Genomic DNA, 144179 nt, shown 5'->3' with positions numbered 1-144179 from the left:
CTCCTTGCCGAGAGAGAGAGAGAGAGAGAGAGAGAGAGAGAGAGAGAGAGAGAGAGAGAGAGAGAGAGAGAGAGAGAGACGAGGGAAGAGGGTGAGACCCCCTCTTCTATCTCCCTTTTATCGCCCCCCCCCTCTTGCCGAGAGGAGCGGGGTTTCGGTTACGCCTGCGTAACCCCCCCTGCCCCTTTCTTGTTTTGTTGCAGACCTAACGGGCAACCCTTATCGGGTTGCCCCTTTCTTTAAAAGGGCTTACACAGGGGCGCGGCTTGGGTCCGGACCCGAGGCCCGTAACCCGACCCCCAAACTGTATGGATCCACCAGTTGGATCCGAATGGATCCAACTGTGGATCCTTGGATAAATAAATAAAAAATTTAATTTTATTTATTTCTTCTTCTTATTATTATTATTAGTTTTATTATAGATATGAATATAAAGACCACTTTATGGATCTTAGATCCACATGTTGAATCCATTTGGGTCCAAACACGGATCCAACCTTAAATACTTGGTTTTTTTATACTATTAATTATTTATTTAAATATTATAAGTATAGTTTTAATACCCCATTGTGGGTTATTTACGCATTCCTTTATGGATCCGGTAATGGATCCAAGGCCCAAATTTAGAAAAGTAGCCGTATTTTCCAATAAACTTAAATAATTAGTTGTCAAAAATTGAGGTTATTACATCCCTACCCCCTTAAAAGAATTTCGTCCGCGAAATTAAAACATACTAAATAAGTATCGGTAGTACCAAAATAAGATATCACACGAGCCTAATGATTGACAACTAAGAGATACCTTAAACCAGATCAGTCTGATCGTCCTATGTAGTAGTCGTAACGACATAAACTCTCCCGTTGGTCTTTCGTTGGCCTTGTTGTTGCTGAGGTCTCTGTGGTTGATGCTGTTGTAGCTGCTGCTGCTGATGTCCTCCCTGAGCTGCTGGCGAGTTTGGACAGTAGGGAGCGATGTGCCCAGGCTGCTGGCACCGATAGCAAACTCCCTTGAACATTGGACAAAAACCCTGAGGATGACTTTCATTATATCTGTGACACATTGATTGGGATTTCCCCTGTTGCTGCCTTTGTTGAGGTTGTCCCTGATGCGCACCCTATTGACGTCCCTCCTGGGTTCGCTGTCTCTTGCCACCTCGAGTCTTTCCGCCTATCGGTGGGTCCTTCCTCTTTCCGCCCGAAGCATCTCCTCCATTTGTGCCTCCCTTTTGTGATACATTCCTAGACCTCTCCCAGTCCTTGGTCAATACAGTGGCTGACTCGATCGCATCGGCCAAGGTAGGAGGCCGACCTGACAGTACGCGAGTTCGTAATCAATCCTTTAGTCCGTGCATGAACTTCGACGCCCTTGCCTTCTCATTCTTGAAGAGGTTCAGACAATACCTCTCGAGACTCCGATACTTAGTAGTGTAATCTACTAGACTCATGGTTCCCTGAGTCAAATCAAGGAACTCTCGTTGCATCTGTTCATCAACGTACGCGGGGAAATACGTGTGTAGAAACTCATCCTTGAACGTCTCCCAGGGGATCTCGTCCCAATCGGTGAACTTTACCCTTCGTAGGGTGTCCCACTACTTCTTGGCGTTGCCATTCAGACGGTACGTGCCAAAAGATGTCTTTCTGTCCTTAGGAACAGACAAGACGTCAAATGCCCGCTCCAACTCCTCAACCCAGTTCTTTGCTGCCTCTGGGTCTGTCTTTCCTGAAAAAGTTGGCAGATCCAACTTCAGGAACTTTTCGAAGGAAACACCACCTGCGTTTGGAGCAATAACGACAGGAGGATCACGAGCTGCTGCCTGGGCCGCTTGCGCAACCTGTGCCGCTTGCGCCGCCTGTATAGCCTAAGCCGCTTGCATCGCCTGTGCTGTTTGAGTTGCCTGAGTCGTCATGGTCTCGGTTAGGGTATGAATGGCTTCCATCATGAAATCTCTTTGCTCCTGCCAGTTTGCGGGAGCAGCAGTAGAGGACGAAACACCTCTGCGGGTATAATGCGACATCTACAACGCACATCCTTTCTACAAATTAGACTCTTACTTATCCTACCCCCTTAGGGTTGATCACGAACAATAATCATTCACGTAATCACACCAAGACTTATTAAATTCATACCAATAGAATATTAAACTATAATTGCAATCAATCATACAAAGTTCACATATTTTAAGTAAAAGTATTAAATAACCTTACCAGTGAAGATGACTGCTCTGGAGGATGAGTCACACTTGTCGACGCTTCCGGACATGGCTCACATACCAAAAATTAGAAATTTAACACAACAAGATAATAAAAATGTAAGTCTTTGTGGTGGCTCTAATACCAAACTTGTAACGACCCCAACTCATACCTTTGAAAAATGCGGATTTTTTTCTAAGAGTTGCAGAAAACTTCCCAGAGACCTGGGGTCCTTACTGTTCCAATTTCAGTTGGATAACTACACACCACAAACAAACTTACATTTATCATCCATAACCAACCAACTAAACTCTTTTATTAATGAATCAATAAGAGTCTCATACTCAATGTCAAAAGTGAAATAACAACTTGCAGAAAATAAGAAGAACTAAAAGAAAATAACAGTAGAGCCACTTTGTCCGTAAGTGAAGCAGTCTGAAGCAAATGTGATCCTCGTGTCTCCTCAGAGCGAGTCAATTTCACTAATCACCTGTATCTGAGAAAAACCAATAAAAATAGAGGGTCAGAAATCCGAAGAATTATGCGTACAGGTTTCCCTAATGAATCAAATAAGAAAAAGAGCATAAATAAAATCCATGTAATATTTTGAGGAATACGGTTATAATTAAAGCATAAGACAATTAACCATTTATGCAGAATTAAACATTGAACATGAGGGAAGACAAAGTAAGTAGCATTGATCACAATTTAATCAATAAGACAATTAAATGCAAAAGAGATCAACATCATGCAATGATCAACATATAACAACCAAGTAAACAAGTAAACATGTATGAACTAATGCATAGCAAGCATATGCATGATTTCTGTGCGATACATGAACCCTTACTATCTTTCATTTAAACTCCCCTCTTTCCATATGCATGTCCTATTAAATGCACACAACTTTAAATTCCTCTTTTTAATTTATCATTGCCCGCGGATACACCAAACTGGTACAGTCCTCGAGGTCAAGTAGGGTTCCCGAGGTAACTTCACACACAATTTGTATTTTATTATCGGGTTCCAAACTTAGCCCTCGACCGATATCAGGAAACAACACCATCCATCGGAACCTTGAAAAATAACATCCAAAGTCGGGGACACCATGGAAAACAACATCCACTGGCGCCACTTTATTGGTATACCAAAACAACAATAACTGTGTCAAAACACACCACCCCCAGGAAAAGTGGCGGACACTCCCTAAAACCGTGGCCAGGAGAAGAACCTCAATATTGGGTTCAGAGGCAACAATGCACACAGAGTTTTTGTATCCTCACGGTTTCCCCAAACCGCAATATCCAAGATTCCCACGCTAAAGCAGGGACATCAAGGAGAAAATGAATTACATTGTTCTTTACTTTCTTTTATCTGATTATTATTTCATCTCTTTTACATTTGCAAATCAACAGTTAAAAATTTTAATAACATAAGCTTGCAAAACAGCATGCCAAGCTTTTAACAAGACTATAGTCCGTAGCAACAAAGAACAGTGCAGTAAAAACCATAACATCACCTCTGATTTGCGCAATGCATCAAAAATAACTAAAAGAGAGAACAACCGGTTCTCGAGGCTCACCCAACCCCTGATGATCCAATTGACCATCAATGCATTCACAACCAAAGCTCATCAATCACATGCCTCTATGCATTATTTTCTACCCGCCTTTTTCAATGCACATTCATGTATGCAAACTTTTGAGTTGTGAAATAAACAAATCCTCATATGCATATGATTATATATTCACGCCAATTTCATGCTTCTATTTACGAATCTTCTCAAATGAACAAATGAACAACCATGCTATGGTGTACTTACCAACCACATAAATTCAATGTACACCCATGCAGAAGATGCAGCCTTGCCGTAGTACTTTAATTCAACATATTTATGACTAGTAGAGGCGTAGGAAAAGATTTCATTCTTTAGCATATAGAGGTCTAGTTTTATACACCGACTATTATAGTTATTACATTCAACATCTATATCTTGCAGATTGAATGATTGTCCAAGATTGATCAACTTTAACACTCCCTAATGGAGAACAGAGTTATTGGCAACTAAAATTTTAGATTCCAATTTGATTTTTCCAAACAAATTTCTTTTATATGTCGGGAATCAGATTGTTATGGCATACCAAACATCAGGCCCTCAACCTGCTTCCCTAAACCATAATTAATGAAATCAGATTTTTTTTGAACTATTAACAAAATAATTTTAGTAAGATTGGAGAAAGCAATTTTCCACACATGAAACTATAACCAGATTTTAAAGCATGACAGTCAATGCACTAACTCCAGATTAACAACATAAGCAACGCATAAGCATACTAAACACAGGGTAAACCATTTTCAAGTATCAACACATAGGCAATATATGCAAAACAAATGAGGATCGTTAGTCAAGGAATCAACACATCAAAAACTTCAGAAAACTTTAACTGCAACCCTGAATACATATACATATACATATACATATACATGTTGATCCGCGCGTGTGTATATACAACAACACAACAACACAACAACACAACAACACAACAACAACAACAAACTACGCCTTCATCCCAAAACAATTGGGGTCAGCGATATGAACCAAAAAAGAAATTCTATATATATATATATATATATATCAGAATCGGTATGTTGACAGACCTATTTCAGTAAGCACACAAGAGTTCTACATACCGAGAGTTGTTACTACTGGTCACTGAGAGTAACCCAAAAGATTGATATTTAACAGACTTTCTCTTTGTGTTTTTCAACAAATATATATATACCAGTGCAAATTGAAAAGGACCAATCTAAGATTTCATTATATTTCTCAGCCTCAAAACGTATATCTGATCACAAGAGTGTACCATTCAACATGTCTGCAATTTATCTTAGTTGTTTCCCACAGAGTTCATTAACCTTAAAACATAACACAATGAATGAATATGTACTTCAAGAATTTGTCCATAAAATTTCCAGACCCCGGTACATAGCAAGCGTTAAGCCTATTCCAATACTTATTAAGACTACAGAGATTTCAAAGCAACATCGAATGACTATTAAACATGCATAGATTTATCTAGATGGAATTCACCAGAAAACATAATACATACGCCAATTAATAAACATAGGCTTATTCAGTTGGACATCAGAACCGGAAACATAGGTCGTGCAAAAGCTCACTCAAATAGGTATCGATGAAAAACAACCCAACACATTAAGGCATCCCTTTTACATGCAAGAGGAAAAACCCAAACGCATGGATGACTATGATTCCTTCACCTCCTTTTAGAATATATTGGCAACACAACTCACATTCCCAACATTTATCCCTACCAAACTATCGCATGGGATACAGACCTATGCTCCCATTCTTGATTGAAGCAAAAGAGAACCTGTACCTTTTTGGCTAAGCTCCGACGATTTGCAGGTTCAATCGTTGCTAGAGAAGGGCCGACTGAAGTCGTCCCTCGCTGCTGTCGTGACAGGGGTACCTACCGTGGCTGCGGATGTTGCGAGGAGAGTGCTTCCACCGGAGATGAAACTGGCGGCACCTCCTTACCGAGAGAGAGAGAGAGAGAGAGAGAGAGAGAGAGAGAGAGAGAGAGAGAGAGAGAGAGAGAGAGAGAGACGAGGGAAGAGGGTGAGACCCCCTCTTCTACCTCCCTTTTATCGCCGACCCCCCCCCCCTCTTGCCGAGAGGCGCGGGGTTTCGGTTACGCCTGCGTAACCCCCCTGCCCCTTTCTTGTTTTGTTGCAGACCTAACGGGCAACCCTTATCGGGTTGCCCCTTTCTTTAAAAGGGCTTACACAGGGGCGCGGCTCGGGTCCGGACCCGAGGCCCGTAACCCGACCCCCAAACTGTATGGATCCTCCAGTTGGATCCGAATGGATCCAACTGTGGATCCTCGGATAAATAAAAAAAAATTTAATTTTATTTATTTCTTCTTCTTCTTATTATTATTATTAGTTTTATTATTGATATGGATATAAAGACCACTTTATGGATCTTAGATCCACATGTTGGATCCATTTGGGTCCAAACACGAATCCAACCTTAAATACTTGGTTTTTTTTATACTATTAATTATTTATTTAAATATTATAAGTATAGTTTTAATACCCCATTGTGGGTTATTTACGCATTCCTTTATGGATCTGGTAATGGATCCAAGGCCCAAATTTAGAAAAGTACCCGTATTTTCCTATAAACTTAAATAATTAGTTGTCAAAAATTGAGGTTATTACACTGTTGGTAACCTTAAGGTCGAAGGCAATAGCAAACTATCCCCAGTGGGCAAGGGAGTACTGGTAAGTTTTTGCCCACAAATACCAAAACAGGCCATTGTCAATGGAGTCACAAAAATTGTGCATTTAGCACCTAATGACCCTCTATTAGGTCTTGGGCCACACCTGACCGGCCCTGTCCCCAAGAAGGGGGGCTGATCAGGTGCTTAATGCACAAATATTTGTGCAATCATATTGCACCTGATCTTTTCACATGATCAATGTGACACCTCTTAGCCCATACTGGGACGTTTGAACCATAATGTTGGTTTCTCCTCATCATAAAAAAAAATGGACAAGTTTATGATAAAAGTTAAAAACAGGTGCATTGTTAAGCTGGACTTATAATTAGTTTCATAAAGTGCTTCCAACCTATATTTACATTAGTTAATTTGGTTTAGAAAATTTAATTAGTATACTGCACCAAAAAATATTCAAATCATAATATGATTGAGCAGATAGGATAGTCCTGTCTGGACACACACTGTTGGCTGGGTGCAGAGGTGTCCTAGACAGTCTGTATCTCAAGTGTTTCGCTCTTTTTTTCACTTTTCTTATTCTTTTTGGTTTTTGGCTCAGGCATCCTGGACACCATTGCTCCAGGGGGAGGGGTGGATCACCGGGGGACACCTAAAAGGCATCCCGCTAGTCCCGTGTGTCCACTGTTTGTGTCATGAGGCATGTGGAGCATGGACAGCAGCAACCGGCAGACGCTGCTATCCGTGCAATCAAACACCCCCCTCATGTAACTTATAAATTGGAGTTTTATCTTCAACTTAAAGTAAAAATTAACTACAAACCGCAGCTTTCCCCATGGGATCATCTCCATACAGTAATTGAGAAAGTACAATAGGGACAAGAGCCCAAACAAAGCATAGAGAACCAAATAAAGTAAGGAACTTTGTTCCTCAATGATGAATTTGGTTCTCTTCCATCACTAGGAGCTCTAGAATGAGTTGGCCAATCCTGTGTGGCATTGTTATCTTCTTGGCATAAATAAGGATCTTGCTTCCTATGCCTTTTTTTGGGTGCTTCCATATATGATCCTTGCCAAAGCATCATAGCTCAATGGGCTAGTCTTTCTTCCTCTTCTTGGATCCATTGTATTATTCAGTGGATAAGATCTTTCTTTCCCAAGAATAAAGGGGTGGGAATCAGTTGGAAGAAAGCAGGTTCTTGCCATTTACTCATGTGTCTTATCTCTTTAGCATCATGCATTTCCTTGAATCTCAACGCAAGCACTTGAGACATTTTTTTTGATATTTACATGGAAAAACCACCTTCAGGATCAGAGAACTAGCTGCACTGGCTTTGCCTACCGTACTTATAGTCGTTGTCTCGAAACTCTCTGGGCTTACCCCTTTCCACTTGAGACAATTACTCAGGTTCTCTCATGGCATTTTCTAGGAACAGCAAAAATAGGGATGGCAGTAGACCCGCTGGTGTGTGTGTGTGTGCGGGGGGGGGGGGGGGGGGGGGGGGGGGCTGCCCCACCTTGCCCCGTTTGGACCAGGAATGGAGGTTAAAATCAAAATCCGTGCAGGGATGAACTTACGCTTTCCCCTGCCACCTCCCTCTCCCCCCCCCCTTCCCGTCCTTGATCCCGCCTTGCCCCACCCCACCCCATCCCCGATCCTTCTTTAGAGATGGCAGTGGACCGAGAGAAAACGGGGCCCTGCCCCGCCTCGCCCCGTTTGGACTTGGGATGGAGGACATGAAGGCGGGGATGGAGGTTAAAATCAAAACCCATGCGGAGATGGATAGAGGGATGGATGCGGGGATTTTGAGACCTTGTCTCCCACCCCCGCCCCGGTCCATTGCCATCCCTAACCAAAAATCAGAGAAATTAAACCATAATGCACCTTAAGAGGAAGAAAATTTGTCAATTTGTTGAAAATAATTGTTAAGGCTATTACATTTTATGGCAACATTTATGATTTTTACAAAAAAAAAAAAATTAACAGCAGTATCATATGTTCCTCTCATAAAAAAAAAACAGCACTATTATATGGATTCGTTGATTTCAATTACATTAATATATAGAGCCTCTTCTGTAATAACTAAACAAAAAAATGCATAATTATGCATTAAGAAATGCAGAATTGACACATTATATTTCAGGGTGATTTGTATGCTGGACCTAATTCAAATTTATGCTTAGCCTCCTTAGTTTACAAGTATTTAAAATTAACACCTATTTTAAGAAATTGCTTAGACGATTACTGATGGAGTTACTTTGACCATTGAAATTGCATGCTTATAATTAATTATAGGTATAAAATATGGGTAGCTAGAAGAGTGACGTTCAACCATTTAAAAAAAGAAAGAAAAATAATGCCATTTTAAAGAGTTAACTAGCTTTAAGTTGTATAAAAAGTAACTCATGCAATCTTAAAAGGGTAGGCGTTATCTTAAATACTTAAAAATTAAGGGGCTCAATGCAAATTTCGCATATTTTAGGTTGGGACAATTTCATTTTGTGGCCAAACTTTTGCCGCTAATTCCCAATATGAGCCTCATTTTTCTGAAATTCCAAATATAGGCCATATTTTTTTCTGAAAACGGTCAAATTGGGACCTCATGCTATCATCTATCATCTTGAAAAGTGTGATTCCTTTTTGGTTTTTGGCATTGTCCTTTGAAAATTAAAAAAATACTCTTCTCACCTTCTAAAAAAAAAAAAATTTAAACATACTCGTTCATCTTAGTAAAAAAGATAAGCTAAACAGTTTGAACTCTTAACAATGAAGACTATTGATTGTAATTTGTTTTACGATTGAACTTGTTTTAAAGGACAACAGTAGATGTAGGCCCTTGTTTGACAGTTTTTAGGAAAACATCAGCCCATATCTAGAATTTCTAAAACGTGAGACCCATTTTGGAATTAAGGGTAAATGGTTGGCTCCTAAATGAAATGATCCCTTTTTGGTTCTTATATGTGAATTATTATATAATTTAGGAAAGGGCCAACCTTTTGGCCCTAATTTCAAATATTGGCCACTTGTTTCTGAAATTTCAAATATAGGCAAATTTTTTCCTAAAAACTGACAAATAGGGACCTCAGTTTAAACCCATATTTAAAATTAAGGGCATAAATGAAAATTTTCCTATGATTTAAGATTAGGGGTGTCAACGGATTGGGTTTACCTGGACCAGACTAGTACCAAACCCTATAGGGTCCGTGATAGATACGAAGACCCAAGACCTGAAGGTCCTAATAATACATGGATCCAGGTATAGTTTGTGAAATTTTATGCCCGACCCGAGTTCCTATTATGACTCACTAATTTTTCAATGTAAAAATGATAAAAAATAGTATTTTATTTTAAAAGAATTTCAAGGAAATAATGGAAAATATAAAAGATAACCTATAAAAACAGAGCAAAATCTATAAAAAAAGTGCTTTTATTAATATAGCAATAAAACATTGTATTTTCATTTTACCACAGGTATTCGTCACATAGGTGAACTCATCGGTTGGGGTCCAAGCCAGATCTCCTTGATCCAAAACCAACCCAATGTAAGCCAGATCTAAATTCACATCATCCTTGGTTGGACCTGAGTGCAGCCCAGTTGTCGCCCTAGTTAAGTTCATGCAAAGTAGAATGATTCCTATGATCTTACATTTTAAAGTCAATAATTGGCGTGGACAAGTAGGTGTCAATGGGTCGGGTTAGGTCATGACTCAGGTGGAACCAGACTCAGACCTGATTTGAGATACTGGTACTAGGTCCGGACCCAGGTCCAATCAAACCCACCATAAGAGAAACCATACCTGAATCCTATAAAGATTACATGAACCAGACCCAGACCATACCTGGTAAAATAATAATTTTTATCCTTTTTACATTGAAAATTTGTGAATCTTAGTTGGAACTCGGATCGGGCCTGGGTCTGGTATGAAATTTCACAAACCATACCGGACTCCATATATTAATCAGACCTTTCGGGTCTGACCTGGATTGTAATCAAACCTTCTTATTTATCACCAAACCCTAACCCTATAGGGTTTGGTATGGGTTGGGTCCGGGTCAAACCTGACCCATTGATTAGTACAATGAATAGAAAGAAGTAGACGGGTTTGCTCGAATCAATTGCGACACTTATTTGGTGATTTTAGTGAAAAGTTGGGTCCTGAAATGTCTTTCAAAGTATCATGAGAATCTTTTTGACATATTATGCAAAAAGTGAGACTTTAAAGTTGGATTTTCCACTTACTTTTACACTAATATCCGGTTACACGGATTTGGATTGGGTAGGGTACTGCACCGATCCAATCTATTGACAGCCCTAACTGCAGCAGTGTGTCGCCTCCCTATCTCAAAAATGGAACCTTAGGTTCAGTTGAGTTTTATTTCAATGAAAATACATTTTAATATTAAAATATCAAAAATAAGTTTTTACTGATTAAAAAATAAAAAAATTGTGTCATCGTGTCCTATTTTCAAAAAAAAAGTTACGAATCAAACCCGCATCTCACGTCCCCATGTCCACATGTCTTTGTAACATAGGTGACATTGCATCTGTCCAGAAAGTTGGATTTGGTCGCATCACCCCTAGCTTTCTAGACAGCAAGGTACGTCCAAAGACCCTCTTAGATAGCGTTTGAATGGCAGGACACACTCTTCTTGTCCACATCATAGGCGGGGGACACGGGTATCCCCTTCAAAGCAGGGCCCAACGGTCCAGGACAATGTGTCTTGGACGGTTGTGTCCAGGTTGTTAAACGCACACTGATTTTCAGCTATGAAGCACTTGAACCATGTAACTTGGGCTCATAAACACCCAAATCGGTTTCACTCATCCACAAAGTCATCCCTATCTTCATACCCCTCCTTAGGATTTCATTGATGCTAGTTGTTTTGATCAAATCAGACTCTATAAATGAGATATACACCATTCATTTATTGATTAAATCGCGAAATCTGACTTGTCTGCAGGACTTTTTTGGCCATTCAAAAATCAATGGTTAACAAAACCCAAAACTTTGCTATTTAAAAAAATATACTTTTTTGTCAAAAAAAACAATACCATTAAAGGGGTCGATTCTTGGGACCACACCCACCTAGAGTGCCTGTCAGATTGAATGTGGAGGATCCCTAGTCCACTAGAACTTCATCGGATACGAATCAGGCCTGAGATCTGATCCAAGTTTGACCCGTTTATGTGCATATATAGGGTTGAAAAAGAAACCTATGTGCACCACATTGTCATAGATATGGGCAGCATTTTGAAAATATCGCGGTATCATGAGAAATTTGATTAAATAGGTAAAATATCGTAATATTTTCAATATATAGAAAAATTGAAAATGTCCAGATAGTATACTGAAATAAACCTGATATTTTCAGTTCCTTTTTTTAAAATTCCTTTTCTGTATCTTAAACACGATTTTCATTCTTTCTTTTGTTCTGTTTACATGTTAAAAGTTTCTCTATCTTTTATTTATATACCAAGAGATAATTAACTAAACCTACTTTTTTCTTATCTGTTGTGCTATTTCGTCTTTATTCAAAAATTTTAAGATGATATTTTTGCCATATTTTCTTGAGTTTTATAAAAAGACTACAATATCTTGAGATTTTGCCTTACCTAGATATGGCTGGCCGATATGTGACTTTGGTAAATGATCATGCTCAATTAAATTTGTGTGCAGATTAGGGTTTTTACCTAGATCCAACCACAACGTGAACAGGAGGTGATGCCCGAAGGTGCAAAAATTTCTCTACGTTAAACAGAAAAATAATAAAAAATACAAAAAATTCAAGAAAATAATAAAGTTTCATTCAATATTCAACTCTAACTCAAGAGCCCCTATAATGAGTATTTACAGCTAAACACAAGAAACCTTAGGTTTATTTTGGATCCAAGACCGATCAATTACATGAAAAAGATCTAAATACAAATAAAAGTGCAACCATATCCAAATGAATTGCTTGAACCCGAGCTACACGCTTCTCTAGGAGGCCACCTCAAATGTGACACGAGGGCTTACAAGATATATATATATATATATAGCAAAAAATAATCATACTGTACAAAAAATGGCACGTTTCCAAAAATGTCTCACAATTTACGAAATCCGTTGAATGGACAATTATCGTAGGTTCCTAATTTTTTCTTGACGCTTTCACTTGCAGGTGCGAATTTTTTATTTCTGCACGTCATGATGCTAAAACAGTACACCCATGAAACTTGTCAACAAAATCACATCTAAGGTTGCATTTTTTCAAAAAAGATTGTGAAATTCTAAACAACTTGTGAAACTCATGACGAGTTTCATGCATTTACCTATGAAAATCATAAAATTTGTGAAAGTACGATAATTGAGAAATTGCGGATGAGTATCGCATGAACTATTGTGAAATTTCAAAATATTTATGAAAGTTCGATATTGTAAAAATTTTTATTTGCATCGAACCTATATTTCAAAATTTTATTTTCTTGTGAAATTTTGTCCTATATAAATGCATATTTATTTATTTTTATTTTTCTCATTTGTATTTGGAAAGAGCGGTAACCCCAATTCTCCAACCTCTAAAAGTCCAACCCTTCTGGTGATTTTAATAAAAGTTGTTCAGTGCAAGGTTATGGCATCTTTCTCCTCTACTTATTTAGTTAGCTATTAAGGTTGCAATCTCTTTTTTTATTGCTCGTTTATTGTTTAGGGCTTACGATCTTTTGGGATTTTTACATATAATTGCTTATTTTTGTTTGTTGCTTGTTAATATTTGATGGTTTTGTCAACATTTATCTTTGTTTAACTATGGCTAGGTTGACTGCGTAGAAGTATTCAATTAGTTAGATGTGGTTGAGATTGATTGTGAACAAGCATTAAATAGAAGTTGGTTGTGGGGGTATTATGGTTTCTTGTGTGTTGTTGGTTTTCAGAGTTGTTAATTGAGTGATAAATTATGTAGTTTGTGTAGATAGTTATGATGGTTGCTAAAATGGTATTTGTAAATTACTATACCATTGAACAACCAATTTCGAGATTTATAATAGTTTTTAAAAGTAACAACTATAAGGAATTTGTTGCATTAATGTCTCATAAAATCAGATATATTAAAGAGTTAATGGTCTTCTAGTATAGTTGCACTCCAAAATTAGGTGGTGAAGATATATGGATACATCTCTTGGACGACGATGGTGTACAATCAATGTTATATAAGGAAAACATTTATATAGTTGCTAGTAAAGCTACACGATATGATAATGGTTGCAAAGTTAAACAAGAAGTTGGAGGATGCATAGTTAAACATCAAGTGGTAGTTCGAAGTGATGTACAAGACATAGTCGAAAGTGATGTACAAGAATAGGATGATGAAAATCTTATAGATCATGTGCATCTATCTCAATCACCAACTATTGAGCTTACTCCTCTAGCGAACATCCCACCGTTCCTAACAATTAATGATGAAAGGATCACTATAAATGATATGAAACCACTTAGACGAACCAATGCGGGTGATCTTCATCGCAAGATGTTGTATGACACCCAGTCTTTCAATACAGATGATAAATGTAGGTAAATATTGATGGCCTTTTTAATTTATATTTGATCTGAAGGTGTTATTTTTTTGGTTAATCTTAAAAGTTGAGAATGCAAGAATGTTGCATTTTTTGAAGCAAAGAGAGCCATAGATGATATGATGAGTTTTGATTTACTTTTTGCAGTCGATCAATCATTTTGCATAAACAACAATGACGGGTATAATGTAGAATCAAATAACAGTAATGATTCTGAGTATACCATGTCAGTTGGATCGAACTCAGAAATGATAGGAGAGGACCAAAATAATGATGGTTTGAAATAAGTACTTGTGGATGAGAATGATATGCTTATGACACTTGGGAAGTCAAACCCTTAGTTCTCAATGAACGAATTCTCATTCAATGAAGAACAATTGAAAAAAATGATGCAAAGGGTTCTCAGTTGTATGATAAGTTGTACAACAAAAAATTTAACCGATGCAAACAGTTCCAGTACCTATCAATAGAGTCAAATGATCGCAAAATTGCTTGAGATAAAAAGTTTACTGATCTTGAGTAGTGCCACAAGTTTTTTAAAGATCATGTAAATAGAAATAACTTTAAAACAAAATTTGTAAAGACCTACAATAATATAGCCATTGTTTTATATACAAGAAAGAACCCACGAACTATGATAGGTTACCTCTGGACTTGAGATTAGGCGAACCAAAAAATGAGGGTTGAGCTTACGACAATGAAAGGTGATAAAGAGACTAAGCCAGAGGATGCACTTGCACTTGTACTTGTGAATGAATGCTGATAAAGGCGACCATTATGCTTGCTGCAATGAAAGCTAATAAAGAGTCTTATCATGCATATACATTTGTTTATAAATGAATCATGTATATAACAAGAAATAAAGTTGTTTGATTCTTATTTTAAGAAAAGAATGAATTGTTTATACAACAGAGAATGAAGTTGTTTGATTCTTATTTTTTGAATAGAATGAATTGTGTATATAATAGAGAATGAAGTTGTTTGATTCTTGTTTTTTGAATAGAAAGAATTATTTATATAATAGGTGTCTGATTTATTTTTTGTTTGGTATGTGTTGTTTATGTAAGTGATTGATTTGTTTATGAGAATCACTTGTGTATATGTATATAATGTATATATAATAGGAAATAAACATGAGTTTCGCAAGATACAAGTGAATTTTGCAACTGGTGTTTTTTTGCATCAGGAAAGAATTTTGCAAGGTACATGTAAATTTCAGTTTATTCTTTTTAAATCACAAAGGAATTTTGTAAGGTGTGTATGAATTTTTGTTCATTTTTTTAAATAAAAAAATTTCACAAGGTATGTACAAAAATTTGTAAAAGTCCAATATTGTGAAATTTCTTATTAGCATCACACCAATATTGCAAAATTCTTTTTTCTTATAATTTTTTTTATTCGCCTCTACCATTCGCAGGACATTCGCCAAAAAAATCGTTGGAGGGAGGGGGGCACAAAATTCAGGGTTTACGAAAATGGGGTATCCAAATGCAAAAAAATGGTTAAGAAACGAAGCATCATTATTTTACAAACTGAAGTCGCTCATACATTACATTCATTTCATTCTTTCATAAAACGAAGATTCTCATACATTGCATTCATTTCATTCTTTCACAAAGTGAAGTTACTCATACATTGCATTCATTTCATTACTTCACAAAATAAAGTCGATCATACATTGCATTCATTCTATCCTTTCACAAGAATGTTGGAGAGAAAACACTATACTCTGTGTTGTTCTCCTAATTTTTTCTATCCCACTCAGACCATGTGATCAAACGTTGACTGTGAGATAAAATGACTTTGTGTTAATAAAGAGAAAACACATCTATCTAGCTATCACAGTTTGTTAAAGTAGAGGCCCCCATCGATTCTACATCATTATTGTTCATGATGAGAATGAGTTTTTAGATGATAATTTGTAGACTTTTGGTTTTCTATCTCACCCATATCATAAGATGTGCTCACTGAAAAAATTCATTGTTTGTTAAAGTGCTCATGCCACATGATCGAACACTAACCGTAAGATATGTCGACTTTGTGTTGATGGAGAGATATATTATCATCATTTTTGTTTTCTATGATGGGAAAATGTTGAAGATTTCATTTTCAATGTCACCCATACCATAAGATGCATTTACCGAAAAAACTTACCGTCGATGATTTTTCATCGATGAAGTACCATCGATCTTCTCATTGTCTATGCTTGGCCTTGAAAAAATGATCATAAATTTTCACTGGTTGGAGATCACAAAACCCTAGATTCTATGAAACCTTAGCTTTGCTTTTATGCTATCCTCGTACAAAATTTTGCAAGAAAAAAAAGTTCACCAATACTTCATGCAATACTCATCCGCATTTTTACAATTATCGAACTTTCACAAATTTTAGGATTTTTGTAGGTGATCGGTCACGAGTTTCGCAAATTGTTTGAAATTTTATAATCTTTTTTGAAAAAATGTAACCTCAGATACGATTTTGTTAAATAGTTCTATGGGTGTATTATTTTAGCGTGATGATGTGCGAAAATTGAAATTTTGCACCTGTGAGGGGTAAAAGTGTCAAGAAAAAATTGACAACCTGCGATATTGTTTATTCGATTGATTTATTAAATTGTGGGGCATTTTTTAAAATGCTTCATTTTTTTGTACAAAACAGTCATTTTCCATATATATAAAGCCAAGAAAAAAACTCAATCGTCACACATTGGCAAGTTTTCAATTAGTAAAACCCTCAAGGTTTCCTATTACTACCGAAGAGTACACCCAACTTCAACCTTGTAGCAAGAGGAGCCTGTGGTTCTCGAAATGTGGTTGTCACTAGGGCTTACAAAATTAACTATAGTAGGACTAGGAAAATTACACATTGATTTTTTTTTAATGCATTGAATTTTAGTTAATTTAACAAACATTGAGACTGATCAACCACAGCAATATGTTATTCATATGATCTTATTAAGAGTATTATTAGTTCCTCTACAACAGAAGGAAAACAAAAAGAAAATAAGGAACAGCCAAAGGCATTATTACAAAACTAGTGCTGCGCATGGGAGACCATTGAGACCACATTATTCTGGAAACTTTACCTATCTATAGAAATACATAAGAGCTGGATTTATTCTAAGGTCTCCAAGGCAGTCTTGTTTGCTTGAATGTGATTTAATTCATAGCCAGAGTGCCCCAGCTTCCTTTAGCAGAGGAACCAGAGTGCCATTGAGATGGTGAGCCATGACCTTGTCTGTTGGTCCGACCAACCGGCCTCCAATGAACACGGCGGGAACCGCAGGTCCACGGCCAATAAGCCTTGCAAGCGCCTTTTCCATGTCTTTCCCTCTTGGATCCTCGTCGAGATCGTGCATGACTGTGTTCACACCAAGCTCACAGAAGAGCCTCTTGATGGCATGACACATGCAACATGAGGTCTTACTAAAGATCACAACTGCATTCTCTTTTGCCAGTGCCACCACCCTTTCCATTTTCTTTGTCACTTGTGTGTGTGTGGTGGTGGGGGCGGGGGGGGGTTAGTACCTTAAGAAGCCTTTAGATCAAAATGCAGTGCAGCAGAGAGAGAGAGAGAGAGAGAGAGAGAGAGAGAGAGAGAGAGAGAGAGAGAGAGAGAGAGAGAGAGAGAGCAAAACTAGGTAGCAAGAGTATGAATGCAATAGAGAGTGCAAGGTGGCCTTGGACTCATGAAGATAACATATTTATAGTGTCTTGTGTGGCTGACGAATTGCTTTTTCCATTTCAAAAGAAACAGAAAATATTCCCTTCGATTATGTGGGAAGACCAAAAGGCTTCTTTCAAGCTAGTCTTGACTGCCCTTTTTAGTATGGAAAATGCTATAAAAAAATATACTTCCTAGTTAAAAAACTAAATTTTGTAAACACTACATTGGTATTATTTTCCATTTCACAGTGTCAAATATCAATTCACTTATAAGAACATTGAGTGTCATTAGTCATAATGACAAGACCTACTTGGTGTTTAAAGAATCTTAAAAACAATTATTTAAATAGGGCTTGTAGATGTGCTGAACAAGCCGAGCTTAAAGCGTCCAAGTTTGGCTCATTTTTTTGGCAAGCCAAGTTGAGTTTGAGCTGGCTTGTTTACAGAAAAAACACAGTTTTAGAGCTGAAAGTAATAGGATAATGAAAAAAAGTAATGTTTCAAAGTTGGAAGCAATAAATTTTTATCTTTAGACCGATTTCTTGCGAACCAAATACTTTAATCATTTGTTAGGTGAGCTTAGCACCTACTGTTTATATTGGTCTTGCCGAGCCTATTTTACAAGTTTGAATGAGCTCTTTACAAGCTGAACACCGACTAAGCCATGAGCAGCTCAGCTTGTTTCTCAGCCCTAGAGTTAAGCACGTCCAGATAGGGATAGGGTTTAGTTTAGTTGGTAAGACGTGAAACATGGTAGGGTTTCTGCAATATTTTGTAGAAAGGAAGGTCTTTTCATAATTTCCAAGTTTATTTTTGTACTAAAATCAGGGAAAAACTGTCCAAAATAAAAAAAGAACAGCTTTTTGCTGTAGAAAAGTGCTCTCGGGTTATCTATTCCATTGTCCTTGTGGATAACGTTGGGACTCCAATGGAACCTTTGTAATTTTGTGAAAGGTATGGAGAACCCGAGTCTTGAGGTGCGCAGCTCGGTTCGAGAATCAGACTGGCTCGAGCCCATTTTGCGCAAATCTGGGACCACACTGACCCTAAAGTGATGAAAAGCATCTGGGTCAAAGTAAAACTGAGTCCGGTCAAAGACACTTTATTAGGTTGAGTTCCTGAATCCACCGCAGCAAAGCTGTTAAAGTTTGATACCAGCTTATTGATTTTTCAAGTTCAGATTAGGGCTGGTCAATGAGCCTAATGAACGGAGCTTGTGTTGTTCAAACTTGACTCATTTTGATTGAAACCTAGTTCAAGCTCAGGCTTGGGTTCGTGGCAAGTCAAGCCATGACAAATCCCAGGCAACCGACCTGAGCTCCAACTTATATATATATATATATATATAGAGAGAGAGAGAGAGAGAGAGAAAGAGAGAGAGAGAGAGAGAGAGAGAGAAAGAGAGAGAGAGAGAAAGAGAGTTATTCTGTCCCTTTTTAGTTTTAGGTGTTTTAAGCTCCATCTTAACCAATAGATGTATTTATCATTGTTTTCTCAATAGAGAACAAACATTTTATTAAGATGTTTAGATGTGTATTTTAAAGAGGTAAAAAACTCAATAGTTGATATTATAGTAAATTTTGATAATAAAATATTCATATTTTTACATCAAATCAACTTAAAACAAAGTTTGTTTCTTAATAAATAAGTAATGATAAAACACATATAGTTGTTTAGATCGGGCATAAAACACCTAAAACTATGATATTTGAGGGTCCTAATAGTGACCTAAAGATAAAGGGGACACAATAATCCCCGATATATATGTGCGTGTGAAAATAAAGATTGGTCAAGTAAGGTCCAAAATATATAATCAACAATCATTCTTGTATACATTATCTGCTTATTGTATCTTTTTAACCAAAAAACCATGTTTGGGATCAAATTGTACACAACTTAACAAACTTACATTGTAGGCCACTGATTTGTTCTCTGTATCTAAGTAGAAAATATGCATTTGATTATGTATTTTTCATGCTTAATTAGCGTGTTTTTAGAGGTAATACCAATGAAGATGGGCGGCTCATGTTGCATTAGAACTTTGTAATCTTCCTTGAAATTAGTTGAATAGGAATCATGTTTTTAAGAAATAAACATTGATAGCTACATCTACTGGTTCAAATTAATTAAGGAATAACATACGCAAATATAATTTTTCAAAGTGGTTCAAATATAAATTTTCAAATTAATTAGGAATCCTTATGGCTATTATTATTGTTTTTTAAGACCATCAAGTTATGTTGTGCATGGATATTCTAAGGAATTATAGATTTTTTTACTGAAAACAAAACATTGTTTTGTTTTTTATTCTTACTAAAATAGAACAATAACAATATAAAAAGAAGGGCATATTTATTTGCAGCAGATTATGTTTTTTTTCTTTGATAAAGTCAACTAAATACCACCGTGGGGGTTGCCCACGTGGCCAGCAAGGTGGTTATGAGGGTGCTGACATGATGGCACCAGATCAAACCTTGCTGGCGAATGGATGTGTCCATAATTTTTAGAGGTGGGCCACGTAAGGCAGAGTGGTTATGGGCCCGACCCAGGGTTTTCCTCGCTAGGGCGAGGGTTCATCATCATAAAAAAAGAAGAAGCTAAAGTCAACTAAATGAAATCTAAGTTATATACCGATTACCGAACATGTCTTTGTTTAAAGGAATAATATTTGCTATAGTAGTTTGTAAGTACAAACACCTCTCTTTTTTCATAGGGGTTTACCCGGACCCGATACATAACAAACCCTATAGGGTCTGAGTATGGTGATAAATAAGAAGAGCCGATTAAGACCCAATTACCTGAGTTCCGATTAAGACCTACAATTTTTCATTGTAAAAATGATAAAAAATATTAATTTATCAGGTATGGCCCGAGTCTGGTTCCTGTAGTTCTTATCGGGTCCAGGTATGATTTCTCTTTTGGTGTGTCCGATTAGACCTAGATACAGACCCGATACCATACCCAAAAACCGGGGCCAGGTCTGGTTCCAACTGAGTCAGAACCGAACCTGACCCGTTGACACCCCTACCTTATCATACTCGGCTTGGTAATCTAGACAGGTTGGCTTGTGCTTTATCCCTGAGCTTCTTATATGAGATGAGACCAAATGAGGTTTGGTAATAAATAAGAAGGCCCGATTGGAATCCGGGTTGGACACAAAGGGTCCGATTAATATATGAAGTCGAGTATGGTTTGTAAAATTTCATACCTGGCCTGGGCCCAGCCCGAGTTCCGATTAAGATCCGTGATTTTTCAATGTTGAAATGATAAAAAAATATTGTTTTACTAGGTATACATGTAATCCTTATAGGATCCGGGTATGGATTGTTATATGGTGAGTCTGATCCGGTACCATCATCTCAAGTCAGGTTTGGGTCTGGTTCCACATGAGTTTGAACCAAACCTGACCCGTGGGCACCCCTACTTATACTCCTGACTGCAGCCGAGCCAGAAGCTGCTAGTTTTTTTCCTAACGAATAGGCTGATCGTCAATGAAGTCGGCTTGGTCCTAGTGAAGCAAGAGCTGGGTGCCATACTGCAGCAGCAAAACTGAGTAAATCTCCTAAATTGGCTCGTAACATTGGCCCAAGCCCGAAAGATGGCCCGAGTCAATGCCTGAGTCGATCCAATTGATGACTCGGACCTGGCCCGAGACTTGGTGATGCTAAAAAAAAGATAGCTCATGGAATGAAAAAGAAAAAGACTGCATTCTCCTCACAAACTCTGCAATTTACAAAAGTACCGCTAATTCGCGTTTTCGATCGCTCTCAAGCATGCCTTCTAAAAGAAAACCCTCCTTTTCTTTGTTCCAACGTCCCATTCAAAAACACGTTGGAAGATTCGACCACAAGCAGAAAAAACTGTGATGTGTTTATTTATTTATTTTCATATCTATTTTCCTAAGGGTGGTTTCTTCGTGTAAATATATAAAAAAAATATTTTTATATATTCTTTATTTTTATTGAGTGCATATTTATATAGTGGGCATCTTGCTGATGTAGGCAATGTAGATGGGGTTTATCCGTTGGAGACCACTTTTTCCAGGCCGTGAGATTCCCATCCAACCCCATAAAATAAAATGCATGAGACAAAGAAAAGAAAAAAAAAGAAGATAAAGAACAACGGAGAGTAAACAATTTTAGAGTAAAAAAAAATGAGAATGAAATTCTATTAAAATTTTTGTTCTAGAACCTATCAAGCAACTATTCATCTATTTCAATTCATCATCTTGGGGAGGCTAGTTGGAACCTCCATTGGATTTGCATTAATAAAAACCTAGGTTATTTTAACAGTTTCATTATATATAGATATACATGAGAAGTGAATATTCCATTTCTCGTTCTGCCCCATAGTTTTAAAGTATTTTATTATAGATCTGAACCATTAAACGTGTTTAGCATGCTCGATTTAGTGAGAATAGACTCTTGGATCATGTTTTTTCTATGAAAAAATATGCTTTTATGAGCCAGAAAAAACTAGTACCTTCATAGCCATTGATTTTGGATCACTGAAAAAACTTGTATACAGGTTAGATTCTTAGATTCTGGTGATCCAAAATCCGGTTCTCACTAAACAAAACCTATAAGATCACATCTATGGTATTATATGTAAGAAAAAAATATCAAAAATAATTATTTTTATGGGGAAAAAACAAAGCAGAACCAGAAGGTGGGCAGAAGGAGCACATTGCTATATATATATATATATAGTTTGTGTGTGTGTGTGGGATTATATTGGTCATGTTGTCGTTACCTACAAATCAATTAATGTTTTCTTTTTTCTTTTTTTTTTGTTGCTTTTCATAAACTTACCTTATAGATCTACATGTTTAGATTAGTGAGACTCCACTCTTAGAAATGTAGGTAGGATTTTTTTTTATAAGGCTTCAAAAACCAACGGCCTACAATATACAATATTTTTTTGGGTCATAAAATCATATTTTTTTTATCAAATAAACATGATTAAAAATCCCACTATTTTGAATATGTTGAATTCATCCATGAGGTTAATAGTGCCATTACCAAATGTTATGACTATATGTATAATGATAGGGTGCTTCCAGAGCACCTACTTCCACCTAACAGAATCTTTATATTATGTTGATCAAACATATATATATCTTTATATTATGCTTTTTCAATTCTTGGTTCATATTTTTTTCAACAAAAAAATATTTTTTTATGAGCCTAGAAAAATTGATGCCTTCTTAATTAGTCATTGATTTTGATTCCGATTCCCACTCAAAAAACTATAGATCACATCTATGGTGTTAGATGTGAGAAAAAATAAAAACAAAACTGTAATTTTTGAAGGGCCTAACGAGCTAGAATGAGTGCATTACTCATATATATATATATATATATATATATATATATATATATATATATATATATATATATATAGAGAGAGAGAGAGAGAGAGAGAGAGAGAGAGAGAGAGAGAGAGAGCATTTGGCTTGAAGTTTGGTGGACAAAGGCCGGCTCTTGATCAGCATCCAGCAAAGAAGTGGTGAACCCAAATAAAAGGAATAAAGGAGGTCACCCTTTTTGTGCATGAGTGCGCTCATGCGCATCAACTCGAGCATGTTTTGGCAGCCGATAACACGCATGCACGCAAACCATCGTAGATAAGGAGACCCACGTATAAATTTACACACTCTATCTCCCAACCTTTTCAATAAAGGAGAGGGAGTGCGCTCTCGTGTCGTAGCATCACGCCCAATGAGTGGCCTGGTACGGATCATGTACGATTGGGCGGCATTACTTATTCCGATTCTTCTTCTTCTTCTTCTTTTTTTGTGAAAAGTTGCCTTTCAGGGATACTCGAGAGCACGCTTCTGTTGACGTCGACAGTACCATACCGGTTTTTTTTTCTTTTTTTAGGGTGAATTAAAACAGCTGGCCCAGGGCCACACATAAAAGTCACATCGTTCTTATCTTGGCCCTTTCAAGGGCAAGCAGATACTCGCACGGCGCTTGCAAAGAAAAGGATAAGATCCTCACTCGTTCATGGTCAACCTCATTCGCCATTCTCCCAACTACTTAAGGACGTTATAAAAAAATCTCTTGAGCGCATGTTTGCAATGCCCTATGATTTTTTGGTTAGTATGATTGTAAATTACAATCACCATAATTTCTTAAGTTTATTTTTTCTTTTTATTGATTAGCTGGAGTTAGGCAAAACCCGACCTGTTATATCGAAACAATTCACATTTAGAAATCAAGTGGAACATGAGAAAGGTAGAAGTGATTGTGATTGTTTTTGCAACTTTTTGCCTTTAAGCTTGTGAGGTTGATCTTGTGATCTACTCTCTCTAACTTCTACTTTCCCACCTGCCATCAAATCAAACATGCCTTTGATGGTCCATACTTCAACTATTAGTTTTAACATAATTCATTCTCTCTATCCCAGATCGAGTCTTCGAAATGAGGTATATGCAGTGCGAAACTCTGCTGAGTAAAAAATGCATATAAGAACGTGTGCGGTATGTGTTGGCTTGATCGGTAACGTGTGATGGTAGCATGACATACAATAGGCAACAATATCATCGTTAGTGCGAGGGTATGTGGCAGCACATACATGCAACATTGTTTAGTTAAATAGTATCAACGAATTAGATGATGTTGTCTTTATAGATTTGGTTAATGACCTCTTGACTTGGATGAGTTTCTCACATGTAGCGTTTGGACGTACATGTGGGTGGGTTATGACTATTTTTTCCAAAAATCACCCTAAGTAGTTTCAATTGAGTATGGTGACTCGGGGCTAGGCAATTAAATGCTTAGAGGCTTACAAACGAGTTTGGGCAGTGTTCTTCGTTGTGACATGCAATCATCAATTGGTCTTTAGACTGGGGGTCAAAAGACCTTGTCTTTTTAATGGCAAGGTTATGCCGGAGCGTGCTCATGGAGTCATGATATGCTTCATGGCATGCGAGGCTAAGTCATTTGTGCACTGTTTGGAGGTGTTAACCAGTATGAGATGGTTATATACGTATGTTGCATAGACTAGGTAGAATACATATTTAGAAATGTGCTTGATCCATTTTCGCTAGGCAGCTGTGCACAGAGTGGTGCACTTGGTCAATGAAATGATTTGGCACATGAAAATTTGTTGGTACGCGGCCTTTGGCCGTTAAGCTAGCTAGACGGGCGCATCGCAGGTTTGCAAAAAATATATGCCTGTGACTCTCTCTCTCTCTCTCTCTCTCTCTCTCTATATATATATATATATATATATATATATATATATATATATATTATCACTACCTATACTAGATAATTGCCTCACTCATATGGCTGAGCTTTATAAAATCAAATGGTGAAAAATATCTATATCAAATACATGGTATGGAAACTACACATTGTAATTAAAAATTATATGTCTTTTTCTCTATTTAATTGGTAATTAAAGAAAGAGAGATAAAGGCTTGGGGAGAAAGAGAGTAGTTATAAATGATAATTAATTATTTAAAATTTATAAAGTACCATATAAGTAAGAGTTCTTTGTTTATGATGTGCAAATGCTTTTACAAATTTTTAATTACATTCCCAATTTACATGTAAACTGTCAATTAGAACAAAGTTATAAAGCATCCAAAATTTTTGCACCTCATACCTTTGCTTTTGCTTTTATAATATTTAGGTTAGGAAATGCCTTTTTTCATTTTTTTGGCTACTTTCAATGAAACTAACCTTACTATCTGCATGTTTCACTTAATAGGAAGGGGCTCTTGAATTTTCTGATTACAACACTTAAGCATGATTTTATAAGGCTTAAAAAATCAATGGCCTACAATGTGTGATACTTTTTAGAGGCATTTGTTGGTATTGACACCATTACTAAAATATTACCCTATATGTGTGTGTGTGTGTGTTAGGGGTAATATTTTATCATTGCATCCAATATAACTGGAAATTATATGTGTAAGCTAGAACAATCCAATCTGGCCTCGCAAATGCATTCATCATGGTCTGTTAATTAATTTGCTAGGAAACATACCTTTGTGAGTTATGAAAGTTTTAATCATTGTGGGCCATATATTGATTTTTTCAGCCATTGAAAACCTACTTACATGTAATATAGCACAATGGGAAATCCGTTTCCTAATAAAAGAAACCTGTAGGTCACATCTATAGGGTCTGATCTGCCAAAAAATTGAAAAAGAAAAGCTAGCGCGTTCTATTCATTATCCTGCAATAACGACCACACTAAGGGCACGTTTAGAAGCAAGAAAGATGTCGGAAAGGTGATGTAAAATGGAAAATCTGTACGAATTTTTCAATCCTTCCAAATGAGAGAGACTTATTTCTCTCAGTGACTTTTCTCTCATATCAAAAACTCTCATAGGCAAAACTTTCTTTTCCTATGAGTTTTTCTCTCTTCCAAAAGTGCCCTTAATATCGATACATATGAGAGAGAGAGAGAGATTCCCTATAAATTCAATTAGAATTGTTACTAAAAGGTCAAAATTAGATAAGACCACAATATGTGAAGCCCATGGCCAACAGGCAAGACCACAACAACTTTGTGTGTGTGGAGAAAGCACCACTATGGACCACGCCCTAAAAGGGTTCGGCGTAGTGTGATGGGACACAGGCCACTAGGCAGGTGGTCTATGTTCAAATCCTATGGGTGTTATCCCTTGCACAAGCCAAAGCATAGCGACTCTTTGAGGGCAAGGGATAAGCCTAGAGTTTTATGCTGCCATGACATCGACCGTAAGTACGGCAAGCAAAGCCAGTACGACTAGGTCTCTGATCCTGGGGGTGGGTTTTCCATATAAATATAAAAAAAGAACACCACTATGAACCACTATAGTTTGGGCACCCAGTTACAGTCCAAGAGGCGGTTACGTCCACCATGGACCTGAGATATGCCAACGGTGTAAAACTCTATTAGTACTTCTCTGCCCACTAGAGAGAGTTTTCATTTGGCTTAGGCCTTGCGGCAAAAGACACACCACACTACAAGAAAAACAACTTTCACTAGCACACTCCAATGGTAGCGCCAGATTCTTTTACTGGCATAGAAATGGTTTGTGCCGAAGAAAAGTTTTTGTTGGCACAAAAATTTGGGAGCCATTAAAAACAGTTTTTGCTGGCGCAAACTAATGTTGCGCCAATAAAAACTTGGTTTATCTAGCGCAGCTCTAGCCTGCGCTAGTAAATCCCAAAAATGTTTTTGCGAGGTTTATGAGACCAATCTGACCAAAACCCTCCCAGTTTTTTTCATGTATTCCACCTCTCCTCTCCCCCTCCCTCTCTCTCTCAAGTATCAGGTGAAGCAAAAATTCTATTAGTACTTCCCACTAGAGATAGTTTTTCATTTGGCTTACGCCTTGTGGCAGAAGACACACCACACTACAAGAAAATCAACTTTTACTGGGGCACCTCAATGGTAGCACTAGCTTCTTTTACTGGCGTAGAAATGGTTTGTGCTACAAAAAAGTTTTCGCTGGCGCAAAGATTTGAGAGCCATTGGAAAAGTTTTTGCTGGCCCAAACTAACGTTCTGCCAATAAAAACATGGTTTCTCTGGCGCAACTCTAGCTTGGGATAGTAAATCCCAAAAATGTTTTTGCGGGGTTTTTGAGACCAATCTAACCAAAACCCTCCTAGTTTTTTTTTCATATATTCCACCTCTCCTCTCCCCCTCCTTCTCTCACGAGCATCAGGCGAAGTGAGCCTCGCCTAAGCCAATGAAGCTTCTATAGCAAGTTACAATGTTGCCTACTGTTATTCTAAACTTAATGAGGTATGTTAAAAAAGAAATGTGAAATTGATATAGATTTTTCATAGAGCAGTTGCTTAATTGGTGGCACAGGCTCTCTGTTGTGGTTCCAACACATAGTATTTGTAACGACCCCAACTCATACCCATTAAAAAGTGGCATTTTTTTTAAACATTTGTGAAAATATTCTCAGAGACCCAGAGCCTTTATAGTTATAAGCATTCAATAATCACAAAAGATCCTACACTACCATCACTGAAATTAAACCAACTTTATTTAATAAAATTTGTAATGTCTAGAGACCATGACCATGAACAATAATAATAATGGTAACAATAAGTCTCAAAAGTAGAGCACCTTTATCCAAACTGAATATTGTCAAAAAGTTGTGTAGCACTCTTGGCTCTCTAAAGTAGCAAGTCTCATCACTAGGTTTCAGAGGCTGTGAAAAATACATGAAGTAGGGTGTTAGAATGCGAGATTCTGCGTACGAATTCCTTTATCAATTCAAATAAGTAAAAAAAGAATATAAATAAGATGCATGTAATATGTTAGATGGATGTTAATATAATGAATTCATAATTTAATTAACCACTCATGCATTAGGCAACTATTACTAAGCAATAGAAAAAATTTATTTAATAATAGGAAACATTTATTAAATAATAAGGACCATTTACTATGCTATAGAGAGTAAATATGCATTATCTAATACATAACAAGAATATACACGATATCAATGCACATGCATGAATAAATTATTATCTTTTATCAGAGTTTTTTTTACATGCATGTTCCTATTAAATGCACATAATTTTTATTCCTCTTTTTATTACCATTGATCGTAGATACTCAAAACGGGTAAACCAATTCTCAAGGTCAAGTTAGGTTTTCAGTTGTAATTTAACACTCAAGTTGTATTTTATTACTGGATTCCATACTTAGCTCTCAACCGATATTAGGATTCAGCACCATCCATTGAAACATTAGAATTCAGCATCTAATGTCGAGACATTGGAAAAATCAACATCCACTAATGTCACTTTCTCGTTATACCAATAACCACAACTATATCTATGCACCACCCCCAGGCAAAGTGGCAAAATCTTTCTAAAATCGTGGTTAGAAGGTGAACCACCTAGTTGGGTTCAGGAGCACAAATGCACAAGAAGTTTTAGTATCTTCACGGTTTCTCCAAAATCGCAAACTCCAGGATTCCCACACTAAATCAAGGACATCGAGAAAAAAAATATGAATTACATTGTTCTATTTCTTTATCTTCTTATTATTTCAATTTTCTCTATTTTGCAAATCAACATGCAAACTAACAATATAGTTTCACAAATCAACATGTGAATTCATCATGGGACCAACACCCATAGAAAATCATGGAACAATGTAATTAGAGTGATAGTATTAAGTTTCTTTTGTTTTGTTTTTTTTATGCATAAAACAACTAAACATAGAGCAACACCGTCTCAGGGCTTATATGGCCTACAATGATCCATATTTGATCATTGATGCATCAAATGTAAAACCCCAAAGAAATTGTTACTTAAGTGCATAATTCACATGCTCAACAAGGATGTGTATAACCAATAATGGTTGCGTGCATGTGTTCACATGATCATACTCAATTACATATTTTATAAGTCAATTCATACTCACATACACACTAATATGCAAAATAATCAAAACATTCAAGATTTGTTCATGCCAATATGAAGTACACACAAGTAACCTTGTATTTTTAATATTGAGCATGTATATTGAATCGACAGTAAGCATGCAAAGCTAACTTTTTAGCATGAGTATAGCCTAATCACATTCAATAGGCAAAAATATGGAATTGTGATATACTAAACTGCATTTTATAATCATAAGATAACCCTTGTAATAACATTTTCAGACTTTTCCAATTCAGCTAAATAACCCCAAATACTTTTTTTGTTGTACAAAGTTTTTTTTTCTTTTCCATGCCTAGTCGGCTCCATGTCAGCTGGTCCTAACAGTCCGTAAACCTGCCCAGCCGAACCTAGTTTGGCTGGACGAGACAAGTGAAAATCAGTCCAGTTGAACCTGGATCGGCTGGACCTGATAGGCCCTATATCAGCTTGTGTATTTTTTTTTTAATCAAGTAGGATGGAGATTATGTCAATCCCCATTTGTTAACAGTTTTGAGTTTGCATAGTCCCCAATCACAAGGGGACGTGCATTACTCTTTCCTGCAATATATATATATATATATATATATATATATATATATATATATATATATATATATATATATCAAACTTGAACCTACATAACCTGATCTTATACAAAGATATCATTAGGTATCATTTGACAATTTATGACCAGATTTCATACAGAAATGAGAAACACATAAATGATCTATAGAGAGACCTTGAAACACGTAATATTCACCATAAAAATAAATTTCAGTACCCACTTTTATATTGCCCATGTACTAAATATTTTTCAAAACATGAACTTACATAATATATCATCTGCCAGCCTATGATCTGGTTTTCTAAAAAAAAAAAAAACAGTTGATTGAACTATGCACCATGTAATATATCTTAGTATTCTTCAATAACAGGTTTAGCATTCACTTTGCATTGGATATCAAATCTAGCATTCCTTGTGCATTGGATATCAACTTTATGGATCACAAATTTAGCATTCACTATGCATTATTTTTTTTGTAATCTCACATTGCAGTAGATTTGGCTCAGATCTGCGTATGGGCAATCATGGCAGATCTGCCCCAAATTTGTCTCATGTGTATGTGTGTCAAACCAGTCCAGTTCGGCCCACACTACATGTGACCGATCTGTGCAAACTTATCTACTTATAAAAGTAAACAGATCTGCACAAGAGATAACTGATCTGTACAGGTACAGGTAAATATATATATACACGCATATATATTTTCAACTTTTACTTTTAGGAAAGAGAAATCAACAACAACAATATATATATATATATATATATATATATATATATATATATATATATATATAAACACTATTACAAAAGAATAAATTTGATTTCTTTTTTGTATTTTTGCTAATATACTCTGCAGAACCCAATTTACATTCTTTTTTTTTTATTTGAAAAGAGAGAAGAGCCCGTATCTTTTTTTTTTTTTAAGTTTGAAAAGAACCCAATATGCTTCGACTATATGGAGGGGAAGACGACTTCTCCCTTCTTCTTCCTTTTCTTCACACGTCTCTCTCTCTTTGTCTCTCTTTTTTTTTATAGTTCACAATTTTTTTTCTTTTAAGGAAGCCCCTAGAGGTGATGCCCCTCTAGGGTTTCCCCATATGGTGGGCTGGAGATAGAGTCCCACTCTATCTCCAAATCCCACTTTTCTTTAAACTCCTCTTTTGTTGACTTTTTCAAACCTCATTTGCTACTTTTTTTTCACTAATTACCCTCTTTTACTTTCACTTACCTTTTTCTCCCCTCATTTTTTTGGTTAGGCTAGATTCTTCTAAAGACTTACCATAAAGCAACTTTTGAAATTTGAAATTAATCACTATTAAATATTAATTTAATTATTTATGAATTATTTATTACTAAATAATTATCCAAAAGCTTTTAGAGGGTATCTTATCCCTCTGAGGGCCTTTTTAACTTTAATTTGAATATAAAAATGAATTTAAAGCTATATTGTCATTGGGTATGGATTTTAGATCTCGATCTAGATCCAAGATCCAATTCATATCCAAAAATTCAATTGGGTCCCAAGCTGGATCAACTCTAATTTAATATGGGTCTTGGACTGAGTCTAGATCCATATTAATTTGGATCCAACCTGATCCAAATTCGGACCCGGCCTGTAGAGGCGGTCCTTTTTTTAAAAAAAATGATTTTTGGGTCAATTATAGCCCGAGTTCAGAAAAGTAAAATATCGTTACTCTCGGAATTTTGAGACGCATCCAACGATATATAACATGAATTTCTCCTTTGAAATTCGTCTGACTTTAACCTGAATTTTGCTTAAATTTTGCCTAAATTTAAAGGTAAAAAAACACACTTTTTCGCACCTTTAAATTTGCTCGTTTAGACCTTGTTTATGAGACCTGAGTCAAGTCTCAGACTCAAAGAACATAGGCCTATTATTGAGGTTTAACTGATGTTTCTTCTATACCTAGCCAATTTTTCAAAAAGCTTAAATTTAACTAAGTTTGAAAATTGCACAATTTTACGGTGTTTGTCCAAGTTTTTCAGCATTCTGCACCCTAGCCTACACTTTCTATGAAAGTATTTAGCCCAGTATTGTTAAAAGCGTGCCTCGCCTTGAGGCAAGGCCCTTTGCGCCTCAAGGTGCCAACCTGAAGCGTGAATAAGAAGTATTTTCAGTTGCATAATTAGAAGAAGAAGAGGTATTTTTCAGTTATATAATTAGTTTTCAGATATACGTTAGAACATTATATTTTTCAGTCATATAATTAGTTTTTCAGTTATATAATCAGTTTCTTAGTTACTTTTATATGTTAATTTCATACTTTTTAGTATTTATTTGAGATTTTCTATTTCTTATTGGTTGTTACTTCATCAATAAAGCATTTTTTATTTATTTATATTTTTTTATATTTTTTATAGTTGTTTTTATGTTTTCAAAAAAGATTTTTGAGGCTTACACTTTACGCCTTGAGGCTTATGCCTCACCTCAGTTTTTGGTGAAGCGCCTCGCTATGCCTTAATGCTTTTTACAACACTGGTTTAGCCTTGTCTAGTTTTTAGACCTATGCCTCTTAGACAACCTTCATTTCTAACATTTAGATTTATCAATTACTGGTGGATCGTCTTGGTTGGATAAGATACAACAAGCATTTCAAGCAGTTTTAGAGTCACTTAAACTGTTCAAGACCCCAGTAAATATATTAGGTAAAAATAATTGCATATTGATTTTTTTAAGTAATTTAATGTTAAATATGAACTAACTTTGATTGCAAGAATTTGATGCAAACATTTATAACCATTGTCTCTTATATAATGCAGATGATAGTCGTGTGCATAAGGAATATGATGAATATAATGGCAAGTTGATAAAAATAAAATCAAGGATATCAAGCTTGTCTGAAAAATTGAAAGTTGATTTTTGAAGTGTATATGAACATCATAATGTTAGTTGTTTGAGAGTACACCTTTCTCCTTGTAATATGTCATGCAAGTATTATGCTAACTCTCATGTTCATTCACTAATATTTTGGGTATCATTTCTTCATTTTTTTTAATGCTAATTGCAATGTGCATTCACCAATATTTTGGGTATCATTCTCTGTTGTCTTTTTTTTATGCTAATTGCCATGTGCATTGACCAATATTTTGGGTATCATTTTTCTATTAACTTTTCTGCAATGCTGATCATGTCCTTACTGTTTTCTGCATGAATGTAGGTCCAGAGAAGTAATTTTACTCTTTCCATGACTGTTGCTTTGAGAACAAACAAAATAAGTATGGAAATTCTATTTTTTGCTTTTATGGTGGTTGAACGTTGCTTTTTCTCATAGCTTTTATGTGTCATATATTCCCTCTCCCCTTTTCTTTTTTCAAGGTATGTCCTTTTAAGCAAGCTTCCCAGATCAAAGGTCATAGCACCACGCGGCTAGGGTTAGTTCTCCATTTTACATTTCACTTTTTTGACATTTTTTCATCTTAATAAGAAAAAAATCAGTTGAATAAGTTTCCTTGCTTTGTTAAGATCTTAAGGACTCCTATGATTGGCATGTTGAATATGTTTCGACTTTGCAGTTGCCTTTGCAGGTTATTTAGCCAATATGAAAATGGTTGAAAATATTCTTATATTTTCTTCATTATCATTGCTATCAATGAAGTCTCTCTACTATCAATTCTTTTTTTAGATCAAAATCCTCAAAGGAGGTCTATTAACTCATATAGTTATTATACTTATTTTGATTCGTGTATTGGGAATTACAATAGGGGTATTAGTAATTGTGTGGCTAGAAAAAAAATATATCAGCAGAGATACAACGATAAATTGGTCTTGAGCATGCTTTGGGGTCTTCACTTTAATTTTTTTAATAAAGGGTACCATAGAATGACCTTTTCTAACTATGAGACATTAGAGTCTTTTCTTTAGGATATGATGAGCAACACTAGCAGGGCTGATTATCAATACAAAAGGCTAGCTATTTATTTGGAGTTTAACAGACTCCAAAACAACCCTTCTTATTTTTTTTCTCCTACTTGTGTGTAGAGATCTGTCTCATATATTCTCTCCTATTTTCCATGCGCCTTAGGATGGGAGAAAGAGGGTATTTAGGTATTATCAGTGTGTATTAGGCAAATTCGAAGGAGAGTCAGAGAAAGTTGGACTGTAAACAGAGAATTTTTGATGTGTAGATCGGTGAATAAGAAGGGTACACATATGGATTAGGCAAATCTGGATTTTAGATCGGTGATGGGGGTTCCAGAATATCTATGGACATTGATGAGTATGAAGAAATTTCTATTGGCTCAGGTGGGTAGCGGGGACCATTGTCGTGCGATGCCTCGTCTGAGAGGTCTTGACTTGCTGGGTAAGAACTATGGATAAAAGAGGCATTATCATAGAGGTTGTGATCCGCTTGTTGTCTTTTATTTTAACAATACTTGATTTTACACTCTTCAATAGTGTGTCATAATTCTTCATAGAATTTGCAATCTTCAAAGTCCAAAGGACAAAGCTGTGTTATGTGCGCGCACCTGGTAACATCTATGACATTCGCCTAACTGAAGGTTGGTGTTTATGTAGACTAACATCTAAACTTGTTGTCTCATGTAGTGTATAGCCCTTCATTGTTGTTTGACTACCTCAATCAAGGTGTTCATAGCCTTAATCATGTCGTTGTAAGACATTTATTCAAAGTAAGTGTTTTTAGTAGTATACAACATACTAGTATTCTATATACAAAAATTTAAGCAAAGCATACAGTGTAATGCTAACAGCATGACGAATCTTGAACTATACTTTTTGAACCAGAGCTTTGATACCAACTTTGTCATCTCAACCCAAAATTTTACTGAAAAATAAAAAAAATCTTTTTAAATTGACACAACGAAAAATGATATTTTGTTGTTGCTACTGGGTTTAGCAATTTTGGGTGGTCATAGGGTTGAATCAACATTGAGCATGTCAGAGTAAAATCAAAACATTATTTACATAACCATTGTAATGTTCAAAATAAAAAACTTGGAAAAACAAAATATTATAAACAAAATTCTAAGCTAGGCCCTAGATCCTCCAGAGAGTGCTAGTCCTCGACACCGCTCCTGCCCTACTGTATTCATTATCCTGAACCTGAACAAAACCTTATTAAAGGGTCAGACTTCTAATAATCTAGTTAGTCTATACTGATTTTTGATAATTCAAAATGTTAAAACATATTCAAGTACCACAATTTAGTTTTATTGATGTCTTAGGTTCATAGTTCATCTAAAGCTAGGACTAGAGTCATTCCACATAAAAGTATGAACAAAACATAGAAAAAAAAATATACTTGGTTATTTTGCACTATCAAGGCATATTTTCACTTCATACTGTGTGATTCAAAAGTCTTTGTTTCGATATTTAACCATCCACTCTGGTATGCGGGGGATAATAATTGCAAATAGCCGAAACATCTTGAGGGTATATTATTCTTAATTACTTTAATTTGAGTGTTTGATTGAAGCAGATCGAAAGTGAGTGGTTTGTGATCGAGATAAATCACCGCTAAGGCATAACAGAAATAGGATACATCATCGACTAACTACAGTAATTGGGGATTTATCACCTAGGACATGTGGATAAACCTGACCTCTAAAAGCTATGAGTGAATGGAGACCACTTAGATGCCTTTCTCTCAAACACATAATAAAATCACTCGAGATTGTACCATCTACCTTCTCCAGGATAGATATCATTATTTCATGTGCCTCACTATTATAGGTCAAACAAGGGTTTAGTAATCCAAGTACCTGCTCAGGGTAATAACCATAATCTTGTATGCCCAACCCATTCAGTGATTGCTTTGTATATACGAGCACTTTGTTTGTAAGGTAGATCCCAATTTTTGATGTGTGTAGGCATGTTTCATTATAATATAGTGCCTTTCACTTCAAGAGTTCAAGTTATCTCGAGCTCATACACGAGCCAAACCCGATACAGATATATGCCCTACACACTATTGTGTGCTTATGGCACCAAAAATGTTCCTCAAATCTTAGTCTTTTTCGAGCCGCAGGTGTTTTTATTTTATGCATGTCATTATTTTGTGGTGGAAAATCTCATTGCATGTAGGGTTTCGCAAACCCAAAGCTCCATTATTGGGCTAAGCCATTATCATTGCATGCTTATCATATACAAGTACATTCATAATTTTTATGAGTGCCTACATAGGTTGTTTCACTATGCGAAGTCTTCGTGTGCATGTAAAGTAGTGCAAGTGAGTGTGCAAATGATATGATAAAAACAAATGAATTACGTACATGAAACAAGACATGTAGCAAAACATATGCAAAATTAGGATTTGCATGTAAAATGATGCATGTTAATAAACTATTATTTCTATGCATAGCAAAACCATGTGAAATTAGGGTTTGCACGTAAAATAATGCATGTGAATAAACTATTATTTTTATGTATAGCAAAACTATACAAAATTAAGGTTTGCACGTAAAATGATGCATGTGAATAAACTATTTTTATACATAGCAAAACTATGTAAAATGATGTGAATAAATATAATTTTTCATGCATGTAAAATAAATATAACACGATGCATGTGAAATAATATTTTATGCATAACAAAAAACACATGAGATTATCAAATCATAAGTTAATCATACACGAGTACATGCGCAACAAGAATTATTTTTGACATTGAAATTATGAGTGTTTGGTATAGGGACCTACTTTGTAGAGGGTATCGATAAGACACAAAAAATTATCAAAATATCCTGGGAGTATTTTCCTCCAAGATACGAGTCTTCAGCAATTCTCAAGTGTATGTTGCTGAATCGAGTCAAACCATAGAGGTGCAATGTGTGAACGCAATGAGGCTGAATTGAGTCAAGGAAACCAAGTTTTTAGGAGAATCGAACCACTAAGGGGTCCTGGTTTCTAAGAGAACTAGGCCACTAGGGAAAATAACAGGGAAAATGGGTGTCTAAGAGGGAAAATGGGTCATTAGGGCCAAACTGAACTTGGCTAAAGGGGTCCAAACCGGATAAGGGGGACACCAAACTAGCTAAGGGGGACCGAACCTGCTAAGGGAGACACCGAACCGAACCACCAAGTGGTGGTGGAGGAGGGGAGAAAGGAGAGAGAAGGAGAGGAGGTCTAGTGAGAGATGAGTGAAAATTAAGAGAGGGCGGTGATGGCTTTAAATAGGGGAGAAAGGGGGCTTTGGGTGTTGCCAAATGGCAACACCAAAACCTTCATGTGAAGGGCTCCCCTTTAACAAGTGTTAAATTTATTTAATACTCGTTAAATTTGCCAAAACCATGGGTGAAAACCCATATGCGGTTTTGGTGAGGCCAAATATAGGTCTGGATCTTGGGTAAGATACAAATCCAACCTATTTGACACAATCAGATCTAGTTTGGTTGGTTCAGTTGGGTTTTAGTTTGGTTAGAGTCTAGTTGGGTTTTAATTTTTAATTAGATCCTATGTTTTTTCTTAATTTTACTTAACATCAAATGCAAAACTTTTTTACCAAAAGAGAAGATATTTTTATAAAAGTATAGCATAATATATAGTTGACTGAGCTTGGTCAATGAAGGAATGAACCGTCATGATCCTAAGGTCGCTACAAACCCTGAAATCTACTGAAAATTATCATTTTACCTCTCAAAATTGTGCATGTTATGTGGTCGTACAAACTTTGATTTTAACAAAATCACTTCATTCTCTTCAAAATTTCGATGCGGATGCAACCGTACATTCAAACAACATAAAACAAGTCATCAAAAATATCCAAAACATAGATATTATAATTGATAAAAAATACCCCAAAAATTTTGTCGGTTATTACAGGTGTTCTATGAAATAAAGCACTGTGCCACCACGGGTCATTAATGCTAAGAAAAAAAAATTGCCCACGTAGTTTTACGCTGCCAGAACTATGATTGTAAGTATGGCAAGCAGAGCCAATACGTCTAGTTCTTTGATCCTGGGGGCAGTTTCTCCGTATAAATATTAAAAAAAAAAAAAAAAGCAGACAAAAATTGCCCACAGCGGGATTTGATACTGAGACCCCTTTCTTTCCAGCTATGCTACCCTTATCCAATCTATCTACTTTTACAAGCAACATCTATCATATATTCCGAATGATTGTACCTTGTGAAGGATACAATACCATCAAGCAACTGTGCAGGTTCTCTGATTCTCAACAAGCCACAAAGCTATCTTGGGCTGCCATATCATCATGATCAGTTTACCGTTCATTAACCTATGAGATGATAAATTAAACAACTAGTTGAATCCATTGTCATAAATATCCTTAAACTTTTTGAAAATGTTGCGATAAAATCACGATATTTCTCAAAAGGGCGATTTTATAACAAAAAAAACTTCATACTTTCAAAATGTTGCCAGCTTTTAAAATCTATACTGTGCTTTAACCCTATAATAACACAATAAAAGCATGTTTGGCCTAGCTTTTTATGTCATTTATATACATATATTTCTAAACTGATTTTGTTTTCAAAATTCTCATGAGAAACATGCACTTTTTCAAAATATCACAAGATTTTCCCTCGGTGACATTTTCCCGAGAACTAGATTTGTGGCTATATATGGTTGAATCATAATGCCATGATCTTTTTTTTAGCGATGGTACTCCCATATGAAAATTAATTAATAATGGGAAGCTGACTTGTGGATGAAATTATCCTAAGCATCTTTCCCCCTTATTTACTTTTCAAATGTTTTTTAGTTGTAATGGCAGCATCACACGTGAAATGAATATGATTCCGATTGTTTCTCACTGGATATGTGCTAGAGGTCACTGATTTGTCAAGATAGTATCACAAAACTTAAAAAAGGATAAGGAATAATGTGAAAAGATAAGGTGCAATATGATTGTGCAAATATTTGTGCATTAAGCACCTGATCACCCTCCATCTTGGGGACAGGCTTGTCAGGTGTGAGGCCCAAGACCTGATGGATGGCGATCGCGTGCTTAACGCACAATTTTTGTGTAATTATATTGCACCAGATCCTCTCTCAGGAATAATGGCTCTGAAGGACCTTGAGAGTTGAGACTCTCTCTCTCTCTCTCTCTCTCTCTCTCTCTCTCTCTCTCTCTCTCTCTCTCTCTGCACGTATGTCAGAGTGGCACCCCATGGTCATGGTGAACATGTAAGGATTGTTTTAATATTTTTAATAAATTTTAATATATTTAATAATATTTCAATAAAAGTGTGTGTATATATATTATATAAATTATCAAAACAATAGCATTTTATTGATTAAAACTAAAAAAATCCATGTTATTTTTCAAAAAAAATTGAAGCCACATGTTGGGTTGTACTGGTATCTTTATGAGCCTCTTAGGACGATGGAGGCAACAGAGACACCAGCAGCAACAGTGACTGAGGGTCCTTGTGAATTGCAAAGAGCAATTTTGGAGAGATCCCTGCACACCCAAGTCAAGAATTAACTATGAGCTTAATAAAGTGGGGTGAGATTTGAAGAATAATGTCTCAAAGCTCAACTCAATATGGCAATGGATTAGAACTGTCTAGAAGGCAGGATTAACTTAATCATAAGTCAATACCCAATTAGGGTAAAGGTTCATAAGAAGCTGCTCTCACTTGTAAAAAGTTTCTTTTATATATCCATTAAAAAAAAAGGTCCATGCATTGTATATTCGGTTCCTATCACGCTATCAGCAAAGATCACTAGAATTTCTTTATAGGTTCAAACTAATCCTAAAGAATACTTGTATAGTTCTTTTGCAATATAAAAAGAATGTGATCTACAAGGCACACTAGACACTATAAATACATGTTGCTCTTTGTGTCTGATGGCATCACTCACTCATCATTAGCTATAAACATTCCCTTTCACATTCCCTTGCATTCTTCAAAACACTCTTCCCTCAACTCCTTCACACAGTTTCCATTCTTGTTTAGTAGAACAATCTCCCATTCACTCTTTCTAAATTGTTATACACACCGAATTTAAAACCTTTAGAGTTCAATCGAGGTCTCCTCACGAAACACATACCATCTAACAAGTGTTTTTCTTCTTACCCATATAATTTCAACCATAAAAAAATTTCCTTCTTTATAACATAACATCAGTTCAACCTAAGGCTGTGGTCCTGTCCTCAACCCGGAGTTTTACCTTTCAGGAAGGCGGGCTCATTAAGTGACCCAGTTCTCGGTGAAGGTTTTCCTTCGTCGTCAAAAGCAGCTTGGTGCATTGGGATGGAGAGGGTGGAGAAGCTGGCAAAGCAGAGCGCGGTGGTGATATTCAGTGTGAGTTCGTGCTGCATGTGCCACAGCATGAAGAGGTTGTTCAGGGAGCTCGGTGTGAACGCGGTGGTGTACGAGCTGGACCAGGACCCCCGGGGAAGGGACATGGAGCGGGCTCTCACCACTCTCATGGGCCGCACCACCACCCCTCCAGTCCCCGCCGTCTACATTGGAGGTCGCCTGGTGGGTCCTACGGAAAGGGTCATGGCCCACCACATCAATGGGACGCTGGTCCACATGCTTAGAGAAGCAGGGGCGCTCTGGATACTCTGAGATCTAGAGAGAGTTAAATGTAAAAACAAGACTAGTTTTTGTTTTAAGAACACGACTAGTTTTCAGTGGCATAATAATGCACTTTGTTAATTGTTGCCTTTTTTATTTTATTATTCTAGTTATGTTGCAAGGACCTAATACTGACTCATACAAGGGCTCCAGGGAGAATCTGGTGCAATCACATTGTACACTTTCAGTGTGCTGCTGCACCTGGCTGCCCTCCATCTTTGGGATACTGCTGTGGGGCCGAACCGCATGGGATGTGGCAAGCAGTGGTTGGAAGTACTCGATCGATCACTGAATCAGATATCCATGACCTCACCCTTTCTGGTTTGAAGAGATCGTGTTTTGTCACATGACACAGGACAACCATGATTTGAAAGCTGGGAAAGGTTGGGGGGAGGGGTGGTGATTTGGAGTCCCTTGCGAAAGGTTGGGGGGTAGGGGTGGTGATTTGGAATCCCTTGCTAAAGGTTGGGGGGTAGGGGTGGTGATTTGGAATCCCTTTTCGCAAGGTCGAAACTGGGTGTCTTTCCAATGGACAGCGAAAAATCTTTCTTGGTTTTTTTTTTACTCAAAGAAACCACTCCAGGAGTATAAACCTAGTCGCGCTAAGGTCGCTGAGGGCTTACTCCTCGCCCTTACTTTGGCTAGTTCTGTTTAAGGCAAATTTTCAAAATTACACTGATCTTTATGGAATAGTTGAAATATGTACCAAATGGTAGAAAAAATTTCAAACAGGTACCAAAGTTTATCTGGATCAAAAAAATGTTCTTTTAAAAAGTAACTGAAGTTGGCACTAAACTACCTTAGGTTAGTGCAGAAGTTTTCTTATTCTACACCCCATCAGTTAGAATACAGTCATGTACAATCTAAGGATTATGAATTGGGTAGGTTTTGATTTAATGTATTCCTCGCTAAGTTTTTCATTTTTTGTAGTTTTTTTATTTATTTTCAAAATGTATCTATATTTAAATCAATATCATTCCCATATGCCACAACAGTTATTAGTTCAGTTTGTAGAAGTGAGAGCTTGATGTTCGGAAGAGGAGAGAAAAACTGGCTAATAAATTTTAAAGGTTGTATTTGAGATTTCACTATGAATTTAACGTCAAAAAGACTCAAAACTGTGGATAGATTTTCTCAATCAATCATAACAAAGTTTAGGCATATTTAAATTTTTTCAGAACACAGGTGCATATTTTAATTATGGGATAACATTTTTTATCATTTTTTTATTGTTTTTCATGAAACTAACCTTACAAATGTAATTTATATATTTTCTTAGTGAGAATCGGCTCTTAGATTATCGTATTACACATAGGTAGGTTTTTATAAGGCTTCAAAAATCAATGGCCCATAATGTGTGATACTTTTTCATGTCATACAGTCATATTTTTTCGTTGAAAAAACATTATCCAAAAGCGGGTTCCCACTATATATTTTGAATATTGGCGCATCCATCCATGAGGTCGGATTAGATCAAAATAACATGGGGGCATGGAGATCTAGAGGCGTTTGTACGTAATGGCTCCATTATGGCATTACCAGTAAAACTTGGAGATATGCTGAATCGCTGATGCTGCACTTCAGCGACTGGCCAGTGCAATGATTGCATGGTACGCCGTCCATCTGGAGATATAATGAGATATCTGCCTCTTGAGATGCACAAGGGACAGTTGAAGATAACATTCTAAGATTCAGGATTACTCTTTCTGTCAGTTGAAGAAAAATACAGTGATTCCAAGTAACATTTTTTAAATAAAAAGCATGCCGTGTATGGGAGACAGGATTGGCTCAAAGGATAAGGCTATCTTTACATGAGCAAGAAATGGAAGATGAATATAGAATCTTTTCTGTTATCATAGGTATTCTTAATAGGCCCATCTTTATTATTGTAAAGGAGTAACAGTATATATATATATATATATATATATATATATTAGTAATGATAAAGTGTTCCCATAGCACCTACTCTCACCTAACAAAAGGTTCAAATTTACAAAAAAAATCAGTTTTTTCGTTGATCAGACCCTATAAATATCATTATTTAGTGGAAAACAAGTTTTGAATCACGTTATTATAGCATACATGTAGGTTTTTTAAGATCTTGAAAAAATCAAAGGCTTACTATGTACCAAAATTTCATGACTTAAAAAACCCTATTTTATGTCTAAAAAACATGATCCAAAGCATTATTTCTATCAATTCAACTATGTTAAGTATATCTATATGGTCTGATTTAGAAGATGTAACATCCAACTATGATTTCTAGTATGTCGGAGCACGATAGCATTATTGTAAGGCTCCAAGATTTTTAACCTCAAAAAATATGAGAATTTTTTTTTAAATCACAACAAAAATAATTTATTGAGAATCCAGTTAAATATCTCAAGCAAGTTAAAGGTAATTAAAATCAACCTTCATTTAATAACACGAATTGTCTTACACCTCAATTAAGTAAATTGCATATCAAGCAAAACCCTAAACAATAATGAGAATTATTCAAACTAGAGTTCTTCATTACACAAATAAAAACGTATGGCTTTTTTGTCACTCTTTATCTAAAAAATTATAAAATATAGAAGGTCACACTAAAAACAGTCTGAGTAGGAAACACAATAGGCATATGTATATTCACAATGTCAAGGATACATAATATAAATATATTTTTTTAGTACACAACATGCATTTTATTTATAGACATACAAATCATACACATGACAAGTAGTATAACTATCAATTCACTAAACCAACCAATTCTGAAAATAAAATCTTACATTGCAGAAATAAAATCTTACTATAATACATCATTCACATTATCCAGGCATCAATCTCAATGCATAATCCAATTGTATCTTTTGGTTTCTCTATTTAACTTCTTTTCAAGTACGCACGGGCCTAAACATCGTAGCAGACCAAGACCATGAGGGGGTTTATTATATAATAAAAAATTTTTTATAACCTGAGTGACTAGTTGTACGGATATTCTGAGAGGACGATCCGCAACCAAAAAAAATACTTCATAAAAGCAAAAACTAGAATAGAATGCATCCTGGAATTTTTACAGAAGACATGGACCTACCACCTAATATACAGTAATAATTTTGACCCCTAATTCCAAGGATTGAGAACCGATTGAGATGCTTATAAATGTCTTACAAAATTTATATCATCTACCCTCTGCAAGGTAGATCACGAGTCTAGTAATATATATTATCTTTCAGGTATACCCAGAACCCAGAAATTTGTCTTTCAAGTTTTTCAAAATTAAGGAATCCAATAATATATATCGTCTCTTAGGTGTACCCAAAATCCAACAATTTAAGTTATGTGTAAATGTATTACTTTATTTATCACTCTGTCCACATGCTCAGTTCAAGGCATTTCAAGTACATGCATAATTTCATGTCTTATTGTACAATTACATCTCATGTCACACACATACCTCATACTCTTATGGTATTACAACTGTTCCTCTAAACTGCAGGCTCATCCATCAACCGATCACATGTGCATGCATGCATGTAACAACATCAGGCATAAATCAACAAGCATTTTTACATAATGCCGGTAGAATGTTATAACTTATATGTCATGTTGCACCTAATCATTGGTTATGGTGCCCAATTTATTGCATAAACTCATAATATACTCATGCACAAAACATTCACTTGTATATCATAGCATGCATGCATTTATTGATCATTAGCATATGTTACTCATTTGTTTACATTTAACATCATGTATATACAACAATCGTCATAGCGTAGTATGGTACTATGCAGTCCATAACATTAGCATGCACATATCATTTCATGCAACTATAGTTAGCATGCACTTAACATTTCATGCATATATCATCATGAGCATGTCTATGACATCATGCTATATGTACCATTACTGGGATCAAGTGCATTTAAACAAAACAGTTTATGCAAGAAATTAAAGTTGCAGAATTTAAAGAATACCAAGAAACAAGATTCATGACCTGCATGTGATCATAACCACAACCTTTGGTTCGGTCTGACCCACAAAAGGTATGCAGCCAAGGTTCAACCGACCCTATTTAACTTACTAAAACCCCCATTTTTTTTATAGGTAAGCTGAGGTTAGGCCGACCCCTACCAGTTATACTGTTATGCCATTGGGTGTTTAAACTGCCACATCCTGCTACTATTATACATACTATTATTTATTTATTTTTTCTTTTGAAATAGGCAGGCTGGGGTTAGGCCAACCCCCACCTGTTATTGTGTTTGAACCTGCAACGTCCCTCCATGAGGTGACGTAAGCAAACAGCCCCTGCCACTATCAGGGTCTAGGTTGCATATATATATATATATATATATATATATATATATTTCTGCTTCATAAATACTATTTCCCCGCTTAATGGATAACCATTCGCTACCAATGAGGAATCGCTTTTCATCCCCAATTCAAATCAAGGCGATTGGATTTGCACCAATGGAAACCATAAATTCCATACACAATAGAGATGTATGGTAGATCTTTTTTTTTTATGTAGTTCTTCCATTCTACCCTATTCATTTTCATTGGTACTGGTCATTGATACTGGAAAATGGTTTAGTTTAGGTCACAGTTTATGATCTGAACGAGTCACACATACACCCTAGTACATGTTCCTCTACACTGAGGACATCCTCGAAGAGCAGGAGATTTCATGACATTTCTCATTGGTTGTCTTGTGTTTCTAATCAACCGTTGGATGCATGGTGGAATGACGAAGGAGTCAATTGTTAGACCATATGGGATACTACAAGTGGGTCCTGCGGAAGCCTAGAGGGAATAAGGAAAGGATGGGATAAGCAAACCGTTGGTAGAAGTATAGGAATGCGAGGTTTAAAGTTAGTACGGTTACTTCCACGGTTGGACAACTACCTGACGGAACTTCTAGGAACTACTATGTAGACCTTGGAGGCCACGTGGCAATCGATGGTTCCATGATTATAGAGTCGCGTCCTTTCATTCGCAACCAAGGATCCGTCACGACAGGATAGGTCCTTACTACTATACATACTATTATTTGTTTATTTTTTCTTTTGAAATAGGCAGGCTGGGGTTAGGCCAACCCCCACATGTTATTGTGTTTGAACCTGCAACGTCCCTCCATGAGGTGACGTAAGCAAACAGCCCCTGCCACTATCAGGGTCTAGGTTGCATATATATATATATATATATATAAAAGAGTAATAGGTCCTTACTAAACCACATTGTAAATGGGTTTTGGGTTTTTTTTCATTTTCTTTTTAAATTCTAACCGTACAGATGTGATCTATGTGCTTGATTTTAAAGGGATCAGCTCTTGAAGCGTTTGATTCCAACACATTAGTGGGTTTTTATAAAGTTTGAAAAATCAACGGGCCAAAATCTTTGTAAAATTTTTAGGCTCCAAACATCAGTTTTTTCATCAAAAACACATGATTCAGGTATGAATTCTTAGTAAATCAACCATGCCCAACACATTTATGGGGTCCGAATCGCATAAAAAACACCGGAGAAGCTCAAAAAACCCATTTAATTGGTTTAGCACGGACCCATTACTCTCTCTCTCTCTCTCTCTCTCTCTATATATATATATATATATATATATATATTTATATATATATATATTCATTTTAAAAGATTTTTCTTTCAGTAAAAGAATTACAGATTGAAAGCATTTGTTAGAGCTCCATGTTTCAATAATAAATTAATTCGATAAGAATTAATATATGGGTTCATTATCAGGTAAAATTATCTATACTAAGAAAAAATCAAACGCAACTCCCTATATGAGAGTAGATTTGCTGAAACCATCTCGGACAATTAAAACAAATAGCATGACTGGATTATGTATAAAAGAGTTGTTCCAACTAAGTTCTAAGTCTATTTACATAATCAGCAAGTAAGAGGAAATTTTCAGATAAGGCACAGGTGTTCGACACCCACTCACACAGTCCGAATTTTCGGATTCCATGACTTACCCGATGAAGATCACATTAAATCCAGACGATCCATAATAAGGGAGTACACGTTAGGATCAGACTAACATGGCAGTCAAAACACATCTTACAGCATTAAATTCACTAATTATTTTGGTTCACACAATATATATATATATATACTAAATGCATTCATCTATATATATACACGTTGATTTTGGGATTTACGTGAAGTATGTTACAACCCCATATTCACATGCATACTGATCCAAAGCAACACACTCGGTCCCTATAAAAAAAAATTCAACTGTTATACAGGTTATACTGTGAACCTTCGATCCATTCATAAAATATGTTTCCAAAGAGCATCACGGTCAACAAATAAAATTTTTTTTTTTCAAAAACGTTTCTAAACTTGTTCGTGGTTTTATGTTTTACGCCATCCCAGCCATGATTTAAATTCATGGTTATATATGTATGTATTCATGTGCCACTTAGCATGATGTATGTACATAAGGCTCATATGTACCTACCTCAATCAATGAACCAAAAACCAGAAAAGGAAACCGTGTTTTTGGGTGGATCAGTTGGTTGTCACCCTCCTCCAAGTTGCAAATCCCACTAAGTACTCAGTTGTACCCTGGTTCAACTAGGGATGGCAGTGGATAAGGGCGGTGCGGGGACAAGGTCTTCACCCCCGCCTGATCATCTCAAAATTTCATCCTCCATCCCGGATCCATCATCTTCTCAAAATAGTTGTTCTCATCTCCATCGTTATCCTTGTCCTCGTCTCAAACTAACTTTATTTTTATTTTAAGAGGATTAAGAAGAAAATAAGCAGAGGAAGGGTTTAAGGTTATATATATAAAGATTTTATAATATATAAGGATATATTAATCATTTCATTAACGAATATCAGGGATGGGGCGAAGCAGGGGCGAGAGTAAGCCCATCCCCACCTTCATCCCTATATGGGTTTTGATTTTCACTTGCATCCCTTATCCATTCTCCATTTTATGTCCTTCTCTGGTCCAAACGGGGTGGGTTTGGATGAATCCCCATTTTTTTGGTCAAGAGAGGACTTTGACCCTCATTTGATAAAAAAATTCAAGACGTGTACGCCTCAGCTTGAAGTGCGCCTCGCCTCGAGGCATGCACCTCAAGACGTATGAGGGGCACGCCTCGGGGCTCTCTTTTTTTATTTTTTTTTTTAAATTTTGTGATAGATTAGCGACGGATAATATATGTCGCTAATATTCAGCGATGAATTGTTGATGTTTTGCGATGGATTATATTTTGTCGCTAATTCTGTCATTATTTTAGCTACGGAATTAACGACGGAATATAATCCGTCACAAACCCAAATCAGTGCTTATTTAACGATAAATTAACGACGGACATGATCCGTCACTAATCAACCATAATTTAACGATAAAAGTAATGACAAATATGTTTTGTCGCTAATTAGCGATCAGAATTATGCGACAAACACTATACATTGTCAATTCGTCGCTAAACTGTTTAGCGATGGATTAACGATGGATAGCGTCTGTCGCTAATCCACATTTTTCTTATAGTGTTATAGAGTTTCCTATGTAAGGCACATACATAACAAAAAGAAAGCAGACGCGGATCGATTAAGTGCATGCCTATGTAACACATGACAATCATATGATAGCATGGAATGCTGTCATATGATTGGCCTGTGTCACATAGGCAGGCACAAAAGCAACCCGTGAAACTAGTTCAGCACAAGTGCTCCACACACCTGACTAAGTGGGTCGACTTAAAGTGTTCAAGCAGTAAGGATGCTCGTTCATTGTAGCAAGAAAGGCTAAAGCAATAGGCTAGCTCCCTGGTGGACAAGGGACTTTCTAGCACTGCAAAGTCTCATGACCTAGCATTGGTTTTCCCGTTTAACAAATAAAAAAATATAGCAAAAATAAGAAGAAAAGAAATAAAAAGGTTTCATTAATTTACAAATGGTAGAGGCGAAGGTGTAAAGGAATTGATATGGTTGGATATCCTATCCAAACTCTGACATGTTATTTTTGGATTCGGGTCCTTGAAGTAAGTTGTGAATGTGCATTGGGATCACATGCAGATCTCTTAAGTAAGATTGTTCTCAGATCAGGACAATATTGTAAATCGGATCTAGTAATTTTTTACATGCAAATAGTGTGCTTTTTACTTTAGAATTTTTTTAATTGGATCCAGCATTACCACATATAGTTCAAATCTGGATTCAACCTTATTTCATTGGATCCAGATTCATATTCAGATCTATTGTTTGCAGTTTCGGATTTGGATTCAGATTTAGGATTATCCACGCACTCACATGGCAAAGCAAATGAAGGACACAAAGAAGAGTATCAATTCTCATTCTGTTCCATTGAACCATGCACATATTCCTTGTGTAGTGCGTTCCTTTAGCTTATGCATTGCAAGTGCAAAGGATAGGCACAATCTCTAGCAATGACTTTAAAATGAATATTTGGTTTGGATAGCCAAGGGAAATATGTGATCTCCATGTACCTGCAGTTTTTTAGCAAATCCAACCCTGCAGATGTGTTTAAAATGGGGTATTTTGTGGCCAGTGGGGTGGTTGTGAAGGTGCTGAGATGAAGGCACCGGATCAAACCCCACTGGCACACCGGTGTGTCCATAGCTTTCAGAGGTGGGACACATAAGGCAGGGTGGTCGTGGGGCCCCACCCGGGGTTTTCCTCGCTTAAGAGAGGGTTCCTCGTCATAAAAAAATATGGTGCATTTGCTAAGAATTGGCACTTTGATTCTGTAGTCTTTGACAAAAAGTAACATTTTTTTTTTATTCTTGAAATTTACAAAGATTATGAACCGTTGATTTTTGAAGCCCTAAAAAACGTGTTCATGTGTTGTAATTTGGATGATCCAAGAAGCCGGTCCATAAAATAAACCAAACATATAGATCACATTTGTATAGTTAGATTAAAAAGTAGGGTGGTGGTAGTTTTCATTTAGCATGCATCCAATAGGCCTATTATTTTTCAATAATTGCATTGAATATTTTGTAGATTTGAGCACATAGATATGATTTTCAAGGTTTTTTAATAGAGTACATGCATCAAACCAAGCAATGGATGTTGTACAAGTTTTTAAAAGAACCTCAGAATCAATTACCTACAATGTATCTATATGTCAGTAAATTAAAATATATAATACAGCAGTATGGATAGGGATGTGTGGATCCCCCTCCTAGATTAGAACTGCTTTGACCTTGTCCTTCAGATATGCTTAGGGGTGTCAAAGGGTCGGGTTTAGCCGGACCTGACCCAAACCAAACCGTATAAGATCTGGGTATGGTGATAAATAATAAGACACGGTTCCAAACCCGAAGGTCCGATTAATACATGGACCTGAGTATAGTTTGTGAAATTTTATACCAAACCCAGACCCAACCTGAGTTCTGATTAAGACCCACAAATTTTCAGTGTAAAATGATAAAAATTAAATATGGTTTTACTGGGTCTAGTTCTTATCGGGTCCGGGTATGATTTTTCTTATAGTGGACCCAATTAGACCTGGGTCAGTCCCAATACCATACCCAAAAATTAGGTCCAAGTATGGGTCCACCCGAGTCCGAAACTAAACCCGACCAGTTGACACCCCTAGATATTTTCTATAAAAATTGGACCAAGTTCACGAATTCCTCTATTTATGTTATTAGTTGAAGGCTTGAACTATACAGAATTGAGGGTATGGACTAAGTTTGAACAGCCCGGGCTAGTCTCAAACTCAGCTCGTGTGCATGCCTAGTGGGTCCTACTCTCATAGTTCCCAAGTGAGATGTGTGGTGGAGATTGAAGATAACCAAAGAGTGGTTATGTAACAAGTCTGGCATTTTCCAGACTTGGTAAAACAAATCAAGTGATATCAGCTACTGTCGACATGCAATGGTGTATGATCCAGATTAAGGGTGTCAACGGGCACCACAACAAAGCAGTGGATTAGCGACGACCACATTCAGTCGCTAATCCGTCGCTAACAGGCTTAGCGACGACGAGGCGACAGTATGCTTACGTCGCGAATTTTTGACGCTAATTGGCGACAGAATAAATTTGTCGCCCGGTCCGTCGCTAATTGCGATGAAATAACGAGCGACGTATTCCGTCGCCAATCCGTCGTTACTGAACTGCGACCTCGGTTGGCGACGGATTTACATCCGTCGCTAGATTATATGCATAGTGACGGAAACATCCGTTGCAAACACGAAAAAAAATAAAAAAAAATTATTTGAAAATTAAATACCGAGAATGGTACAATTTATATTTCCTGTAAATAAAAAACAAACTACACATAAAATTTCATATAAAAAGAATCTACAACAATTACTCGTTCCACCTTAAAATTAACAAGTTTAATTATTTACAATTCAACAATTACAATTTGAAAAAAAAAAATAGAACTTCTTCAACATAGTTCTCTAATCATCGCCAAGATTTTGTGCGTCTTCTTGTTCATTGCCTTTATCTGTCCTTTCAGCTCCGCTACGCTGATTATCGCTAGCAGCCTACACAAGAAAAGAACAGTCAGTATTGATAAACAAAATATAATGAAATAAATTACACACTATATGTGATTCTATCATGTGCTCATATGTGTTCTAAGGCAATAAAAAACTTTATATGTGATTCTATCATGCTCATATGTGCTCTAAGGTAGGCAAAAAACTCTATATGTGATTCTATCTTGAATTATATATGTTTTAAGGCATTAAAATTTTTTTATATGTGATTATATCATGCTCAGATGAGTTCTAAGGCAGCTAAAAAAACTTTATATGTGGTTCTACCATGCTCATATGTGCTCTAAGGCAGGCAAAAAGCTATATATGTGATTCGATCATGCTCATATGTGTGCTAAGGCAGTCAAAAAATTGAATATGTGATTATAGCAAGCTCATATGTATTCTAAGGCAGACAAAAAAACTCTATATGTGATTATATCATGCTCATATGTGCTCTAAGGCAGGCAAAGCAAAAAACTTTATTTGTGATTCTATCATGAATGATATATGTTCTAAGGCAGTAAAAAAACTCTATATGTGATTTTGGCATGCTCATATGTGTTTTAAGGTAGTCAAAAAACTGAATATGTGATTATAACATGCTCATATGTGTTCTAAGGCAGTCAAAAAACTGAATATGTGATTATAGCATGCTCATATGTGTTCTAAGGCAGTCAAAAAAACTTTATATGTGATTCTATCATGCTCATATGTGCTCTAAGGCAGGCAAAAAACTTTATATGTGATTATAGCATGCTCATATATGTTCTAAAGCAGGCAAAAAACTCTATATGTGATTCTAAGGCAGGCAAAAAGTTATATATGTGATTCGATTATGCTCATATGTGTTCTAAGGCAGACAAAAAACTGAATATGTGATTATACCTAAGAGGGACCTGCAATCGAAGATCCCCTGTTCAGCATAAAACTGTTGAACTCATCTCAGAGAAAGGGGGCGACGGTGTCATAGAAGTAGTCATTCAGTGTGTCCTTAATGATCTGGCGTACATCATCACCAGAAAGAATAGGTTGCTGCTTGGAGCTTATGTCGGCGAAAGAAGTCTGTGAGCCGTAACTGGAAGAAGCAATAACTGGTGAAGTGTTCATATTACTCCCAAACCCGAACACGCGACCTTTTTTAGGTTCACCTGCTACAGTCACCCATGCTGTATGATCAAATGATGGATGCGGAGTAGCGTCATCGCCATATTGCTCTACCATTTGTTGCTCATATGCCTCCTACAAAATAATGTTTAAAGTATTCATTAATAATTAATGATAACATTATGATAACTTGCATATTGCAATGATTATTAATAGAATAAATACATACCGTTGTCATTCTCGCCTTCTCATATACGAAGACTCACGTGGTCTTCCATTTATGTGTTTCAATAAACACATCCTTATATGGTACAATGTCTCCTTTTTCTGCTTTCTATGAAGTTAAAGGACAAAATATTTAGTTCACAAGTTTGCAACAATACTTATAAAATTAATATTATATATTGATGAGTTACCGTTTTCTTCAGGTGGCTCCGAAATGTCTTAGATCCACCTGTGTGTAGATGGGCTTCAGGCATTTTCGCTCGATTTTGTGCAGCCTTCGCAGAGCGATTTCGAAATGCATCTCTTGCCTACTTATCGCACATTTCATCCCAATAATCTCTCCTGATAGTAATAGGGTCATGGCCCTTCCACTGTAGTGGATCATCTATTACGCCAGATGCTTTTTTTACTGCAGTCTTCATATTGTGCAGCATGTCTGCAAATCGATTGGCAGCCATCTTCTGCCACACCTTCCTTGCATAATTTTTTTTCACCGTAGTTGCGAAGCGATTCGAAGTCTACAAATATTTTCAGAAAGCTAGTAGAAATGACTTAAAAAAATTTAAATATGAAACACATTAACTATGAGAAACAACTGTATACCGTGAATGAGGACCACAATCTGTCTAACACCTCCTTTGAGTACTCTTTCCATTGAGCAACCGGTCCTGGTAGATGTTGAAGAAGTGAATTCTTAATCTTCCGTACTACTTCTTGTGGCTCAAACCTCGTGCTGCACATGAATTGGTACACAGTAAATATCAATATAAAATATTTATAAGATATGCAATAATTGAAAACAAAATACTTACAGTTGATTATCGATATACACTATTCGAATGGGTCTTCTTGTGCCAGGCTTAGAAGACCCTGCTTCCTATGTTGACTCCTGACTTGTGTGATCAACTGGTGTAGGTGGGTCGTGTATAGGCGAAACATCATCTGTAAAAAAATACGTTAGAAATTCTGAGAATGTGCATTTGAACTAATCAAGCATCCAATTAGTTAAATGATATACCTATCACAAGAGCCCGTGAAGATGAAGGCTGGGTCTGGCTACTACTAAATGAGCGACCACTGTAACCTCCACGAACCATATTCTAACAAATAACATATGTCATACAATATATTCAAATAATTCACATCAAGTATTACAATACATTCAAGTCATTCACATCAAGTATTACAATAATTCAAATCATTCGCATCAAGTATTGCAATACATTCAAATGATTCGCAACAAGTATTACAATACATTCAAATCATTCATATTAGGTACTACAATGCATTCAAGTCATTCACATCAAGCATTGCAATATATTCAAATCATTCGCATCAAGTATTACAATGTATTCAAATAATTCAAATCATTCACATCAAGTATTGCAATAATTCAAATCATTCGTATCATGTAGTACAATACATTTAAATAATTCAAATCATTCACATAAAGTATTGTAATGCATTCGAATAATTCGTATCAAGTATTACAATACATTCAAATAATTCAAATCATTTACATCAAGTATTGCAATACAACTCATTCATTCGCATCAAGTATTACAATACATTCAAATAATTCAAATCACTCACATCAAGTATTACAATGCATTCGAATAATTCGTATCAAGTATTACAATATATTCAAATAAATTTTTTAATCATTCACATCAAGTATTGCAATACAACTCATTCATTCGCATCAAGTATTACAATACATTCAAATCATTCACATCAAGTATTGCAATGCATTTAAATAGAGGTTTGTATTACAAGATTTTGCTCACTAGCTTGAGAATTCTTCCTCGTCACTTGTTTGACTTTCTTCTTCTTCTTATTTTTCTTCTTCTTCATTGTTTACCCATTCACTTGGTACATCATTTGGATCACATTTCTCTATGAATGTTTCATCGACCAATGGAGATATGACATGCATATCATGCGCAACATCGTGACCATAAGCGAAGTCATAGATATTATCTGATTAATAGTAATCGTTGTCTTCAGCTAACATCTTCCTGTAACTGATCATACTCAGGGTATAGTTTGGACTTCACCTTACAAACTGCCCACCATTCATTTCTATTTGACTTTTTTATACTCGGATATGAAGTATAATAAACTTGTTGAGCTTGCGAGGCTAATATGAATGGTTCATATATTCCAAACCTGGATTTATGATTCACCTCCACAATGCCTGAAGCTTTGTCGAGTCTTGTTGCAGTTGGATCAAACCAATGACACTTGAATAAAGTTACCCTGTTATTTATGCCTAAGTAAGTCAACTCCATTATTTCCTCTATAACATTGTAGTAATCATGTTCATTTTCACTGTAGCTGCTACCCTTGACACACACGCCACTATTCACCGTTGATTTGTTTATACCGTAATCTTTTGTATGAAATCGATAGCTATTTATGATGTACCCGTTGTAGCATTGCACAACTTTGGTCGGACCATTTTCTAAATCACATATTCCTTGATCTTTAACATCACCATGGCGGACCTACGCACAAACAAAAACAATAATTGTGATCATGACCAATTAAGTAACTTAGTGTTGTTTACAAGTACAAAATTTATGTTAGCTTCTTTACCAACTGTTTCAACCACTCCACAAACTTAGTTTCACGTTCTTTTTGTACTTCTGCATCAGTGAGATGTGAAACTTCTCTTTGCAACTCCAGATCAAATCGTCTGCAAAGCACAAATACTTATATTACCGAGTCATGTATCCACGTATAGAACATAAAAGGATTTATAATTGTGTTGCATCTACATATACTTACTTGATGTATGGGTCGATCGCTGAGCAATTAAAAAGAATATAGATGTGTGTTGCGTCTTGCTCTCGATCTATCAAGAGCCTTGATCGGCAACTACCAAATGCATGCCCAAGTGGTTGAAATATCGACAGCGTGTCAGCTACAGTTACTTGTTCTCCATCATCGTTACGGGGCGGGCATGTGTAACGTGTTGGAATATGAGGTTCGAAGTACATAGATGAGAAATTTGAAATCTCTTCTAAAGTGTATGGCTCACAAATAGAGCCTTCTACTCTTTCTTTATTACGAACCTTTTTTTTTGAGGTCGAACATGCATCTGGCAAAAATATACATTCCAAATTTTAAACATCTGTCATTAAAGAGACAAATATAAAAAAACATATACCTTTCAAATGGGTACATCCATCGATATTGCATATGGCCACAAACCCTTAGTTCATATGTCAAATGTATGATCAAATGTTTCATAACATCGAAAAATGCTGGCGGAAATATCTTTTCTAGCAGACAAACAGTGATGATGATAGAGTCCTCGAGATTCTTTACATCTGATACTACGACCTCCGATGCGCACAATGTTTTGAAAAATCCGCTCAACTCAGACAATACCCCCTCATATAGGTTTGTCTAATATATCATGGAATGCTAGGGGTATCAATCGTTGCATAAAGATATAACAATCATGGCTCTTTTACCCATATAACTGTCCATCATCAATTTTCACAACCCGAGCAATGTTAGAGACATATCCATCTGGAAATCTCAATTGTCTCAACCATTGACATACATATTTTATTTGATCAGGTCCGAGCATGTACTTTGCCTTTGGTTTCAGTACTTTGCCATTATACTCTTTGAGTTCCAATTCTGGTCTTTTACATATTAATTTTAAATCCATGCGGGCCTTCAGATTATCCTTCGTTTTCCCTTTAACATTTATTACTGTATTGAACACATTATCAAACACATTTTTCTCTACATGCATCACATCCAAATTATGTCGTATCAATAGGATCGGCCAATACGGTAGTTCTCAAAAAATAGATTTCTTCGTCCAATTGTGATCCTTCCCAAATCCATGAAAGGGTGTAGGACTGCGGGCGTCTGTTAATATATCTGGAAAGTATCGCAATCTTCTTAGAATTTCTATGACAGACAATCTTGAGGATGGACCTTCCATTTCAGTTGTGCCTGCTTTAAACACTTTCTTTTGTCGTCGGAACGGATGGTCGCTGGGTAGAAATTGACGATGGCACTCAAACCAGCAAGACTTTCTTCCATGCCTCAATCTAAAAGCTTTGGAATCCTTCATGCAGTACGGATATGCCAACCTCCCATATGTGCTCCAACCAGATAGCATACCATATGCAGGGAAGTCACTGATTGTCTATAGAACAACGACTTTCATGTTGAAATTTTATTTTTTGTGGGCATCATGCGTGGTAACATCGTCATCTCACAATACTTTTAGTTCATCAATCAATGACCTTAAATATACATCAAGATTTTGGCCAGGTGAGGTCGGACCAGGGATCAACAAAGACAAGAAAAGATTTGGACATTTCATACACAAGCTTGGTGGAAGGTTGTATGAAGTTACAAATACTGGCCAGCATGAGTATGGAGTTGATCTACCCCCCAATGGATTAAATTCATCTGTACATAGACCGAGTCTAACATTTTGCACTTCCATTGCGAAGTTCTGATGAGTACAATCAAAGTGCTTCCAAGCTTCAGCGTCAACAGGATGCGTGATCTTGTTTTCATCGTGTCGAACTTTATTTGCATGCCATCTCATGTGTTTAACTGTCCTTGAAGACATATACAATCGCTGCAATCTAAGAGTGATAGGAAAGAAGCAGAGCGACTTATATGAAACTTCTTTTGATCCCGTGCTACCATTGTCTCTTGTCTTTGGTTTGAACCGAGGATACCCACATGACGGGCATGATATGTTGGTTTCCTGTTCCTTGAAATACAACATGCAGTGATTTGGACAAGCATCAATCTTTTTGTAACTCATACCTAGAGCGTTGACCATAACTTTCGCACGATAAAAATTTCGTGGCAATCTCATCTTTGGGCAACATACTCTTCACAATCATGCACAAACGGTCAAAACATGATTGAATCAAATTATACTCGGACATCAAATTCATTAGTTGAAGAACTGCAGACAAGATAGTGTGACTCTCGCAACCGTTCCAAAGTGGCTCATCAGCATCTCTAAGTACATCATAAAATCTACTAGCTGCATCGTTTGATGATTCTTCATCTACGACAGTTCTTACATCACTAGAACTCATAACAGAACCCAGTTCTGTTCCTACGACATCAAATCCGTATATGGATTATCGTGCACCACATTCACCCGTGCATCAAAATCATTTCTAAATTCTCCTCCATGAAACATCCAGTTCTGATAATCACTCACAAAACCCTTCCTGTATAGGTGATGTCTAACGCTATGAGGTTCTACAAATCGATTATTCTTACAAATCTTGCAGGAACACCTAATCTGACCTGTGGGATCCACTGTACTGACACTTGTCGTTGCAAATTCAATAAAACCTTCAACACCATCCATATATTCATGCGATAACTCATTGTCCATTATCCTACGGTACATCCATTCACGGTTTGCAGTCATTTTCTTATGATGTTACGAATAATAACCTAACGAATTAAAAGAGAACAATCAGAATGCTACGATGAAGAAAATATCAAATTTATCATGCAATATATGATGTTATACAATAACAAGAATTTTGATGCATGCATTGATAACTTAATATTTTCATGTGCAAACTATTAATGACACGATACAATCATTTGAAGCATGCTTTCATTAGACAATTTCACATGGAAGTCAAAGTCAAATTGAAAGTAACTACATGCAAGTATGGATATAATTACATCAAACATTGCAATACATCGTAATCATTTATATCAAACAAATGGCAAACATGTACCTGCAACAAACACACTTCAATATTTCACTAACTACTACCATGCCTAGCATGGACTCCGTACTCCAAAAATAAGAACACTTTCATATTCATACATTAAAATCATGCTCAGCATGATCTCTGAACTCCAACAAAGCAACCCTAAATATCAACAACTAAGTGAGTGTGTGAACAATAAAGTGTTACATCTAATAAATTAAATAACATGTGATACGCTTGCATCACTTACTCACCACGGATATTTACCGGATTTGTATTGTTTTTGTCATTTACTTACCACAGGTGGCTGAGCACAAGCTGGTTCCGTTGAAAAATATGCACAAAAAAATGCTGTTTTAAAATGAAGTCACCACAAAAAAAAGAGGTTGTTCCGGAAGGGGGTCGACCCCCTTACGGAACATAGGGGGTTAACCCCCTTACGGAACATAGGGGGGTAACTGACCCCCTGACTGTTCCGGCAGGGGGTCGACCCCCAGCCTTTCCGGCAGGGGGTGAACCCCCTGCCTGTTCCGGCAAGGGGTTAAGCCCCTGCCAGAAAGGCAGGAGGTTAACCCCCTGCCGGGGTCGACCTTCTGTCGGAACAGGTAGGGGGTTAACCCCCCCCTGTCGGAACAACAGGGGGTTCAGAACAGGCAGGGGGTTAACCCCCTGCCTGTTCCAACAAGGGGTTTAAGCCCCTGCCTTTCCGCGAAAAGGCAGGGGGTCGACCCCCTACCGGAAAAAGCAAGGGGTCGACCCCCTACTGGAAAACGCGGGGGGGGGGGGGGGGGGGGGCTCGTTTACCTGTCTCCGGGTGGCGGCGAACGACGGGGCCTGCGGACGGTGGGACCGGCGAACAGCGGGAGTGGGCGAACGACGAACGGCGGGAGCGAGAGCAGCGAAAGAAGAAAAGGAAAAGCTGTCTGGGATTAGGGTTATTTAAAAATTAGCGACTGGTTAATTTCGTCTCTAAGCCAACGTAAATCAAATTTATGAAACTAGCGATGGATTATAGTCCGTCGCTAATTAGCGACGGAAAATCTTTTATCGCAAACGTCATCGCCAAATGTTGCGGCCGTTACAACAAAACAATATGTCACAAAATTCGTCGCTAATTAGCGACGGAATATATTCCGTCGCTATTTTCGTAAACTTCATTCATTATAGTGACGGATTTTTTTCCCTCGTTAATCCGTCGCTAACTAGCGACGTAAGTATTCCGTCGCTAACTAGCGACAGAAGTATTCTGTCGCTAAAGTCTGTCGCTAACAACGTATTTTCTTGTAGTGGGTCCTGGTTTACCTGGACCCGAGCCCATCCAAACCCTATAGGGTCCGGGTATGACGATAAATAAGAAGACCCGATTAAGACCCGGATCCAGAACCAAAGGTCCGATTAATACATGGACCCGAGTGTAGTTTGTGAAATTTTATACCAGACCCGGACCCAACCCGAGTTTCGATTAAGACCCACAAATTTTCAATGTCAAAATAATAAAAAAAAATATGGTTTTACCGGGTTTGGTTCATGTAGTTTATCGGGTCTGGGTAAGGTTTTCTTATAGTGGACCTGATTAGACTCACGTTCGGACCCAATATCATACCCAAAAATCTGGTCCAAGTCTGATTCCACCTGGGTCTGAACCAAGCCCGACACATTGACACCCCCAATCCAGATGAGCCATGCACTTTCCTCATACTTCATTCCAGTAAAGTGAAATTGATAGCCCAATTTTTAATGGCCTAACTTGAATCAAGCCAAAGGAAAAACTAAAAAAAAAAAAAAGGAAGGACAAAGAATACAGTGGGGCAATATTAATTTGAAGTCCCACAAGGGCTCCACTCATCTTAATGGCAATTGGTTAATGTTACTAAGTTGACCAGAGGTCACAAGTTTGAAACCCATGGGTGGCGTCCCTTGCCTCCCAAGGTAGGTCGAAGTAGGTGTACTTCCTGATGGGCAGGGGACCTCAAGGGTTTTACCAACAGGAGGTCCCACAACTGAGTATATGATACTCAATAAAGTAAAAAATCCAAGACCCAAACCCAATTTCACTATAATGAACCTGGATTTTTACTAATAAATCTAGATCTAAGATCAATAGATCTGAAACTCTAGTGGTAGAATAGAAACCCACCCTTTATGTTTTCATCAAATCTGAGACCTTACATGAATTCAACGTGACCGATTGAAAATAATCGACCCTTGGATCAGATTTAAAAAAAAAAAAAATATATATATATATATATATATATATATATATATATATATATATATATATATATATATATATATATATATATATAAAATTTGAAGTTTTTACAGTAGGTCAGATTTTTGACAAAAACAACACACAATGATAAAAATACCACAAAAGGTATGGCACTAAGGTATGAAGATCGGGATGATTGAATTCCCCTTCATCCCATCTATGCCACATAGATATAGCTACCACCCTCACATGTGACTAGGGTTGGTTACATTTTTTGAATTTATAACCAGAAGAAACTGCACCTGGCACGGAGACTTGGTAGCGCGGGCTCAGCCTGCCATACCTACGGCTGTCATGCCGGCAGCGTAAAACTCAGAGGCTAGGACCTCAGCCCCGTGTGACTTATGCTACGCGTTGGCTTGTACAGAGGGGCAACGCCCATGAGAATCGAACCTTGACCCCAAGGGCTTATCCCTCACCACACTTCAACTTGGTCAGGGTAACCCTTTTAAGATTTGAACCTATTATTAAAAACTATTTTTAGATATCTTAATATATACAAATATATTTTAATAGATATATCATTAGAAAGATTAAAAACTATTACAGATACGAAAATATTGTCTGTGTTAGAGTCGGTGTGATATAATGTGTCCGGCTCATGTCACCATGGCATGCACTCTAAATGGTGAGTCACTGTGGCATAGGTTTTAATATGCCCTAGTATGTATGGTCAGATATCCAATCCGAGTTTGACATATTATTTTCAGATTTGGATCCTTTAAGTAAATCTGAATATTCATTCAGATCGGATTCGGATCTGTTCGATCAGATTATTTTTGGATTTGGATCAGCAGTTTAAGTCAAATCCAAAATTGATCCGAATAAAAATCTGACCTGATTGCATTTTTAACATGTAAATAACTTGTTTTTGTTGTAACTTTTTTAAGATCCAATATTACCATATGTATTTTGGATTCGGATTCGACCTACCTCATCAGATCTAATTCGAATTTGGATTCAGAATCGAATATGGCGAGATCCAGCTCAAATCTGACCCGTTTGCACTGATATAACCTAGTGACCATCCTAGGGCCTGGAAGAAGAACTGGAGTTACAACTTTAAGATAAAATCAAATCAGTGAATGATGTGCGCTCATAACTTACTGGAATTATAACTAATGCGCTAATGGATCCTGACTAGGGCTGTCATGGATCGGATATCCACCTGTTAGGGTGCCTTGAAACCTATATAAGATACAGTCAGGTTCGGATTTGAGTTGGGTAGAGAAATTAAAATCCCAAACCCTACTTGAATAATTTAGAGTGTATAAGATATACTTTTTACTTAAAATGCATATAAAATACCCAAGATCAAGTCTGACGTTCAACCATAATGACAAAATATTGCGAGATTTATGAAAATGATAATATCATGAGAAATTGCCTGAAAGTTCAAAACGGCAATTTCTCACGAGATTTTCAAAATATTGTGAGATTTATGAAAAAACATAAATACCGCAACTTAAACGCGATATTTATGTTTTAAACGGCTATTTATCGTTAGAAAACCATGTATTTTTATTTTAAAATAATTTTTATTAATAATTTTTTTTTTATAAAAAAAATTTATATTTTTTAATTAAATTTTTTATTGCAAAGTTTTTGCCAAAAAAAAACACGAGATTTATGAAAAAATTTCAATTTCTCGCGAGTTTTTGAAAAACTAGATTTTGACGAAAAAAACGTTTGACTATGCGTCCAACTCATTGAGACTATTAATTTGAACACGTGGGTGGCGCTGGCGGTGACCAAGCACCGTATTACAATGCTGGGTCCATTATATTGTCAATGTTGCTGCGTGCTTTATTGGAAATTGTACACACGGGAGGAGGAGGCAAAGGCAAGATTTTGTTTTGGTTTCTCTGTCGTGTGGGCCGTGCTGACCACCAACATGCACACAGTTGCGTGCACGCCTTTGTCTCTCTATTTTTTTATTATTATTATGCTTTTCTAACAGAAAAAAAAACATCGATTTTTTGTCCATCAAATCTACATTCAGTCGAACACATCTGTAGATTTAGATTAAACAAAGAAACTTGTAATTAGAGAGAAGTTGAGGCCCTAAGCATATTTCATTGGAGGCTCATATTTCTTCATATTTTTTTTTTCATTGGAAGCCCTCAGCGTGCGTTATATTTTTTTTTTCATTTGAAGCCCTAAGGGCGGTGGCCTTAAATATCAAAGAGGCCAGTTGACCCTGACTTTAAGTTGACCAATATGACCCCCTTTAAAAATTAGGGTGATTCGACCTTAAGTTGACAAATATGACCCCCTTTAAAAATCGTATTGTGTTATATATATATATATATATATATATATATATATATATATATATATATATATATATATATATATGGGTAGGTGCTAAAACCATTTGGTGCTAAATCACCTGTTAAATGTGTTTTTTGGGTTTTTTTATTTAATTTTTAAATTTTGACCATACAGATGTGATCTATGGACTTGATTTTATAGGGATCAGCTCTTGAAGCGTTTGATTCCAACACATGGATGAGGTTTTATAAAGTTGGAAAAATCAACAGTCCAAAATCTTTGTAAATTTTTGAAGCTCCAAACATCATTTGTTTTTTCATAAACACATGATCCAGGTGTAGATTCTTAGTAAATCAACCATGCCCAACACATTTATAGGGCCAGAACACCATAAAAGGCACCGGAGAAGCTGAAAATCCCATTTAGTGCGTGGTTTAGCATCAAATGAGTTTAGCACAGACCCCTTTCTCTCTCTCTCTCTCTCTCTCTCTATATATATATATATATATATAAGGTTTTAATTAAAAACTAAAAATTATCAAATCAGCTTGATTCGATTTGAGAGTGAATTGGCCAATTCAGAATTTTCAAATAGATATGATTTTTTAAAAAAACCATTTTTTTAATAAACGGATTCAAAGCAAATTCAATCCAAATTGATTAGTACGGATTTGTTGATTTGCTTTAGAAAAAGAGTTAGAAACCAATTCTGGCAACACTGCTTACCATCTCCTTGCGCGTTTACATGCAAACTAGATTCACCAAATTAGATATTTCCTGATTTTAATTGAATTTGGATTGAAAACCCAACTACCAGATCCGACCCACTATGAAGTGGAATCTGATATGGTAACACCTAGGGATGTAATTGTTTGGTGTTATGATTGGATGTGGCCAATACCATATCCTACTAATCGTCAGATGTGAACTAAAACATATTCAAATTCAGATTCAGATTTGGATGGTGAAAAGCTCATACCAGATTAACTTTTTCATATGTAAACAGATACAGATTAAGGATGTCAATGAACTGAATTTTATTCAATATCCTACTGAATTAGATTCCATTTAGTAGTATTTGGTAAGCCAAAACAATATCAGATTATAATCTGATGCAGATATGGTTTTATTTTTTTGTCACTGAACCTGAGAAATATTCGAGTTTTGCGGATATCCTAATCTGTTTACATTTAAAAAAATGGATCTGGTATGAGCTCATTACCATCCGAATCTGAACCCGTTTAGCTAATATCTGATTAATCAAATATGGTATTGACCCATCCGAATATGAACCGTTCACATTCCTATCAGGATATGGTTTTAGTTTACCAAATGCAACTAAACAGAATCTGATTAATTGACATCCATAGCAATACCTACGGAATCCGACTGCAATCTAACTAAAAACGGATTTGGGCCTTTGGGGAATCCGAATCTAAGCTGCTCCATATCCACAAACCCTTCCCATAACTTCCGTACTTCTGCGCAACGGAAAGGATTTACTGATTTTAGGAATATTATAGTAATTTCTCACGCGAAACTCGGGATGTTTTGGTAATTCTGGATTAGAGTTCGGACAGTATAAAAGGCAGGCCATTTTGTTCGCGAGCCTTCCTGCTTTGGATCTGCTGTTCGGATTCCCACCGCGTGGAACGAAGGAAAGAAGGAGAGAGGGAGAGAAACGAAGGCGAAGACGACAGTGCCGTTTTGGTCGTTCTAGGGTTCGAGTCTCCGACGGAGGGACGACGGCGTGTGTGACACGGTAGGAAGCACCGTCCTATTGTAATGATTCATTTTTCGTCGATCTTTAGTCATCTTTCTTCATCTCCGCCGGAGATTCTTACCTCATTCGTTTTTCCTTTTTTTTGCTCGTTTTTTCCGTCAATTTTCGTTATTCGTCATTGTTGGATGGATTATCGGGGTTTCTCTAGCGATACGATTGTTCTTTGATGATTACGGCTTGTTTTCTCCTCGATCCTTTGGATTTCATCCTGTAATTGGCGTTTCTAATGCGTTACTTGACCGTCTTGTGGAATATTAGGGTTTTCTGATTTTCGATGTATCGTTGATGAATTTCTTGAATTCTATTTCGGCTTCTTGCTGCTTCGGTTTCGTGAAATGTATGAGTTTTCTATGATCCTCGATGGATCGTTGAATTTCTTGAATTTGATATCGGCTTCGTGCTGCTTTAGTCTCGCTGATCTTTAAGTAGCTACGTCAATCAGTATCTTTCCATTTTTTAGTTTTAATTTCAATTTGTGTTCGTTATCTGGCTAGTTTCTTGGATTTGATGTGTAATTGTTTCTCTATTTTCGTGAGTCTCTTTGTCTGTTAAGGTCTTCGTTATAGTGTTTGTTGTTGCTTCCTTTTGCAACGTTATTTTGTCCTTTTAGTGTAATTTTTTAGTATTTTCATGGATATCTGATGAAATACTAAATTCGTAGTTTTTTTATTGTGTTTATATCATCATTTTGTGACTCCGCTGATCTTCAAGTGGCAACTTCTTCATTTTTCCTGTTTCTGTGGAAACCTAGATTTTACATTTTATTTTTTCACGTGTGGTTGACTGATTTCGTAAATTTTAGTTCTTTTAGGTTTTTTTTTTCATTTTGTCTTTCATTCATGACAGTTTCTTTCGAGCTTGTAGAAGTGGTGTTTATTCACAGATTCTTGGTACTTTCTATGTCTTTTCCTAATCTTTGTTGAGTTTCTCTTTAAGGAAAAACAGAAACCAAAAGAGAGAACACAGCATAAATAATGTGGTTTGGTTCAAGATTGAACCTACATCCACGATCCAAAGGAACTCACACGCTGTTTCATTCATCAGCCATGGATATATACACAGCAGTCTTGAGAACAAAATCCCTTCATACATGGGATAGAGATAAGATGAAAGTACGTTAGGCAAAATGGAAGGCGGAAATGGTGGTGAAGAAATCACAAAATCCATGCAAACGAGTTGGCCTTTCTAGAAAAATGAACTGAGAATCATCACTGTCCAATGCAATCCATTCTTAGCTGATTCTATCCAGTCCTTGTCACCTGGCTTAATACTCCCCCTCAAACCTAACAGAGGGCAAAGGCTAAATTTGTTTCTTAAACTAAAGAACTATGCCTTTGCTATTGATTTGATGAAAATGTCTGCTAATTGTTGATATGATGGAACAAAACTGCTAACCAAAGTCTTCTGAGCCACCTTTTTTCGTGCTTAATAAAAATCTATCTGAATATGTTTTGACCTGTCATGAGACACTGGATTAACAGTCATGTAAAGAACTCTCATATTGTCAAAATGTGTTGCATGAGCATTTTTTAACGAAACAACGAGATCACAAAGAAGAAAGGACATCCAAGTTATCTCAACTGCAGTATATACCATTACCCTATGTTTTGCTTCCATACTTTGCTTTTTTGCACTCCAAGAAATTCAATTACTCCCACTAAAAGTGCAAAATCTAGTAGTTGATCGACTAATATTGGAACACCCTGCCCAATCTGCACTAGATATGGCATATATATCTAGTGTTAGCTTTGACTCAGAACTCTCATTCCAAAATCTATAGTTCCTTTGACGGATTGAAGAATATGCTTCACGGCTTGATAATGTGCAACTATGGGGGCATGCATGAATTGACTTCGTAATTGACATTGAATGAAAGTTCAGGCCTGGTTATAATAAGATATTGTAGGATTTCAACTAAAATCCTTTAGTGAGTAGGATCATCAAACACTACAACATTGTCCTTTTCTTTGGAATTGTATTGTCGTAGGGGTTGAGATCGGTTTGCAGTCTTGCATTTGAGCTCGTTCAAGAATGTCTCTAGCGTATTTTGCTTGGCATAACAATAATCCTTCATTTGTGTGATTAACCTCTATACCAAGGAAGTAGTAGAATTGGCCTAAGTCTTTCATGGCAAACTATTTTACTAAGTTTACATATAAAATCTTAAATTGTTGTAGAATTGTTCCCTGCAAGTATAATATCATCAACATAAACAAGAAAAATCAAAATTTTCTGCTTGTCTTCGCACATAAGCATCGAAGGATCAACAAGGCTACAATAAAAACCATAGTTGAGGAAGAAGGTATTAATCGCTCGAACCATGCCCGAGACACTTGTTTGAGTTCGTTCAATGCCTTCTTTAGTTTACAAACACCATTTAGAAAATCGAAAATTTCACATCTTGGCGGTTGTTTCATAAAAACTACTTTTTTAGCACTCCATGAAGAAAATTGTTCTTAACATCTAACTATCGTATTTCCCATCTCCTAATAATGGCAACTAACAACAGTGAGAACCACTCTTATTCTTCTTGGTTGGATCATAAGAGAAAAGGTTTCATGAAAGTCTATGCCTTCAACTTGATTAAAACCGCTGGCAACCAATCTAGATTTAAGCCTTTTCGAGCTCCCATCAGGTTTAAGTTTGACTTTATACAACCATTTTGACCCTATTATATTCATATTTGGAGTTTTTGGAACAAGATTCCAAGTTTGATTGGCATCTAATGCTGTGATTTCTTCATCCATAGCATCTCTATACTCAAGATGAGCAAGAGCAACATTTATAAATTTTGGCTCTTTAGGAATGCTACTATATCGTTCATGCACATTAACATACTTGGGATTTGGCTTGAAAATCCCATGCTTGCAATGTGTAATAATGGATTATTATTGTCTTCCTCCTCATCTCTTGAATTAGTTGTATATTCTGACTCTGATTGGGGAGAGCCCAATGATAGACACGGATGCACCGGTTTTTGTGTTTTTGTATGAGACTCACTCATGTCCTGAAAATGCAAAACAACAACAAAATGTGTCTTTATCATCCACAAAAGCCGAGTATCGAGCTATAGCCACCACAACATAAGAAATTGTTTGGTTGAGAAGCTTGCTAGCAGACATGGGAGTACCATCAACCACACCATCTAGGTTATGCTGTAATAACAAAAGTGCCATATACATTGTTGGGAATCATACCTTTCATGAGCGCACTAAGCACATTGAGATGGACTGCCATTATGTCAGAGAAGAATTTTTGAGGAAGACGATTTTGTTGCCACATGTCATATCTGAATATCAGCTTGCAGACTTCTTCACTAAAGCCCTTCCTTCTCATAGGTTTTATTTCTGATACAGCGAGAGGAGGATAACAACTGTCACACGTGGATGTCGATGCTGAAGGCTGTGGTGCAGTGAGGGGGATCGACACTGTACTGCTGGTGGATTTTTGTGGATGCCCCTTTCAAGGCACGACTGTGCAATATTTGATAACCCAATAGTCTCGTTGAAGAGAATAAGCTCGGATCAATGAATCTGATCAACACTGTATTAAATGAAATGACAGTTCTTACAATCTAATAATACTAACAGAAAACAAACCAATAACAAAGACTAATATAAAAGAAAGTAAACAGACGGATTGAAATGACAGAAGAAATGGAAAAACCATAAGGAACGTGCGACTGAAGCAAAAAATAATAGAGGAACTTTTCATAATTCAATAGTCTGCACACAACCCTAGGATGAGTATTTAAAGACTTTAGCTGGATCCGGGTCCGGTCCTGGACCCGAGACAAATTCTGTTTGCTGTTGGATCTGGGGCATCCGGGTCTGTGCTCGTCTGGAGTAGGTACGCAGGGATCTGGGGCGTCTCGGTACCGAGTGGAACTGGATCGGATCCACTGCTTGGGTCCGATCCTCGATCCCATCATGCAGGTCCGGTTCCCTGCCATGGTCAAGCTGTATGGATTTGGGTCGATCCTGCTCTGCATCATTCTCCCCTGGTTGGGAAGAAGTCGGCTCTGACGACTTGTTGTCTCCACAGTAAGCATATAGATCAGACACATTGAAGATAGGCGAAATGTGTCAATCTTCAAGCAGTTCAAGGAGGTAAGCATTCGAGCCCAATCGTCGAAGAATCTTAAAAGGGCCATACTTCTTAGGACTCAACTTGCCATAAGTACCCACTGGAAAACGCTCGGGACGCAAGTAAACCCATACTAACTGACCGACTTGAAATTGGACATCTCGACGACCTTGGTCTACGAAAGTTTTGTAGGCTTCGTAGCTTTCCACAAGTTTGGCTCAGACTTGTCGGTGGATATCACGCATGTACTCGATGGCATCAAATGCGTCTGGGGCTGGGTCTGGGATACTGGACATAGGTGCTAGGTCTACTACATGGGTGGGTGACCGACTATAAATCACCTGAAAAGGAGACTTGCCCGTGGACCGATTGATGGAACTGTTATAGGTGAACTCGGCTTGCGGCAAGACTAGGTCCCATGTTTTGACATTCTCCCCCACTAGGCTCCTTAACAGGTTCCCTAGAGTGCGATTCACTACTTCGGTTTGGCCATCGGTTTGTGGGTGGTAAGCACTACTGAACTGGAGCTTGGTTTTCAATAAGGCTCATAACGATTTCCAAAAATGGCTCATAAAACGCATGTCACGATCTGAGGTGATCGTGTGCTGCAATCCATGAAAGCGGGCCACGTCCTTGAAGTAATATAAAGCTACTAACGGGCGTCGGTTGTTCGCTTACATGGGATAAAAATAACTATTTTGGAAAATCGGTCAACAACGACTAGAATGGAATCAAAACGCCGCGGGGTTTTGGGAAGACCCACAATAAAATCCATGGACACATGTTCCCAGGGATGCTCAGGGAAGGGCAACGGCGTATACAATCCACTGTTCTGACGTCGACCCTTGGACACTTGACACACACGACAACTTTGAACGAACTTGACAACATCTTTGTGCATTTTGGGCCAAAAGTAGCGTTCATCTAACAAGGCGAACGTCTTATCATGTCCAAAATGCCCAGCTAGTCCCCCTTCATGTAACTCGAAAATCAACTGGTGTCTAAGAGAGAATGCAGACACACATAACTTGTTACCACGAAAGAGGTAACCGTTATGTATACTAAATCGTTGGTCGATTGTGCGATCAGAGGAGAGGCACCCTTCCCAGACTTGCTGGAAATCAGGGTCTGTCGGGTATAACTCCTTGCACTGCTCAAACCCAATGACTTGTACTGACATAGTCATCAAAAGGCTGTTCTTCCTGCTAAGAGCGTCAGCTACCTTGTTCAGAGTACCAGATTGGTGGCGAATTGTGAATGTGTACTCTTGCAAGAAACTGACCCACTTGACATGACGAGCACTCAACTTCTTTTGACTATTCAGATATTTCAATGTCTCATGATCCGTGTACAAGACAAACTCCTTATAAATAAGATAATGCCTCCAATAGCGAAGGGCTTGTACCACGACATAAAACTCGACATCATAAGTGGAATATTGACACCTGACTTGAGTTAGCTTTTCACTAAAGAAAGCAATGGGTCTACGGTTCTGACTCAAGACTGCACCAATTTTCACTTTAGAGGCATCACACTCGACCTCAAAGACTGCCCTAAAATGAGGAAGGGCTAAGACATGGACACTAGTCATTTTGTCTTTGATGAGCGTAAAGGCCTTTCCTGCCGCAGACGTCCAATGGAAACTAGTACCCTTTAAGCACTCCGTGATAGGGGCCATGAGGGTGCTGAAGTTTCTCACAAAACGTCAATAAAAAGTGACTAACCCGTGGAAACTACGGGTTTCTCTTATAGTCTTTGGGGTAGGCCAATCAACAATCGCACGGACTTTCGCGGGATCTGCCTTCACTCCATCAGACGACACAATAAAACCCAAGAACACGACACTTGACATTATAAACTCACACTTTTTGGCATTGACATACAATTTTTTCCTCCTTAAAATCTCTAAGACCTGACGCAAGTGACTCAAATGATCAGACAAAGATGAGTTATAAATTAAAATATCATCAAAGTATACAACGACAAACTTCCCTATACAAGGACGCAACACTTGGGTCATCATATTCATGAAAGTACTTGGGGCATTAGATAACCCAAACGGCATGACTAACCACTCATACAATCCATCACGTGTCTTGAATGCCATTTTCCACTCATCCCCCTCCCGGATACGGATTTGGGGAAACCTACTTTTTAAATCAATTTTGGAGAAAATAGAGACACCAGCCAATATATCAAACATATCATTCAAACGAGGAATGGAAAAACGATATTTGACAGTGATGCGATTGATCGCTCGACTATCAACACACATGTGCATGGACCCATCTTTCTTAGGAGTGAGCAGGGCGGGTATTGCACAAGGGCTCACGCTCTCGTGGATAAATCCCTTTTGCAGTAACTCTTGAACCTGCCTCAACAACTCGGCATGCTCGGATGGGTTCATGCGATATGCGGGGAGGTTAGGGAGACTCGACCCTGGAACAAAATCAATAGCATGGTGCACCACCCGCGTGGAAGGTAGGCCATCTGGGAGGTCGCTTGGCATAATGTCGCAAAACTCCTCAATAAGGGGCGCGACGTCCGTGGGAATGGGCAGAGACATACTTATTGACGACTTAGCCACCAAGGCATAACAATAACCATCCTCCCGACAATGGCTCAAGAAAGACCGGTAGGATAGGCCTGCGAGTCGGGGAACTCGCTCAGGCTTATCCACGGTGGGAAAACCGGTCTCCTTGATGGGGGAGAAGGACTATCTTATGACCCTTAAAAATAAAAGATTACGTGTTCCTACGGCCATCATGAATGGTTTTGTGGTCAAACTGCCAGGGACGTCTCAAAAGGATGTGTCACACGCTCATAGGGACGACATCACACCACACCTCATCGTGATAATGCTCCCCCATGGAAAACCGAACTAGACAACGCCGGGTGATAGGGACCTCGTTTCCCTTCTTGAACCATGTCATCTTATAATGTTGGGACAGTTTCTCTGTTTTTAGGTTCAAGGTGGACACAACACTCTCAGACACCATATTCTCGCACGCCCCAGTATCAATGATGGCATCACACGCATGCCCCCTCACAGTTGCACCGGGTTCTAAAAATGTTATTCTACAACTATTTTGTTGGGGTCGACTCTCAGGGTGTGGTCAAAATATGACAGATGGACAATAAGTTTTCGACGTTGTCGTCGAACTCTACGACTTCCCTCTCATCTTCTCCCTCAACCAATGACTCACTCTCACTTTCACTATCGGATGTTGACTCAACTATACCCTCGATAAGATGGGCGTTCTTGTTCACGGTGAGACACTTGGACGGGACATGTCCTAACTCCTGACACCTAAAACAACGAATGACAAACTCACTTGGTTTGACTTTGGATCTGGTATTGTATGCGGGTCCAAACTGGTCGGGTTTGCTAAGGTCTACTCTAGGGGTAAACTTTGAGTCTTCCTTCATAGAGGAGCTTGCTCCCTTGGTTAAGAAACTCGACTTGTGCCGACTGGACTGGTCACTTTGGGAGGTCCTATATGAAATGAAGAGGGGCGGAAGCACCAGAAACACAAGCCACTCCTTAAGAGTGATCACAAGAGTCAAGAACACAAACACTAAAAGTGTATACAAAAGAACACACTAAAGGAAATATGACTTAAAGTCATAAGTTGGATATTATTGAAGAAAAGAGAGAAGAGGGTAAAAAACCCAATACCATTACAAGGGAAAGCCTCCTCTATTTATAGAGGAGGAGGCCTTAAGGAAGGGACCACAAAGGGGGCTCCCTTCTAGTCGTTGGGAGCCCCAACAACAAGAAGGGTGGGCCCCTTGTGGTCTTACAAAAAGTAAAGAAAAAATAAAAAAGAAAAAAGAAAAAGTAAAAAGAAAAAGAAAAAGATGGGGGAGATTACATGGGGATTTACCAAAATACCCCTATTAGGTATTTGGAGAAAAAAGAAGAAAAAGAAATATGTATATAATATATATATGTATATATATACTTATATATATACGTATGTATATATATAAGTATATGTATATATATATATTATATATATACATAATTTAACATGCCCCCTCAAACTTTACGGGGAGAAGACCGAAAGTTTGCTAAGAAGAAACATAAATCGTGGATTCGGGAGCGCTTTGGTGAAGAAGTCGGCCAATTGGTATTCTGAAGTGACATATGGTAATGTGATAGTTCCTCTGAGGTATTCGTCTCGAACATAATGGCAATCCATTTCAATATGCTTGGTTGTCTCGTGAAAAGTATGATTGCTTGCAATGTATATCGCACTTTTGTTATCACAACAGAGTTTAGTTGGAGAGGAGATGAAGACGCCCATGTCATCAAGTAGACTTCTGAGCCATACAATTTCCATAGTTGTCATTGCCATGACCCGATATTCAGCTTCAGTGGATGATAGTGAGACCTTCTGCTGCTTCTTATATCTCCACGAAATGAGAGATTCACCTAAAAAATACAAAGACCAGTAGTTGAGATACGATCATTGGGATTTCCTATCCAGTCAGCATCAGTAAAAACAGTTAATTCAAGAGATGAGGAAGAGGATAAGAAGAGTCCCTTGGAAATGATATTTTTGATGTATCGCACAATTCTCATTACGGCCGCCATATGAACTGTAGTAGGTGCATGCTGAAACTGGCTTGTAGCATGAACCGCATGAGCTATATCTGGACGGGTGATGGATAAATAGGTGAGAAATCCAATTAATTGACGGTAGGGAGTTGGATCCTCAAGAAGAACACCATCCTCAAGTCTTAGTTTTGCATTGATGACTTCAGGAGTCTCAACTTTCTTTTCATCGGATATTCATGACTTGGTACAAATGTCTGCAGCTAATTTCATTTGAGATAGGATGTATCATCGCGAGGAGTAAGCCACTTCAATTCCTAAAAAATATCTCAAAAATCAAAGGTCAGACATATCAAAAGTCTCTTTTAACATAGACTTCACATCATTTACCCCCTTTTTGTCACTCCCAGTAATGATCATATCATCAACATATAACAGAAGAATAACGATGAAGTCACCTGTCTTCTTAACAAAAAGAGCAGTGTCAGTATAACAGTAAGTAAATCCCAAATTGATCAAAACATTACTAAACTTATCATACCAAGCTTTAGGAGCTTGCTTAAGTCCATATAAGGCCTTTTTTAATTTTAAAATTTTACCATTTAAATTCATACCCGGAGGTGGTTCCATATAGACTTCTTCATTTAAGTTTCCATTTAAAAAGGCATTTTTGACATCAAGTTGAAAAATTGGCCATTTTTTAATAGAGGCTATAGCAATAAGAGCTCGAACACTAGTCATTCGAGCGACTGGGGCAAACGTTTCATCATAATCTACCCCATACTCTTGGGCATACCCTTTGGCCACAAGCCGAGCCTTATATCTTTCCAATGAGCCATCACTCTTAGTTTTAACTTTGAAAACCCATCTACATCCAATGGGTTTCTTGCCATTGGGTGGATCAATGATCTCCCAAGTTTGTGCCTTTTTAAGTTCTTTAAGTTCCAGTTCCATTGCTTCATTCCAATGAGCATATTGTTTAGCATCATTAAAATGAGATGGTTCATGAAATGAGTGAAGAGCTAAAAGACATGCTCGAAAATTTGGAGAAAAAGAATCATAAGATACAAATCTATTTGGTATTTTAGAAATACGGTTTGATCTTCTTAGGGAGGATTCTTCAATTGACTCATTTTGAGAAAATCTTTCAAGGGCACAAGGTGGATTACCTTCATTCCTTCTAGAATAAACTTGTGTTTGTCTTGGTACATTTTCCTCTAAACTTTAGTCATCATTTGAAGGTTCAAAATGTTCCTCTATAAGAGATTCACTAGATTCAACATGACTATCTATGATGTTTTCTTGAGGCAGCAAGTCAAATAAAAAGGAATAATCAATATCTTCATTTGAATTATGCGAAAAACCACTTTCTTCTTCTAAGAATGTGACATCTTTTGAGATATAAAGTTTGTTTTTGAGAATGTCAAAACATCGATAACCCTTTTGTTTTTCGCCATATCCTAAGAAAATACATTCAATTGCCCTAGGAGATAGTTTATCATTTTTGTGAGTTAGAACAAAGCATTTACCTCCGAAAATTCTTAGTCTTTATAATCAGGAGACATATTGTAAAGTTTTTCAAATGGAGAAAGATTTCTCAAAGAAGATGAAGGGATTCTATTGATAAGATATGTGGAGGTTAGAACCGCTTCGGCCCAAAAGGATTTTGGAATATTTTTTGAAATTAATAACGTTCTTGTGGTTTCTATTATGTGTCTATGCTTTCTTTCCGCAAGCCCATTTTGTTGCGGAGTGTTTGGGCAACAACGTTGATGGCAAATTCCATTTTCTTTCAAATAGGTTTGAAATTCATTGGACATGTATTCGCCTCCCGAGTCGGATCTAAGAATTGATAGATTTCTTAAAAATTGATTTTTAACCATTGCATGGAATTCTTTAAAGAAGGAGAAAACTTCAGATTTGCGACTTAAGAAGTAAACCCATGTAAATCAAGTGAAGTCATCAATAAAGACCACATAATACGAAAATCCTCTTTTGGATAAAATAGGGGAAGGTCCCCATACATCGGAATGCACACGTTCAAAGGGTCGAGTGGTAAAATAATTTCTTTGAGGAAATGGAATAGCTTTAGATTTCTCAAAAATGCAATCTTTACAAGTCATGTGTTGATCTTTACAAGTATTGCTCAAAAAAGGAAAAAGAGACATCTTTACAAAATTTGGATGACCAAGTCTCTCATGCCAAATTCCAATACTTTTGTCCTTTATAAGATTGCAAAATGACTTTGATGGAAGAGTCAAAAAGTCCATGAAATAAAGATCACCCCTTCTATGGGCTTGCCCAATCAGCTTCCCTGACTGGAGATCCTGCACGGTGCAATCTTTAGGTGAGAAGGAGACTTGGCATCCATGATCGGTGATTTGGGAAACGGAAAAAAGATTTAGATTGATTTTTGGAACGACTCTTACTTTAGGAACGAAAAAGTTTTGAGAATTTTTAAAATCAAGTGTTCCAATGCTTTCAATTTTTAAAGATGTCCCATCGGCCGTAGAAACATAAGAAGATATGGGTTCGGAAAAACATTAAAAAGAGAGATTTTATGAGATGTCATATGAAAAGAAGCACCAGAGTCTAGTATCCACATACCTGGAGGTGATGAAGAGTAGGCGATCGCAGCTCCGGATGTTGAGGAAGAATAAGACTTTGAGAAAATGTTGGAGAACTTCGGAAATATGATTGAAAGTTTCTTTGATATCTCCTTCTTTGGCACTTTCTTCTTCCTTCTTTGGAGAATGTTCTCCAACCGCGGCTACTTTTCCCTTAAGCTTTGGACAAACCGGTCTAATGTGTCCCGGTTCATTACAATAGTGACAAATTACTCACTTTTTATTATTTTTGTTGAAGTGGGGAGGTCTATATGCTTTTACATTTGATCCGGGCCTAGTAACGGCCAAAACTTCATCACTCTTAATACTTAGGCCAAGACGAGTTTCTTCTTGGCAAACTTCGGCAAGGGCATCCTCAATGGGTAATGGGTAAGGCTTTACTTCTATGGAGAAGGGATGCCCTAACTTGTTCAAATTCCAGTCGAAGACCATGGAGAAATCGGAAGAAATGCTCCTTTTCAATTTGTTCTCTTCTTAACTCAATTGAAAAAAAGACATTATTATCTTCATTGTATGTCTGACCCGATCCATTTGTATAATGGATCGGGTCCAGATCCAGTTCATGTATTGTAAATTATTATTTTGTAAAAGGGTATTTTCGTACCCTAATGTTTACACTTTATGTTAAATAGAATGAGAGGGCAGTCGCGATGGACTGAACCCTCCTTTCAACTGGAATTTTCTCTCTCCCTCTCTTCTCTTCTCTCACTGTAGATTAGGGTTTCATTCTTTCATGGTATCAGAGCAGGGCGTGGATCTGCGTGAAGAAAGCAAGGCGTGGATCTGCGTGAATCTGCGTGAAGAAAGCACAACGTGTGCATCAGCGTGGATCTGCATCAACGCGGATCTGCATCAGCTATCTGCGTGAATCTGGGTGTGAATACCCAGCATAAATACCCAGTGAAGAATGTCTGGTCGTGAATCAACGTGATTTCAGCGTGGATCTGCATCAGCGTGGATCTGCATCAACGTGATTTCAGCGTGGATCTGCATTAGCGTGGATCTGCATGGCTATCTGCGTGAATCTGGGTGTGAATACCCAGCGTGAGTACCAGCCTTTGTCACCAATCAACGTGAATCAGCGTGAATACCTAGCGTGATTCTGGAACCTTCATCTGTGTGTTTCTGTCAACAAAATCTGTGTCTAATAAAATCAGGTTCCCCCTTTCCTTTGTGAAAATTCGATCATCTCTCTATCCGTGGTTAATTTCTGCTGTTCTCTTGTTGTTTTTCCTACAGTTCTGTGATTTGTGATTTGAAGAAATCACTGCCCATCTACCCCTCTTGATCTGTGATTTCCTCCTGCTGTTTTTCTTACTGATTTTCCCTGCATTGAATATGTGTTTTCCTGCTACCTGCTAATCCCTGTCAATCTGTAATTTTCTTTCTTCTACTTTGCATCTTTTGTTGAATCTAAAGAGAACTGTCTGCTAGCAGCCATCTGTCTTTCCTAATCTGAAGAAGTTAGCCAAGTTCTTTGTTTTACCTAAGTGTCAGTTCAATTATATTCATCAAATGGAATTCACTCACGGGCAATCATGCCTGTCCTCAAGTTTTCTTGGTCAACTAGTTTCTGAAAAATTGAATAACTGCAATTTCTTAACCTGGAAAAGACAGATTATTCCGTTTATAAAGAGTCAGGACCTCTCTGGTCACTTGGATGGATCAGTCCCATCGCCTCCAGAATTTCTTTCGCAAGAAAAGACGGAATCCAGAATATGTTGCTTGGATGAAGAGAGATCAATCGCTAGTGGCATACATCACTTCAACTCTTTCACAGGAGGTCCTTATTGCTATTCCTGATGATTGTTCGGCAAAGGAACTGTGGGATATGTTAGTTCAAACATATTCACAAATTTTTGAGGCAAGAATCATGTTTCTTAAGCGAGAATTTCAAATGCTGAAGAAAGATTCCATGTCTATTATGGAATACCTGAATAAAATGAAAGGCATCACAGATCAGTTGGCAGTTGTTGGGTGTCTTGTCAGTGAAAAAGATAAAGTACAACAAACCTTGAGTGGATTGGGGCCAGACTATCATGTTATGACGACAACCTTACTATGTCTACCAGAACTTCCAAAGTTTGAAGATCTTCGTGCAAGATTATTGCAATATGAGATGAATCTGAAAGGTTCCTCTGAAACCTCCCATGGGAATTCCGAGACACAAGATGTGCTGGCTATGGGAATGAGTTATGGTCGAGGTAGAGGAAGTTCCTTTCGAGGAAAAGGAGGCCAAGGGAGAAATAACTATGGAGGTCGTGGCATTCTTTCAACACCCAATGTCCAGGGACAACGACCCATTCCCACCTGTTTCCTATGCAACAAGAAAGGGCACATTAAAGCGAATTGTTGGTTTAATCCCCAAAACAAAGGGAAAGCTCCACAAGCAGAGGCAAAAAGGGATGGAGAAGTAAAATAGTTACTGTTGGCAGCTTTGGCAGGATTAAATATGAAGCAAAATGACAAAGGAATTTGGTATGTCGACTCCGGAGCAGCTACTCATGTTACAGGTGATGTAGGTAAGCTCTTGACTCTTACACCTTATGTTGGAAAGAATAGCATAGTCACAGGAGATGGATCCCATCATGCCATCTCACACACTGGAAATGCCATTATACACGTCAAAATTCTCTCTTAAACTTCCAAGTGTCATCCATGCCCCTAATATTCAAAAGAACATTGTTTCTGTCTCAAAACTTGTTGATGATGCTAATGCTTCAGTCGAATTTACTCCCTCTTCTGTTTATGTCAAGGATCTTCGCACGAGGAGGATATTCGCTGAAGGACAACGATGGGGCAACATGTACATCTTCCAAGAAGATCCTTCATTCATTCATTCCAACTATTCATCCTTGAAGCCTCACCAACGTCAAGTCTTTGATTCTGATTTTATATTTAATGTTTCTGAAAGTAATAAGCCAAGACTTTGGCATAGTCGTCTTGGCCATTGTGGTCGTCATTTCATTGAAAAACTTGTCATGAATAATCTTATTCCTAAGTCCAGTCTGAGTTCAGAAGTCGTTGATACAAAATGTTCTAGCTGTCATCTATGTAAGAGTCATGTTTTACCTTTTGCTTCCATTAATAAAAGAGCTTCAAGGCCGTTTGAGGTCATTTGTTCAGATGTCTGGGGTCCTGCTCCAATCACTTCTTTTTCTGGCAGTAAATACTATCTTATTTTCATTGATAGTTACTCACGTTACACTTGGATATTCTTTATGAAGCACAAATCAGAAGTTTTTGGATTGTTCCAGAAATTTCACTCTTTTGTTCAAAATCATTTCTCTATCAACATTCTTAATTTCCAGTGTGATGGAGGAGGTGAATTCTCCTCGAGTGATTTTGTTAATTTTCTCCAACATAATGGGATAAAGAGAAGAGTGTCTTGCCCTCATACACCTCAACAAAATGGGATTGCTGAGAGGAAGCATCGACATATTGTTGAGACTGCGATGGGCATGATGCACGGGAGCAATCTCCCATTATCATTATGGACTGAGGCTTTCCACTCCACAGTTCATGTGATAAATCGCTTACCCATGAATATCTTAGAGAATAAGTCACCATACTTCTCGCTTTTTGGCATACAACCTGATTATCATGAATTACGTGTGTTTGGGTCTGTTTGTTATGTGCACATTGATAGCTCTCTCAGGCACAAGTTCCAAGATAAGGCTTTGAAATGCAGGTTTATAGGATATGCAGAAGATTACAAAGGGTACAGGTGCTATGATCCCCTGAGTAAGCGTGTCAAAATATCAAGGAATGTTATTTTCGATAAAATGAACTTTGCCGATCAGGATACTAATTCAACTATGGTAGATACTGATAACTCAAGCTCCAGCATTGAGGTATACTACCCATGGTTAAATTCAGAACTCTTCTCCAACGGTACAGTAGACTGTCCAGAAAATTGCAGTAAAAAAGAGCCCTCATTCATTCCTTGTACGAACACGGATCCATCTGGAGATATCAGAAGATCTTCACGGGTTCGACATCCGCTTGACAGGTGGGTAAGTTATAAAAATTTTTCAATGGATTTTCAGTTATTCTTGACATCCATAAGTAAAGAGGATGAGCCTCTTATGTTCTATCAAGCTGCGAGCTCTAGAAGATGGGTAGAAGCAATGAATGAAGAAATGGAGGCCTTACATGAATGTGGTACATGGGAGATTGTGCCTAGACCACTGAACAGAAATGTCGTTGGGTCAAAATGGGTGTACAAGATAAAATATAAACCAGATGGAAGCATCGAAAGGTACAAGGCTCGACTTGTAGCCAAGGGATTCACACAAGAGGAAGGCCAAGACTTTGATGAAACTTTTAGTCCTCTTGTTAAGATGGGGACTATTCGTATTGTGTTGAGTCTAGCCATTAAACATGGATGGACATTGAGTCAACTGGATGTAAAAAATGCTTTTCTGCACGGGGATTTAAAAGAAGAGGTCTACATGGAACAACCCACTGGGTATGCAGAACGAGACGCCAAAAAATATGTATGCAAATTAAAGAGAGCACTCTATGGTTTGAAACAAGCTTCTCGTTCCTGGTTCGACAGTTTTTCTCTAGAAATACAACGGCATGGCTTTACTAGGTCTCATCTGGATTACTCATTATTCATTCACAATGAACAAGGAGTTACTACTCTTCTGTTGATATATGTAGATGATATCATCATCACAGGGAATCGTAAAAGCCACATTGAGAGGGTGAAGAAGTTATTAAATCAGAGATTTAAGATGAAAGATTTGGGAGAGCTGCGATATTTTCTTGGGGTAGAAGTTGATAACAAGAATGATACACTTACCCTTACTCAACACAAATATACGCTGGACATTCTCGGCAGAGCAGGCATGACAGATTGTAAGCCGTTAACAACTCCAAGTGTCATTCATCAGAAATTGAGTTCGCAAGAAGGGGATATATATGGAGATCCCACTAAGTATCGCAGTTTAGTTGGCATGTTGCAATACCTGACTTTTACTAGACCTGACATAGTATATTCGGTTAATCAGGTATCCCAGTTTATGCATGAACCTCGTGTGTCACATATGGAGGCAGTCAAACGTATACTTCGCTACCTAAAGGGTACAGTGGGTGATGGGCTGGTATACAAAGGCAATGAAGAATTAGATCCAGGTGGGGGCCATGAGATTATTACTTATGCTGATGCTGATTGGGCGGGGGATCCAGACGAACGACGATCAGTATCTGGTTATTGCAGCTTCATTGGGCCAAACTTGGTATCCTGGAGCAGTAGAAAACAAAAGGCGGTTGCTAGATCGAGCACTGAGGCCGAATACAGATCAATGGCCACTGCCACGGCCGAGGGTACATGGATAAGACATCTTCTGACTGAAATGGGAGAGCCGATTGCTCGATCACTGTTGCTGTGTGACAATCAAAGTGCCATCAACATGTCATTCAATCCCATTCACCATAGTCGAGCAAAGCACATTGAAATAGATCAACATTTTATCAGGAAAATGGTTGAAGACAAAGAGATTGAGCCCATGTATGTGTCAACAAAAGAACAAGTTGCTGATATCCTCACTAAAGGGTTAACAAAGGATAGATTTTGGTTTTTGAAGAACAAGTTGTTCATGGTCCAACACCATGCACAACTTGAGGGAGGCTGAAAAGAAGACATTATTATCTTCATTGTATGTCTGACCCGATCCATTTGTATAATGGATCGGGTCCAGATCCAGTTCATGTATTGTAAATTATTATTTTGTAAAAGGGTATTTTCGTACCCTAATGTTTACACTTTATGTTAAATAGAATGAGAGGGCAGTCACGATGTACTGAACCCTCCTTTCAACTGGAATTTTCTCTCTCCCTCTCTTCTCTTCTCTCACTGTAGATTAGGGTTTCATTCTTTCATCAATATCTTCCGGAGCCACCCATTTGGGCTCAAGAAGAACAAGCTCATCCCAAAGAGGAGTTAAGGAGCCAAAATAGTCACAGACACTCATATCCGCTTGTCTAGAGGAACGGATTTTTTCTTGACAAAAAAATTGTCTAGCAAGATCCTTTTGGATATACATACCCTTAAGAAAGAACCATGCCTCATTGGGTCTTCTAAATTTAGCAATATTGGCACAATTTTTGAGGTCCACATTATTCATAAACCATGCCAAAATTTTGGCATAATTACTTTCCCAATCTTCAATTTTGGATTAGTGATCATTGATAGCTTTGATGCGCTCATCGCCATCTAAAGCTTTTTCAACCCCATTTTCAATTTTAGTGAGAACAAGAGAGGGTTCGTGAGTAGTTCCCATGACAAAACCCCAAAGTTTCTTACCTCTTAGATGATTTTCCATAGCGGATGCCCACATGAGATAATTGGATTCATTTAGCTTAAAAGAAAGCTCAACTTTAGAATCATGTTCCATAGATACCGAATAGTTCTTCCTTTCTTCAAAAGCTTAAGAGGCACACGTCCCAAGATAATAAAAAAAAGAGAATTCCGATCACCAACCAAGCTTTGATACCATGAAATGAAGAGGGGCGGAAGCACCAATAACACAAGCCACTCCTTAAGAGTGATCACAAGAGCCAAGAACACAAACACTAAAAGTGTATACAAAAGAACACACTAAAGGAAATATGACTTAAAGTCATAAGTTGGATATTATTGAAGAAAAGAGAGAAGAGGGTAAAAAACCCAATACCATTACAAGGGAAAGCCTCCTGTATTTATAGAGGAGGAGGCCTTAAGGAAGGGACCACAAGGGGGGCTCCCTTCTAGTCGTTGGGAGCCCCAATGGTCATAAATATGACCGTTGGGGCCCCAGCGCCAAGAAGGGTGGGCCCCTTGTGGTCTTACAAAAAGTAAAGAAAAAATACAACAACAACAACAACAACTACGCCTTCATCCCAAAACAATTGGGGTCGGCGATATGAACCAACAAAGAAAATCATTATGGGTCTTCCACATGAATCCTTCTCCTCCATTCATTTCTATCCAATGCCATGTCCTCGGTGAGGTTCAAAGCATTCATATCCTTTCTTATCACCTCCATCCATGTCTTCCTAGGCCTACCCCGACCTCTTTTAACTAATATATCTTCTCATTTCTCCATCCTTCTAACTGGAGCATCATTAGGCCTTCGTCGAATATGTCCAAACCACCGTAAACGATTCTCTCTCATCTTATTTTCAATGGGTGCAACACCTACCTTCTTACGTATCTCCTCGTTCCGAATCTTATCTTTTATTGTATTTCCACACATCCATCTCAGCATACGCATCTCAGCTACACTTATTTTTTGAATATGATGTCTCTTGGCAGCCCAACATTCCGTACTATATAGTAAAGCGGGCCTAATAGTCGTCCTATAAAACTTTCCCTTCACCTGCAATGGCATTCTACGATTGCACAACACTCCAGTTGCACTCTTCCATTTCATCCACCCAACCTTTATCCTATGATTTACATCTCCATCAATTTCTCCATACTTTTGAATGATAGATCCCAAATATTTGAAAAAATCATCCACCGGTATTTCGTGCTCACCAAGCTTCACTACACTCCCATCACTACTTCGTTGCTTACTAAATCGACATTCGATGTATTCTGTATTACTCTTACTCAACTTAAAACCTCTTGCTTCCAATGTCTGTCTCCATAATTCTAACTTAGCATTAACCCCAGCTCTAGACTCATCAATCAAAACAATATCATCAACAAACAACATACACCACAACACATTTTCTTGAATTTATCTCGTAAGCTCATCCATCACTATAGCAAATAGGAAAGGGCTTAAAGCAGATCCTTGATGTAACCCAACCGTTATAGGAAAATTGATTGTCACCCCTCCACAAGTGCGAACATTGGTTACTACTCCTTCATACATATCTTTAATTATACTAATGTACTTGAGAGAAACACCTTTCTTCATCATTGTTCACCAGAGAACGTCCCTAGGTACTCTATCGTAAGCCTTCTCCAAATCAATAAAAACCATATGCAAATCTTTGTTCCTCTCTCTATTTCTCTCAATAAGTTGTCTAAGAAGATGTATAGCTTCCATAGTTGATCTTCCAGGCATAAAACCAAATTGATTCTCCGATATCATGACAATCTTCCTCAACCTAGACTCAATCACTCTCTCCCAAAGTTTCATAGTATGACTCATGAGTTTTATACCACGATAGTTTGTGCAATCTTGTATATCACCCTTATTCTTATATAGAGGCACCAAATTACTCTTCCTCCACTCATTAGGCATCTTATTTGTCCGCCAAATCTTGTTTAAATGATTTGTCAACCATTCTAAACCTTTCTCTCCCAAGCATTTCCAAGCCTCGATAGGTATACCATCTGGGCCAACTACCCTTCTTGATTTCATTTTCTTCAAATCCTCTGCAATTTCTTTCTTTTGAATCTTGCGCATGAAGTCACAATTCATCTCATGAAAAGGAATTGAAAAGTCTCCAAGATCCTGAGCATGTCTTTCATTAAATAGCTTATCAAAATAATCTTTCCATCTCTCCTTAATGTCCTCATCTTTGACTAAAACCATTTGCGTTTCATCTTTGATACATCTAACCATACCCAGATCCCTCGATTTCCTATCTCTCATCTTTGCAAGCCTATAAATATCCTTCTCACCCTCTTTGGTATCCAACTTGTCATAAACCTCCTTATATACCTTATCCATCGCGTTCCGAACTACTTTTTTAGCTTCCTTCTTTGCTATCATATACTTCTCCAAATTCTCGTTATCACGATTTTTACTTAGATTTCTATAACACTCTCTTTTAACCTTATTAGCTAATTTGACATCCTCGTTCCACCACGATGTATCCTTACCTAGCGGTGCACCGCCTTTAGACTCACCCAATACCTCCTTAGCCACCTTTCTCATGCCACCCGCTATCTTATTCCACATAGATTCTGAATCCTCCTCGAGACACCAATCAACTTCCTTAACTACCCGCTCTACAAACATACCTTGTTTAGCTTCTTTCAGTGCCCACCACTTAATTATAGGATCTATCATATGTCTATCCCTTTTGCGGTATTGTCTAATTCTAAGATCTAAAATTAAGACTCTATGTTGTGTAGCTACACTTTCTCCCGGTATAACCTTACAATCGATGCAACAATCCCTATCTCTCTTTCTAAGTAGGAAAAAATCTATCTGACTCGTATTAACCACACTTTTAAATGTTACTAGGTGAGACTCCCTCTTCCTAAACCAAGTGTTTGCTAAGATCATATCATAGGACAAACCAAAATCTAAAATCCTTTCTCCACTTTCGTTTCTTTCTCCTATACCATAGCCTCCATGGATACTCTCAAATCCATCCCTACTAATGCCTACATGCTCATTAAGGTCACCGCCGATGAAAAGCCTTTCTCCATAAGATATCCCTTGTACTACTCCATCTAAATCTTCCCAAAATTGGCGCGTAATGGAATCATCTAAACCTACTTGAGGTGCATAAACACTAATAATATTAATAATATTCGTACCTAATACTAATTTAATAAGTAAAATCCTATCACCCTTCCTACGGACCTCAACTACATTATCTATAAACTCACGACTCATAACAATCCCTACTCCATTCCTATTCCTATTTATTCCTGTATACCAAATCTTATATCCCCAAGGTTCTATCACTTTTGCTTTTTCACCTACCCATTTGGTCTCTTGTAGACATAAAATATCAATCTTTCTCCTACACATAACATCTACTAACTCTACCAACTTACCAGTTAAAGATCTTATGTTCCAAGTGGCTAACCTAATGGAGGAGATTACATGGGGATTTACCAAAATACCCCTATTAGGTATTTGGAGAAAAAAGAAGAAAAAGAAATATGTATATAATATATATATGTATATATATATACTTATATATATACGTATGTATATATATATATATAAGTATATGTATATATATTATATATATACATAATTTAACACTATATTCCTGCCTCCTTTTCAACTTGTCCTCCACATTCATGGCATAACTGCTAGCCTGATCCAATGACTCGACTGTGACACAACTGAAATCATCAGAAATAGCAGGACGGAGACCCAAAATATACCTCGTGACCTATTGGCGGGCGGTCTCCTCGATCTGCACTCGCAGGGATAGACGATGGAACTCAACAGTGTACTCCGCCACAGTGCAGGTTCCTTGACGCAGGGTCAAGTACTCCTTGTAGGCTCTCTCAGCACGGTTTGACGGCACAAACTTGGACTGCATCAACCTTTGCATCTCCTCCCATGTTTGGATGCGCTCTAGTCCCTGCCATTCCCTCGATCTCTGCAGCTCAACCTACTATGTCTGTGCTAGGTCCCTCAACCTGGTAGATGCTAGAGAGACACGACGGTGCTCAACTACAGTGTGGTAGTCGAAGAAAAACTTTACGGTATAGGACCAATCGAAGAACTGCTCATCATCGAATCGTCATGCGAACTCTGTAAGGTCTAGCTTCACCCCGTATGTGGAGGGGTGCTCTCTGTTGACGGGTCTCCACCATTTTTGCGGGTACTCGTTCCAGAAAGCGTCATCATCCATCATGATCTCATCTCCTTCTCCACGGTACTGCTCGCCGGGATACTGATGCTGACGAACTCCAACGACGGGTGGTCGACGCTCAGGTCGCATCGACGCCTGCTGAATCTGCATGGCGGCTGCTGGGAACTGCCTCAGTCTGGCTTGCCCATGGGTGGAAACCATCTGTGGTCGGCGTTGTGGCACCGGTATGACAGGGGGTCCTGCTAAAGGGGGAAGGGTTGGTCGGGTCTCGGGCTCCAGGTGGGTAGGAATGGGATAATACGGGTTTGGGTTATGGGTCGGGCTAGGATAGTGGTGTCGGGTCGGGTATGGGATTGGGTTTTGGATCGGGGATGGGTTAATGGGTTGGTTCTGGTGTGGGTATTGAGTCTGGTTGGTATAATATTGGGATGATTCACCCGATTGGATATGGATCGGGTCTAGTCCTAAGCTACTCGTCGGACCTAGAATGGGATGGGTAGGACCTTGGATCGAGTTGTGGTGTGAAAAGGCTTGGTTCGAACTCGATCCTTGATCTGTAACAAATTGGGTCTAGTTTTGACCCGGCTTAAATTCAAAATGGAGCTCCGTCCGGGTCCGATACAAATTTGGGTCAGCATTGGATCCATTTTGGGGTTCAAACATAATGGGTTGGGTTTGGTTCGGGGCGAACCACGAACCAAACCCAACTGGGTAGGTCGGGTAAGGGTGTTCGGAACTCGGACCCGCTCTCGAGGACCCAAAGGGTGGACCCCGAGACCCGGGCCTGGGTCCCGTAGTAACAAAGTCTGGTCTGGACCCTCTCGGGTTCAGACCCATCCACATAGATCCGTGAACCCCTGCGCGCAGGTGGGCTGCAGTAAAGCCCCCACGCGCAGGCTCAGGGAAGTGGGTCACGAGCCTGTCTGTCGCTGCTGCTTGGCCCAGCGTCACGCTGGGGCCTTGCTGCAGCACAAGCACCAGGGCACGAGGCTAGATACACGATCAGAGCCCCGTGACTTGGTTGCCCAGCATCGACGACCTGATTATTAATTGTGACAAGTTCTGCAGTGGGAGACGGTACCAGAATTGGGGTGTCGGCGTGACCAAGATGGACCGGTTGACCTGGTTCAGCTCTGGAAACAACTACGTGACTGTTCGCGCCGTCACCCAAGTTTGCTCCTGTTTTTCACATTAAAGCCGCGCACGCATCTTCTGACGACTCGATGATCACGAGTTGATCTTCAATCCCATCGATGCGCTTTGACATTTCGGCTACCTCCTTGCCTACGTGCTGTAGGTTTTCCTAGATCTTCGTCACCATGTCAAGCACCCGCAGCATCAGATCTTCAATGTCGGTTTCCTCCCGCTCCTTGCCACTTGCTGGATCGGTCCTTGCCTCATGAGACATCACGCTGTTGAAGGAGGAACCCTAAGCTCTGATACCACTTTGATGCAGCGCGAGGGGGATAACAACTGTCACATGTGGATGCCGATGTTGAAGGTTGTGGTGCAGTGAGGGGATCAACACTGTACTGCCGGTGGATTTCTGTGGATGCCCCTTTCAAGGCACGACTGTGCAATATTTGATAACCCAATAGTCTCGTTGAAGAGAATAAGCTCGAATCAATGAATCCGAGCAACAATGTATTAAATGAAATGGCAGTTCTTACAATCTAATATTACTAACAGAAAACAAACCAATAACAAAGACTAATATAAAAGAAAGTAGACAAAAGGATTGAAATGACAGAAGAAATGGAGAAACCATAAGGAACGTGCAGTTGAAGCCAAAAATAACAGAGGAACTTTTCAGAATTCAATAGTCTTCACGCAACCCTAGGATGAGTATTTAAAGACTTCAGCTGGATTCGGGTCTCGGGTCCGATCTTGGACCCGAGACAAATTCTATTTGTTGTTGGATCTGGGGCATTCGGGTCTGCGCTCGTCTGGAGTAGGTACGCAGGGATCTGGGGCATCTCGGTACTGACTGAAATTGGATCGGATCCACTGCTTGGGTTCGGTCCTCGATCCCATCGTGCAGCTCCGGTTCCCTGCCATGGTCAAGCTGTATGAATCTGGGTCGATCCTGCTCTGCATCAATTTCTTGTTAGGCAAACTTTTGGTGGTCACACCGTAAGTTTGAGGGGAATTGTCAATGTATGTTAATGTATAGATAGGGGTATTTTTAGTTTTTTTTGTAAATACAAGGCTATTGCAGTCTTTTTACACATTTTATTTTTCTTATTTTAATCTTTGTAAATCCTAGAATTAGGATGGGGCTTAATGGTCAATTGACTATAGAGCCGTTGGGATCTCCCCAACACCTACATTTCTAGCCGTTGAAGAGATCTCAATGGCTACACCTTGGTTGCTTTGTGTATATATAAGGGTTCAAACCCCACACCTTGTAAGGCTTTTGCTTAAAGCTTTTCCTCAATAACATTCAATATTTTTACTTGTGTTGTATGCCCATAAGTGGCTGATTTGTGTGGTATATGTGATTGATCCATAAGTGATCATTGTGGTTGTGTATGTCCATAAGTGGCATTTGAATATCTTTGTATTTCATTAGAGTAGGTCCTTGATCCAACATATAAGGATATTCCTTTCTATTGCTTGTTGCTACTACTATGTTGGTCCTCCTGACTTTATCATACAACCAAGAGATGAAAATTTAAAATGTAGGAAAATTTGGATGCTAGTTGACTCATCCATATTAAATCCTTTTTTCTTTATTTGGGGAACAAACATGTAAAACATTTTTCAAAAGAATCGGTGATGGTTATGAGCAATGTTGCGAAAAGCCTTGAGGTGTAGCATAGCGCTCCACCAAAAACTAAGCTTCAAATTTTTTTAACTTAAAAAAACATTTAAAAATATCTACAAATACAAACAAATAAAAAAATGCTTTATAAATGAAGCAACAACAAATAAGAAATAGAAAATCTCAAATAAATACCGAAAAATATGAGATTAATGTGTAAAAGTAATATTAATACAACAACTTGATCTTTACAAATATGTAAGAAATAAAATATGAGCATTCGATAAACAAATTAAGTAGCAAAATCACTAACAATCAAATTTCTCAACATCATATCATCATCAAAAAATGCATATTAGCATTAACAACCAAATGTTAGTGTATTTGTCCAAAACTCTCCAAAATGAGAATATTACAAATAGTGTTGTAAGTGTCATACTGTATCGTCCGATATGATATATATTGTTACTTTTGGGTTTTGTGATATGATACACACTCGTATTGCAATATGAGTGTATATCATACCCGTATCGGGTGTATCATACGATACACCCTGTATCGGGTCGTATCGTACGATACACCTTCGATGCACTTTAAAAAGACCAAAAGTTACTTTTTTATTTTGGGTTTTAAACACCTTTTGAGGTTGACTTCTCCTTTTTTTATAGGCCATTAGAAGAGAACCCACACACCCTAGTAGTCGTGAGATCGATTTAGGGGTCGATTTGTGCACTAGGGAGTGAGATTTTGCGATTTTCTCAAGAGTGCATTTTCACCATTTTTTCACTCAATGAAGTGGGTTAAGGTAAAAAATCCCTATGCTTTGCTTCTTATTGAGTTTTTTTTTTGGAATATGGCATCAGAGGATCTGGCATGGCAACGGAGCACTCAAGTAATGAGCTATGTCACAGGGACTCTTCAACTAGGTGCCGCACCCGCACCCGATGCGGTTAACCTGACCCTGGGTGCAGTCAATGCACCCAAGGTCATTTATGTCCATATATATATATAATTTTTTTTTATATTTTTGCCGCACCCCCGCACCCAAGTTTTTTGAAAGTGTTGCACCCCCGCACCCATGTGACATAGGTAATGAGTGAAAACCGATTAAAAATCAAGTGCAACTATTGCCAAAATTCTTTTTCGGGTGGTATCTCTCTGTTAAAGCATCATTTAGCTGAGACACATCTTAATATTGTCGCATGCACATCAAGAAAATTGCCGGATGCTGTGAAATGGAAATGCCAACAATTATTTGATGGTTTGAGAAGAAAAAGACAAAGAGAGATGAATGAAGCAAAAATGGTTATGTGGAGCCCTGAGAGGATGTGTATTGACGAAGATGAGCTCCTTACTTCTGATCCTATAACCCTTGCATAGGACCAAAAGTAGGAAGTTTTGCAGCGAAGGGGAAAGGCGTGGTTGGTGCTAGTAGTAGTGTTGCCGCAGGCAGAAAAAAAAAGAGAAGGTTTAAGAAGAGGAGGGAGTTTTTCGAAAGGAGGTAGAGCTAGAGGCCCTAAGAGATTTTTTCCTCCTAGTACTGCCCTTGGGGTTGCAACCAGACATTCATACTGCTATGCCTCTTCAACATTTACTTGAGCAAATAAATGTCACGGTTGGGAGATGGTTCTATGTTACTTGCTTTCCTTTCAATGCGGCAAATTCCTTTCATTTTCAGGTCATGACAGATGCTATAACCAATATCGGGCTTAGATGTAAAATGCTTTCATATCGTGCTTTAAGAGGAAAAGTTTTAGATACTAACGTGAAAGAAGTGAATGCATATTGTGATGAGATGAGGCAATCATGGAGATAAATTGGGTGTAACATCATGGCAGATTGATAGACAGATAGAAAGTCAATGACTTTGATAAATTTTCTTGTTTATTGCCCTAAAGAAACTATGTTTTTGAAGTCAATTGATCTGTTTGATACGCCTAAGACGACATGTATTGCTCTGGGTTTTTAATCAAATTGTAGGAGAGGTTCAACTTCAAAATATTGTGCAATTTATTACTGATAATGCAGCAAATTATAGGGCGGCAGGTAAAGAATTGGCAAAAAAATTGAGTCGGTCTTTTGGACCTTGTGTGCTGCTCATTGCACATACCTCATGCTTGAGGACATCGACAGCATGGATGAGATAAAATACACTTGAATGCTACTAAAAAATTATTAAATTTATTTACAATCATGCATGGGTTTTGAGCCTAATGAGAAAGTACACTGATGGTGCTGAGTTGATTTGCAGTGCAGTTACTAAATTTGCTACACATTTTTTGACAGTGCAAAGTCTAGTAAAAATTAGAGTTGTACTAAAAAAATGTTTTCATCTGATGAGTGGAATGTATATCCCCATGCACAAAAAAGAAAGCCTAGAGAAATTATAGATATTGTATTCAAAAGTGAATTATGGGATTCATGTGTGAAGTTATTGAGAATAAATATACCTTTGGTGAAGGTGCTTTGAATGGTTGATAGTGAATATCGATAAGCTATGAGTTATTTTTATGAGGTCATGGATAAGGCAAAAGAGGATATTAGAGATAATTTGAAGGCGATTTTTTTTTGTATATACCTATATAGAATATCATTGATCATAAGTGGACTGGGCAACTTCATCAACCTCTTTATGTTGCAGCATATTATTTAAATCCTACATTTAGATACTCCACTACGTTTAAAATGGACAGAGAAATCAATAAGGGGCTTTTGAATTGCATCTAAATGTTGAACCCTGATGATGGCATAGAAGATCAAATTCATAAGGAAATGAAAACTTCTGATAATGCATTGTATGATATGGAGAGATCTGCAACAATGCAAAATTGTACCACGATGTGTCTAGATAATTTATTGTCTATTTTTATTTTTATTTTATATTATTTAGTTATGATGTTTTATATGATTGTATATGTTATTGTCTTATTGATTTCTTATTTTCTTGTTTGTTTTTAGACGTGTTGTATTGTACGATATAGTATTGACGCACTTAAAAAAGGTCGAAAGATGTCTTTTTTCATTTTGGGTTTAAAAGGCCTCTTGAGGGTCAAGTTCTCCGTATGTTTAGAGTTCGTTAGAAGGAAACCCACGCACCCTAGGTTCTGTGAGATCGATTTGGGGGGCGATTTGTGTGAAAGAGAGAGGGATTTTGTGATTTATCAAGAGTGCATTTTCACCATTTTTTCACTCAAGAAAGTGGGTTAAGGTACAAAATCCCTATTTTTTGCTTCTTATTTAGTGTTTTTAAGGAAATGTGTGTCTAGTGCTTCTTATTCTTTGTTTATTGAGTTTTTTGATTGGTTATATTTTATTTTAGATCCTTCGATGTCGTCTTCACGTTCATGTCATATTAGAGATGATCATGCATGTTAATACGATAGAAGCATCGATAATATACCACAACTAGGGTTACCATTGAATTTGAGATGTCTGTTTTGTAATGCTATTATTATAGGTGGACTGCATAGTTTTAAGCAACATATTGCAGGTCAAGATCAAAATGTACGTTCATGTGTTTCTTCATCTATTCCTGCTACTTTTCGTGGTGATGTTATTGTTGAACTATAAGAAATTCTAAGAAGAAGAATTTTGCAAAAATGCAAAGATGAAGGACTTTAAATCATTGTTCTAGATTCTGAAGATGATGATGATGACCTAATTGCCAAAAAAATAGCCAAAGATAAAGAGATCATCGTGTGGAAGGTGGATGCAATATTGAGGAAATATTGTCCTAATGTTTGGCAAATAGGCTCTAGAAAATGGTTTAGTTTTAGGATCTTTATAGTTAAGAACTTTAGGGATGAAGATTGGCATGTAAGATATTAGTTAAATGTAATGTTTTTAGTTATCATGAACTTTTAGTAGTTTAGTTATGACTTATGACATTTTGGTATGACTTGGATGTAAATTTAATATTGTTAGTTAGTTGGTTAAATGAAAGGCTTTAATTGTGTTTAAAATTTAAATAATATAGTTGTCTTTTATTTACATTGTATCATTGTTTTATGTGATATGATTTTTTAGAATTTATGCTAATTTTTGTTGTTGTATGCTAATTTTTAATTTTTATTTTTTTTATGTTAATTTTTTTTATAGATTTTTTTTGAAAATTTTAGAAATTTTTTATTAAAAATTTACGGTACAATACGGTGTTACTTTGGGCCCGATCGATACGAGTAACGATACGGTACTTACAACCTTGGGTTGAAGAGCTTCCACTAGTTGATTTAAGGACATGTTTTCAATAGATGAATCTTGTATGGTACTAACATCATTTGACTCTTGTAGAGGGCCAACCAAGACAACCTTCTTTTCATATGTCATTTTTAACTTAGGACATTATGTTTCGATGTGACTCGGTTCATGACAATAATGACATAATTTTTTCTTCTTATACTCATTACCTTGTCTTCCATAATATTCATTGTTTTGCTTTTCATAATGGGGTGGCTTGTAGGTTAGTTTCTCTGCCTAGATACGGCTGGTACCGAGTTATCTTCATTCTTCGTAGTCTGGCTCTTAAGCTTATTTTCCTCCATGCTTAATTTATCAATTGTGTCTTCAATAGAGAAAACTTTTCCTCTATAAAGGAGGGTCAATTTTGTGGATTCAAATTCCGGTCTTAGACCATTCACAAATTGATAGAAATGTTTTGCATCCATTTGCTTTTGGCGGAGTTCTATATCCTCGGGTCTATGTCATCTTGGCTCAAGAAGCGCCCACTCTTCCCAAAGTTTGGACAATTCATTATAGAATTCTCTAATACTTCTATCTCCTTTAGTCATAGTCTAAATTGTATCTTATAAGTTGCACACGTGTGTAATATCCTTAAAGGAATACAATTTCTTGAGATATTCTAAAGCTTTATTTGCATGCTCAAATTTTGCAAGACTTGCATTTCATGATATCAACACTATTAATAAGCTAAGACATGATCTTAGCATGTCACATCCTTCGTTCCTTCTATTTTTTTTATAAGCAGCAAGGGCTTTAGTTTTCTCACCCTTCGTAAGTGGAATTTTCTTCTCGTTCTCTACCTTAGTGGGAACTAATTTAGAATCCGGATCAAATCCATCCATTAGTCCCCACAACCCTTTTCCCCAAATGTGGTGCTTCATAATTGAAAACCATGTTACATAATTAAAATTATTATGTTTCACGAGCATGATGGTGACACTTTCTTTGTCATCCATTTTACAAGGGAGATAGAGATAGAGAAAGAGATGGAGTGAGAAAAGATATAGAGAAGAAGGTAAAAAAGAAACAACACAATCACTCCACCAAAAATTTGAACTAGAGGTAACACCGATCTATCCCCACCAATGGATCACACAAACACTTGGATTTAAATCTTCAAGTGTGCAACCACGATCTCACTAACATCAACAAAAAGCTTACCACCACCAAGCTCTGATACCATGAAAGGAAATAAGGGCCACCAACAAAGTCCACACAAAAAGAGCCACAAAAGAACTCGTTCACAAAACACACAAATGAGGCTCACAAAATATAAAATTAATATTTTATTGATGTTCAAAATATGCAAGAAGCATTACAAATGACAAGGGGGTGAGCCCCTTTTATATACATCAAGGGAGAGCAAGAGAGATGTTGGATTATGTTGGAACTACTCCAACAGCTCTATTTGTAGCCGTTGGACTTGTTCAAACAGCTATATTTGACTAGTCAAAGTTGACTAGTTCAAATAGAACTAAAAAAAGAAACGAAATAAAATAAAAAAAGAAAATTATTTACAGCAATAATATATATATATATATATATATGTGGTATAATACATTTTAACAGTTGGGGCCTAAGAAGAATCTGTCCAGCGACCAACTTAATACCTAGTTCTACCACCATCATCTGGCTTTTGTGCATGCATTATACAATTCTAGCTTTTTAGTTGGCTTACTATCAAATATTATCATAATTTATGCAACTAAATCATTGCTTTTCTTTCCTTTTTCAGGCTACTCTCATATGCTGTCACAATCTTGTACAAGTGATCTGATCCTATGAAATGTCTGCTTCGTTGGATTTCTTGGTTAAGTGAGTTTTCAAGTGTTGTAGACTCCTATACACGAGGACTTTCAGATTTTCAACCACATCCACAGCCTTCAGTATTAGAGGGGGTCAGTAGCCGCTAATGTAAGATGTTGAGATGCACAATGGATATGTGTGAATGCAGGGTATAAACTTTGGACAGGCGCACCTTGTTATTTTAGAGAAACTTTTTAGGAATCCCTGTTGAAAACTTGAAATTGGAACACATTTATCAATCTGTCATCTCAAGGAACAGCACCTTCATTTGGGAGAGGTTAACCATTCTTTTCTCCAAAAACTGTTGAAGAATTGCTATAATGTCAAGTGAAGATCAGATTGAGATCAAATTCCGGCTGTATGATGGGTCAGATATTGGTCCTACTACTTACATACCATCAACTACAATCCAGGCACTCAAGGAGAGGCTAGTCTCAGAGTGGCCACAAGGTTAGCGTTGTATTTCACCTCCTTAACCTACATTTGTCTCTAGGTGGTTAGATTTGTGTGTATAGAATTACTATGAAGAAGTCCTGTTGTTGAATTAGGCAAATGTTGTTTGTTCAAGAAAGTTTTTTTTCTAGCGTACACTGGCCTGTGTTTTTTCTCATTGTTCTGTTGTTTGATTTAATAACAATTGCGAGTAGTAAGTATACCGGAAACAGAACATGCAGCTGTACCTTGTATATTCTAAATTCATAACTAGATGTAATATGTTAAATATATGATTCACAATTTGCATAGATCTGCACATGAAAATCAAATCTTTTGTGTGAGTGAAAAGATTAAAAAGCATGAATGCCATGTAGAGAAGCATTGATAGGGGTAATGAAAATGACTATGACATCATATCTAACTCGATTGTGCATCAGACACGGGATTTTTTTTGTTGTAGTTCAGATTCAACCTTCTGGAAATATAGAGATGGCATGATCTGGGGCTATGGAATATGCTACAGATGGTGTTTCTATGAGCGGTATGATGTAATGGATGCCTGTGATATAAACTGCAGAGCTTGGATTTCCTGCTGCTCCTTCAGTACCATAATTCTTCCTCCCTTGCTTGAACATGTGTTATTCAGATTGTATGGTAAAAAAATGGACTGACCTGATTCATAACTGAGTGAAGCAGATGCCCTTTCCTAGTTAGATCACACCTTATAGATGCATCATAAATTCATCATTACATGTCCATGATTATCTGTGGGGAAGAAGTAGCGCCAGTTCAACATATTTCAACAAGTGTCATGAAATGCACATTTATGTTGCACATAATACCAATGGATGCAGTTGGTTTAGATGGCCAGTATTCATGGTAGCAAGAATATGGGGATGTTTTCACTAATTGCAGTTATGAGGATGTTTCACTAATTGCAGTTATGACCTCATCTGGCATTTTGACCTGGTCGAACAAATGATTTTTTCCTATAATTTTCTAAATTCTTTGCTTATTAACTGCTTGACATTTCTACGTGGACATGTATCAGATGAAGGATTTTCCTGGTCCTGCCATGTAATTGATTGTGTTCTTTTTTATGAGTGTTGTAAGCATGGTGGCACGTGATACAATTTTTTTAAGCATTGTGACTAATTGTGTACAGCTCGTGGACCTGATTCTTATAGCTTTCTCATGTAGAATTGTTAGGATACTTTGTGTGTATATATATATATAGGTGTTTATGTAAATGTAATAGGTAATACCCTCTAGGGGTATTTTGGTCTTCTCACATATTGTAATAAGATATTTTATATTTGTTTTTATTTTTATTTTTTTTTTTTGGGATTAGGTTTTGTGTCAAGGGAATTATTGTCCTTGTCACAATAGAGCTGTTGGGAAGTCCCAACAGCTAGATTTCTAGTTGTTGGGAACGGCTAGAGGAGTCTCATGCTCCCTCTTTTGTTTATATATATATATATATATATATATATATATATATATATATATATATATGAGGTTTTCATCCCTTTGTAAGGTATTCATCTTATGAAAGGAAACTTGAATTTTTTTATGTTGTTGACTCGACCCTTAGTGGTCTTTTGTGTGTTTGAACCCATATTTGGGTTGTGTGAGTGATCATCTTGTCTCTTGCTTGAACCCTATTGGGTTGATTGTGAAAGTGCTCTCGTTTCATTACATGGTATCAGAGGTATCGGTATTGAAGTTTGTATGAAGCTTGTTTTTGTGGACGTGAGATCGTGGGCTTGTAGTATCCAAAAGAACCTTGCTTCTATTCTTTCTTTCTTTATCTCTCTATCTCCCTCTTTTTCTCTCTCTCTCTCTCTTCTTCTATTGTATCCATGGAGGTTGAACGAGAAGTCATCATCTCCCTTACTATGAGACTCAGTGACACTAACTATGTGATGTGGCTATCCATAGTAAAACATAAAATTTTGTAAAAGGGTGTATGGGTTTTGGTAGATAGCTCCAAGAAAAACCAAAACTTATTCTCTCAAAGAATGAAAATGGCAAAGAGGTGGCACTTCAAGGAAAAAAATTGAATAAAGCCGTGGTCAATTACAAAAAGAAATGAAAAAAGTGAAAAATGAGTCATTCCAAAATTTTGAGAGCTCTAAATAGTCGTTGGGAGCTCTCAATAACTCTATTTGGTCTTTGACCAAATAGTCCTTATAAAAACAGAAAAGGACAAAATGAACACAAACAAAGTAAAAGTACGTAATGCACATAACCTATTACAAATATTGAAATGACCAAAATACCCTTAATGGGTATTACCTATTACATCATTTATAAATATATATGTGAAAAACATATAAAGCACATATATATATACTTAACACTTTCCCTCAAACTTATGGTGTAATCACCGAAAGTTTGTCAAACAAATTATATATATATATATATATATATATATATATATATATATATAACTTATCACTCTCCTTCGAACTTATGGTGTAATCACCGAAAGTTTGTCAAGCAAAAAATGAAACCTGGCATATGGAAGGGCTTTTATAAAGAAGACCAACTGAAATTCTGATGCTACATAGGGCAGGATGATGGTCTTCTTCTGATACTCTTCACGAACGTAGTGACAATTCATCTCAATATGGTTGGTGCGCTCATGAAACGTATGATTGTTAGCTATGTAGATGGTACTTTTATTGTCACAACATAACCTTGAGGGCGATTGCATGTGCACCCCCATGTCTTTCAATAATCTTCTCAACCACAGTTTCAGATGTTGTAGTGGTCATGGCGTGATACTTAGCCTCGATTGACGATAACAACACCTCATGTTGCTTCTTACATTTTCAGGACATCGATGATTCACCTATAAACACAAAAACTTGTAATTGAGCATCTATCATTAGGTTCTCCTTCCAGTCAGAGTTAATATAAGCAATTAATTTGAGCAGGGAGAAGGAAGATAAAACAATCCCTTTAGAAACAAAATTTTGTGAATATCTAATGATACGCATAACGCCACTCATCTGCACAGTGGTAGAGGAATATTGGAATTAACTGGCTGTATGGATAACATGTGAAATATTAGGTTTGGTGATGGTCAAATATGTGAGAGCCCCAATCATTTGGCGGTAGAGAGTAGGATCGTCCAGCGGTGTGCCATCATCCATCTTCTTTTTTGTATTTATCATTTCAAGAGTGTTCACCATTTTCTCATCTGTAATTCCAAACCTATCTATGATGTCAGAAGTAAACTTGGATTGATTTAGAAAATAACCACGAGCAAAATATGCAACCTCAATCCCTAAAAAGTATCTAAGAAAACCTAAATCAGTCATTTTAAAGCTTTGTTTCAAAACATTCTTAATAAGACTAACTCTCTGTTTGTCTCCTCTAATGATAATCATATCGTCAACGTAGCGAAGAAGAATGATCATATCATCATCATTAACATCATCATTTTTTAATACATCATCATTACATGTAGGAAATAATTCTAAAAAAGAGTGATCATCATTTTTTTAGTAGACATATTTAAATCAAAGAAACTTTCTTGCTCTATAAAAGTAACATTCTTTGATATATAGAGTTTTTCATGTTTAAAATCATAACATCTAAATCCTTTTTAGGTTTCCTCGTAACAAACAAAAACACAAGGAATGACTCTTTTGTGGAAGTTTGTCATTTTTATTTGTAAGAACAAAAATTTACATCTAAAAGTCCTTAGTCTGAAATAGTTAGGGGTAATTTTATAAAGTTTCTCGTAGGAAGAAATATTTTGAAGTTTGGTTGAAGAAAGTCTGTTTATGAGATATTCCGAAGTAAGTGCAGCTTGAGCCAAAAAATGTTTTGGAGCATGTTTAGATATAAGCAAGGTTCTAGTGGTTTCCACTATATGTCTATGTTTTCTTTCAGCCAAACTATTTTATTGAGACGTGTTTCTATAAGATCTTTGATGTAAAATGCCTCAATTTTTCAAATAATTTTTAAAATCTTTTGCCACATATTCTCCCTCTGAATCAGACCGAAATAAAAAATATTAGTTTTAAGAAGATTCTTAACAAGATTATGAAAAGTTTTAAAAGTTTCAAAAACTTTATATTTGTGCCTAAGAAAGTAAATCCAAGTGAAACGTGAATAATCATACCACAAATATCACATAATAAGTAAATCCTCTATTAGAGGCATCAGTAGGACCCCAAACATCTGAGTGTATTAATTCAAACGGTTTGGAGGTAGCAAAAGTTCTCTCTTGATAAAGAATGACTTTCATTTTCCCAAGAATACAGTCTGTACATTGGATTTTTTCATTACAAAATTTTCCCAAATGAAATACATTGGACAATTTAGAAATTTTAGGATGACCTAGTCTTTGATGCCACAGAAAAATATCCATTTTTTGTACATTGAAGCAAAAAGGATATTTGGAAATGATCAATCGGTCTATGTAGTAGAGATCTACTTTTCTATGTCCTTCCCCAATCTATTTGCCGGACTGAAGATTCTGTATTAAACAACGGTCAGATCTGAAGGAGACCTTACAACCATGGTCGATTATTTGGAAAACTAAAAGAAGATTTAAGTTAAGTTTTGGAACAATTCTAATTTTTGGAATAAATTTTTTTTGAGAATTTGAAAAATTTTCAATTCCTTTAATTTCAAGAGAGGATCCATCCGCGGAAAAATATTAGATCTATTTGAATTAAAACTACAACGGGAGAGCACAGAACTATTAGGGGTCATATGAAATGAGGCACCAGAATCTAGGAGCCAAAAAATCTTACCGGGAGGTGAGGAAGAGGAGACCGCGACACCAGTTAAAGAAGATGAGCGGTTGTAGAGCTTCCACAAGTTGGGACAAAGACATGCCTTTGCAACCGAAGTTGGAGGTTTCCTTGTTTTTCTAAGGAGCTTCTAAGGTAGCTACTCTTTTCTCATCTTTTTTTAATTCAGGGCAATAAGGTTTATGTGCCCCGATTCTTAATAGTTATGACAAGTAATTTTTTTTCTACCATCATTTATCTTATCATATCTCCCATCATTGCTCCTTGGCCTTCAAAAATTATTCTTGTTGAAGTGCGGAAGCTTATAGGAATAAGTATTGACACCGGGTCTAGATATTGCCTGTAATGAGATGAGCAAAAAATAAATGCAAGCCAACTAAGGGTATACAAACACACAATACAATATGCACAACCACAAAGTAAAAATATAGACTTTATTGTTAAAATGCTTAGTGAGAAGCATGAAAATAAATGGGGACAATATGTTCCTATTTATATATAACACACGAGAGAGGGAGCCTTGGGAGCTCCCAACGGGTATATCTATAGCCGTTGGGAGCATCCCCAATGTCTCTATGGGTAATCCCCATAGAGCCCTTTAAGGCAAAAAAATATATTTAAATAAAAATAGATAAAAACTAACTAACCTATTCCTATTAAACTAACCTAGTTACATAATATGAAATAACCAAAACGCACATGTTGGGCATTATATATATTTTTCATATTTAAGAATATATATATATATACATATTTTAACACCCCTCCTCAAACTTACGGTGTATACACTGAAAGTTTGTTAAGAGTATGAAACGTGGTTCAACAAGAGCTTTGGTGGAGAAGTTAGCAAGTTGATACTCAGAAGTAATATATTGAAGCTCGGTGATTCCTTTCAAATATTCATCTCGTATATAATGGCAATCCATTTCGATATGCTTGGTATGCTCAAGGAAGGTGTGGTTGTTGGCAATATAGATGACACTCTTGTTGTCACAACACATCTTCGAAGATCTGGAGATGTCTATTCTCATATCTTTGATAAGATTCCTTAGTCATAGACCTATATTCAACATCTGTAGATGATAGTGAGACTTTTTACTGCCTTTTGCACCACCATGAAATAAGGGAATCCCCTAAAAAAACACAAAAACCAATAGTTGAGATCCTATAATGTGGATTTCCTCTCCAGAAGCAAATTTAAATATGAGGGTGAGGATAAGAAAAACTCTTTATTTATAGAATTCTTTATATATCTCATAATCCGCAATGCAACACTGATGTGTACGATGGTTGGCACATGCTGAAATTGACTGGCAGAGTGAACAACATGAGCTATGTTTGTTCTAATGATTGTTAAATAAGTAAGCAACCCAATTAACTGTTTATATGGAGTAGGATCGTCCAAAAGCGCCCCATCTTCAAGTCTCAACTTTGCATTGACAACTTATATCAACAAAAAGATTCATCTGAGAAAGAATATAGCCCCTAGGAGAGTAGGTGACTTCAATACCTAAGAAATATCTTAAAAAGCTCAAGTCAGACATATCAAAATTTTCTTTTAAAACATTTTTAATTTCATTAACTCCTTGTTCTTCGTTCCCTTTTATTATCATGTCATCCACATATAGCAGGAAAATGACAATATTGGTACCTGTACTTTTAACTAAAAGGGCAGTATCAGTATAACAAAAATGAAAACCCAAATGAATCATAACACTATTAAATCTATCATTCAGGCTTTTGGGACCTGTTTGAGACCATATGATGCCTTTCTTAATCTAATAATTTTCTTTTTGTCAATACTAAAACCCAGCGGTGGGTCCATATAAACTTTTTCATTTAATTCTCCATTGAGAAAAACATTTTTGACATCTAGTTGATAGATATGCCAGTTTTGTATGGAAGCTACGGCTATTAGTGTTCTAACGGTAGTCATCCTAGCGACAGGGGCAAAAGTTTCTTCATAGTCAATTTTGTATTCTTGTGAATAGCCTTTGGCAACCGGCCGTGATTTATATCTTTGTAGATTTTCATCACTCGTGGTTTTAACTTTGAACACCCATATACAACCTATATTTTTCTTTTCTAAAGGTAAAGTAGTTATTTCTCGTGTTTTGGCTTTAATAAGAACATTTAATTCCACCTTCATGACTTTATTTCAATGAGAGAAGTTTTTGGCTTCATTATAATTAGATGGTTCATGATAAAAATGTAATGCTATTAGGCATGCTCTTTAGTGTGGGGATAAGGAGTCATAAGACACAAACCTATTAGGTGGAATGGAAGAACAACTAGATCTTCTAAGGTTGGATTCTTCTATAGAAGGGTTATGGTCAATTTCTAAATTTTTATCTAAAAATTCTTCTTCGGGAGAAGAGTATTTTTCTAAAGCATTTTGAGAGTTATTTTCCTCACGCCGGGTATAAACACGTATGCCTTTAGTAGACCTCTCATCTACTATATCATTATCTATAGTATGATGATCACAATGTTCTATACTCTCATTACTAAGATGGTTATCATCAACATTATCATTATCCAAAGTCTCATTATCATTCCTTGGAGCGAGATCAAATAAAAAGGTATAGTCTACTTCCTCTTTTTCATTTCTTTGATCAAAGCTATGCTCCTTTTCTAAGGTCACATCTTTAGAAACATAAAGTTTGTTGTTTTTAAAATCAAAACATGTATATCCCTTTTGTTTTTCCTCATATCCAATAAAGACACATTCAATGGCTTTTGGAGATAATTTATCTTTTTGTGTAGTAGTACAAAACATTTACAACCAAAAATTCGCAATTTTTTGAAGTCGGGTGTTATTTTAAATAACTTTTCATAAGGAGAAATATTTTGCAAGGATGATGGTATTCGATTTATTAAATATGTTGAAGTCAAAACCAAAAGGACGTGTACCTCTTGTAATGGGTCATGGGTCAGGGGATCCAGACCCGTAGTCATTGCTATTTCATTAATGGCAGAATGTAATTTCTTCTTGCTGTAATAGGGGTATTTTAGTACCCTAAAATTTGTATTAGTATGTAACTATAAATGAATTGGAAGAGCAGCCGATCCTATGACTAGAATCGGGTTTTCCTACAGCTCCTCTCTCTCGCTCTCTCTCTGTTCCTCACCCTTCACGTGTGGAAGAACTCGAGTATTGCAAACTTAAAATGGTATCAGAGCCACGCTGCAGCTGGATCTGGGATTGACTCCAAAGGTATGTCTAAAAAGATCTCAATCTCATCGTTTTACTCTTCCAAGTCAACAAAATTTCTTTTCTCAATACTCTTTCTATCTGCCTCCTCATCTCGTCCAATATTTCTCTTGGTATCTCGATCTTGATCAGTTCTGATTAAAATCAGATCTGATCAAGTTTTCTTTTCTGATAAAGCTGAATCATCTCGGTCTAGGTATCTTGATCCTAAGCATTCTCAAGGATGCCTTCTTATCCTTCAATCTGTTTTCAATATATCTTGTTGATCAGTTTCGATCAGAGCGTGATCTAGTCACGTAATCGGGTGTCAGTTGATCCAGTCATATCCTTCCTTGATCAGATCTGACCAGACTCAGATCTGGATTCTTCTTCCTTTTTACGTCTTCCTTACATCTATTTTTTTTCATACTTGAAAGGCACTACATTAATATCGGATGTGATTTTCTATTCATATGTTTTTTTTGTGGTTTTCGTATTCAGTGATTAATTATTTATTCCTTTTTGAAAATAAGAAATCTGATCGGACTTCAATATTTAGTTTTAAATCAGATATTGATTTTGAATTAGATATTGAATCAGTTTTCTTCTCTTAATCTCTATCTAGTGCCATTTACATAGCCCGATATAGTCCTCTCTGCAAAAAAAAAAAGGAGAAGAGGTTGCAGCAGTTATATTAGTCAGGTGCGTGACCTTCATAAAAAAAAGGAGGATTGCAGAAATTGCAGACGGGCTGTGTGCTGGACACATTCTTAATATTGTGAAACATGGATTCATTTCCTACTTAGTCTGGTCTTTCTTCAAGCTTCCTCAGTCAACTCGTGTCTGAAAAATTAAACAATTCTAACTTCTTGACTTGGAAGAGGCAAATCATTCCTTTCATTAGGAGTCTGGATCTTTCTGGACATCTGGATGGATATGTTCCAGTTCCTCCAGAGTTCATATCATGAGAAGGGATAGTAAAGGAGCATCTACTACGACATATGTTAGAAATCCCGAATTTGTAGCCTGGATGAAAAGAGACCAGGCGCTAGTTGCTTATATCACATCTACGTTGTCACAAGAGGTGCTTGTGGCAATTCCAAACGACTAGACTGCCATGCAACTTTGGGACAAACTTGTTCAGACATATTCACAGGTTTCTCAGGCCAAGATTATGTTTCTTAAAAGAGAGTTTCAGATGTTAAGAAAGGATTTCATGACTATCATGGAATACTTGAACAAAATGAAGATCATCACAGATCAACTAGCAGTTGTGTTGGGTGTGTAGTGACTGATAAAGATTTGGTACAACAAACTCTCGGTGGATTGGGACCTGACTACCATATGATTGTTACTTCCTTGTTATGTTTACCTGAGCTGCCCAACTTTGAAGTTCTGCGCGCAAAATTATTTCAATATGAGATAAACTTAAAGGGATTTTCTGAAGAATCATCTATGCATACAGGGATGCAAAACGTTCTTACTACAGGGATGGCTTATGCACGAGGACGAGGAAGTTATGATATTAAGGGAAAGGGAGGACAATAGAGAAGTGGACAAGGAAGCCGTGGATTATTGCCTACACCCAACACATATACCAATCCACAACGACAGAGGCTAATTCCTACTTGTTTTCTATGCAATAAAAAGGGGCACATCAAAGCTAACTGTTGGTTCAATCCCCTAAATAAAGGAAAATCAACACAAGTTGAAGCAAAGAGCGGTACAGACAGTACAAGGACCAACGGAGAAGTAAAGGAGTTATTGTTGTCAGCTTTAGCAGGATTGAATCTGAAACAGAATGAGCAAGGCACTTGGTACGTGGACTCTGGTGCAGCGACTCACGTTACTGGTGATGCTGGTAAGCTCCTAAACCTTGTTCCTTACATTGGTAGAAGTAGTATAGTTACTGGGGATGGATCCCACCATTCTATCTCTCATATTAGAAACTTTGTTATACCTTTGTCAAAATCCTCTCTCAACCTTTCAAAAGTTCTTTATGCCCCTAACATCAAGAAAAACATTGTTTCGGTTTCTAAACTTGTTGATGATATTAATGCCTCAATTGAATTTACTCCCTCTTCTGTTCTTGTCAAGGATCTCTGCACGAAGGAGATGTTCGCTAAAGGAAAACGACAAGGCAATTTGTATTTTTCAAGAAGATCCTTCAGCACATATTCGTCCTGTAGACCCAAACTTGAAGCTCTCCTCATCGTTGTCTTCTGAGAATCCTACATGTGTCTTTAGTGTTTCTGAAATCAATAAGCCAAATCTTTGGCATGGTCGTCTAGGTCATTGCAGTAGTAGTTTCATTGAGAAGCTTGTCTCAAATAACCTTATTCCCAAGTCAAGTTTAGGAATAAATGTCAATGACAACAAATATTCTAGTTGTCTCTTATGTAAGAGTCATGTTTTACCTTTTCATTCTATAAATAAAAGAGCTTCAAGACCTTTTGAGATTATCTGTTCTGATGTTTGGGGGCCTGCCTCAATTGCTTCCATATCTGAAACTAGATATTATCTTATATTTGTTGACAGTTATTCTCATTATACTTGGATTTTCTTCATGAAACACAAATCTGAGACCTTCAAGTTGTTCCAAAGCTTTCATTTCTTTGTCAAGAATCAATATTCTGAAAACATTCTTTGTTTCCAATGTGACGGAGGAGGTGAATTTTCTTTCATTGACTTTACTAACTTTCTTCAAAGTAATGGGATAAGGAGAAGGGTGTCTTTCCCTCACACACTTCAGCAAAATGGGATTGCTGAAAGAAAGCATCACCATATTGTTGAGAGTGTGATGAGCATGATGCATGATAGTAATCTTCCGATTACTTTATGGACAGAAGCCTTTCATTCTGTAGTCCATGTGATAAATCTATTGCTATTTTGGAAAACTAGTCTCCTTACTTTTCTCTATTTGGAGTTCATCCCAACTATCATGATTTGCGTGTGTTTGGCTGGTTATGCTATGCTTATATTGATAGTTCAATGAAACATAAGTTTCAGGACAAGGCCTTGAAGTGCAGGTTTGTGGGCTATGTCGATGACTATAAAGGATACAGGTGCTATGACCTTATGAGCAAGCACATCAAAATATCAAGAAATGTTATCTTCGATGAATTGAATTTTGATTGTCGATGCATTAGCCCTTCAGAATCAAATTCCCGAATTGAGGTTTATTATCCTTGGTTGAATTCTGAACTTTTCTCCGGAACTAGTGATGTCTGTCCTTCAGATTGTGCTCAAAAGGATAAGGAATCTATGCCTGCTGATGAGATGATTGCACATGAGAATACAAAGTCATATTTGGATCCCAAAAGGTATAAAGGTCTTGTTTACACCTGACGAGGAAGAAAGGCGCCCACTATTATTAATCCAGAAATTGGCACATCTTCTACATCCACTTCTACCTTTGATGCTAGAAGATCCACTCGTTCTCGTCATCCGATTGAAAGATGGGTCAATTATGAAAATTTCTCACTGAATTTTCAACTTTTTCTAACAGCCTTGAGCAAGGAAGATGAACCCACAACGTTTTCTCAAGCATCAAATTCTAGAAGATAGATTGAAGCAATGAATGAAGAAATGAAAGCTCTACATGAATGTGGTATGTTGTACCAAGACCACCTGACAGAAATGTTGTTGGGTCAAAATGGGTGTACAAAATAAATTATAAACCAGATGGGACTATAGAGCGATACAAGGCAAGGCTTGTAGCCAAAGGATTTACAAAGGAGCAAGGATAGGATTATGATGAGACCTTTAGTCCAGTGGTGAAAATGAGGACAATCATAGTCATACTTTCTTTAGCTATTGAACATCAATGGACTATTAGTCAACTTGATGTGAAGAATGCTTTTCTTCATGGAAATTTGAAAGAAGAAGTATACATGGAACAACCCACTGGTTATGCAGAAGGGAATCCTACAAAATATGTATGTAGATTAAAAAGGGCGATATACGGATTGGAGCAGGCATCTCGTTCTTGGTTTGATAGTTTTTCTCTTGAAATACAAAAATATGGTTTTAGGAAATCTCTTCTTGACCATTCCTTGTTTATATTCAAGAACCAAGACACAGTTACTCTGTTGTTGATATATGTAGATGATATTATCATCACTGGTAATTCCAATGAGCATATTGAGGAGGTCAAACATCTCTTGAATCAGAGATTCAAAATGAAGGACCTTGGTAAACTACGATACTTTCTTGGAGTTGAAGTCGACAGTACCCCTGAAGAAATGACTCCCACTCAACATAAGTATACCATTGATGTCCTCGATAAAGCAGGTACGAAAGATTGCAAGCCCTTGGGAACTCCTAGTGTTCTTCACCAGAAGCTCAGTTCTCAAGATGGAGACCCATACGAGAATCCCACACAATATCGTAGCATAGTGGGGCATGTTACAATACCTCACTTTTACTCGACCTAATATTGTTTACTCTGTAAATCAGGTATCTCAGTTCATGCATGCACCATGTAAAGGGCATATGGAAGTTAAACGGATACTTCGGTACCTGAAGGAAACTGTTGGGGATGGTCTTTTGTATAAGAGAAAGACTAATAGGCAAAATGTACATGAGATTACTGTTTATTCTGATGCAGACTGGGCGGGAGACCCAGATGAACGTAGATTAGCATCCGGCTATTGTGTGTTTGTTGGGATGAATTTGGTTTCCTGGAGTAACAAGAAACAAAAGGTTGTTGCTAGATCCAGTACAGAAGCCGACTACAGGTCAATGGCAGCCGCTACTGCTGAAGCTACCTAGATTAGGCATTAAATGACAGAAGTAGGAGAATTGATCTCTCGATCGCTTCTTTTATGTGACAACCAGAGTGCCATTAGTATGTCTTTTAATCCCATCTATCACGGTTGTGCCAAACATATTGAAATAGATCAACATTTTGTGAGACAAAAGGTAGAAGAGAAGGAGATTGAGCCCGAATTTGTACAAACTACAGATCAAGTGGCGGATATATTTACAAAAGGATTGACAAAAGACAAATTTTGGATGTTAAAAGGCAAGTTGTTCATGGTCCTGGACCATGCACAACTTGAGGGAGGGTGAAAAGACGTGTACCTCTTGTAATGGGTCATGGGTCAGGGGATCCAGACCCGTAGTCATTGCTATTTCATTAATGGCAGTATGTAATTTCTTCTTGTTGTAATAGGGGTATTTTAGTACCCTAAAATTTGTATTAGTATGTAACTATAAATGAATTAGAAGAGCAGTCGATCATATGACTGGAATCGGGTTTTCCTGCAGCTCCTTCTCTCTCTCTCTGTTCCTCACCCTTCACGTGTGGAAGAACTCGAGTATTGCAAGCTTAACAAAAACAACTTTGGCCCAAAAAGATTTTGGGATATTCTTAGAAATAAGGAGAGTCTCAACGGTTTTCATAATATGTCTATGTTTTCTTTCCCTTAGCCTATTTTGTTAGGGAGATATAGGACAAGACCTTTGATGACAAATTTCATTTTGTATTAAGTAGTTTTGAATTTTTTTTGACAAATATTCTCCACCTGAATCGGATCTATATATAGTTTATGTAAATGTAATAGGTAATACCCTCTAGGGCTAAGTCACACGGACTCGGCTAAAAGGTCGACGCACCCGCATCGACATGCATCGTCACAGGTGCAGACAAAGTCAACTAAGTGTTGGACTCAGTCAACACACCGGGGCCGAGTCTGTCCACATTTTGAACTCGGTCAACTTTGATCGAGTCTATTTTTGTCCATTTATTAAAATTAATTTGGACTCGGGTCGGGTGGGGCTCGACCCTTAAGAGGCTACGCAGGGGGAGGGGCAGACGACAGACTCCTCCCCGCCGATCGCTCCCTCTCCCCCACCCGTCCCTCGCTCCTCGTCCCCTTCAGGCTCGTCGGCGACCCAGACCCTAGCGATCGTAGCTGCCAGCCACCGGTCCTCTCAGGTATATCCCTCCTCCCTCTTCCGTTCTTCCTCCTCCGGGAGGGGGGCTCTTGCCTCGTTCGTGTTTTCCTGCAGGGGGTGGAGGCCCCTGCCTCAGTTTCTTTTCTGGCAGGGGGCAGAGCTCCCTGCCTCGGATCTGTTTTCCGGTAGGGGGCTCCGCCCCCCCCCCCCCCCTACCTCAATTTGTTTTTTCGACAGGGGGCGGAGCTCCCTACCTCTGTTATTTTCTATCAGGCATCTGTGGCCCCTGCCTCAGATCTGTTTTCCAGTAGGGGGCTTCGCCCCCTGCCTCAATTTGTTTTTTTGGGAGGGGGCAGAGCCCCCTACCTCCGTTTGGTTTTTCGACAGGGGGCTCCGCCCCCTGCCTCAGTTCAGTTTTTCGGCAGGTGGCAGAGCCCTCTGTCTCTGTTATTTTTTGTCAGGCACACAGTGAGAGGGGTGAAGCTTCTGTTACTATTTTTTTGAAGTGTTTATTAACTTTATTTATATATTTTGGTGTGTACTGCATACGATTTTGTGTTCAATTTTCAGTTTCAGCCCCTTGTCTCTGTTATTTTCTGTCAGGCACACAGTGAGGGGTGGAGCTCCTGTTACTATTTTTTGAAGTGTTTATTAACTTTACTTATATATTTTGGTGTGTACTACATACAATTTTGTGTTCAGTTTTCTTTTCAGTTTTCAGATATAATGGCGAGTTCTAGTGGCAGTGTCAATACAGTTGGTTCAAGTTCTAACTCTGAATTAGAAGTTTCTCAACCACTTTGGAGGCTTCTGACAAAAGGGATAAAAGCTAGTGGTGGTGGTGGGAATGTGCAGTTTCTTTGTAATCTGTGTAAGATTGCTTTCACGGGGTTTTATATGCTTGTGAAAGCACATCTTTTGCATATTCGTGGTCAAGGAATTAGGCCATGTTCTAGGGTTGACAAAGACTTGTTAAAGCAATTAAAGAAAGAACAAGAGGAAGCTGAAAAAAAGAAAATTGCAAAGAGATAAGCGATTCGATTAATTTGGCTTTTGCTATTGCTAGTGATGAAAAAGAAGAGCTTTTAAATTAAAGAAAGATGAAAGGCAATAAAACAATATAAGGGTCATTCAAAAACATGGCAAGAACAAAAATTGATAAAAAGATTGGTCAATTCTTTTACTCAAGCTCAATTCCTTTTAATGTAGCTAGAAGTCCATACTGGAAAGATATGATTACATCTTTGGCTAATTGTTATTTAAGTGGTTATGTGCCTCCTAGTTCAGAAAAACTAAGAACAGTCATTCTTGCAGAGGAAAAATAGAATTGAAGATTTGTTAAAAATCCAAAAATTTGCATGGAAACGATTTGGAGTGTCTTGTTTTTGATGGGTGGACTGATATACAAAGGCGACCACTGATAAACTTCATTGCTTACTCACTTAATGGGCCAATCTTTTTGAAGACTGTTGATGCATCTGGGGAGTATAAAGATGTTGAATATTTAAAGAGATTATTTGTCGAAGTGATAAAAGAAGTGGGTGAAGAAAGTGTAGTGCAAATCATTACTGACAACGCTCCAGTTTGCTCTCTTGCAGGAATGAATTTGGCAAGTGAAGATACGTATTCACATATTTTTTGGACTCCTTATGCAACACACCGTTTAAATTTGGCACTTAAAAGTATATGCAATCCATTAAAAGATGATGCACATGCACGTGAAATGTGTTTATAGATTGTGGAAATAGAGCATGATGCTCAAAATATTAGAAATTTTGTTGTAAACCATCATCATGCCCTTTTTATATTTAATAGGCATTCTGATCTCAAGTTGCTGAAACTCGTTTTGCTTCTCTCATTGTTATGATGAAAATAATTAAACAACTCAAGAATGCATTGATGATGATGGTGGCTGATCAAGATTGGGATTTTTATCGTACTGAAGATGATGTTAGGGCTTAAGTTATCAAAAAATGCATCTGTGATGATTTTTTGTGGGATAAAATTACATATTTTGTTGAATTTACAGAGCCTATTTGGGAAATGTTGAGAGAAGTTGACAGATGCTTCATAGAATTTATGAAATGTGGGACAATATGATTAAAAATGTTCAAGGTATCATTTTAAAAAATGACAAGAAAGATGTTGCACTTGATTCAGAATTTTACAATCATGTACATTCAATTTTAGTGAGAAGATGGGATAAAAGCAATACACCTTTGTATTGCATGACACACCCTCCCAATCCAAAATATTATGCAAAAAAATGGTTGACACAAGGTCTTGGTCGTGTTTCTCCAAATGAAGATCCTGAGATATCAAAGAATAGAAAGATATGTTTGGAAAAACTTTTTAATGATCCTCACATGTTTAAGGTTGTAAATAGTGAATTTGAAAAGTTTTCTACTGGGAGATTTGATTCTTTAGCAGCACTTATGACAAGGGATGAGGAAGATCCCCTTAATTGGTGGGAAATATATGGATCAGAGACACCAAATCTGCGTTTTGCAATAAAGTTATCCCAACCTACTACATCATCATGTTGTGAAAGAAATTGGAGTACATATGCGCAAATTCACAACATTAAAAGAAATAAATGCACTAGTAAAAGAGCAGAGGATTTGGTTTATGTTCACTCTAATCTACGATTAATTTCTCGCCACACCAAAGACGAGTATATGTACTTTTTTTTTCTTTTGTATTCAAAGTTCGTATTTAAATATTTGTATTCAAAGTTTCAATTTAGATACTAAGTTAGTCATATTTTGATGCAGTTATGGACCATCCAAGTATTGAGATGTAAATCCAGAAGATTTTGACTTAGAGGGAGAACATGATTTGCATACTCTCAACATGGACTACCTCGATCCTGTTCTTCTCTCTATTCAGACGATGAGACAGATTTATGATAAGTTTTGTTGTTATCACACTCACAAGCTTTTTTATGTGTTATATTTTGGTAAGTTTGTGTTGTTACTTCAATAGAATTATTTTTTATTTTTGCTTTAAAATTTACAATCTTATTATATATATATATATATATATATATATATAGCCGTGTCCCCGTGTCTAAAAATTTTGAAATTGCTCCGCACCCGCACCCATGTGACATAACTCTAGGGATATTTTGGTCTTCTCGCATATTGTAATAAGATATTTTATTTTTGTTTGTTTTTGGAAGTAGGTTTTGTGTCAAGGGCATTATTGTCCTTGACACAATAGAGTTGTTAGGGAGTCCCAACAGCCATAGGAGTTTCTCACTCCCTCTTTTGTTTGTATTTATATGGGATTTTCACCAATGTTGTAAGTATCGTTACTTTGAGGGAAAATGATACAATACACACCCTTATCAAGATACGGGTGTGTATCAGGTGTATCATACAATACACCCCCTGTACAATACATATTGTTTTTTTTTAAATCTATTTCATAAACTTGGTTATTTTGATTTTTGTTTATATAATATGAAAGTATGAGTCTTGTGGCATTGTTCTTGTGAGATATGCATGCAATATTATCTATGATTCTATATTAGTTGATGTTTGATGATGTCTTATGCATCTCATAGAAACATAAATGTGATTTTATGGTTGTATTTTGTACAATTCATCATTGTTTCATGTGTTACGATTTTTTTAGAATTTTTGTTAATTTTTTCTGATTTTTTGGAAGTTTTTATTAAAAATTTACGATATGTTTTTTATACGATACGATACGGTGTTACTTTGGGCCCAACCGATACGGGTAACGATACAATACTTATAACCTTGGTTTTCACCCCTTTGTAGGGTATGCATCTTGTATGCATTTTATGAAAGGAAACTTATATTTTTTTATGTTGTTGACTTGGCCCTTAGTGGTCTTTTGTGTGTTTGAACCTATATTTGGGTTGTGTGAGTGATCATCATCTCTTGCTTTGAACCCTATTGGATTGTGGATTTTGACAGTGCTCTAGTTTCGTTACAAGAATCTTTATTCTCGTTCACTTGGTTTAGAGTTTGTCCCCTTATGGCATTTTGTAACCAACTGTCGGAGAAAAAATATACGCTGAAAACTACTAGCAATGGAGTTTCTGTAAGTATTGTTACTAATTTTGTGCAGCCAGTGGACCTAAGCATGATAGATTTCTCATGTTGGAGTCGCTTTCTTATTCAGTTGGTCTAAAGTTTGTCTCCTTATGGCATTTTGCTGCCAACTACCAGATAAAAAAATTGTGCCCAAAACTGCTAGCGATTTGAAGCTCATAAATGCCGGAAAAATTTTGGAGAATGATAAGACACTTGCAGAGTCTAGAGTACCCATGGGCGAGCTTCCAGGTGGGGTCATCACAATGCATGTTGTAGTTCAGCCTCCACTACCAAAGAAGAAAACAGGTACTTTAGTTTTCTTTTGTCCTGTTGAATTCCGATGTGTCCATGTCTCTTCTATGATATTGATCCCATGCTTGATGATGCATATTCGAAATTTTGAAGGAAACGTAATTTTATGTCCATAAACACGTACATACCTATGCTTGTATGTCTGTGTGCACTCATTTATGCATGTAATTGAAATAAATCCAGGTTTTGATTTTGTAGAATATTAGCATTAAAAGTCAGCTTATCTATTCAGTTATAATGTAATCATGCAACTCCTAGTGTGGTGAGTCTCATCATTGTTCTGTTGTTTCTTTTCTTTGTACCTATAAAAAAAAAATGATAGGATTTTCTTTGTACCTCACAAGGGCTTCACTCATCCGGTAGGAGCAACTTGTGAATGTTACCAGGCTTGGCAGGGAGGACCTCAAGGGTTTTATTGGAGACCTGCCAATGTGCACAGTCGCTGATTGGGGTGGGGGTGTTTTCCCTTGGCCTAGCCAATAACAACAACAATAGTAATAATAATACATGCCTTTGGGTATATTCTGATAATAATACACATTTATCAATCTATAATTATGAATTAATAGAAACTATACATACACGCATACATGTATATCTTAGAAATCTCTCTCTCTCTCTCTCTCTATATATATATATATATATATATATTTATATATATATATATGGGAAAATATTTTCTACTAATGAACTAGAAATCATAGGTGCAAGTTGTATCGACTCAATCTAACCACATAGATGTATTCAGCACAAGGTTGCCAGATTAGGAAGAGGAAGCGAGAAGCGATGCATTTTAAAATGTATAGGAAGCGGGAAAGCGAAAAATAAAAATATATATATAAGAATTGAATGAGAATAAAAATGAAACACAAATAAAACCTAAAATAAAAGTGGCTAATATTAAATTTTACTACTTTTTATTGTAGGAATTAAGTTTTTAACAAAAACTAAAAATGATGCTACCAATTTAGAGAAAGCACATGCAAGTGAGTGAGAAGAGAGAAAACACGTAAAAAACATGAAAAATTGAGTAAAATAACATATAAGAAGAATAGTTGAAGTGTGTGGGGAATCGAGGTTCTCATCAAGTTTTGGAAGCGAGTACTCACGCTTCCGAAGCGAGTTTCCGGGAAGCGGGCTTCCCACCTATCTAAGAAGCTTCCAGTAACTCTGGTTCAGCATGATTTGTTTGCTAATGATCATGCCTTGGATTGTGCTTTTCTGAAGTAAAAATGTGATCTTTTGAGTTATGAAATTTTGGCACATTGTGGGCCATTGATTTTTGACCCCTTTAAAAAACCTGAATATATGTCATAATCACATGATTTAAAACAAGTTTCCTACTAAACAAACCATGTAGATCACATCTGTAACATTTGATCTACAAAAAATTAGAATTTTTTTAAGAAAATAGTGATTTCTACTCATTAGTTCCTTGCCTTCATTAGTAACCAATATTTACCCTATATATATATTGATGCATGAAAAAAAATACATATAATACGTCTACATATACACATGGTTAAAAAAAGGGCAAGTTTGTACCTAGGTTCTGGTTACTCATCATTGAAAAAGCTATCATTTGTAAACAAGGATAACCAGAAACAAAGGGGAAATTTGGGGAATACAAGAATTGTTGATCAAGCATCGTCAACTGAGGGGAGGGGAGGAAACTAAAAGAAAATGATAAGTGTAAATAGGAAACAAAATAAAATATTTAAATCATCGATATAAGGTTTTAAAAGAGGGGGGGGGGGATGATCCCCGTGTTTGCATGATTACATTGAAAAGGATGGTTGGACCGTTGGACTTTATTGTCACTTGGATCAGATTGTCAGAGGAGCAAATTCTCCCTCACCAATTTATAATATTTATTGCTTACCTCTCTTCCCTTGCTTTTCTTTTTCACTTGGGGCCAGTTAAGCTTTGTTTCCACGCCTCCTTTTATTGCTTATGTACTTGGAAAATATGTATTGCTTTTAGAAAAGGAAAGATTAAGAACTTCGACTTGTAAATGTGCAGACAAGAACATGGATGAGATGCCGAAGAAGAGTCTCTGCACCTGTACCATCATGTAGAGTTACTGTTGAAATCGCTTCATGGGATCATTTTTTCTGTCCACTCAGGTTGGTGCAATTGCCATTGAACTTTTGAAGTAGTTGTTGCCCTTGATTTTTCCTTTTTATTTTTATTTTTTCTATACGGATCCTTTTACAGCTATTTTTCAATGTATAGAGAAGCTAGTCTTTGCTTTAGATCTTTATATGTAAGGTCGATCTGTGGCTTAATAAGGTTCAAATTCCGCACTCAAATCAAAAAAATAAACATGGAAAATATAATTTGGGAGGAGTTCTGGTCTCGAGCAGCCAGATCAGACATGGTCGTTTAGCGAGCAATGCCTTTTGCCCTGAGGGTGAGTGGATCAAACCAAAGGTGCCTCCATTCTGTCCATCATTAGGATGAAGGGCATCCAAAGCCCATCTGTAGACAGCCCTTTCTAAACCATCCGGATTGAACCCTTTTTATGCCATCCATCAAGAGTATGGACTGGACCCAGAAAGTTTGTGGGGCTCATCTGAGTAAAGGGCGTTCTGGTCACAGGGGCTTTGTTGTCCTCCACCTCCAGTTCATCTTGAGATGGAGGGCATCCAAGGCCCCTGCCCTGATCTGCACTTGTCCTGAGGCTGGCCGTTTGGTGGATGTCGAATAAATGCAGTACTGCCCCCAACATTCCACCAACCGTACATGAGTGTGCCCCTAAGTGCCTTCCATCAGTTTGACCATCTAGATTCTAGATCATCTTTGGTGGTGGCAGTTTTCAAGGGAACAGATCAGGTCAAGGTAAATACTGATGGTAATCTGTCAGGGTTCCCTCTGATCTCATTCGTCTTTGTGATGTTTTGACTTTATTTTCAGCCATCTATTTTGTATGTTCTAAATGCTGGCCACATAAGCCCCAAAGGGGTTTGGTGCAGTGAAGGGGGCCTTGGCCGCTTAACGGATGGTTAGGGTTCCATTAGCATGAGTGTCAAACCCCTTCATTTAACGAGGGCAAGGGATAAGCCCTTGCTCAGCCGAAGCCGGGTGACTCCCTGGGGCCAAGGGGTTCTCACCATGGGTTTACACCATAGGGGAATCCATTGTAAGTACGGCAGGCTTAGCCAATGCGACCGTCTCTGAAACTACCCTTCGTTGAGAAATACCGACCACGTATAGATCTTCTACGGCTTTGAAAAATTATGTGGTAGCTATTTAGAAAAACAATACAAATACAGTCTCCCTGTTTGGAATGTTGCTCATCAGATGGGCCCTTGACCTCTGAGAGAGTCAAGGGGTACTGCTGACCTATTCCACATGTGAGATTGAGCAACCATTGTTAGATAAAAGAGGAATTTATGATAGAACTAATACTTGTAGCAATAGTTTCAATAAATTACCGACGGGTCTCCGCTTGTCTGGTAGGAGCAGCTGGTGCATGTCACCTTGTGTTGTGACGTTGCAGGCAAAACCTAATGGTATAGTTGTATAACTGGTAGGGGTCTGCCTAACCCCAGCTCGCCTTTCAAAAAAATAGTATCAATAAATTGCTAAGACGTTCTACCAATATTTCTATAAAAGTATATGGTATAGTTGTATAACTGGTAGGGGGTCTGCCTAACCCCAGCTTAGGGATGGCAGTGGACTGGGAAAAATGGGGCCCCGCCCTGCCTCATCCCGTTTGGACAGAGGATTAAGGTCAAAATCAAAATCCGTGTGTGGATGGAGGCGGGGATGAACTTACACTTTTTCCCGGCCTGTCTCGCACTCCCTCTCCAATCTCTGCCTTGCCCTGTGCCCGATCCACCCCGTCCCCGTTCCTTCTTTAGGGATGGCAGTGGATCGAGGGAAAATGGGACCCCGCTCACCCTGTTTGGATCGATGATGGAGGTTAAATTCAAAACCCATGGAGGGATGGAGGGTAGGATTTTGAGACGGGTTGGGGTGGAGACCTTGTCCCTATCTCAGCTTGCCTTTCAAAAAAAATAGTTTTCAATAAATTTCTAACCATTTTTACTAATATTTCTATAAATGTACATTTTGATATATTAATGAACTGGCATGTCAAACTCGTGTCGACAGTCGTGTCATGTCCCTATCTTTGTGATATAGATCTGAAAACGCAGATTGAGTTGCATTAGTTCATGTTCGCTGAGTGAAGATATGCTACATGGTGACCCGGTTCAGTCGAGTAACCTAAACTGCTTTCTTATCAATTGCTTAGGTTAGGGGTGCTGACAGATCCCACATGGTAGGATATCAGACTTGATTCTGACATGTTATTGTCGGATTCCGATCCCTAAAGAAAGATTAGAATGTGCATTTGGATCAGTATTTTAAGTCAGACCTAATTCCTATTCGGTTTAAAATCTTATCCAATTGCTTTTTTCTAGTCACAAAGGCACGTGGACACAAGGACACATGACATGGGTTGGACTCGAAAGTTCAAAATTTTCTTGGAAAATAGGAGACGAGGTCACAAGTTTTTTATTTATTTTTTAATCAATAAAAACCCAAATTTTTGACATTTTAATGATAAAAAACATTTTTTTATTAAAATAAAACTTTGCAACATTGAAAAATAATAAAACAATATTAAAATATTCTGTACATGTCTGCATGTCCGCTTTTGTCACTAGGGACACCCATTTTTTGCATGTAAATAGCTTGTTTTTATTTATTTTTATCCAATAAACCGTGCCACATATATTTTTTTATGATATTCAAGCTTACTTCATTGGATCTTATTTGGATCTGAATCTGAATTCGGTTTTGCTGTCTATATTTCGGATTCCAACCTGGCATTATCCAGCCCGATCCATATGCACCCATAGCTTAGGGCATCTGATTTGGCTAGCTGGATGGGGTTGCAATACCCTGTCGACCAATAATTGGCGCCGCATCAGGTGCAAAATCACACATGATGTCCTGCTTGACTTCAAGACACATGGCCGTGGCCCCCACAGAGCGTGCCACAATCCAGGTGAAATGGGTGGGACCCACAGATGATGCCAATTGAGCCCATTGAAAAAACTGGGTCTTGGGCAAAAACATGGTCCACATCGGCCCCTGACCCAAAAGGATTACATGTGGCATCTGGCCAGGCTGGAATTTCAGATGCAACTAGTTGTTAGGGTGAAAAAGATCAGGTGTGCAATATGATTGCACAAATATTTAGGGATTAAGTACCTGATCACCCTCCATCTTGAGGACAGGGCCTATCAGTTATGGGGCCCAAGGCTTGATAGAGGGCGATCAAGTGCTTAATGTACAATTTTTGTGCTATGTGATTGCACCCTACCTGGACTCGTTAGGTCTGGGTCTGGACCATATATAATCAACTATGGTCCAGCCCAACGCCTTTTAGGCTGGATTGGTTGAAGAAAATCGGACCACCTGAGCCAACGTCCACCACCATCTCTATGTGCTTATCATCAAGGACACAAAAGGTGCAACTATGAGGTGGAAGATACGATGATTAACGTACCATGAAACCTTTTGAATCCTAACTCGTTGAGAGATCCATCTTGAGGTACTGAAAAAGTTGTAGATTACATAAAAACAGAGGCCTTATCCACTGCAAATCCTTCTTTTTAGGCCTTATTCACAGCAAATCCTGTTTTTTTTAGGCTTTATCCACTGCAAATCCTTTATTTTTATAATGAAGGGAAAACTCTCACCGAGAACCGGGTCACTTGATGGGCCTACCTCCCTGAAGGGTAAAACTCCGGGTCGAGGATACTATGTGCCCCAACCGTTATCCACTAGTGTAAATCTTGAAAACCCATTTGGAATCAGCCATATGAAAGATATGGATAAGGATGTGTTTGCAAATAACATCTGTTTTTTTATAATATTTTGATAAAAAATCACATTAAAATATCAAATCTTTTTTTTTTCATGGATGGAAAAACCACACCAAAGGGGTGTAAAACCTGGTGCACTCCTCGACTCCTGGGAGCCACCAGCTTTGTCTTATGCAACCCTGACTGCCTGTCTGACAGCAGAAGCCCGTTTCAACTACGCTAACCCCATGGGTCTAAAATATCAAATCTTTTATTGATTCATTTTAAAAAAAATTATCGTGCCCTCATCTGATTTTTCAAAACATTTTTTAACTCATGTTGCAAGCCTTCTTGTACACATAAATAGCAATAATCAAAGAAGTTATATATGAGTTACTTGAAGTAAGGAAGGTGTCCTTCAGATCCATAAAGCAAATGAAGTAGGTATCATAAACCGCAAACACCCAAGCAACACCATAATTATGAGCACTTGACCAATTATTATAACGGAAGAGGTGTTCACAGGTCGGGTTTGGTTTGGACCCAGGTGAAATCAGACTCAGACCTGATTTGAGATGCTAGTATCGGGTCTAGATCTCTGTCCAATCGGATCCACCATAAGAGAAACCATACCCGGATCATATAAACCATACCTGGTAAATTTATATTTTTTAGCCTTTTTACATTTAAAATTTGTGGATCTTAGTTGAAACTCGGGTCAGACCTGGGTCTGATATAAAAGTTCACAATCCATACCCGGATCCATATATTAATTGGACCCTTCGAGCCCGACCCATATTCTATTTGAACTTTCTTGATTGTCACCAAACCGTGACCCTGTAGGGTTTGGTATGGTCAGGTCCAGGTCAAATCCAACCCATTGACAACCCTAATTATAACTCTGTAAAACACATTCATAGCCTAATTATTAGGGGTAACTATGACGTGAATGGCCAATAATGTCAGTTATGATTATAAAAATAATGAATGCGCAGTGTCACTACAGGCCTCACGCAAGTTATGTAATTCTTCAAATTCTAGCAATGTCAGCAGGTCCTGTGTAAGCTGAAAGCCAGGATCGAATCCCACTGGTGCATGGGGCTGCACTTTATCAGGGTTGGCCCGCGGTCGTGCCCATTAAGTGACCCAGTTGTCGGTGAGGGTGGATTCAACTATTTTCTTCAAAATAGGATAATCTTGTATGCTGCATGGTAGATCAATGGATATTATATTTCACAGGGAAATCTTTATGTTTACCTAATTCTCATCCAACATTTTTTTTTATATTTACGCTGAGAAACTGCCTCAAAGATCAGAAACCTAGCCGCGCTGGCTTTGCCTACAACCACTTTTCTGGCGACCTAAAACTCGGTGGGCTTACCCTTTCCCCAGGGACATCCAAACACTTTAAAAATAAGTGTTACACGGAAACTTGATGGCACCATACTTGTAGTTTCCAAACATCACACAGTGGAAAGGTGGGGTCAACTCAAAAGATTAGCGACAGCCAAATTTAGGACTCAAGATTAGGGTAAGACCTCATATTGGTGCAAATATCCCTCTTGAGTCATGGCAATGTTGGTAAGTGAATTGGTTTGTCAAAAAAATGATCAAATCTGTTCAAATCAAATCGTTTTTGAATGAGGCCATTTCGAGTTTTTTTGTTTAGTTTTATTTTATAAATATATATATATATATATTTAAAAACATGTAAGTGCGATTCAGGGTAGAATCAGCCTGATTCAGTCAAAACTTGGCTCTTGGAAATGACCAAATTGCCCCTGTTTCGTTTCGTTAAGCGGCTCATTTGATCTGAATCGGGCCAATTCAGGCCGATCCAGATTGATTTCGATAAGATTGCATAGCAATTGTGTAGGCCTAGGTGAGCAGCCACAGTGTAGCAAGAACCAGTGTTGTTAAAATAAATATAAATCATCCAGATCGAATCGGTCCTTTGCCGAAACAATATGGGGTAGGATTCGGCGCCCCTCTTGAAAAATCAGCCTATTTTTTGTCATATCACCAGAATCGTCTCGAATCAGGCCAATCCTGGCCTTAAAACGATTCACTTGTATTTTTCAAAGCGTTAAGTAAAAAAATACGTTTAAATAAAAAAATCAACTTTGAAATGACCCAATTCAAAAACGAACAGATTGGATTCAATTCGGACCTATTTTATGGTTTCGTTGGAAACCCGATTCACTCAACCTCTTTCAACAACATTGGCAAGAACTATATGATCTCATAATTTTATCAAACTTTTAACAGATGGAGCAGAAAACATGATATGGGAAAGGGACTTCTTACTGACCCAACACTCTAAACATGTTTCTTTGTTCCCCATTACAAAAAAACTAAAGCATTGACAGCATGAAAGTCATGGATGTCTCACATATTTGTGGTGAACTTTCCACCTTTACCACTCAACCCCCCAAATCTTGGTTTGTGTCAATGTCAATGTGAGTCCATCATCCCCCAATATCTGCATCTTTTACCCTGGAAAATTTTAGCTCTTTCTCCACCAATTCTACACGCCACACAGTACCCCATTGACAAAGAATACTATGGGCACGCTTTTTTGCCGCGAAAAGCTGGGGCTTTCCTAGGAAACACAACATTTGATGGGTTTTCACAGGACCCACAGCGGTAACCCAAAATCAATGTTAGACTCCCCTTTCAGGGGAAACGTTTCCCGTTTGGGGGGGGGGGGGTCGCAATTTGCTTTCCACGGACATATATGAACCATAAGAATCAAGGAGACAAGCCAAAAAAACATTATGTTCTTCAGTTCCTTGAGAGGATTTCAGTAACATGCACCATGCCCCCACAAAATGGCATTAGTTGGGTCTCAGAATTGGCTCAATATGGCTTTTTTTTTTTAAGCTAAAAGAAAACCCCCATTACTGACTGCACATTGGCAGGCCAGTGAAAAGCCCTTTAAGGTCCTGCTGCTCACAAGGAAAGCACTCAGCTTTGACCTTTTTTGTTTGAAAGGCCAGCTCGGGTGGGGTTAGGCAGACCCCCACCCGTTATTATTCACGGTATCATTTGGGTTTGAACCACGAGGAGACGTGCACTGACAGCACCTATCAACCAGACGGAGCCCCCATTGGTAACACCCAGCTTTGACCTTGTGGCAAGGAAAGTTTGAAACTTATGATGTCCCCTCAGCTTAGAAATGTTCACAAGTCACCTTACCAGATGAGGGGGCCCTTTTGGTGTTTAGGATAATAGAAAAAAAATTATTGTACCGTATGACAAAAATAACATATTTTTTAAAATGCCCCCACAGTTTACTAAATTTGTAGAATGGACAATATTGCAGGTTCTCAATTTTTTCTTGTCGCTTTTACTTCTCATAAGTACAAATTTTTGATTTTTACATGCAATGATGCTAAAATATTATACCTACAGAACTCGTCAACATAATCACATCCGAGGTTGCAAAATTTTAAACAATTTGCAAAAATCAAATTTTTATGGTATTATTCATTTCATCATGGATGATAATGTGTCATACATCACTCCTCAGACCCCTTATTTTTTTCTTACCACCAACACCAATTAAGAAAGTATGGTCACCTAAAGTAAAGAGACGGAGAACAAAACACAAGAAGGTGGTGTCATTATGTTACAAACTTTACTACAACAGGCAAAAACACGATTAGTAAGTAATGTGTGAGTATTCAATGCATTTACAAAATAGTCTATGACATATTTTTTTGTAATTTACATAATATTTTTCAATATTGTGTTTCTTTTGTTCAAACACTCATTCAGTTTAATATTGTATTGCGGGTTTGTTTATGGCAATGAAGAGTCTAAGTCGGAGGATACATTTGCATTTGTGGATGAAAGTTGATGAAGGCAACTATTGTGCTTGCGAAAATGAAAGTTGAAGTTGTTTGATTTTTGTTTTTTGAGAAGAATTAATTGTGTATATCACTGCAAGAAAAATGTTATTTAGCGACAAAAAATTATGACGAAGCAAGAGAAAACTATCCATCTCTAAAATTAGAATTAGTTGCAGAATTAGCGACGAAAAAATTCTATCGCAAACACCGTCATAAATTTGTGACAGAAAAAAATCCATCTCACATTCTGTCGCTTCACGACTGATGAGCGACACCATTTTTCTGTCGCAAATTGGCGACGACGTTTGCAATAGAATTTTGCGATCGCTAATTCATCGCTAAATTTCTAATAAAACCCTAATGTGAGCCCCCTTTCTTTTCCCTTTCTATTTCGTTCATCGCACACCCACGCCCTTTCTCTCGCCCCGTTGCTCGCCCTCCCTTCTCCCCTTCGGTGATCGCCTCCCACTCCGGCAGCTTCGTCGACACCACCTTGCTCATCTACCGACGTCGACACCACCTTTCTCCTCTCTCCTTCCCTCTTGCTCGTCTGTCGACGCCGACGTCGGCGACCTCCTCCCTCAGGTATGTCTCCTCCCTTCCCTTCTTCTTTCCCCTCATCTCTCTCTTTCTCTCTTGTTCTGCCCTCTGTCATCCAACGGGCTGACGGAAGGGGTCAGGACCCCCCCCCCCACCACCACCACCACCACCTTTTTTTTTTCTTGGTCAGGCAGGGGCCATTGACCTGTGCCCCTCTTTTATTTTCGGCAGGGGTCGATGCCCCTGCCCCTCTTTTTATTTCCGACAGGGGCCAATGCCCCTGCCCCTCTTTTATTGTCGGCAGGGGTCGATGCCCCTGTCCTTTTTTTATTTTCTGCAAGGGTCGATGCCCCTGTCCCTCTCTCGCCCCTGCCATTTCTCACCTTGCTCGCTTGATATAACCCCAGCCTCTACCTCGCTCCACAGTCAACCCGCGATCGGATCTCCTTCGCTGGTGAGTCTGCAGATATACTCTCTCTCTCTCTCTCTCTCTGCCAGGTGGTGGCGGAGCCCCTGCCGTCTCTTGATGAGTTGTTACCCCTGTTGTATATAAATGTGCTTTGCAGGTGTATAGCTGAGCTAATTGCGCGATGCTTAGTGCTAAGTATCGCATGCGGCTAAAAATGCAATGCAAAAAGAAATAAGAAAAAAATACAAAGGCAATAGCATGCAAATTGGGTAAATACCCGTGGTGAGTAAGTGATGCAAGCACATCACAGGTTATTTAATTTCTTGGATGCAATAATTTTCTATTCACACACTCACTTAGTTGTATATATCTAGTACTACTTTGATGGAGTTCGGAGATCATGCTGAGCATGATTTTAATGTATGAAAATAAAAGTGCTTTTATTTTTGGAGTTCGGATTTCATGCTAATCATGATAGTAGTTAGCGAGATATTAAAATGTGTTTACTGCAGGTACATGTTTGTACGTTATTTTGATATGAATGATTTGAATGTATTGCAATGTTTGATGTGACTGTATCCATGCTTAAATAAAGTTATTTCAATTTGATTATGCCATCCATGCAAAATTGTATCATGAAAACATACTTCAAAAGAATGTATCATGTTATGAATGGGTTTGCACATGAAAATGAATGATAAGTTATCAATGCTTCAAACATGCTTCAAATGAATGGTTTTGTACATGAAAATATTAAGTTATCAATGCATGCATCATAGTTCTTATGATTGAATGACATCATATATATATATATATATATATATATATATATATATATATATGTGTGTGTGTGTGTGTGTGTGTGTGTGATATATCAAATCATTACATCCACCATGAATGCATGATAAATTATATATTTTCTTCATCATAGCATTCTTATGATTCTCTTTTAACTGGTTAGGATAATATCAGTAACATCATAAGACAAAATAACTGCAAACCGTGAATGGTTGTACCGTAGGATAGTTGACAATGAGGTATTGCTTGCATATATGGATGGTGTTGACAGTTTTATTGAATTTGCAATAGCAAATGTCAGTATAGTGGATCCCACAGGTCGGATCAGGTGCCCCTGCACGATGTGTAAGAACAATCAATTTGTAGAACCTCATGGCGTTAGACATCACCTATACATGAAGAGTTTTATGAGTGATTATCAAAATTGGATGCTTCATGGTGAAGAATTTTGAAATAATTTTGATACATGGGTGGATGTGGTGCACGATAATGTATATGTGGATTTGATATTTGATGTCGCAGGACCAGAACTGGGTTCTGCTATGGGTCCTAGTGATATACCAACTGGAGTAGAGGAAGAAGCAGTAAACGATGCAGTTAGCAGATTTTATGATTTACTTAGAGAAGCTGATGAGCCACTTTGGAATTGTTGCAAGAGTCACATTATCTTGTCTTCAGTTCTTCAACTAATGAATTTGAAGTCCGAGTATAATTTAAGACAATCATGTTTTGATCGTCTATGCTCTATTGTGAAGAGTATGTTGCCTAAAGATGAGAAATTGCCACAAAATTTCTATCATGCGAAGGTTATGGTCAATGCTTTAGGTACGAGGTATCAAATGATAGATGTTTATCCAAATCACTGCATGTTGTATTTCAAAGATCAAGAAAATAGCAGATCATGTTCGTCATATAGGCATCATCGGTTCATGCCAAAGACAAGAGACAATGGTAGCACGAGGTCAAAAAAAGTGTCATATAAGTCACTCTGTTACTTCTCTCTCACCCCTAGATTGCAACGATTGTATATGTCTTCGAGAACAGCTAAATATATGAGATGACATGCAAATAAAGTTTGACATGATGAAGACAAGATCTCACATCTTATTGACGGTGAAAATGAACATGACTACTGCGATGTTATAGAAGAAATAATGGAGTTGACTTACTTAGGCATAAATAATAAGGTAACTTTATTCAAGTGTCATTGGTTTAATCTCATAGCAACAAGAGTTGACAAAGCCTCAGGCATTGTAGAGGTGAATCATAAATCAAGGTTTGGAACATATGAACCATTCATATTTGCCTCGCAAACTCAACAAGTTTATTATACTTCATATCTGAATACAAGGAAGTCAGATAGAAATGAATGATGGGCAGTTTGCAAGGTAAAGTCTAAACTATACCCCGAGTATGATCAGTTACAGAAAGACAAGATTGCTGAAGAGGGTGATTACTATTAATCAGATGATATGTATGACTTCTCTTATGGTCACGATGTCGCACATGGTATGCATGTCATATCTCCATTGTTTGATGACACACGTATAGAAGAATGTGATCCAAATGATATACCAAGTGGATGAGCGCCCAATGAAGAAGAAAAAGATGACGAATACGAGGAGGAGGAAGAAGAATATGAAAGTCAAACAAGTGATGATGAAACATACTTGAGCTAGTAAAATACTTCTTGTAATATAGACCTTATGTTTGAATATATTGCAATGTTTAATGTGAATGATTTAAATGTGTTGCAATGATTTGAATGCATTGCATGAAGTTATTTTCGATTTGATTATGTATACATGAAGATATTGAGTTGTGTAACTGATCCAAATAAAATTTTATTTGTTAGAATATGGTTCATGGAAGTCACAGTGGTTGAGCACCCTATGGTAGCCAGTATCAGCCTTCATCTTTATAGGCTGCTTCGATAGGTATATCATTTAACTAATTATATACTTGATTAATTTAAATATACATTGTATGAATTTCTAACTCATTTTTCTATAGATGATGTTTTTCCTGCACATGACCCACCTACACCAGCTATTCATACACGTCACGAGACAACGCCAGATGCAGGGTCTTCTCAGCCTAACACACGATGACTCGTTCAAATAATGTATATCGATAATTAATCGTAAGTATTTCATTTTCACTTGTCCAATACTTATCTTATAAATAGCTATATCGATAGTTAATGTGTACCAACTCATGTGCAACGTGAGGTTTGAGCCACAAAAAGTAATAGGAGAAATTAAACAGTCACTAGTTCAGCATCTTTCAGGATTGGTCGCTCAATGAAAAGAGTACTCGAATGAGGTGTTGGACAAATTGTGATCCTCATTCATGGTATACAATCATTTATCATAGCTAATGTGTTTCATATTTACTTTTTGTTATAGTCATATTTAATAACTTTCTGAAATTATTTGTAGGCTTTGAATCGTTTCGCGACTGCGATGGAGAAACAGGACGTGAGGCGGGTGTGGCAGAAGGTGGCTGTCAGTCGATTTGCAGACATGTACAATATGAAGACTGCAACAATAAAAACATCTAGTGGGATAGATGATCAATTGTAGTGGAAAGGCCATGGCCCTCTACTATTAGGTCAAATTTTTGGGATGCAATATGCGACAAGTGGGTGAGGCATGAATTTCAAAACCGCTCAGCAAAGGCTGCACAAAATCGAGCGAAGATGTTCGATGCCCATCTACACACAGGTGGATCTAGAACTTTGGGGAGACACATGAAGAAAATGGTAACTCATTAATATATATTGTCAAATTTATAAGTATTGTTGCATACTTTTTAAATGATTTTTTTTATCATTTAACCTCGCAGGAAGAAGAAAAAGGAGGCATTGTGCCTTACAAGGATGTGTTTGTTTAAACACATAAATGTAAGAGTTTGTATCAGAGAAGGCAAGAATGACAACAATATGCATTTATTATATTAATAAACATTGTAATATACAAATTACCATAAACATTATAATTATTAATTATTAATCCATATTGTAATCATTACTTTATAGGAGTCATACAAGCAGCAGACGATAGAGCGATATGACAATGACTTCACTTAATATCCGCCTTTTGATCATGCAACATGGGTGACTACAACTAGTGAACAAAAAAAGGGTCGTGTGTTCGGGTATGAGAGTAATATGAACACCACATCAGTTGTTGCCTCCTCCAGCTAAAGCTCTCAGAGTTCTTCTGTCAGCATCAACTCCAAGCATTTGATTGACCCAGCTAATTCTTGGGATGGTGTCCACCAGCTTGTTAAAGACAATGCGTGACTATTTACATGAAGCAATTTTTGACGTTGTCCGTAATGAGTTATAAAGTTTTTTGGAGAACAGAAGAACTTCGTCTGTAGGTGTTTGTCAGGTATGAAAGTTTCATGTCATTTGTTTCATGTTGTTAGATTTCAAGCTAGTATATGCATGATTTCATCACATATGAGCACGATTTTATCACTATGAAAGTTTTTTACTGCCTTATAACACATATATGCATGATTGAATCACTATGAAAGTTTTTTGACAACATTAGAATACATATAAGCATGATTCCATCACTATAAAAGCTTTTTTACTACCTCAGAACACATATATGCATGATTGAATCACTATAAAAGTTTTTTGACAACCTTTGAAAACATATATGCATGATTAAATCACTATGAGAGTTTTTTGACAACATTAGAACACATACAAGCATGATTTCATCACTATGAAAGTTTTTTACAACCTTAGAATACATATATGCATGCTTGAATCACTATGAGAGTTTTTTGACAACCTTAGAACACATATATGGTTGATTGAAGCACTATGAGAGTTTTTTTGACAACATTAAAACACATATGAGCATGATTTCATCACTATAAAAGTTTTTCACTGCCATATAACACATATATGCATGATTGAATCACTATCAAAGTTTTTTTATAACATTAGAACACATATAAGCATGATTTCATCACTATAAAAGTTTTTTGACTACCTTATAACACATATATGCATGATTGAATAATTATGAAAGTTTTTTGACAACCTTTGAACACATATGCATAATTGAATCACTATGAGAGTTTTTTGACAACATTAAAACACATATAAGTATGATTTCATCACTATGAAAGTTTTTAGACAATATTAGAACACATATATGCTTGATTGAAGCACTATGAGAGTTTTTTGACAACAATAGAACACATATAAACATGATTTCATCACTATGAAAGCTTTTTACTGCCTTATAACACATATATGCATGATTGAATCACTATCAAAGTTTTTTAACAACATTAGAACACATAAAAGCATGATTCCATCACTATGAAAGTTTTTTGACTGCCTTATAACACATATATGCATGATTGAATCACTATGAAAGTTTTTTGACAACTTTTGAACACATATATGCATGATTGAATCATTATGAGAGTTTTTTAACTATATTAGAACACATATAAGCATGATTTCATCACTATAAAAGTTGTTGACAACCTTAGAACACAAATATGCATGCTTGAAGCACTATGGGAGTTTTTGACAATATTAGAATACATATAAGCATGATTTTATTGAATTTTTTTGACAATATTAGAACACATATAAGCATGATTTCATCACTATGAAAGTTTTTTGACTACCTTATAACACATATATGCATGATTGAATCACTATGAAAGTTTTTTGACAACTTTAGAACACATATATATGCATGACTAAATCACTATGAAAGTTTTTTTACAACCTTAGAACACATATATAAGCATGATTTCATCACTATGAAATTGTTTGACTGCCTTAGAATACATATATGCATGCTTGAATCACTATGAAAGTTTTTTGACAACCTTAAAACACATATATGCATAATTGAATCACTATGAGGGTTTTTTGACATCATTAGAACACATATAAGCATGATTGTGATATAAAAGACAATTATTTGACAGCCTTATAACACATATATGCATGCTTGAATCACTATGATATTTTTTTGACAACCTTAGAACACATATCTGCATGATTAAATCACTATGAATTTTTTTCTGTCAGCCTTAAAATACATATCTGAATTCTGTTAATGTCCTTCACTTTATTGTTAGCTAGTCTATGTGTAATTCATTCATGTTACTTTGATTGTCTTAGATTAGGTGCATTGCATATAATTTATTCATTATATTTTGTTTATCAATACTAACATTTCTTTTCTCTTATAAGATGCTGGAGATAATCAGCGTAGAGGAACTGATGGAGGCATGGATGAAGGGGCAGATCGAGACAATGACGAAGATGATGCTCAAAATCTTGGTGATGATTAGATTCATGTGTTGAATTTATGGTACCTTCTTATTGTTTCAAAAGAAATTCTTTATAAATGTTCACTTGTAAATAATTAGAACTTGTCAAGGATTATAGTAGATCGATACATTTTTTTACCTTGTATCTTGTGTTAAATTTGTTTCAACTGCTTTGTATATGTATTTTTTATGTGTAATTTGTTTTTTATATACAGGATATATAAATTGTGTAACAAAAAAAATTTCTCGATATTTATATTTCAAACAATTTTTTTTTACGACGAATTAGTGACAGATATTATCCGTCGCTAACTAGTATCGACCTCCAATTTAGCGATGGATTAGAGATGAATATTTATCCGTCAGAAAAGTGAATCGGCCAATGTTTTGCGACAGATTGTAATACGTCACAATTCTGTCACTGCATTAGTGACGAATGTGTATCTGTCGCAAAACCAAATCTCTGCGGATTAATGACGGCCTTGCGATGGATCATGGCATTCGCTAATTCTTCACAAATTAGCGACAGAAGTAGCGACATATATTTTTCGTCGCTAATTAGCGACTAAAAAATTACAATGAAAGTTATCCATCACTAACCCGTTGCTAAACTGTTCAGCAACGGATTACGATCGTCGCTAATCCACAGATTTCTTGTAGTGTATATATAGGAAATAACAAGTTTTATAAATTGTTTGGAATTTCGCAACCTCATATATGATTTTTTTTGACAAGTTTCATGTATTATTTTACTGTCATGAAAAAATAAAAAAAATTGCACATAAGAGGGGTAAAAACAATAAAAAAATATTAAAAACCTACGATATTGTCGATTCGACAGATTTAATAAATTGTAGGGCATTTTTGAAAACACGTTATTTTTGTGGTAGAATGCAACTGTTTTCTGATAATAGAACCAACGTTTTATCATGCACACCTTCTATTGACAAAACCCTTGAGGTCCTCCTGTACAAACCATGGTTTCTCCTAACCAGGAAAGTGAAGACCTGGTGGGCGAATATGGTGATCATGTTTACTCTGATCCACATTTGTCTAAGATGGCGTTGAGGCCTATGAAATGCGTATGTTGGTAGGCAACTTTTAGCTAAGTCCATATTGAAAGTGAACCACTCGGGTACGAAGACATACACTCAGTCACAATGGCGCATAGGATTAACGTGGTTCGGTCAAGCTTGACCCATATGACTAGAATCGTTAGCATCCAACCATGACCATGATGCAACTCGAAGATGAATGAAACAATTAGACCACTGATGTAAGTACTGCAAAATGTTCTAAGATTAAGCTAAAATTCAATAAAAAAACCAAATAAAGCAAGAAACAAATAATTAAATTCAACCCATCAATCAATTCTTTTTCTCAAGCCCATCTAGGTCCTATTTTAAGAAGAAACCCTGAAAGCCTCATCAAATATGGATCATATTAGATTCAAAAGATCCACACAATCCAAAAATCCAAATATGACAAATGGTTCCAAACCTTATGAGCTAGTTCTAAATCTTCAATCTGGATCTAAAATCTTTTATTTTTGGTTTAGGGCCTCACTTGTGTCTTTTTTTCGTTTATTATGGAGAAATTGACATCAGTTGAGCAACCTGTGATGCTGGAAAGTCCCACTGAGCTGTAGATCCTGCACCCAACAATGTAAAATCCCAATGCCGCATCCTTTGCCTACCAAGGAGCTTGCTGTTTCCGCTCTGTGGCAAAGGATACGCACCCCTAGTATCGAACTCTCAATGTCCTTCAACTTGAATGCCTTAAGCTAACCAGCCTGAGCTGTGTGTGGAATCCTTGAGAGATACATCATGCAACTTATTCGTATTTCACTTGATCGTAGCCAAAAGAAGTTGTATTTAACTATAAAGTTGAACAGGTTACATTCTTTTGCCTGTGATTTTATGGTCCATATCCAGTTGTGCATATCACTGTCAGGGCCGGCTGGCCGCTTTGAGATTTGAGGCCACCGCGTAGGGCCTCCTATTTTGGAGGGGCCTCATTTGGATACCTGTAAAGTTTGCTGGCGTTAGAGAGGGACTGGATGGCCTCCAGACATTTGATGCAGAGTAATTTGTTAATGCCATTTTCTCATAACAATCAAGAGATATCATCCTCGCATCCATAGCAAACCCTCGGTCGATTCGTGTACAGTTAGTTATTTGATAAATCTCGTAATTCTTGTCAATCTATTCATTGTTTTCTTTGGCTCCCCACCTTTAACAGTTGGGCTGTATTCCTACCCGGTATCAGTTTTGTATTGTAATGGTTTTCAACATCTGATCACACTAGCAAACTAATATTTGACAACAGAAATGATGACCAACGCTAACGATGGAAATGCCCGCGCAATGAGAGAGAGAGAGAGAGAGAGAGAGAGAGAGAGAGAGACTCTGCTCAAGTGACATGAGAGCAACCAGGAGAAGCAAAGGTTTAGCATATTCCCGGTTTAGCCTGAGCTTAGCGAGATCAAACCAAGTTCCATCCAGAATTTTCAGTCATCAACTCCAACTAGAATTACAAGGGCAACTCTACTAGTGTGGAAACTTAACTACATATAAGAACAAAACCGAAAAGGAACAGCTCTATTATTCTAGATTGGTATGGCGAGACCTAATGACATCAGAGATCTGCCCAAGCGCAGAGGTCAACAGAAGACCACCATCTCGAACAGCACGAACATTGGCCCCTGGTACAGACTACCCATAGGCAGCAGCCCACCATCCTTCCGGTCATCGGCCATGGTCTGAGCATGGCAAGAATTTTTATGTACAATGAAAAAAAAAGTTAGGGCCTCAACTTCTCTTGAGCCGCCCCTGGTTATAGTCGCATATACCATATTATCACTGTAAATTCAGCAAACGATAATATATGTAAAATATCGTGATATTATCATGTTATTATCAATTGGTTTTACTGTTTGTATTTATTTATTTTTATTTTAAATGTGTTTTTCTTTTTTCTTTTATATTGTTTACTTATTTTTTATTATTTATGTATTTTTTGTCTAAACATGATGTTTTCTTACTTATTTTTGTTATTTTTATATTTTTTAATCCCTGAGATTTTTTCGTTATTTTTCACCAAACCTATAATATCGCGAGAAATAGCCTTACCAAGATATAGCCCATACCGATATTTGTGACTATGGTATATGTTAATGATATTATCAGGCCTTATCCCATCAGCATTAGATTCCCTGTTCACACCAAGCGCTGATATATATATATATATATATATATATATATATATATATATATATATATATATATATATATATATATATATATATATATATATATATATATATATATATATATATATATATATATATGGGTTTTTTTCCTTAAATCTAATACAGATAGAGGTATCAGCTCTTGAATCATCCAATTGAGATGCGTAAACAGAATTTTTAAGAGTTGAAACTCAACAGTTCCAAATTTTTATAAATTAAATCATGTTTTTTTGTTGAAAATCCTTACCCTACAGTTAGTTCCTAGCAAATGAACTATGCCGAGCAAATCTCTGCAAGGTCCGATTTGCCAAAAAAAAAAAATCTGAAATGCCGAGTTCATGCTCTTTATATTTTAGTAGCCCTATATATACCATACCCCACATTCATCGGGATTAGTCAAAACCTTGGTAGATTAGGCCACCTAGGACTTCTCAATTGACATAAAGTGTTTGATGCCTTGATGAACTCTTCTTCCTAGATGAAACAAAGCAACTCAATTTCAAACCCAAATGTCAGGCTTTTTGAATTGATTGAGATTGTGAAAGCTATAGAAAAGACTTGGTTTTATTAGGCCACCCGCTCTTGTTTTCTCATTTCAAAGTATTCACATAGGGATGTCAATGGGCTGGGTTTGGTTTGAATCTAGGCAGAACCAGACCCAAACCTGATTTGAGATTATGGTATCAGGTCTAATCGGACCCACCATAAGAAAAACCATAATCAGATCCTTTAAGGATTACATAAACCAGACCCGAACATATCCAGTAAAATAATGTTTTTTCTCATTTTTACATTGAAAATTTGTGGATCTTTATAGGAATTCGGGTCGGGCCTGGGTCTGATATAACATTTCACAAACCATACCCAACTACATATATTAATCAGACCCTTCAGGTCCGACCCAGACTGTAACGCCCCGGGGTTTTAAAACCTTTAAAAATGCAGATTTTTTTTTTTTTTTTTTTTTTAACAGCGGAAATAATTTTTGATTTTCGGTTTCCTAAACCTCAGGCACGTCACATTCCAATTAACAATAAAAACAACAATAATTTATATCAACATTATATACATAGTCTTTTCACAAGGTTCAAAAATGAAAAACATTTAGGATTAAATTTAAAATAAATCCTAAATTAATCTCAGGATCTTGGGAATCTGGATTCTTCGATGCCACACTTGTCCAACATCCATTGTAAGATTTCCTATTCCATATTTGAACCTGAAATCCCCATAAAACAGGGTTAGACTTATGATAGCCAAGTAAGTCATTAATCAAAACCATACAATTCAAATATTAAGCATGATTTCAATAATTTACAAATCAAAATGCATTTATTCAAGAACAATTATGCAAAATAAGGCAATTAAAAACAATTTAAAATAATGCATAATCTCAGATCAAATTCTGTGAAAGAAAGAGGTCATTGTTTCGATATTAACGCCCTCCTGGTACGGTGGAGAGTACTCCGATCTCAAACTAAGTATTCCGGGGGTATATTATTCTATTGTGGATTACCCGGATACCTGAGTGAAACGGGCTCCCATGCGAGCGGTCAACGACCGGGAAGATTCTCAGCAATGGCGAGCAAACAAGGAGAGTTGGATGCATCCACTGACATGCGGCAGCCTTGAGACCCGATGTCTCGACCTCCTCAACCCGAGTGACAGGAGGTCCAGGGAATCTATCGCTCCCAACAATCATCATCTTCACAATGTCACTCCTGGTTGTACCACTACCCCTTCCAGGGTAGGCTAAACCTAGATGGGCTTGAAGGATGCTTTTATAGGACTTTTCATCTTTTCAAAAACTAGGCTCAATAGCCAAATCATTCCTTTCAAATAAACACAGTTCATATGTATCCAGCCCATCCAGAATTTTGCTCTATCACAACGAGCATTCGCCTATGAAGGCGAGAATTAAGTTTGTATAGACATGACTCCTGTAACAATAAAATCTTTCGAAAATCAACATGCTATACAAATTCTTTTATCGAAATCAAAGTTTTGATCATAGTATCCATCAAAATCTTATTCAAATCATAAAATTGAAAATCTTGTCATTCAAAACAAATATTTATTCATGCGGATATTAAAATATGCATTTGATCAAGAATCAAATTTAGATAATCATGCATGAATTAAAAACATGAATCAAAAGTATGTCTAATATAAAATTATAAGATTTTGATAGAATAACTTACTTGGATTTCGATAGGATAAAGCGCCCGTGCTTTGATTTAATCTGATAGAATTCATTATATTAGTTAATATTTTTATATCAAATTTTGAGTAGTATTTGCCCTATGATTTAAAGAAGTATCTTTTGAAGAAATTATTAAAAATCTAAAAAATTTATTTGTAATTGACTTTAAAACTTTTATAAGAATTTTCACAGAGTTTCCTCTGTAATAACTCAAATGTTCGAAAAAAGGTTTGAACTTGAATTCGAGTTGTAAGAATTCGAACATGACTTTGCGTCACAAATATTTTTATAAAGGTTTTTCAAAAATTTTGATTTAAATATTTAAAAGGATTTTTGAAAAATTTTAACAAAATTTCTTTTATAAAAATCAATTTTTTTCTGAAATAATTATAAAAATTTTGATATATCTTCTACTAAAAATTTCTAAACTATCTGAAAAGCTTTTGCCAAAATTCTGATTAAAATAATTAATTTTTAGAAATTATTTAAAAATTTGGTCAGAATTACTGCTATACTAATTCTACTTTTTTCAAAAATCTTTAAATCATTTTGACAGAACTCCTGCTATAAAAACTTAATTTTTCAAAAGTCTTTTATAAAATTTTGCCAGAACTACTGCTAAAGTAGTTTGGAATACTTAAAAATATTTAGAAAAATTTGAACAGAACTTCCCTTGCGCAGAGGCTGGGTTGGATTAAATTTTGACAAAATTGTAAAAATTTAAATCCACACAAAGTAGAATTGGGGTTTAGAAGGAGAATTTGAATTCAGAAGATGGTTCTTGAATACTAACCTTGTTTAGTTGATTTGAGCAGCGCTTCCGTTATCCAAATCTGACTTTTCTGCTAAGTTTAGCAGAACTCCTGCAGGTAGTGCTTCTGAGGCTGTTTCTGATCTGACGGAGCTTCTTGCAGAAGAACGGACTTTGCTAAAAGAAAGAGGAAAAGGGCTAGAAGAGGTTTCTCAGAAAAAATCTGAGATTCTACGGAGGTTTTGGTTTAAAAGTTAGAGAGAGAAAATCAAAGGTAGAGAGAGAAAGTAGGAGAGAGAGAGCTTAGAGAGAGAAGGGAGGGTTTTGAACTTGAGTAGAGAGAGAGGGGGTGAGGGGTATTTATAGGAGAGAGAAGGGAGGTCGCCCCCCTCTTGTGGGGCCCACTTTGGTGACATTTGTCACCAAAGTAAATAAAAAATTAATTTTTGAATGACACTTGTCATTCTTCTGACAAGTGTCAAAGAGAGAGAGAGAGGCTTAGTGTCACCTCCTCACTGAGGAGTGACACTTGTCCTCCCATGGTTTTGGAAAACCATGGCCTATCCATGGTTTTGGGCCAGTGGTTTTTCTAAAACCATGGTCTGAGATTAAAATATTATAAATTAATATATTTTATTCAATTTGCTACTTTTTAATACCCAAGTTAACCTTGGCTCAATTCCATCTTTCAAAAATGCCATAGGAGATTTAGAATTACTTGAGTGTCCTTCTGTGGTTCAATAAATTACATAGCCTGCCATTGAAAATGGTAAATTACCATTTTCGTCCCTGACAATTTTATTAATTCCCTGAAAATATCCTAAAAGAAAGATTACTATTTTGACCTTATATAGTTGGGTATTTTACCGAAAAATGCCACTGAATTGGCGAATTACTAAGCTACCCTTTGACAATTTGATTAATGACTAGAATGTCCCTGAATTCTGATTTTTGAACAAGCCTCAACAAAATTTTATCAGGATTTTAAATATATATTAAGATCTTTACTTTGAACAATACTAACCATAAAAATAAGGGTTTTAACACTATAATTCACATTCAGAATAAATAAAAATTAAAACTTGAATTTTCTTCAGAATTTATAAATCATTCAAAATTTTGGGTATTACATTCTACCCCCCTAAAAGAAAAAATTTTGTCCTCGAAATTTATGTACAATTTAAACAAACAATTTTGGATACTTCTCTCTGATGCTGTTTTCAGGTTCCCAAGTACATTCTTCAATTCCGTGATGCTGCCATCTGACTTTAACCAGAGGAATAATCTTTGTTCTCAAAATTTGATCTCTTCTATCCATAATTTCTATAGGCTTTTCCTCAACAGTCATGTCTTCTCGAATTGCTATATCTTGATGCTGGATAATATGAGATGGATCATAAACATATTTTCGCAGCATTGAAACATGAAATACATTATGAATCTGTGCATACTGAGGAGGCAATTTGATTCTATAAGCAGTTTCACCGATTCGTTCTAGAATCTTAAAAGGTCCTACAAATCTAGGACTTAACTTTCCCTTCTTTCCAAATCTGAACACACTTTTGGTTGGAGATACTTTGACGAAGACCATATCATCAACTTCAAAAGCGAGTTCTTTCCGTCTTTGATCAGCATATCCTTTTTGTCGGCTCTGGGCAGCGCGTAGTCTGTCTCGGATCAAATTTACTTGCTGAGTATAATGTTGTAGTATCATTGGTGACTCTAACTTTCGTTCACCAATTTCATTCCAATAGAGTGGCGATCGACAAGGTCTTCCATATAAAGCTTCGTATGGCGCCATTCCAATACTGGTATGATAACTATTATTATAAGCGAATTCAGCTAGCATAATATGAATATCCCAATCTCCTTTCCATTCTAGCATACAGGCGCGTAACATATCTTCCAGAGTTTGAATAGTACGCTCTGATTGTCCATCAGTTTGGGGATGAAATGCAGAACTGAACTTTAACTTTGTTCACAAAGCCTGCTGAAGTTGGTTCCAGAATCGAGAAGTAAACCTGGGATCACGATCAGAGATAATTGAAAATGGTATTCCATGTAGTCTTACAATCTCTTGAATGTATAAATCTGCCAAACTTTCCAAAGATTGACTTATACGAATAGGTAGAAAGTGAGCTGATTTAGTTAATCGGTCAATAATAACCCAAATTGCATCGTGCTGTTTTCGAGTTTTTGGTAAACCCACTATGAAATCCATAGTAATTTCTTCCCATTTCCATTGTGGAATTTCAATTTGTTGCATCATTCCACCTGGCTTCTGATGTTCTGCCTTAACTTGTTGGCAAATCAAACACTTTGAAACATAATTTGCCACATCTCTCTTCATACCAGCCCACCAGTACTTTCTTTGCAAATCTTTGAACATCTTTGTACTTCCTGGGTGGATAGTATACTTGCTTTTATGGGCTTCTTCAAGGATTTCATTTCTCAATTCAGGGTTATTTGGTACCCATATTCGATCATTCATCAAAATACTCCCATCTTCTTTAAGTCGAAAAGAAACATCATCTTCCTGTTGGGCTCGAGCTAAAAATTCTTCATGTTGAGAATCCTTACTTTGTTCAGAAATAATTCGGATGAGGATTTCTGGTCGAACAATTAAGTTTGATAATAAAATCCTTCCTGTATTAGTTGCAAAGGGTTTCCAATTAATGAAATCTTCAATAAGTTTCCATTCTTTGTCTATGAGACTTGCCAAAGTGTCTCTAGTTTTGCGACTAAGAGCATCAGCTACAATATTCGCCTTTCCAGGATGATAAGAAAGTGTGAACTCATAGTCTTTAATAAATTCTAGCCAACGTCGCTGTCTCATATTCAATTCTTTCTGCGAGAACAAATATTTGAGGCTCTTGTGATCACTGAATACTTCAAATTGTTCTCCATATAAATAATGTCTTCAGATTTTTAGTGCAAAAACAACTGCCGCAAGTTCTAAGTCATGGGTTGGATAATTCTTCTCATGATTTTTCAACTGTCTTGATGCATAAGCAATAACTTTTCCGTGTTGCATCAATACACAACCTAGACCAGTACCAGAAGCATCTGCATATACCTCAAATCCACCATGTCCCGAGGGTAAAGTAAGCACTGGAGATGTAGTGAGCTTTTCTTTCAAAATTTGGAAACTTTCTTCACATTTAATGTCCCAATCAAATTTAACACCCTTCTTCAGAAGTCTAGTCAGTGGTGATGCTATACGGGAAAAATCTTGAATAAATCTTCGGTAGTATCCAGCAAGTCCAAGAAAACTTCGAATATCTGTAATATTCTTAGGTTGTTTCCATTCTAATACTGCTTCCACTTTAGCAGGATCTACTGAGATTCCATCTTTTGAAATTACATGACCCAAAAACATAACTTTTTCCAGCCAAAATTCGCACTTAGAAAATTTGGCATATAATTGATTTTTCCTCAAAGTATCCAAAATAATCCTTAAATGTTCCTGGTGTTGTTCCTTATTTTCAGAATAAATTAAAATATCATCAATAAAAATAATCACAAATGTATCTACAAACGGTCTGAACACACGGTTCATAAGATCCATAAAGGCTGCTGGTGCATTTGTAAGTCCAAAAGGCATGACAGTGAATTCATAATGTCCATACCTTGTCCGGAAGGCTGTCTTAGAAATGTCTTCTTCCTTGATTCTAAGTTGATGATATCCAGATCTAAGATCAATCTTTGAAAATACCTTAGCCTTCTGTAATTGATCAAATAAATCTTCAATTCGTGGCAACGGATATTTATTCTTTATGGTAACTTGATTAAGAAATCTGTAATCTATACATAATCTTAATGACCCATCTTTCTTCTTTACAAATAATACTGGTGCACCCCAGGGAGACATACTTGGTCTAATAAATCCCAGCTCCATTAATTCCAATAATTGTTTTTTTAATTCTGTGAGTTCTGCTGGAGCCATCCTATAAGGAGCTTTAGAAATTGGTGCAGTTCCTGGCATTAACTCAATACCGAATTCTATCTCTCTATGTGGAGGAAGTCCTGGTAATTCATCAGGAAAAACATCTGAAAATTCATGAACAATATCCAGACTTTCAAGAGAAATTTCTGCTGGTCTGGCAAGAGTAATGCTGACTAGAAAGGCTGTACATCCATTCCTCAAATATTTCTGGGCCTTTAAAGAAGAAATAACTCGATTTTTAGGAGTAGAATTGGATAATCTAAATTCTACCTTAGGAATACCTGGTTGAGAAAAAGTAACTTTTCCTTCCTGACAAAATATTCTTGCATGATGTTGATGTAGCCAATCCATACCCAATATAATATCAAAATCTGACATGTCTAATAGAATTGGGTCAGCAGGTAAATTCTGTCCTTCAATATATACTTCTAGATTCGGCAAGTATAACCCACAAAAAGATTTACATCCTACTGGGTTGACCACTTCCAGAGCACAGTTCAAAGACTTGATAGGCATATTAAGTAAAGTAGTAAACTTCTTGGAAATAAAAGAATGAGTTGAACCGCAATCAAATAGAGTAAAAGCAGCATGTCCAGCTATAGATAAAGTACCTTGAATCAGGTCACCCTTAGGTAGTTGATCAACATTGGCGGTATAAACGCGACCTGGTACTTTTTTATTCTGTGGTCGTTGTTGTTGTTGTTGTTGCTGCTGTTGTTGTTGTTGCTGGTACGGATACTGGGGTTGTTGCTGAGGGCGAGGTCTAATAAGGCCTCGAGCATGTTCATCCATTTCTTTTTTATAGCAGTCTTTAATGAAATGGCCAGACTTACCACAATATAAACAACCACCAGTTGTTCGGGGGCAGGGTTGTCCTGGATGGGATCGATAGCAATTCTGACACGATCTAGCTGGTAGTTGTGTAGCTGGTAATTGTGGTTGATTGACTTGAAACTGCTGTCGTGGCCTCTTTGCTGGAGGGATGAACCTTCTTCCTTCAAAATTTCTTTTAGGCCAACTCCTTTGGCCTCTGAATTGAGAAACCGTTCTGCCAGATTGATTCTTCTGTATTTCTTCCCAATCTTCTTGTATCAATGTAGCTATTTCCACCGCCTTGTCTAAAGTTTCTGGCCTACTAGTGAGGACTTTGGTTCGTAGAACTGGTTTCAATCCTCTAGTAAATTTCATTGCCCTCTCGTCTTCCGTATTATAGACATTTGGGCAATACTTCTCTAAATTTCTGAATTTAGTAATGTATTCAGATAAAGAGAGTCCTCCTTGTAGTAATTCAAGGAATTCCCTCATTTTACGGCTTCTTTCATGCTTGGGGAAATATGCAGCATAGAAAACTTCAACAAATTGCTCCCAAGTAACGGATCCATTGCTAAATTTAATTTCTAAGGTGGATGCCCACCATCTTTCTGCATCTCCTTTTAATCTGTATGCTGCATAGTTCACCTTACGATCTTCAGGTACGGTCAGAACACGAAAAATCTTTTCTATTTCTCGGATTCAAACCTCAGCAGCTTCTGGATCCATCTTTCCTGAAAATGTAGGTGGATCTAATTTGAGAAACTTCTCATAAGATACTTCATTATGGTTTTGATAGGATTTTGAAGATGTAGCTGAGTCTTGCCTATTCTGATTCTGATCTCTTATAACAGCTGCCAAATTATTTAATGTTTCCATAATGAATTCTTGTTGACCATTCTGCTCCTTGGGTTGCTTCTTTGATGTTTGACGAGGCATCCTTGATAAATAATGATCAGACTTAGATTAAAGTAGAAAGAACATTTATTCATATGAACATATATATACATCAAAACCCATATTTACAAGAATTTACATATTTAACAAAAGTAAACAAAAGATATCCTATGGAAGCTTGAGGAATTTTCCCAAATAATTCCTCTTGTTTCAAATCCGCTCTGGTGGATGAGAAGGCCCTGCAATATTTGGATCTATATTATAAACTTGTTTATCTGGATTTCCTAAATATAAGCTAAGGTCATCCGTAGGTTCCCTTGGGGTATATATAGGATCAGGAGGTTGGAGTGAAAATACAAAGTCCAAAGGAGTTAAAGTGGGTGCAGGAGCAGGTATTATGGTGGAGTCGGATGAAATGACAATAGGTTCCATTGGAGGAGGAGGAGCAAGAATATCCACACGGGATTGTTGATCTGGTAGGTTTTCAGCGGCTTGCTGTCTTTTAATGCAACCCGTCTTCACTTGGCATTCTTTTTCTATATGCCCAACTTCTCCACAAAATAAACATTCTTCCAATTCCAGTGGGCAAGGTTGTGATAAATGGATCTGTAAACACCTATGACATTTTTCTAAGTTTTCTTTTTCTTTTGTAAGACTTAGAACTTGATTTTCTAAATTATCCACCAGCCGTTTTTGTACTGTCTGTGATTCTTCTAGCTTTTGAACATCCTTGACAAGTTCTTTAATGATATTGACCAGATCTTGAGGAGTCATCTATAAGAAGAATAATGATTTAACAATAATAATAAAATAAAAATCTAAAGTACATACTTACAGTGTAATGTATGAACAAGGTGGATCTCGAACCAGATTTCCCAAAACTCTGCTCTGATACCAACTGTAACGCCCCGGGGTTTTAAAACCTTTAAAAATGCAGATTTTTTTTTTTTTTTTTTTAACAGCGGAAATAATTTTTGATTTTCGGTTTCCTAAACCTCAGGCACGTCACATTCCAATTAACAATAAAAACAACAATAATTTATATCAACATTATATACATAGTCTTTTCACAAGGTTCAAAAATGAAAAACATTTAGGATTAAATTTAAAATAAATCCTAAATTAATCTCAGGATCTTGGGAATCTGGATTCTTCGATGCCACACTTGTCCAACATCCATTGTAAGATTTCCTATTCCATATTTGAACCTGAAATCCCCATAAAACAGGGTTAGACTTATGATAGCCAAGTAAGTCATTAATCAAAACCATACAATTCAAATATTAAGCATGATTTCAATAATTTACAAATCAAAATGCATTTATTCAAGAACAATTATGCAAAATAAGGCAATTAAAAACAATTTAAAATAATGCATAATCTCAGATCAAATTCTGTGAAAGAAAGAGGTCATTGTTTCGATATTAACGCCCTCCTGGTACGGTGGAGAGTACTCCGATCTCAAACTAAGTATTCCGGGGGTATATTATTCTATTGTGGATTACCCGGATACCTGAGTGAAACGGGCTCCCATGCGAGCGGTCAACGACCGGGAAGATTCTCAGCAATGGCGAGCAAACAAGGAGAGTTGGATGCATCCACTGGCATGCGGCAGCCTTGAGACCCGATGTCTCGACCTCCTCAACCCGAGTGACAGGAGGTCCAGGGAATCTATCGCTCCCAACAATCATCATCTTCACAATGTCACTCCTGGTTGTACCACTACCCCTTCCAGGGTAGGCTAAACCTAGATGGGCTTGAAGGATTCTTTTATAGGACTTTTCATCTTTTCAAAAACTAGGCTCAATAGCCAAATCATTCCTTTCAAATAAACACAGTTCATATGTATCCAGCCCATCCAGAATTTTGCTCTATCACAACGAGCATTCGCCTATGAAGGCGAGAATTAAGTTTGTATAGACATGACTCCTGTAACAATAAAATCTTTCGAAAATCAACATGCTATACAAATTCTTTTATCGAAATCAAAGTTTTGATCATAGTATCCATCAAAATCTTATTCAAATCATAAAATTGAAAATCTTGTCATTCAAAACAAATATTTATTCATGCGGATATTAAAATATGCATTTGATCAAGAATCAAATTTAGATAATCATGCATGAATTAAAAACATGAATCAAAAGTATGTCTAATATAAAATTATAAGATTTTGATAGAATAACTTACTTGGATTTCGATAGGATAAAGCGCCCGTGCTTTGATTTAATCTGATAGAATTCATTATATTAGTT

The 144179-nt window shown here is 37.1% G+C and overlaps 3 protein-coding genes across 3 annotated transcripts; 2 read left to right on the top strand and 1 right to left on the bottom strand.

Moving 5' to 3' along the window:
* Nucleotides 1-17067: 17067 nt before the first annotated feature.
* On the bottom strand, nucleotides 17068-17478 carry LOC149820793 (glutaredoxin-C1-like). Its single transcript, XM_089983535.1, has one exon. It carries the CDS (start codon nucleotides 17476-17478, stop codon nucleotides 17167-17169), a length of 312 nt encoding a protein of 103 aa, XP_089839661.1. The 3' UTR covers nucleotides 17068-17166.
* A 22353-nt stretch (nucleotides 17479-39831) lies between these two features.
* Nucleotides 39832-40152, top strand: LOC149820792 (glutaredoxin-C1-like). Its single transcript, XM_089981853.1, has one exon. It carries the CDS (start codon nucleotides 39832-39834, stop codon nucleotides 40150-40152), a length of 321 nt encoding a protein of 106 aa, XP_089837979.1.
* Nucleotides 40153-63891: 23739 nt separating this feature from the next.
* On the top strand, nucleotides 63892-115625 carry LOC149820791 (membrane-anchored ubiquitin-fold protein 3-like). Its single transcript, XM_089983468.1, has 4 exons — nucleotides 63892-64017; nucleotides 94566-95086; nucleotides 113143-113313; nucleotides 115342-115625. The coding sequence occupies exons 2-4, from the start codon at nucleotides 94957-94959 to the stop codon at nucleotides 115395-115397; spliced, it is 357 nt and encodes a 118-aa protein (XP_089839594.1). The 5' UTR covers nucleotides 63892-64017; nucleotides 94566-94956; the 3' UTR covers nucleotides 115398-115625.
* The last annotated feature ends 28554 nt before the right edge of the window (nucleotides 115626-144179 follow it).

This window comes from Nuphar pumila, chromosome 12 (assembly GCF_984573655.1).
Source record: "Nuphar pumila chromosome 12, dmNupPumi1.hap1.1, whole genome shotgun sequence".
In the NCBI taxonomy this organism is placed as follows: Eukaryota; Viridiplantae; Streptophyta; class Magnoliopsida; order Nymphaeales; family Nymphaeaceae; genus Nuphar; species Nuphar pumila.
This window is presented reverse-complemented; position numbering and strand designations above follow the sequence as displayed.

What these genes read in the sequence shown, in the direction of transcription:
- LOC149820791 (XM_089983468.1), top strand. Translation starts at nt 94,957, where the DNA reads ATGTCAAGTGAAGATCAGATTGAGATCAAATTCCGGCTGTATGATGGG. An exon ending in AGTCTCAGAGTGGCCACAAG is followed by an intron (nt 95,087 to 113,142) that starts GTTAGCGTTGTA and finishes GCCAACTACCAG; the next exon opens with ATAAAAAAATTGTGCCCAAA. An exon ending in ACTACCAAAGAAGAAAACAG is followed by an intron (nt 113,314 to 115,341) that starts GTACTTTAGTTT and finishes GTAAATGTGCAG; the next exon opens with ACAAGAACATGGATGAGATG.
- LOC149820793 (XM_089983535.1), bottom strand. Translation starts at nt 17,478, where the DNA reads ATGGAAAGGGTGGTGGCACTGGCAAAAGAGAATGCAGTTGTGATCTTT.
- LOC149820792 (XM_089981853.1), top strand. Translation starts at nt 39,832, where the DNA reads ATGGAGAGGGTGGAGAAGCTGGCAAAGCAGAGCGCGGTGGTGATATTC.